Source organism: Amblyomma maculatum, chromosome 1, assembly GCF_055883805.1.
Source record: "Amblyomma maculatum isolate TAMU_Amacu chromosome 1, ASM5588380v1, whole genome shotgun sequence".
Classification (NCBI taxonomy): Eukaryota; Metazoa; Arthropoda; class Arachnida; order Ixodida; family Ixodidae; genus Amblyomma; species Amblyomma maculatum.
Window position 1 is genome coordinate 358,125,977 of NC_139344.1, and position 144,179 is coordinate 358,270,155.

Genomic DNA, 144,179 nt, shown 5'->3' on the forward strand with positions numbered 1-144,179 from the left:
CGCCTCTTTGACATTATTAATCAGTCATCACGCAACAATATATAATATTTTGAAGTAAATATAAAAGGTCGAATGACCATCCTTTGTTCGATCATAGGTGGCAAAAGGGAGGGGACGCGCGCATTTGTCGATACACCAACTGTTTGGATTTACGCAAGAATGTGGGTGGTAGATGGGGAGGCGTTCTATTTTTTTAGAAAATGTTATGTCCGTGGTTGGCTTGAAGAAACAATGCGTTTGCGAACACACAATACAAAGCTATTTATTAGAACTCGACTCGAGCGGTGCGCGCTGGCGGCCGCTCATCGGCACGGTCCGAAGTCACGGCTGGCCGGTGCAAGCAGAAGAGGGCTGGGTAAAGGAGGAATGGAATGTTGAGAGGGTCGTTGGTCCTTCGTTCCCACGCGCAGCCCTTGCGAACACAACACCGCGGCGGGAATCGCCCACTAGTTGAGCGGTTCGTTGTTCCCCCTCGCCTACGCGTCTACGTGCAAGACACAACAGACAGCATCCCCAGCTGCGCTACTGTGCGGCCTCCTCCCGAAGCGTTCATTTCAGAGCTTGTTGGAGACGCTACAAGACTTGTGACAGCTTCTGAAACCTTTCCTTAGTTTCTTCCCTCATTAATTTTCTTTTTCATTGTGCTGTGCATAATTTTCTTTTGCGCCTATACATGTCCGTGTGCTCCCGTTTGTGCTTGCTACATATCAGTGAATAGCTGAGCTGTGAAATGTCGCCGGAGTACGGATTCCTAGATCACGTGCATGACACTAGCAGACAGTTTCATATTTCAAGCAATATGTAACGAAGGAACGGCATACAATGAGTGAATTAGGTAATATATATAACGTCAGTAATGTAACGTACAAATTCGGTGAATCTCGTTTCATATTATTCGAGTGCAATGAATTCGTGAACAATGGTATTGCCATATTGTTCGTCTACATGTTATCGTCACCATGTTCGTCTACATGTTATCGGCGTTGGTTCACCTCGTCTCAGTGCACGCAAACAGTGCCATTGTTCGAATGAGCTCGTAGTACCCATATTTCCCACTTTCGGAGCACATGCAAGGTCAGTTTCATATTTCCCACTTTCGGAACATATTTAACGTCAGAGCGATAGTGAACGAACTCTGAGCACATTCAACGTCAGTTTCATATTTCCCTCTTTCGGAGCACATCCAACGTCAGTTTCATATTTCCCACTTTCAGAGCACATTCATCGTCAGTTTCATATTTCCCACTTTCGGAACATATTTAACGTCAGAGCGATCGTGAACGAACTCTGAGCACATTCAACGTCAGTTTGATATTTCCCACTTTCGGAGCACATGCAACGTCAGTTTCATATTTCCCACCTTCGGAGCACATTCATCGTCAGTTTCATTTTTCCCACTTTCGGAACATATTTAACGTCAGAGCGATAGTGAACGAACTCTGAGCACATTCAACGTCAGTTTGGAGCACATTCAACGTCAGTTTCATATTTCCCACTTTCGGAGCATATTCAACGTCAGTTTCATATTTCCCATTTTCGGAGCATATTCAACGTCAGTTTTATATTTCCCACTTTCGGAGCACATTCAACGTCAGTTTCAAATTTCCCACTTTCGGAACATATTTAACGTCAGAGCGATAGCGAACGAACTCTGAGCACATTCAACGTCAGTTTCATATTTCCCACTTTCGGAGCATATTCAACGTCAGTTTCATATTTCCCACTTTCGGATCACATTCAACGTCAGAGCGATAGTGTACGAACTCTGAGTATATTCAACGTCAGTTTGATATTTCCCACTTTCGGAGCACATCCAACGTCAGTTTCATATTTCCCACTTTCGGAGCACATTCAACGTCAGTTTCATATTTCACAATTTCGGAGCATATTCAACGTCAGTTTCATATTTCCCACTTTCGGATCACATTCAACGTCAGAGCGATAGTGTACGAACTCTGAGTATATTCAACGTCAGTTTGATATTTCCCACTTTCGGAGCACATTCAACGTCAGTTTCATATTTCCCACTTTCGGAGCATATTCAACGTCAGTTTCATATTTCCCATTTTCGGAGCATATTCAACGTCAGTTTGGTATTTCCCACTTTCGGAGCACATCCAACGTCAGTTTCATATTTCCCACATTCGGAGCACATTCAACGTCAGTTTCATATTTCCCACTTTCGGAACATATTTAACGTCAGAGCGATAGTGAACGATCTCTGAGCATATTCAACATCAGTTTCATATTTCCCACTTTCGGAGCGCATTCAACGTCAGTTTCATATTTCCCACTTTCGGAACATATTTAACGTCAGAGCGATAGTGAACGAACTCTGAGCATATTCAACGTCAGTTTCATATTTCCCACTTTCGGATCACATTCAACGTCAGAGCGATAGTGATAGTCATAGAATCATCCTGACGCCTGTGGTAGCCTGTGGTAGCATGGAAGATGGAGCGAGTGCGTTGGTCCGTCATGGCCAAATATGTGTTCGCGGGCCATGTATCTGAAGTGGCAAGCTGAGTCTGGATATCTAGTGGATATCGGGTGGGTTGCTAAAGAGTTAAAGTGCGAAAGCGTTTGACTGCGTAGATCACAGCAGATTGTGGCAAGCTCTCCAAGAGATGGGAGTTCCAATTCACCTCATCTGTCTCCTCAAGAACCTTTATGAAGGGCAAGAGGCCACAGTCAGAACTGGGCATGGTCTTACTGATTGGTTTCCGATTGAGAAAGGGGTGAGGCAAGGCTGCATACTGTCGCCCTGCCTATTTAACCTATATGCAGAGTGCATCATGAGGAAGGCCGGTCTGGACGAGTCTTCAGCTGGAGTGAAGATTGCTGGATAACGTATCAACAACCTTAGATATGCGGATGATACCACTTTAATGGCTGAAAGTGAAGTGGAACTCAAGAGACTTCTGATGCGCGTACAAGAAGAGAGTGAGAAGTTTGGGCTTAAACTGAACATTAAAAAGACGAAGATCATGGCGTCTTGCCCTATCAAGTCCTGGAGCATCAATGGACAAGAAGTGGAAGCTGTGACAGATTTTCTGTTCTTGGGCGCCAAGATTACCTCGGAAGGAGACTGCAGCCATGAAATTAGGAAGGAAAAGCTTGAGAACCAGTAAATCGTAAGAAACACAGTCTAAAGCTCGCGCGAAGTCCAGAACAACGCAGCCGATATCAAGTTGCAGACTACCGTTTATTACGAAGTCATTAGTAAATCAAAACAACTGAATTTGGCGTTTTGGAATTTTGGAACTTAGTGAATAAAAGAGATGATTCAGGCATTACGCTCAAGGACTCAAACAACCAACTAATCCCACTTGATGAGTGCGCAAATGTCCTTAACTGTGCTTTTGTTTCCGCTTTTTCCAAAAATCTGTATTCTGTAACCCCCGCTTATCCTGGTGCTGGTTTTCCACCAATGGACCCTATTGTCTTTGATATTGCTGGCGTGGAAAAATTAATTGGAAAAAAAAAATGTCTTCATCGTGTGGTGTTGACAACATCAATTCCAAGTTTCTGATCAGGACTAAAGTGTACAGCGCTATAATACTTTCTAATCTATTCCAGCAATCTCTTTAGACAGCCTGTATTCCAGAGGACTAGAAGGTTGAGAAGGTGATTCCCTTGCACAAGTCTGGGGACAAACATTCGGCACTTAATATCGACCCATTTCACTTACGAGCATCCCATGTAAAATTGTGGAGCATGTCATTTACACTCACCTTGTATCATTCCTTCCCATAGCCCCGCCGGGGTGGCGCAGCGGTTACGGCGCTCGACTACTGTTCCCAAGGACGCGGTATCGAATCCCGGCCTCGGCGGCCGCTTTTCGATGGAGGCGAAAAGCAAGGCGCCCGTGTGCTGGCGATATCAGTGCACGTTAAAGAACCCCAGGTGGTCGAAATTTCCGGAGTCCTCCACTACGGCGTCTCTCATAGCCTGAGTCGCTTTGGGACGTTAAACCCCACAAACCAAACCAAACCATTCCTTCAGTCAAATGGCTTTTTTACAGATTAGCAACATGGATTTCGAAAGTCCTTTTCATGCGAAACTCAACTATTATCCTTTACACATGATCTAAATTCCATCCTTGACAGGGGTTCTATTGTCGATTGTATATTCCTAGATTTCTCTAAAGCGTTTGATAAGGTTTCGCATCAACTGCTGTTTTTAAAATTAAGTAAACTTAACCTTGACACTAACGTTCTTGCGTGACTTCATTCTTTTCTTACTGATCGTTCACAATTTGTCACTGCTAATAACACTTGCTCCTTCTCTTCCCCAGTTCAATCGGGCGTTCCGCAAGGCTCTGTGCTGGGACCTTTGCTTTTTCTCATCTACATCAACGATTTACCTGAAACCATATGCTCATCGATTAACCTTTTTGCAGATGACTGCGTCATATACCGCGAAAGTAACAGTTATTCTGATGTAGCGCTTCTTCAGTCCGATATTAGCCGTGCTCTTGGCTGGTCCAACACGTGGAACATGCAACTAAACACTAAAAAATGCAAGTACATGCGTGTTTCTCGTCGTATTACAACACTGCCCTCATTTTATCTTAATAACATTATTCTGGAATCTGTGTCCTCTTACTTGTCGTGTACATTTCTTCTAATCTTTCTTGGAAGACGCATGTAGACCATATAACCAAAAGTGCTAATTGCATGCTGGGCTACATGCGTCGCAATTTTTATCTTTCTTCTAGTCCTGTAAAATTACTTCTTTACAAATCATTAGTTCGTACTAAACTAGAAAATGTTGCATCTATCTGGGATCCCAGTTAAGAAACACTCATCCATCAGCTTGAATCTGTTCAGAACCGGGGGGCACGTTTCATTCTTTCCAATTATTATCGTAACTCCAGCGTCACTACTATGAAAGTTAATTTATCGCTACCTATGCTATCACAACGTAGGAAAATTTACCGTCTTAGCTTGTTCCATAAAATCTATCACGACAACCCCGTTCTTAAGAATAAATTATTAACAGCACCTTGTTACCTTTCAGCTCGCATCGATCATCGTTATAAGGTTGGTATTCCTGCGTGTCAAACCAATCAATTTTACAATTCATTCATCCCCAGCACGTCGGCAAGTTGGAATCACCTCCCCCGAAATGTGGTCGAAATCTCTGATAATTCTGTGTTCATATCTGCCTTACTCAACCTATCAGTATCATAAACACATGAATTTGTTGCAATGCCATTTTTTCTTTTCTTTCAGCTATTTTGAGATCAGCTGATCTTTTTTAAAAACTTATATTCTTTGTTGCGTTATTGCTTTTTGAGCGTCATTTCGTCCTTTGCAAAAGTTGCCTTTATGCCTATATACTTGTGTGTTGTTCCTTCTCATGTGTGGGTGTGTACGCAGAACGTTTATTTGCTTATTTCTTTTATGTAACCTCTCTCTTTGTTTTTTCTCGGGAGCGTCATTTATATGTTGACATGTATTTTGTTGCTGTTTTTATGTTATACTTTTGTAATATAACCCACTCCCCTCTGTAATGCCATCGGGTCTTGAGGGTATTGAAATAAATAAATAAATAAATAAATAAATAAATAAATAAATAAATAAATAAATAAATAAATAAATAAATAAATAAATAAATAAATAAATAAATAAATAAATAAATAAATAAATAAATAAATAAATAAATAAATAAATAAATAAGTACATAAATAAATAAATAAATAAATAAATAAATAAATAAATAAATAAATAAATAAATAAATAAATAAATAAATAAATAAATAAATAAATAAATAAATAAATAAATAAATAAATAAATAACTCTTCACCGCCATACTAGCATACCCACTTCTTTCCCCAGATTCAGTTAGGTCATCTATGAAGAAGGCGAGTGAAGCAATGTAGGCTGAAACTTGAGCAAACAGGATCGTATGAATAGGAAACAAAAGAAAGGTGAGAGAGAAAGTGACGCAAAACAATATGGGGGAACAAAGTATTTCTACCTCTTTATGGGTTGCCCCGGCCTAGCTTTTCTCCTTCTGAGCCTTCATGCGCAGATGGTGGGGAGAAAAATTTGGAGGGTTTAAGCATGGCTTGAAATTAGTGATGGAGCTAAAGCTGAGTGTTGCAGCGATAGCCTGTTTACTACCCGCTTTTCTATCTGTGGTGTTTTTATAAAATGTGTTTAAATTAGCATTTTGAGAATGAAAGGAGCCCTATACTTTTCAGTGGACTCCATTGAATTATAGACACCTACACCTAACCAGGTCAAGATCTATATATTTTGTATATTGTACATTGTTTTATAGGATAGTAAAGGCGCAGTATCTTTCTTTGACGTCCTTGACACCGACGGCTCGTAAGTTTTGTTTCGGAGATAGGAAGAAGCGTGGCACTTTTGAGTGGAGGCACGGAATTGTGGACACAAAAACGTAATCACGTTTTCGTATTTTTCCTTGTATCTTGTACATTGCTTTAAAAGAAAGGAAAGGCGGCGTATATGTCTTCGACATTCAAGATTGTTCAAGGTGACATCACCCCCCCCCCCCCCCCTCCGGCCTAGGGCTGTCTCTCCCGTTTGCATTTGGTTCATAGGAAAGGAAAGACGCAAGTATCTTTCACACTTGTTCTGTAGACACCCGACCAGCGCTGTAAGACAAGGGAGGAAGGTGTGAGTGAAATGAAAAACAACGGTGCAACCACGGTGGAAACTGGTGCCACGGCGAAATCACGGCATCACGACCAATGAAGTGTTCGCTTCAAAATGGATGGCCTCTGCACATGCGTCCGGCGTGGCCGCTCAACGCGAAAGACGGTTGCGACAAGCAAGCCGCGTAAATGGTTTGTCCGGAAGCGCGAAAACTAGGAAGGGCGACGGGGAAGTAGCGCTTAAACCGTAGAACGAAGGCAAGAGGTTTTATCGCTTTGTTTATCGCTTTGCCGAGACGTGAGAAAAGCCGTCCGCTGAAACAACGCAGTTTCTTATTCGTTTTTTTCTCAGCATACCCTTCTTTTGTGGTTAAAACCTCGTCACTTAAACTCACAACAGCGAGTAAGCTTGGTCATTTACGGGTGCCTTCCTTTTTTGAAACCCCCATAAGGAAAGCTGCATTTCATATTAGCGCCAAAAGAGCTTGTTGCTTTCTGGAAAGCCTTCGAGGCGCGAAGGCTTACGGCAATTTTACCGTGCTTTACGGTGTTGCAGAAATGAGGATATAGGTTTTACGAGCCTTTTGTTAAACTTCGATGGTAGAATACATTTGCCACAAAGAACTAGCGCACAGGTGCCAATGAGCCGCTATAACTTATATAAAGAACGCACAAACCAGAAACTTCTGGCAGAGAAGCTACGCGTTGGGCGCAATTGTCTTTTTAATGCTTTGGTGTGTGTGTGCGTGTGCGTGCGTGTGTGTGTGCATGTGTGTGTGTGTGTGTGTGTGTGTGTGTGTGTGTGTGTGTGTGTGTGTGTGTGTGTGTGTGTGTGTGTGTGTGTGTGTGTGTGTGTGTGTGTGTGTGTGTGTGTGTGTGTGTGTGTGTGTGTGTGTGTGTGTGTGTGTGTGTGTGTGTGTGTGTGTGTGTGTGTGTGTGTGTGTGTGTGTGTGTGTGTGTGTGTGTGTGTGTGTGTGTGTGTGTGTGCACGCGCGCGCTCTCGCGTGAAGTATTCAGGTCTGTGGATGTGTTTGACTAGTTTATGAGATTTAACGTCTACTCAGACTAGGCTATGAGTAGTGTGCAGAATTTTTTAGGGAGAGAACCCTGGCCAAAAAAATTTCATGACATTTTTGTCGAAGTGAAAAAATTCTGCCTCATATAATAGGCATCGAGTACTACAGTACCAAAGAAAAGAGACTTTAGAATTTTATTTGCAACACAAACCTGTATAAAAACAGCTGACGCGTCTTCTTGCTTAGAAACCTTATTAGTACTCTTGTAGTATGCCGCGAGACTGCATGTCTGAAAATGTCACTAATTTTTTTAAATACACACTGTTTTAGTTTTCTTATAGGCATTTTCAAATTCTATTATATTTTGCGCTCTCTACAGTTGATCCTAAAATAAAAGCAACTCTTCCTTTCGCGTCGCGAGTGGCATGCTTTCAGCTTTTGACACTAGATGGAACCAAAATGTTTTCAGTTCCTTAGAATAAGCGGTCATAGCTCCCTTCAAAACTTTTGCCGAGGATGCATGCCTTAACAGCCTTGAACTAAAGAGGCTGCTCTACGCTGGAAGTGTCGAATTCCTCTCTGGCAAGAAAAAGTTATACTTTTTTACAGTATATGTCTTTTGTGTCTACCAACAGGCGTCATTGTGATCGCAGGCCACTGTTTCCACCATCGGGCTACATACAAACGGGTGCATGCACTGATGGAAAAGTTGTCTGCGATATTTGTCTACCTCGTTTCCACTAGAACCGATAGGAAACCGAACACTTGAGACAACAATCTCTCCCTTTCGTGCAAAAAATATTTCATGGCTTAATTCCATTCTTCTGTCCCTTTAAATGGGCTTAGGTGCATTAGTGTAACTGTGTTCCCAATGGAATATATAAAGGGATGGTAGTATGAAAGAAGGGCTGCAAAATAACAAAATCTGAACCAATCGAAGAAATTCGGGTTTTTATAAACTTGCTGATTACTGAAGTATTCATTAAGATGCGAATGCACGTGAAGTCATTTTAGCCATGGTTCTAGAATATAAATATAAAAAGGGAATAAAAGAAAGTGCCTAGGTTTCGAAAACAGTCTATTGAAAGATTGCTGTGTTAAAAGCAAGCAATCGGTATAGGGACACATTAGGAGGAATATAAACTGAACTGTTACAAAATCTATTAGGGCTAAATAACAAGTTTTCTCAAGGAGAAAAGCACAATTTCTTAATTATAACACATTAGTTTAAGATTAGTGGTGAAAAATATGTGTAGAAGAAATGCGGGACATGTTGGTAATACCTCTCGCCCAGTTTCAAAATGGGTGAACTAACATCCACGATCTGACAAAGAGTAGAAAACGTGCCTAGGAGGTATCGGTTGACAAAAATGCTTCCCATTGAAAATAATGTGGCTCTAATGCAGCAACACAATTTTGTGTTTCAAAAGCTCGCCCCGGAAACTCACCGTTTGGAGGGTGAATACGGCTGCTGTTTGTTCACTTTCAATGAACGCGTTTGGCGTTGAGAGTTTGAAAGCAATCTCGACGTAGTTGCTCGCTGTTGCTGCCGCTATAGCTTCAGCGTTCATCGTTGCAGCGACACGCTGGATATTACAAAATATTCTTGGGAAATATTTATCGCCACACCACCCCTTCACACTGCACGCGGTAATGGAAGTGAATGCCGCATGAAAAGTATACGGGGTATAGAGCGGAACTGTTTGCTGCGGTATGCCTATTCATTCAGTGTTTCCTTTCGGATCTACTTATTTCCCCTCTCCTCTGTATGCACGCTGCAGGGACAACGAATCAGTTGCGAATGTTTGTTTGTTTACTGTGCAAAAACGGCCATAACTTCAATAACAAGGGGAGGTACAATGGTAACATTTAAAGGCTTCCGCATAGCATCATAACACTGACTTTGAAACATAGATCTTATTATCTTGCGCACAACGCCGTTTTTAAGTGAGCGAGACTTCCGGTATAAATTATGTTGTTGTGTTGATTATGTGTGCCCTTAGAAAAAGCTAGAAAACATTAACAGCAAAATAACCTAGCCGTGTTTGTTTTGAATTAAATTTGATGCTGATTCCAGATAATCTTCCAGATTCATCGCAATTGTAGATCGCAATCTTTTGCACCGCAACGTATTAGTTTGCTGGAATGGCAACAACTAATTTTAAGGGCTCGAAAGAATTTGGAGAACACTTACTTATGCTTGTTAATTTCTGGTTCGCATTTCTCTTTGCGAAGTCGTTTGCGAACGTTTTTTTTTTTCGTTTTTAAAATTACACCATCGCATTTTTACTTTGCGTTCGTAGTGGGACTGTTCTAACTACGCGCACTAGGTCATGTGGTTGTGCCGCCATATTGTTGTCTATACCAATAAAAGTTTGTTCCGACAGAGATCTTTTTTGCGAACGCTTTCTCTAACACTGGGGCATTGAAAACTATTTTTAATAAACGTGTCTCGCTGCTTCAGGCGAACGTGTGCACTTGGTCTCAGGCCAGGAAGGGGACTCGTGTCTTGACCTGTCTTCTGACTGTTGGCATTGCAGCATCCTCTGAGCCTAGAGCATTGTTGTCGATTGTGAAAGTTCCCAATACTGGGATTGATGAAATTCCGCTGTCAGTCCCTAACCTTGCCACGTGGAGGCGAAGCTTGCTTCAGTGGTATGTACGAATGCCGCAATGTAGAAGCGCGGACGAATCAAATGGCCATAAACGAGCGCCCTGGGCTCCAAAGTGAGCAAAGATTTATCGCGTCTACTAAAATGTTCGATTCCAGAGCAGTTGGAGATGAGCAATGGAAAGTTAAGTACAACTAGGCTTATTGAATTAATTGGAGAAGGCTTGCTGTTACTTGCGACCGAGAGCCGTGGAGAGGTACTGCTTTTTTGGTGTACCACATGCGTCTTACCGGTTGAACTATCGAAGGCCTGTTTAGTCTTTGTGATCATATGCATATTTCTCTTTATCATGCGATCTTCTGTTCTATCGCTTTCCGGATCACTAAGCGGACTGACTTTATGTATAAATTCGTCATCACAGGAAAGCCTCACTTTCCCTCTCTTGTACAAAATTCCATGCACACCGACTGCTAAACAGGCGCGAACCGAGCGTTACAACTTGATAAATGTAGGTAGTGGAGATGTTTCGCCTGCTAAAATTGGTTCTGCGGTTCTGTGACATCATTTCGAAACATGTGGCTACGGGGTGTTTTACTTTTGCCACTCCGTTACCCACCGTTCCTGCACTGCATCCGCGATAGCGAAAGCGCTTCGGCGCATGCGCTTATCCCCATTGCCAGAGCGCACCGCGGGCGTAACTTTGGTCTCATTGTATGTCTTAACTGCTAACGTAAGAAATGAGAATCCAGGCCGTCCCACTTATAATGAACCTTACGGTCAAGCGGAATGCGCTCGTAATATCCGAATTTCGCAGTACGCAGACTTTACCCTAGCTATAGCGAAAAAGGCTGTCAGAATATGTAGCATTTATTTGTCCGAAACTAGCATTTTCTTAGTTCTTTCTTCTAAGCGGACTTATTATCTAACTCTCAAGATTGGTGGTATGCTCCTACCTGAGGCCCTTTATGCGGAGGAGTAACTAAAGGGCGAGATTAATTTTTTACGCGTTTGCGGCAATTAGTAGAGTGCTTATATTTACTTCTTTAATTGTTTACAAACTTTTCATAATCTCGCGACTAACCTCGCGCAGCGCATATCTACCCATAATTCTCAATATGACGGTCTTTGTGTTATCGGCTTCAGCACTACTCTAAATGCCTAGTTAAGTTACACCTCCTCGCCGCTAGAAGGAAGTAACGCAACGTTCGCACAGAAGAGCCGCCTAGTCCTAAAAAGCAAGTATGGAGACGTGGCGATACCTGAGAACAATCAGCTGGAGCCTGATTGAAAAATTCAATATATGGCACGCACTACCTTTTCAACACAGGCATTACGTCGCATGCGTTGATTTCTGGGTGCTGAATGTCAATGAAAAACAGGCGAGATCCAATTGGGCATAAAGTAGAAGCCGCTTGACCAGATAGACCAACTAGCTGTATCTCGTGACTCTACTTAAACTTCTCATATCCCAAGTAGCACAAAGTGGGCTATGACGTGGGGGCCCGCGTTGGGCCCATGAGGGCAGTCCATACGGGCCCCATGCGGGATTTGCAACACGTACCCAGAGGGGCCCCGCGTGGGCTGCCCAATTTCGCTGCGATCGGTCCCAGACTGTATCGGTGTGGGCAGCCCAAATAGGGCTGCCCGCATTCAGCCCAGGTAGACGAATGTGGGCAGCATACCAGAACCATTAATGGGTCCCACGTTTGTGCAGGCAGTGACATCCCATTGATCAAGGTTTTAATTTTTAAGTCGATTAATCCCTCCAATACCTGAATTGTACAGGCGCGGAATTTGCGAAAGCCAGTCCGTTTCGGGCTGACCCACGTGCTGCCCTCATGGGTTGAATCGGGCATTTTCAGGGCTGCCCAAGTTCCAATAATCAAGTGTGAAACATTAAGCACTATATTTTTTGCTTGTATGCTACACTTAGTAACATGAGAGAAATTTATTCCCAACACTACAGTAATGTGGGCTGGCCCACATCACCCCAATATGTTGGTCTGAATATTTATTTCGGTGCTGCGTGCAGAATAGTAATGCCGTAGGAAACATTTGGAGGTCGTTCAGTACATACTCGTAAAGCGGAACAGTTACTGTTGCATATTTTCTGTCGATACTGCATAATTAACGTAGATTGTAGAGTAAACATAGATCGCCTTTATCCATTGCATAGATATGCTTAGGACAGTTATGTGAAACCTCCAGAAGAGGCAATTATTGGCCGGTATAACATGAATTACATAAATAAAATGGTGCCTTAAATATAAGGTGGAGACGTTTCAGAGCGGTATGCCCGCCTACGGCCAATTTGGGGCCCACTGCGGCCTTTCATGGGCCGCCCCAATTGGACTTACCTTATTTTTACCGTATGGACTATGAATATATGTTGCATTTTCCCGCAAGTACCCCAAGAAATACCCGTGTGGGCAGCTTGGTGGTGTGCTCGCTTTTCAGCCCGGCCGCAAACTATGTGGGACCTATTTGGTTTTTGCGTGGGCAGCTATTTGCTTTAGGCCAACATTTGCATCGCATCTGCCCTAAATTACCCCGCAAGAGACCGATGCGGGCAGTAGCGGGAAGGACTACTTGCCTGCTCCGCTAACGGCCATGCGGAAATTATCTAGGTTCTTGGTGGGCAGCCCTATTTGGGGCAGTCCATGAATTTTCTGCATGAATTCCACATTTTCGTCTGACCTTCCCTCAAGTACCCCTCAAGGGTCCCAGGTAGGCGATGTGCGGGCATACCCGTATTTAGCCCCGCCACGGCCCATGCGGGACCTATTCGGCTTTTAGGTGGGCAGCCCCAATTAGATTAGCCCAGGCTTTTCCTACACAGAGCCCAAATTTTATTTGCATCGGCCCTAAAATTTCCCAAGCGGGAACCTTGAGGGCCAGATGTGGGAATATGTAATCAGTTAGCCCTTTCCGCGCCTATATGATGCCCAGATGGAAAAAGCAGAGGCAAGCCCAATTTGGGCTTACCCGCTTGATCCTTAAAGGGGACCCTCATGGGTGTTATTGTGGTTACCCAAGCCCAACTTGCCCATACGGGCCCTAGGTGGGCCACGTAATGTGTGCTACTTGGGATTGCTGTAACGTATTGAGTCCCGGCCGGGAACTATAGTTCTGTTTTCAATGCTGCTCCGGTTACGCACGTACCACACATTTCGTATACGTTGCACAGCTGGCAAGCAAGTAAACACTAGTTGCACTTGTAGTTTGCCGGTGTATGCTTCGCCAGCAGTTAACTTCAGATTCAATGCATTTTAGTATTGCATTTATTGTGGGAGAGGGGAGATATTAAAGAATTTGGAGACACCATTCAAACATGCGATCACTTACCCATCAAGTTTTGTAAACTGTTTAAATATGCACTTCATAAATATGATGTAGGCAATCATATTCAATCAATGTTTGTACTCCCACCCCTTATGTAATACGCCACATGTGGAGTCTTTAAGGTAATAAAGTGAAGTGATGAAGTGAAGGAGGAGAAGAGCACATTTTTGGAATTGGGGTGAATTATTACACCTCCTCAGTCGTTATAATCCATTTCTGAGGCCACGGTTGTTCGGATAATCTGAGACGTAGTGTCTTAGCCCAATGACCCTGCTAATAAATAACCACTATCTTATTACTAATCTCCTCAGCCTCGGGGATTCCCTTATTATGTGGAGTGTCATAACTTTAGTACATATATTGGTGGTTCTTTAATCATTCTTTGTAATAAACGAGCGTTCGTTGTAAGTGCGGCATTTATAATTCGGCTGGAGTGCGTTACAACCTTAATCTAGAATACACATGGGCGCTGACTTTATATGTAGTGGATTTGACAAGCGCCAGTTTGAAACACGAACGACCAGCATGCGATCGGCTGTCTGCAGTGCAGTGTCTCTCTATACGCCGTACTGATCACGGACGCAGGTATGTGCACGCATCGGTCATTTTGCTATAGATAATCGAGAAATAATAATAAGAAAAGCAACAATAATAATAAGAATTTACTTGCCATACTACATATGTGATAGGACGGCGTCAGGAGACAATGTGTTCTCAGTCACCTTGACAAGCTCACAGCCCTGTTTTTGGCAAGAGAAAACGACAGCGTGTCATAAAGTGAAAATATAAGCACTTAACTGGCGGGCAAGATTAAACAGAACAAAGTTTGTTTTGATCGTGTATTGATAAAGAACAAAAAAAAAAAAGGATGAAAATTGAGATTGCTGAAGAGCGTGAAAAATCAACAGAGGAAAGCAATATTCAAAATTACGCATCGTACATTAAGCTTTCATCCTGGGAAAAATGATTATATATATCAATGTCATGTAACTCGTAGGTTCTAAGAAGATATGGTAAGGTAAAAGGTAAACGCTCTTGACCGGCGTAAAAAGAAATTATATATCAGTTGCAGCCTGCCTATGGGACGGAAACATGGAGGTTAACAAAAAGGGTTCTACTGAAGTTGAGGACAACGCAGAGGGTTATGGAATGGAAAATATGAAGCGTAACTTTAGGAGGTAGGAAGCGTGCAGAGTGAGTCAGAGAAATAATTCAAGTTACTGATATTGTAGGCGAAATTAAGAAGAAAGGGGCATTTGCAGGACATGTAGTTTGAAGAGAGGATAACCGATAGTCTCTAAACGTAACTAATTGAATTCCAAGGGGAGATAAGCGTAGCAGGGGGAGGCAGAAAATTAGGTGGGGTATGAGATTGGAAAATTCGCAGCGGTCACCTGGATGCAACTAGCAAAGGACCGGGTTAATTGGAAGAAAATGGGAGAGGCATTCGCCCTGCAGTAAATATAGTCCGGCTGATGATGATGATGTTGACTCGCGTTAATACGAGGTGTAGGGAGCTGTCCAGCTTTCTGCATACCTAGTTGGTTAACATGGTAAATTGGTTTCAAGCGAAAGCCTTACTTGGCTCATGGTGAAAATCCCGCGTGCGTGTGATTTGTACACGAGATCTATACGCGAGATGAGTCCGCAAGAATCCGTGGGATTCAGCTGAAATCACTCACTTTCTTCCCCGGGAATGGAACTACTATCCCTCCGACCACCGGACTAGCGCATTAACCCCCTATCTTCCGATTAAAAACGAGGACGGTAATCCTTATGATTACGTAATGGCCTTGGGCCTGCATTGTATAAGGAGAAGTTGGTTGGCGGTGCGTCACGCAAATCTTGGCGCGCGGCCAGTAAGAGAATACTTTAAGGAAGCCATTGCGATTTATTGGGAAATTATCACTTTTATGGATCCAGCACCTGACTGCCTTCCGTACATTGAAACATTAAAAAAAATTAAAAAAATTTTAGTCGTGCTAAGTTATTGAAATACGACTCGTGGTTTTTGTGATAGAATTGTAAATTTTCAGTGCGCTAAGCCTGGCACTTGAAAAACGTAACCTGGCTCTACTTGCCCAGCATTCCTGCCGTTTCCATGGCAACCTATAGGGGCGCAACGGTGACGCTTTCACCCCGATCTACGGGATGGAGGTGGCGAAGAGCCACAACGAGCTCGCGCCATCATCGCCGAGTGAAGCTGCTCACCTCGAATCCGGCATGGAAGAAGATTCTGTTCTGGATTGTGCGGTTGGCCGCGTTCTTTCAAATAAACAGTAAAACAGGACCAGCGTCAAAGATTTTCGCGTTACCGCTCTTAAGGAGCCGTGTTTCATCAAGTTTTGCAGTTTTTCTGGAGTTTGTAGACTGTACTGATTTCGCTTTATTTTTCATTTGTATATGAATTATTCTGCCATTATGGAAATGTTGAACAGCGTGTGATCTAAAGCCTTGTTAACTAATAGCAATTATAACTAGTGTTTCTGTGTAGTTCAGAAGGTTTTGGAGGTAATAAAAACCACCAATAACGTTCCAGCAGCCTACGCCTACGAGACGAAATTTATGGCACCCAGCAAGACACCGGACACAGAAGACGTCCTGTGAAGCGCCACAAAGATGACAAATTCCAAGAATGCAGCGGCATATGCATATGCTTACAGAGTAAGAGAGAGATTGCGTCGGGGGGGGGGGGGGGGGGGGGAGTTTATTATGGCTCCTGGAACCTCCAGTCTCTTACCAGCTCCAAACCAAAAGATTGTGGGAGTAGTAATGTACTGCCACCAGCAGTGCCAAGTTGTCACCGCTGGCGTATTTGTCCCCAATGCATATATGACGGGCGAATGCATATCTGATCAGGTTAAAGCCGCTGAATAAACCCCTTTTAGATAACAAAAGAAGCATGTTATAGCGAGACTTTAGTTTTTTAAGATTAAAAACTCCAGTCCTGTGCTGGCAGGGAAAGCAACGAAATCCCAAAAACAATTGCATTACATTAATTATGCCGCAGAACATTTAGCCCAGAAATACTCGCTACTACCCAGAGAAACTATTCATGAGAGAAACCTTCTGCGTTAACTTGTGACACTGTGGAGTCTTGAGGTATAAGAGTGTTTCTGGTATCACCTTTAGTGCGCATCCTACCGTACGCTGTAAACTCTACGATCTTTAAAATTATCTTGCTATCAGCCGCAGAATAAGATGGAGTGCCAACTCCACTGCTACAACGGAAGCAGTCTTGCTCCACTGAAAACATTAGCTGTGGTTTAGCTTGTGGGTAAATCTGTCGTTACGAGAAAGCAATCTGCAGTGGCTAAATCTAGGCTCGGCTGCAAAGTAAACATGGCTTTTGCACATAGTAGTTTACTCTATGTTTTCAGCTTCATTTATGCCATTGGAGAATCACTTCACGTATGAGCACCCCTTGCCGCTTGTCGTTGCCGATTCTCATTCGGGTGTAGAATACTTCTAGTGGGAAGACTCTACGTCGAACTCCAGGGCACATCCCCGTCACAACGTTCTAACGAACCTAGCCACAAAAAAACAAAAACAGCTATGTGTGTTGAAACCAACAATACGTTATCCTAAAGCGGTGCAGCAACAGAGACAAAGATGAACAAACAAGCGCCTACAAGAGGGGCAGAAGCGCTACTACACTGCCTGTAATTACCCCAGACTTCTGTACGTTCTACTCGAGCCATCCCAGCGCATTGCGAAGCCTCTGACCTGTGCTCCTTCCCCCTAGAAGCTGCGCTATACAGGCGCAGATGTGACACAGCCAGATGTGCTCTAGCCTCAGCACGCCTTCGTGGGGCAACTTGAGACAGCACTTGTAAGGCAATACGTGCAATCCGGCAAGGGAAGCTGACGTATCTGCAGCACGTTTTGTTGAAAGTTGGCCGTTCTATTCCCACGAAGGCGTCCACGCGCGAAGCTCGGGCTCTGTAAAGCGGCGAGAAACGCATGTGAGCTACTCCGCTAACACAAACACGCGCACGCACCGGGTCTTTGTAGGATTCTGCTACAGACACGACTGAGAAGTATACGTGACGCCCAGATGCGCAATAGAGCTGCATGCGAAAAGACGCAGCGCGCGTGAAAGCCAGTAGCTTTGCCTCCTGTCTCATTCTCGCGCGTCTTTATTGTTGTTAAGGAAAAAAATGTTCCGCACTGCAGTGGTGCGTTCTTGAGTGCTTGACATTCTCCATTCCTATGATGCAGCAACGCCACAAGAACCAGGTCGCCTACTCTCTTTTTTTCTCCGCCTGTTTTGTAGAATATCCTAGCTTTTGTTGTGCAACAAGCATGGAGTTATTATGTGCCGTACTGACAATGTGCTAGCACAACCGTAGCGTTTTTTATATGCAAAGCCAGTGTTGAAACATGCTTACTTTACGCATTTTGCATAAAAGTGCACCATGCCAGAAGTTCTTCGTTCTTTTGGATGCCTTCATTACCACAAAAAGCATATATGCATGGAAGAAAGTCTCCTGCCTATGCGCTCACTACTCTGTCTTCCTTTTCTTCGCGTTATTATCAGCGTTGCCATTTGTGTTCATTTTTTCATTCTTATTCGTTTGTTCAACCAAGATCACAAGGGCTCAAGACAGATATCTATCCTCTAGTACTGTTGCTGCTATTGTACAAAAATAATTCAAGATAATACCAGCAGAAAAAGCTCACGGCACGCTAGTGCACGTACAAGTAATTCTTTCTGGCACAGATCATTCGGCCGAAAAATTCATGCATGAACATGTTCATATCTATCCGCAGCCAACAATGCACCACGACTGGTCATCAAAATGATTTAACATGCTATTTATGGCAAAAATAAACACTACCTACAAATGTTTGTTTCCGTCGGTACCTATGTGTCTCCAAAAACGTTTTAGAAGGTATAAAGGCGCGACATACTTTTGCAAAAAGAGGTTTTGCAATAAAAAAAAACGTATTCATAGTTCGTACCTTAGAAATTATTTAGAAATAATAAAAATCCATTATTTGTTATAATGGTGTAAACGCGAAGCACATTTTACTGCGTGTTTTTAACACTGATAATGCAGTTAACTGAATCCGTCCTTTTTCTTCTTGCGCTCAGTTTGAAAGCAGTAATAATGATAATTCATCTACTCTACCGATTCGTTCTGGAGTACCTCAAGGGTCAATTTTGGCCCCTGCTATTTCTAGTCTACAATAGTGTGCTTACTACTACAATTTGTTTACTTTCTGATGACTTTGTAATTTACCGTAAAGAACAATTTCGATATTCCCTCTCCAAAACAATTTAAATAACACACTTCATTTTTAATATACTTGGAAAATGGAAATAAACAATAAAAATGCAGGAACATGAAGGTTTTTTTCTTTGAATACATGCCCAACTTGGTTTCTTTACAGTCATTTTCTTTAATAGTAGCATCTTACCGGTATAAGAACTAAAATTATTCTACACCCCCTATGGGCGACCATACATAAAATATGCATCATCTATATGAAATTCTGGATACGCCGCATTGGGACATGTGTTAAAATGAGGGCACAGCCGTGCAGCATGTTTTAATGTGTCTACTGCTATCGTTCACCTAGACCACGCCATTAAAATCATCTTTAACCTTCATGCCAGTGGCTACCCGCCGAAAACACACCCTCACTTTGCTGTTTTATTTAATTTGCTACATTATTATGTATCTTACCTCCCGATAGATTCAACTACTACCTTTTATTTCATATTGCTGTTACGGTCAACAAAATTGCCCCACTGGAATACGGTGACATGTCCTTTTGCGAGAACACCGAAGTCGGGCGTGATAAATGAACAATAGAACGACGCCAGTGTCTTTATATATCATCAAGCGCTGCATTCTCGGCTACAAACGTTGTTCTAAGAAGAAAGAAAAATAGTTTTATCGTTCTTGTAACGCACTGCTGAGGATATTTATTTTCTGTCCTAGAGGCGAATATAGTACTGATTCTAACCGATTCCTGAAAGCGAGCCGTCAGCTTCTCTTTGGGTATGACCGCAAAAACCGCGCTGACTGCACACAATGCATGTTGTGTCACGACGTGCGAACGGTCGACCTCTACACAACCCCCTCTCTTGTCTCTCAATAAAGTTGTTCACTAAGGGCAGTCAAATTCCCATAACCGCCTGAAATCTCTCCCTCAATGTTTCCTTTTCCGCAGCTGTTCGAGGCACTTCATGATGTCACGCTCTCTTGAAAAGCAGTATATTCCCTCACAGGCTCTGCGTTTCTGCCAGCGTTTTAATTAAAATGTTTCTGGCTTCATAGCACCAGACTTTCTGCGAGTTGACTCGTTAAATTTCCAGCCTCTGCCATTTGTTTATACAGTGCGCAAGGTGCTTTACCCTCCTGCAGCGCGCCCTACATGGAGTCAGAAAAAGAATAAAGTTCTCCACGCGGGATAATGCATCTTCTACGCCAAGCTGATCGGCACGTTACGCAATCATACTTCAATCTTCTCCTCATTACTCATCCCTGCTTCTTCATGTTGCAATCCTAGCGTCTACTCCAAATGTCTCTCAGCGGCCTGAGTGCTATTAACAGGATTTCGATGAGCCACAAGGCCACGGCAGACCATTAATAGAGTACGTGCTGCTCTACGTCCCTTTACAGCGGTATACCGGAGCTCAAACCCCTTGCTTCGAATTGTGACAGAGCAAAGTTTCCGGTCTTCGGTACTAGAAGCACTCGTGAGGAGAAACAAGGGCAGGAAAGTCCGGCGCAGCTGGGGTCATGCATCGTCTCCAGGGAAAGGAGATCGTCCACCGTACATGGCCCTTATATGACCGCTGCTCTGTTTTTATTTTGGCGCCCGGCTTCCGAACAGGAATGGCTCAGGCAGAAAGCAAGGCGGCCTGCACACAACCCGCTGTCTCCCCGACCATTACAACGGGCACGCAAAGCCTTTCGCACTTCGCACGTGTCGTGTTGGGTCTAGGCATAGCCTTGGTTTAGAAGGCAATGACTTCGCGCTGGAATAGAGCGCTTCTAGGGCGACTGTGTTGGCGGCGGCAATCTTTTGTGTCTTCTTTTCCATCGTATTCAAGTTTCTGAATGAAAGAGCGCACCAAGCAGCTTCAGCCATCGAGCACCTAAAATATAAAAGTATGGAACATAAACCTGAACTCATGTCTCGCTCTCTATCTTTAGTGCCGAGTGCCAGCTGTTAACTTCCCTGAATGTTGTATCTTCTATTCCACCTCTGCCCACGGGCGCCATTAACTTTGGGTTGCAAATGGCCGCCTCTCTATTTTGCGCCCGGCCGTAGAAGTAACATGCTTGATTCCATGTTGCTGCGTCCATTTGGTCTCGCATTGTGGGCCAGTTTGTTCTTTGCACCCTTTTTCTATCGTCCCCCTCCAGGCATCTAGCTCTTCCGCGTTTTTCAAAAAAAGGAAGATGAACTGAAATCTGAAAGAAGCAAACGATTTACCCGACCCCATTAAACGGTGATGTTGAAGTACTTCATGCTTTCGTGCTTTTTATAGCGACAGCAAAGAAATGGGAGTGCCGTTTATTTATAGCAGGCGACCAACAGTGCCAACAAAAAGAAGATATGGGCTCTCAACATAAATACTGCTGACAGAAAAAATCGGAAAAGCTGCAAACTTTACGTCCATTGAGACGTAAAGTACGTATGTTCTGTCAATACAATCGCGCTGTTTCCAATCAAAAGGCAAGTCATGACAAAGAAATATACACCAGTTATACAACCTCCATTGTCCAAGGACAATATGCGGCAAGTAAAATTTTTAAACATTTCGAAATGCGAAGTAGCTTTTTAAAACTTTTTATTTCTGTGCAGTCGGATGGAAGACATTGGTATACATATCGAGTCTCCAACCTATGCGGCGAAATAGCACAATTGTATATTACTGAAGCCGACGAGCACAATGCCTGAAACAAAAAGAAGCGCAAAATGTCAAGAATTTAGGAAAATATATATCAAGAAAGCAAACATAAATATAGAGAAAATGAGGGGTTCGTTATTCTTTTGTCTGTTTGCTTTCTTTGAGACTAATGACCAGCTCGAGACCAGTACAGAACAGAAAACGAATTGAAGTTCATTCAGAACTGAACTCTCGCTGCGATTGCGTAGGTGGAGCTTTCTATGAAGCTCTGTTGTTTGAGACGAATATGGAGCGGGCGTGATAGGAGCAGAAGCAGAGTGGCCGAATAGCATATGCACAACATGCCCATCTTTAAGGAAAATCGAGAAGGCTGCACCCCTAGTATCCCTTATATCAGAAGTCGCTGCTTCTTTTTGCATAACGCTGAGGACGAGGGACTCTTCTTTATTATAGAGTAGTATATATGTGTCATAAGTGGGCGAGGAGTTACTGAATTTGTCTGGGCGAGAATATCTACATGCTTTGAGTTTTATTGCAGTGTGTAGGAGTTGATTACGCATCAGTGTTCCGGAGGTGTTTGGACAGCAGGACATTCCGCCGTTCTGTATCGCAGCAGTATTTAATTTCTTAAAAAGGGGCCTTAGGTGTCTGTTTTGATGACGTACCATTTATGCTCTGTACGTTGGTTTAATTAGGGTCGTTTTATCCCGTTCCTGTCATTGCGGAACCATACGAGTTGACCGATAACAAATTACGGAATGCTCTTTTGTGTGCACGTCAGCATGCTTGTTTTGTTGTCTCTGCCTTGCTTGCAGGAGAATCTAGTGATGGTCAGATGGAAGCTTTTAAGCGGACTTTGTAGTGTGCGTAATAATATGAAAAGCTTGCTTCCCATCATGCGGTGAGTCAGCTGTTGATTTTCCTTGTGTTACTAGCATGAAGTGGTTGTTTTAAAGTGCTACAAGTGGACCCTCGACTGCCTTCCTTGGTTGTCTTCGTTATTATTGACTTGACTATGTTTGCGATTCCGTGTCTGCAGAAAGGGGCGCAAAAGTTCCCGGCTGGTCTGCGTCGTTCAGTAAAGAGTTAGGGACACAAGAAATACTGTATTATGAAAGAAGGAGTGAAACAACGTCGACAAATAACAAATTTGGTCTATGAGGAGTGAATAAAAAATAATTCGAGGCAAACATCAATTGAACATAGACATAGCCATGGACGTCGATATGACGCGTGGACGTGCAAAACTGCTAGTGACATCACACTACAGGGGAAGTCGTGAAAGAGTTGGCAAAAGAAGCAAAAGCAAGGTGAATAAAGGGATGGTATTGATAAAAGGTGATTAGTTCATGAATTAATAAAATGACAGTTAAGAAAGAATTCTCGAAAAACATGTCAGAAGGGGTGCGCTTGTTGTGACTTCATGCCGACGCGGTTGCAATGGAGACTGTCACAGCTGACGTCATTAAGCATCCTAGCAACAACATGATGTCATGGGAAATACCGGCGGCGCGATGATGTCGTGGGGAGAGAGCGGTTGCGTGATGAAAACAAAATCCCAGAAATAGTTCATGAGCGTCGCTTCCGCTTCAGGCGCTTCCGACTTGTGTCAGAATGTCCCACAGCTATGAGAACGCCACACGGTTGGCGTGACGCCGTGGCACCAATTGAACACTTCAAGTTGCACGCAACAAATGCGCGCCAAGGAACGCCACGTGTTAGGAGAAAAAGTGTACCGTCCAATAGCACACTTGCAGGAGAAATTGTGGCAGATACTGTGCCTTTCCTTTCCTTTAAACCAAAGTTAACTATTTATAGCGCACCAGGGAAAAGAAATTTCCACTGTGCGGCAGGAGCCGCCGGCATGCTAGCAAAAGCTCTACAGTGGGTACGCGATACACCGTTTTGAAGCAACGCTCAGGCTTTCGAATATGTGTGGTGCAGATTTCGCAGTGCTCTTGAAAATGTTTCCGCTCATCTATTTCTAAGAGGATACTAAAGAAAGTATAGTTGATGTGTCAAGTCTCATTCACAGAATTAATGTACGAACTTGTAGCTGTCGAAAAGTGGTCCCTGCTCTGATATCACTATCGATGGAATGCCAAACATGATAAATGTTTCCTTCAGTACTTTTATTAGTGAACGAGCTGTTGTCGTCCCCTGTCAAACCCTACATACCTGGAAATAAAATTCACTATTAGCAGGTTTGTTTTTCCCAAATGGAGGAAGTCCCTGGAGCGTTGTTGATCAGTTCGAGCAGGAAAGGTTCAGTCCAGGATAGGCTGACGTAGGTTACTAATTTTATGTAACTGACCCTTGTTGCAGCTCTTGACCAATATCTCAATGTCCTTGTTTAGTGTGGGCCGTTACACACTGAGACCTGCCAAACCATCGCAGTTAACTATACCGCAGTGTGGATTGAACAGCTTACAAAAAAAAAAAAATGTCTCGCATGCTTTGATATAATCAAGCGTTGGCCGCATTACTACAAAGCTTTCCGTTGCATACATTTTAGTTCTCACATTGTGAACTGGTTTGATTTGGTTCTCTAGCTGTAAACGTTTCTGAGCCAAACTGCCATTGACGTATTTCTTTAGGTGTTGAAGCGTTAAAAAGGTCGAGGCTGTCAAGAAACAATTCTTGCTTGTGATCGTCCTTTTTAGGACGTTCAGGGAGCCCGATTCTCTGACTTGAGTAGCTACTGCCACGCTGTCATGGTTTACACATGAACAAAAAATGACCGAATTTATCGCAGTCATAGCAGTTTTGATCGTAGGCAGGGCAGGAGCGTGACTTGTGCGTCGGTCCACAATCGTATTGCTGCTTCTGCTGCGGCATTGAATCCGGGGTGCTCGAAGCAGATAGCTCTCACGAGTGCCATCGTTTATAATTATCACTTGCATTTTAGGTTAGAGCTCTTGGTGATTTGCGTCCTAAAAGCTTCTGCTGCTTTTTATGCTGTAATTGGCCTGTCGAGTATGTGGTCCACCTGAAAAAAGGCTGCTCCTTCAAGGCTGCGCCTCTCATTCCGACAAAAGTGAGGAACAAGGAAGTTAGGGGATGTGTCTTGTGTGCGCTTCTGGTGGTGCTTCGAGTGTGCTTGTCACGCCTTATCACGGCGAGCAGAATTAGTATTACGAAATATAATCCACCATAATCAATCAAGGAGCAGCAATAAAGCCCAGGAAGTCGCATGGGCTAACTATTGTGCTGAACAGATATTTGAGCGAGTTGTTACATCTTCGAAAGCTTTACCTGCACTGCAACAGTTTGTCCCCTTTAGAAGCGCTGTTAAAGGTCTCGAACTATTGTACTGTCTTTTTCGCTACTGGTACCACTCCAGCATGGCATTTTTGCTGACTGATCTCATTATGAATTCCAAGATTAAACGGTCTATAATATAATGGTGGGCTCCATACTTCTACTGTTTGTTGAACAGAGGTCGTTAAGAAAAGACAAGAGTGTTTCAGTGCTAATCTGCTAAAAGACATTCAGCCAACCAAGTCGCCCCCCAGCTCTCATGGTTGCGTCCTGGAATAGGCGGATACGGTAATCTTGGCAGCAACATTTGCAAGCTATACTCCCTTATTGTCAGTTATGCTAGTCTTTTTTAAGGCTAAAATTACCATATTCTTTGAGCCAAGCAGGTGCACGCTCGAGTCGCCTTCTTTCAGTAACATCGAAAGTGCGTCTCGCCTCGAGGAATCGTTGCCGGAATTTTGAGGTTAAAATGCATGCTTCTTGCAGAAGATGTTCTCCTTGCGCATTTACACAAAGGAAACTTCACTCCTACGGCTTTGAGAATTTTGAGAATAGGCAAGAGAAAATAATTGCGCTGGAGACAAGACATATGTTAAACAGTGCAACATGCTGCACAAGCTTTTCAAGCTGCCTCGGTCGTCAGCGCGATGTCCGTTTGTTCTCCAATTCAGCGGTGAGAGGAATAAAAACTACTCGGAACAATAAAAAGAAATAAAAATACTGATTCGACGATCAGCACCGCGAAATCGTCAGTTGGAAAAAAAACACCTGCGAAGCGAGAAAATGTTAATCTCTCTTGCCACACTTCTTGCTTTCTGGAGAAAGGGGCACACTGAAAGTAAGTGGAAGACGCTAAGACTTGCAGGGCAGAGTGAGATCGCAAGCCAGCGTGAGGCTAGAGAGAGAGAAAAAGACATAGAGAGAGAGAGAGAGAGAGAGAGAGAGAGAGAGAGAGAGAGAGAGAGAGAGAGAGAGAGAGAGAGAGAGAGAGAGAGAGAGAGAGAGAAGGAATCCGAAGACGTTTTAAAGGAAAAAGATGTCGGTTTCGGAGAGGAGCAATGTTGGGGAGTAGAACACACAGTTTAGTCAATCAATTTCGGGGACGCTGCAGTTCACCGGAACCACTCCTGCGCTGGTAAGGACAACACTTGTTGATAATAAAATTTGTCCCAACGTGTGGTACTCTGCAACTGCTCCTGTTCCTTCACCCTACTTGTCTCTCACAGGCAATACCCGGGGTCTAAGCCCTGATCGCGCTTTTCATCACTCGCGTCCTACTTTCTAAGCAGGCTCTCTTTCCCGCGGTTTGAGGCTTCTCAGTCATTTGTTATTGTTATCTTAGAGCTTTGATAATTTCAGCAATTCTGCTAAGCACTTTTGGCCGCTATAAGAAAACCGAAGCTTTGGCGCGTTCCTTATTTCTTCTTATCGTCTTTCACGATCTTTCTTATACTCTTGGCGAAGAGTGAGTTGTTCAATTTTGGGGGGTGATACCTAACGCTTGATTAAACATCCTTAGTTACGACTCTGTTATCTCTCCGAGCACTAAGTGGGACTCATTAGCAGCCTGTTAGGCCGCAGGGGATTGTTTTTATATTCTCCTTTCTCGTCCACCTCCTACTCCCTAATGATCGTTAGCAGAAATCGATTGACACTCTACGAAAAACTGTGTTTGTGCAGTTGTTGATTAAGTCAGCGTTTTTTGTGCGAAAACGGCATAATTCCGCTCTACACCCGATTCAAGTGCACTTCTAAAAATCACGAACACAGCCCTCTAAGGACTTAGACAATCTCGAGCCAGGTAAACTTTGCCTAATTCTTATTAGACCAAGTAACGACATTGTTTTTATTTGATTATTATCCAAACGCGTTCATAGTGAATACAGTTGTCAATCTTAGTGAGAGCAGAATAATAGCTTTCGAGCTTATTAGTAATATTATGTTGTTTTCTTGTTATTTTATTCCGTCAGAATACATGGTTCCAAGCATTCGTCTGCGCTACAAAAAGTTGAAGCACGAGGCCAGTATCCTAAGCGGCAGATATTTTAATCCGAAAAAGCGTGTTTCAAGAGCCATATGTTGCGTTTTCAGAAAACACTTAAAAGAAATTTTCTACAGACGCTACGTTTCTATGAAATACTGTAGGTTTACGTTAATTTATGATGCCCCCGCCACCTCCTCTTTCCCAACAACCACATATGCGAAGCTTGCATGACCGTTCGGGCTTTATTTGGCTAACGCAGGCTTATGATGTTTGTGGGCTCTGAGACGGGAAGGCAGAGCATGTGTGAAACGGTAATGATAGTGTGGTCCGGAGAGAAAAATGGCAGCAGGCAGCTGCTTGCAGTTTACTGCTGATAGAATCATGCAATTTGCAGCTCCTTAACGAGGTGTTCAAGGGCTACCTAATGGAGCATGCTTTGGTACTCTTCGTGTCAAAGTTAAGTGCCTGAAACAGCATTAATGACTGAGGCGTAACAAAAGCCAGCGTGAAATTTAAGGTGTCAGACGAGCTTCCAACAATAGTGGCAAGAACTATAAAAAGTATCTCTGTAGAGGGTATACGGTAACTGAGTTCGAAGTCGTTTGTCTGAAGTGCAAACCTGTGTTTCTTTTTTCGTCTCGTGCGGCGTGTTCTCTTAGGCATTTTAGCCAATCGCAACAATGGCAGAAGCAATATAGGACAAACTATTTGGTCGGTTGTGGTGAGCGTATAAGTGATTTACGTTTAGAAATTTTGTTAACAGATGAATAAAATCATCTTGCGGTTGAAATTAGAATATTCGAAAACAGATGCTAAAAAAATATTTGAAAGACAAAAAAGACGTTTATTTGCTTTAATATCATGGTTTCTGTTTTCTTCTTTCTAAAACAGTTTGCTTCTATATGTCTAAATTTTTCCCTCTTGGAGGTGGGTACAAGAGCGGAGATCGACTGTTCAACCTCAACCGTGCGATGGGCGAATCCTCCTACATGAATCCATACGTTCCAGATTCTCTTGGGCTATACCGTGAACTAACATGTGACGAGAAAACGGTATTTTTTCAATAAAACCCTCTGCTCTACTTAGCTGCATAAAATAACATATTTCATCGAGCAAAAGCTCGAGTTCTTGGTTAAGCTACACACGCGTGTACCAGACGCCCACACAAATCTAGTCCAATGCCACATATATGCCTGTAATGTTAGACGGATAAAGTCCGGTAATCATGCAAGTCAGCTTCCAAGTTTTACGGTGTCAATTGCGAATGCAGAGTAACTTAGTCGAAATTGGTAGCGCTCTTTTGATTTCGCAAAACTCAAAGCGCAAACTAGAAGCGATCAGGTCAATGCTGAAGCGGAGCCTGTTGGACCTGAACAGCAACCCAGGGGCCATCTGCTGGCCGACCGGATGTCGTCGTGGTCGTTTACGTGCATCCAGACAAATGAGCTCATTAGTTCTCATAGGGAGCGTCACATTTCTCGTGGCAACCTCGTTGCTACTGACGGCCGAGGAGGTGAGTGGCTTGCCGTTGCTGCAGTTTATTGCGATGCGGGGGATCTCGGCTCAGGCGGCGAGTGCTCTCTAATACTGCGCCTTGGGCTAAACAGTCACTGCCGCGCATGCTAAACGGCAGTTTGTGAATCTAAAAAGACCACCTACTGCTACCCTGCAGTTCGGAACTCTCAATGTACAGGAGCACCGGTTGGTGCTTGGGCCTGCGGTAAACCCGACCAAATATTCGCTACTTCCATGCAAGTGGCTTAGGGTCATCCGCCCCAATTAAAAAGGATTCGAATGCTTGGTTCAAACTTATTTCACGTTACTCGGCATCTGAGCCCTAGAGCAAATATTTCATAGGTACAATGTATCTGGTGGAAATGTGTAATGTGAAATGTGTTTTGAAACGAATGCTTCATTACGCCAGGTAGTTCGAGTTGTTGGATATGCACGCTTTTCGCCTTGAGAAAGATTTAGAGGTCAAACTTCTGTGGTTAACCTGGGGGTTGCTATTTCACTTTGGGGCTTAGTCACGTAGGCCACCAAGTTGCCTGTGACCACTGTAAAGGTCAAGGGGACGTGGGGAGACGCTGGGTATGCACAGACCTCACCTTGAGAGAGATTTAGTGGACAAACTTTTGTGTTAAGCCTGGTGGTCGCGATGTGACTTTGGGGCATAATCACGTAGGCCACCATGTGGCCGTGACCACTGTTCAGGTCTTGAGACCTGATGGTCGCCATATGACTTTGGTATTGGTGTCGGAAAGAAAGGTCAACGTAAAATACGCAGCATATTCGAATATGACAATCGCTTCCGCCTCCATATGTACAGAAATAAATGAATGCAATGAGGCAGGTCGAGTTTAAGAGTTATGGTAAGTAGTACTTACTTCTTAGGGATTGAAAATTCTAGGTCGCAATGTAGAACAGCCGTAACGAATTCTTCATGCTGCAGATTTTGTTTCAAAGATGAGTTTGCAAGAATTATCCTTGTCGATCTCTATTGCTGCATTCCCCTCAATGTTCCCTGCTAGCTAAAAGGCAGTCTCTGTGCGCCTTATTATTAATAATAATAATAATAATAATAATAATAATAATAATAATAATAATAATAATAATAATAATAATAATAATAATAATAATAATAATAATATTATTATTATTAGTAGTAGTAGTAGTAGTAGTAGTAGTAGTAGTTTTAGTATTAACATATAGCTATAAATATAAATAGTACATACTAAGAAAATATTCTATAAAACTGGAATTCGGCCGCGGCGGCCGCCATAGGCGCGCTGGCGTCGAGCGAGTTTGTCTTATATGATCGCGAATTTAAACCACGTGACAGCCTCGAACAATATTGCAGGTATGGGTAATGCCCAATTTTGACATGGCTAGTGTATCCAGCAGCTGACATAGCAGGACTGTCTGGTCCGAGGGTTATGCGACGCGTGACATGTTTGACCTTGCAGGGGCTGCGATCTCGGGTTGCTCACTTTATATGATAGACTGATGGGAATCGAACTTTTCAGGACCCCTGCATTCGGTCCTGAAAAATATTCACAGGCATTTTTATACGGATTGGTTAAGCGGGGCTCAGTGTCTATATCGAGTGGTCTTTCATAATATGGCAGCGCAAGATAGTGTACTAAAGTGTAATTTAAGGTGATAGAGGCAAAAAATTAAGAATGGGCGAGTGCAAAAGTGCATGCACGTGGCCGAGTAGCTTAAGGAGAGCCAAAGGCGGGAGCCGTTAATTTTTTTCATTACACCCTTAAAGGCGGTGCTCGATTTCTTGCTCCCCCTCCCCCCTTCCCCCCCCCCCCCCTACCAGCCCAAAATTCCTATGACGCCCTATGAAGCACAGCTGAAAAGCACCAATGCATATGTAAATGAGAACAGTGGGATGAAAGAGCGAATATGGCACAGCAAAAATAAAAATTATCAGCTAAAATAACTTCTGCTAAAAGGCCGAAGCAATGCGGAAGACTGTGCTTAGCATAGCGGCCGATCTGAGTAGGATGCCCTTACCCAGAGGCCCCACAATTAGGTCATTTGTGCTGAGTTCTTGCGCGACAACCTACAAAATAAAGGAAGAGTAACAAAGACAAGTGCGAATAGCGAGAGGTGAAACCGCGTTCACACCAACGCCTCGTAGGGACCTCTAATTGAGATAAATAATAAAACAAAACCTTAGAATCTGGCCCGGAAATGTCAATCTTTCTTCAGCAAAACGGGTTTAAATTTTGTAGTTAAAGTAAAAACTGACAAAGACGTTGCGTAGACAACATGCAGCTCATTTACAAGAGCAAAATCTCTATACGCACAGTCAAAAGCCAAAATAAACGTTTAAGATATTATTCTAAAGTGTTGGAGTCTTATAGTCTGTGCAGTTTATTGTAGTCTAAGGAAGCAGCAGTGCAAAGGGCCGACAGACAGTCTTATTTGAATCCGGTTTAGAAATAGGTGCAGCTCCACCAAATCTATTAGAAATCTGCCCTTATTCATGAGTGTAAACTTAAAGAAACAGTCATTTGATGCGCTGAAGATATTACTTCTACAAGGGCTCTTCAAAACTACAGACGAAAACTGAAAACCTGATTATTCCTTTAATTACAAGTTGAACGCCATTAAAAAGGGTACTAGGAAGATCTGAGGAAGCTTTCGTTTAGCCGCCATCTCCAAAACAAACAATGCGTAACCTCAATAAAATTGCTATTAATTGAACTTGCATTTTCATTCAGTGCGACAAAAAATTAGAGACACTCTCTAAATGAAATCAGTAGTTTACACTTTGTGCTTACTTTATGTTCTATTCAGTGGCTAATGCCTAGCATCAGAGACGTTTTTAAGCACGAGGTGGTAATTAATTCTAGAGCAAGTTTTTTTTGTGTGTTTAGATTGTACAAACACAGCTGGCTCAGTGAGGCGCAAAAACATTTCCACCGCTACTTCACACCCGTGACGGGTGAAAAAGTAGGTTATTGAAAAACCTCCAAGAAGTAAGCTTCAGCGGATCAGGAGTGTCGGTCTTTCTCCCTTGCTAATAGCCGTGCTCCCTAATCATGAAGATAAGGGGGTTGAAATATACGCCACGCACAGGTGTCGCTACAGATTCAAAACAAAATTCTTACTCGATCCTTCGCAATAGTAGAACTGCAAAAGCAGACGTTCGAGAAGAGCTACTCACCTCATTTCCAGAAGATTGTGGATAACAACAAGAAAAATGTCCACCGGACGACTCTTACAGAACGTCTGTGTGTGAAGGCAGGCATCGGCATAGATCAGGAACTAATTTGCATCCGTGCTACGAAGGCGTCCACACTCTTCAGTCTACGCAAACACAGCGGAAGTAAACACATACGTAAGCACTCTGCACACACCCTCCCGCACTAAGCACGCACACACACACACTCCCTGGGACATTTGAGAATAAGAGAAACATCAGCGTCTTGCTTTCAAAAGGGAGCTCAGTCACGCCGAATTCCCAAAACTGATTCCTGGCTAGGCATACAGTCAAAGCGAATGAAGAAAAAGTAAGAACGCCGGAAAAAGATAGAGGGATATGGCACAGGTTCTTTTGAAAGCGTTCCACTTGTGTCTAGTGATGTCACAATGCTGAGGCAGGTGCACTCTTCCGCGATGCCACCATCATTGCCTCCGCAAGTTGCCTCGGAAAGATGGGGTAATATGAGTAGCACGAATGAGAGCTTCACAAACAACCAGCAGACAGTCCTTACGAAACGACGAACGCTGAGACGAACGGTCTCCGAGCACCCATTCGACGTTCACTACTCGCTTTTGCGTGCGTTTGCTTTCTGACAATTGCACCAACTAGAATGTTTTTTTTTTCTTGCACACTTTTTAAATGTTGTCGAACACCATGCAGAGGAACGATGATGAAACAGCGAAGCTTGCATGATATATGAACCGTAGCACTCATCTCTGCGCACAGTAGAGCGGAGATCAAAATTCGCACACGTGCAGCGACAGAAGTTAGTGCACAGAGGAAAGTATTTTGTGAACGACCGATGGAACCAGCGTCTTTATTCCAGACTGCCGCTGGAACTCTGCGCAAGTGATGAAGAACGATGACGAATTATGACGATGATGGGTATATACAGGTGAAAAGATGAAAGTACGCGCACCAAGCTCACACAAATTTCTTCGGCAAGCAAATCAACTCTTTGGTCACTGTTTAGATGGAGGACGGTCTGCGGGCATATGGCGTCACGTGGGAAATGTCAACGACCTCTTCTGAGCGTCACCGCGGAGCGGTGACAGTATGAAAGGGGACAGCGCGGTGGTTCACTGGGATGTTTGCTGAATCCCCGTGTAAGGCCCAATGTAGCGGAAAAGAAACTTCTCGCATAATCCTTGACTGCGGACTGACGTGTAGAGAACAACGGAAGGAATTTGTCAAAATATTCGAGATGGACTGTCGCATCCTCCGAAATAAAATATATTGATATCAGATCATCTGAGCGTCGCTATGCCACATATTGCTCCTATTATTTCAGAAGCAGCATCATGTACATCTAGGAAATCAAGCTTAGCGACCAAATGTCAGTGTAACTTTTTGTTGCTAAAATATTGCAGTTTTTTAAATGCTGAAAATTTTCCTTTTTGGCGTACTGGCTTTCACGCGTGAAAGGAGTCATGGCTAGGTATCCCCTGTATGACTCAGACCACTCTGTACCTCGTGAGAAAGTGCGGACAGTTGTTTTTGGCCAATTAAATAGCGCTCCGGAAAGCCGCCTCCGAATGCCGTCGCCCTTCCTCGAAAATGGCACCTGCAAACAGCGGAAGGCAGAGCGTTCCTATACCTGTAAACGCCATTGGGCGGATGTTTTCGGAAGTAACATTAGGAAGTAAGACATTTTATATGCAACACGGTCGGCTTGAAATAAACAAACATGCTCCGCACAAACCCATATACTTCAAGGACGCACACACTCGAGCACGCGACGTATTTTTCGCTGTTTATAAGACTTTTCATGCCGCATTCTTTGTCATCGCGTTTTTCACATCAGTTTCTCAAGAACGATCATAGCTCATAGCTCGAGGTTATATGCAAACCGAGGGAGGTCAGAGGCCGAAGATACCGGGGCAGTGACTCGTACCTACGCAGACATTTTGGTGCACTACCGGGGGACCAGAAGACGGTATCCTCCGCCCCACAAGTTGTTAAACAGGGAGCAGTCAGTGTCTTGGGGGCAGCTACAAGCAAATTCTTATCCATGCCCGTCTTTATACAGCAAGATACATCCGACCGTATACAGGGACACGTGTTCCTGGTGTGGACAGAAACCGACAATTTTCATATCACATGGGCCTGCCAAATAATAGATTCAGTGCCGATAATTCACAGCGCCACGCCGGAGCAGTGGGAGGCTGCGCTGTAAGTTCGGAGTCGAAAGACCAGCTTTGGCTGATTGAACGGGCCAGCAGGGAAGCAAAGGCCGCGGGAGTCCTGGACTGAGGACCCAACCACGGGAGCTCTAGATTATTTTTCTTTTTTGCATTATATAAAGTTTTATCTCTCTCTCTTTCTCTCTCTCTCTCTATCTCTCTCAAGAACGCGTGTCAATCGCCTTCTTCGAGGCTGGCAGGCTTTCACCCTTATACCTCTTTGCTCGCTGTCTCCGAATAGCTGTAAGCTGCTCTTTTACATGGCCAAGACACGAATGCAGAAAGGGCCCTCATCTGGAACACGAAGCATGGAAAGACACGTCTGCGTATGTGTGGTATAAGAGTATTGGATGCAACGAACGATAAAAGGAAACGGCTGAAACGAAAGATGGCGGCAGTCTGAAAAAGTTGTGAACACCGGAAACTAAGACAACATATACGTAAAATGAACTCTTCGGCATACTGAGATGCTTTATGTATTGTACAAAACACCGCCGGTATTGACATACTGAAATTTATTTTCGCAATGCAGCTCGACAGGCTTCACTTCTAGCCAAAGACGGTACGGAACGTAGACAGCGCACATTGACAGAATGAGTCGTGTTTAGGTTTAGATGATTTAACTGCGATCAATTGGAGGGGGAGGGGGTACTCATGACTCCATCACATAAATAACGAGCTCCCCTTGTACAAGGTAAGAACAAAATTGTACTCCTCTTTACTGTTTACGGCAATTAGAGGAGCGTTATCTTCCTAAGAAACTCTGAACTTTTCTATAGGACCTCTCTTTCCAGCACATAAATTACAGTTGTCTGCAAGTCTTTGTAATTTTCTTTACCCAGGTTTGAGTCAGCACGACGAAAAATGTGTTCCTTTTGTCACAAAACCACATCACTTCAACTTTGAACCAACTGCTGTAAAGAAGGCTGTGGTGCTTGCAGGTTTTTGTAAAAAATGACTATAACAGATAAGATCTATATGTTCCCACATTTTTTATCTCTTTCCTTTCCTGCGCATTGTAAATAACCCGTTTTATAAAAAGCGGCGAGGGGTACTTTGAGGCAGCGTCTAACAGCAAATGGGGTCACTGAATAAATTATGCAAATATTGCGGTCATTCTTTTCCCGAGGATGGGTCAACAAGCGGTTGCTGTTTTCTTCCAGCAGGCTAATAGCCAGAAAGGACGCAATCGCCCCAAGAAGATTTAGACAGCGATAATATTTTCTGGGAACGAGCATACAAATCAGTTCCGTTAAGATGTTTCGAATACATTCATGTACATGTGGAGATATCGGCCATTAAAGATTAACGCTAGCCGTTAGTCCCTTCCCTTTGTCCAATATGAAAACTGCGTATTTTTCGAAAAGTGGAATATTTTTCTTCAGCTGCGGCAAAACGTGCACTTGAAAAAAGATGGAACATCAGGCTTCTTGTGCGCTATAGTTAAATCTAGCTGAGCAGCTAGGTGTAACTAGCTTACAAGAAGCTATTGTATTGAACTGAAACTTGTCTTGTATTGTAACTTTGATGTACTTTGGACAATGCATTGTCAAAAGTAAATCAGCGTTTCAATACAATCGTGAATAAATTCACATGCAACATATAATTAATAAAAAAGGGTTATTCTTAGGGCATACTAACAAATAGTCAGGATATTGAATGCGTTCAGTTGTGTACAAAGCAGCTTAAGCTGTGAATTTAAATTCAGTAAAAATGCAGATATCCAACACGCATAAGGAGTGATACGCTAATTTTATTTCCTCGCGTTGAAACTAGTGTGGTTTAGATCCGCACAACTTTCAGCGACAAATACTTGATTGCAGTTGATCCAAACAAGTCGTTCTACACAGCAACATTTTAAAAGGCATTTCCTTTTTATATGGAAGCGCGTCTCTTCGCGTTACCCTCTTAGACCCCGCACCGTGGCCAGAGTTCATAGCTGTAAAGCAGTGAAGCACAAGGTGATTTTCGCCAATTTTTGCCGCTGAGAACACTCCCAAAGCCGGAACATCATCATCTGGATGCTAATGATACCTTCCTACACCGCAAGGCACTATTGTCACTTTGAGACAATTAAGAGCTTCCCGGAACATCTTTAATCTTGCGTTTCACTTGTTGCTTCGCTCTTATCCTTTATTTGTGCGAGTAGAATTCTTTATTCAGAGTTTCTCCACTACCGCTTATTTTGCTGCAGATATATATATTATATACATACATAAACAACTCCGCTCTACTCTTCTCTTGCTGTATTTCTTAGTATCAAAAGTTTCTATTTCATTTTTAAATGATTGCAATATAACGTGACCGGGTCGGGCAGAGTCGGCACTTCCTTAACGCCCTTTAATTAGTCCAACGCCCAAACATTACCAAAACGATAGCGCGGAGTTGTTTATATATATATATATATATATATATATATATATATATATATATATATATATATATATATATATATATATATATATATATATATATATATATATATATCGTTTTGGTAATGTTTGGGCGTTGGACTAATTAAAGGGCGTTAAGGAAGTGCCGACTCTGCCCGACCCGGTCACGTTATATTGCAATCATTTAAAAATGAAATAGAAACTTTTGACACTAAGAAATACAGCAAGAGGAGAGTAGAGCATTTTCATAGCAGCCTAGTCTAACCTCACGGGCGGAAGCCACTCTCCGTCACACTCTTATTACTTTTCTCAAAGAGTATCTGCCATAGAAACAGGAAAAGATAGCTTGATTTTAGTACAATGGTTTTTTTTCTACCAGATTCATCTCGATTTCACCCTGAACATAAATATGAACACAAATTCTGCTCAATATTAGTCGAGCCAAAAATGCCTAAAAGCCCAACAATTATGGATGGATTGAGAACAGTGAAAATTTCTGATTTAAAAGCCATGTACAGACTTTAGATCATTTATTATTCCAGTCGGCGTGGTATAAAGAGTAATTTCACTACTAGCCCTTTATTCTGGTAGTGCATACGATATAGTGGTGCGTCGAGATGTCGTAGTTATACCTATTGCTGTATAATAGATTTCAGCTTGATCCCTATAGGAATTACGAGAACAGGTATCTATACAAGCCATTTGATTACTTCCAGTCTCGAGTCTCAAAAGCACGTAATAAAGTAGAAGAGGGCACTATCGGACCCTTTCTGGCTTGCTGATACTTGTAAAAAAAAAAAAAACTCAGTGGCTGGCTACGCGATGTACTCGTTCATTATGAGGGAATTGAACACTAATCCTATGCATTTTCAGCAATGTGAACAAAGGCCAACTGTAAACTTGCAAATACAATTCGCTTCGCCCCATGGTTCCCTCATTTCAGCAAGGCATCCTATAGGTGCGTGTTCTTGTACGCTTGCGCAGGATCGATTATATATCAATCAATCAATGAATGAATCAATCAATTAATGGTTTTGTTTTTCACAAAGCAAGATGCATGGTCTCCTAGGCTAAAAGCTTGTCAAGAAGCTGGTGCCTTCTTCTTCATCTGCCTTCTGTCCGCACTCTTCTCTCACTTGGAGGCATCCCTGAGTGCATGTCTCAACGCTTAACACTTCTCACCTCCAATGCAGACTTGCGGCTTCCCTAATGTCTGGGGGAGGTTTTCGACCTCGGCTCACTGCAGGTGCCCATTGCTTAAGGCGGCAATCAAGCAGAGGCACATGCTGCCATTCTTGCCTAATGGCACATTGACATCGCTTATAAAGTAAAAATGTCTTGTTGATGGTCTTCTCTACAAGTAGAAGCTACGCGATACTTTAATCGAGCGAGAAAAATCCTGCTTGTAAGCCCATTTTTGCAATCTGTGCAAGCAATAGTTTACGGCCACTATAGATGAGGACAGCTGAAAGGTCACGAGTAAGAAGTTATTTTGTGTGTGTGTGTGTGTGTGTGTGTGTGTGTGTGTGTGTGTGTGTGTGTGTGTGTGTGTGTGTGTGTGTGTGTGTGTGTGTGTGTGTGTGTGTGTGTGTGTGTGTGTGTGTGTGTGTGTGTGTGTGTGTGCGTGTGTGTGCGCGTGTGTGTGTGCGCGTGTGTGTGTGTGTGTGTGTGTGTGTGTGCGTGCGTGTGTGTGTGTTTCACCTAAAATACTAATACAGACGCTTGAGCATAGCAACGATCTTGTGAACGATGTTATGCCAGACTACTGATTGGCCCGCCAGATTATGTTGTCAAAGTACACGTGCCCTGAATCGGGTAATTTAAACTTTGCTTTCGCAAGGTATCACCGGCCAAACTGAACTAAATCCCGGACAACATTATTTATGTGCAGCAATGACGGGTCCTTTATAAACGTTTTTAAAAGGCAATTCGCGCATTTCAACTTGGAGCTAAAACTTGTTTCGACAAAACCGCTTCCCGGACATTTTTGTCACGTAACGATGACTTTGTTCTTATACAAGCTTTGGTAGTCTAATGCAGGCTTCAAAAAACAAAACTATTTTCAGCGACCATACATCATACGCGTATATTAGGTAATATGGTTTGAAGAAAATATTTCTAATAGCGGCATATCTTTGAGCCGATTACCAAAACGCTTGGTGACAAATATCCACGAAAGTTCTAGAAAGTAGAGGTAGAGAAGCACGAATAGATAAACTGCTATAACGACGAAGCTACAAAATAAACACTGATGGCTTCGCCGGCGTGAATTGAGTCGATTACTTTTTCCGACGAACACACTCCGGGAAGAGGCCTGCTCTCAGTAATGTCATAATGTACTCCTAACCCGAGGCGCTCTCTTTCAAGCGCACCTTGTGTAGGAATGGGTTTTATTATGGAGCGCCGGAGGCTCTAATTTAGAGCGCTCGGCCTACTATGTAGGAGGCGTGAGTCCTGCGAAAATTGAGCGAATATCGCCCGGCAAGTAAGTGATGAAACTTTCATTGCCCTCAAGTTGAAGTTAGGGTGCCGGGCACGCAGTTCTAGCAGTTCTATTGAGTGAATAGACGAGAGATTGAGAAGGCATTGGTCCCAGTGCCGCTCGCCTCTCACTGCTTCACAAAAATAAAATGGGAGCAAAAGAAAACATTTTACCATTACTGATAGAATCACCAGCAATCATTTTCATTACAACGTTATTAAAGAATATACTCCCCTCGTGATCGACTGAAACACATGCAACCGATTAGCTACTGAAAGTAAAGAAAAAATGGAAAAATAACGGAATGAAAAGAAAAATAAACAAGGTAATACAAACTCTTCAGCTACGTCAATGATCGAGTGGCTAATGAAAGACTCGGGACTCAATAGTGGAGATCGTCTGTCGTCTCCAGCTCATGCTGCCTGTGAAACAGAGAGTAAAGCTTTTATGTTTCAAATTTTTTGTTCTCCTTTCTGAAAGCCACAGCTTCAAAAAACACGTTCTCTTATAGTTCTGCAATTAAATTCTCAATGCATGCGCTACCTGACAGGGTTATTTATAAGCTCTAACAACGCAAAGGCTATAAAAGATATTTTGGAGCTGTTTATCTTGTTTAACATTCTGTTTATGAGAAACATCTGTTATTGCAGTACAACAAAGGACATCTTAGTGAAGGGCTGCAATTAGTTTCAGCCATATATTGTTACTTGAATGTAGAACATCACGCAGTACAGAGGCGTCTTGCGTTTAGCCTTCATACATATGCGGTGGCCATGCTTAGTAGTCACGAACGCTAAGCACTAATTCCCTGCCGAGGAGAAGACTGGGATAAAGTCATGTACGCATAATTTTATGTCTGTGATGAAATGATACACAAATATATGCTACCTCAGGTCTCTCCCTTTAGATAACATTTAAAATTCTATCACAAAGATTAGTTACGACTTGCCAAAAGAAGCCTAATGTAGTCCAAGCAAACACAATTTCCCTAATGTTTTGTTTCCCTAAAAGCGCTTTCCAATAATGCACCACAACCTCTGGTAACTTTTCTTCCATATGCTGACTTAGCCAACTTTATGTGATGTCTGTTCCTCAGCTACTACCTGAAATAACAGTTCAAAGAGGGGTTGTCTATGAAGGCAGTTATATACTAGATCAGGAGTAGAAAAAGGCTGCTTGCCAGGAATTACATTGTCTCTACTTTAGCCAGTGTGGTGCTTGATATATCTTTGTAACTTTATTCGCTTCGGAAGAGTACAACAGTACTGTTTTGCAACACTGGGACGGCGAGAGGTTTTTCTGTTGATGGTCGACATCGTTGGTGTGATTCCAGACCAGCAGTGACATTGAGGTCAGTCGCATTTATTCGCAATTCACATGCCAGGTTGGAGCAAAACGACCGATGCCTTTGTAAATGCTATCGAATATTATTACAAAGCGAATGTGAGCGACTGCTCCACGTATGTCTGCAAATCTCAAGGACACCAGAGCCGAGTCTTGACGACACAAAGGTGTCGAGGACATTTGCAAAAGTGCGGTCCCGCGAGGCGAGCCAAATGGGCAGCTGGGGCGGTGGGCGGAAAGGGGAGACTGGTTACTGGAAGGCTCTGTGGCATTGTGTCAGGTAATGTTGAATATTTGTGGAGATATGTACCTGCACAATTGAAGTTTGCCAGGTGTGGGAAGAAGAACCAACGGTGGCGTGACCTGGAAGAAGCAGCGAAGCAGCCGCTGCAACAGAAGCTGCTAGGCACTTTCAAGACTATATGAAAAGCACGTCGGCCAAGCTACTAAAGGGCATATTAAAGATTTCGCCCTAAAAAAGAAAACGAAGAGGCTGCTACGGGACGGTTGGGATTCCTATGTAAGCTTAAATGTCTCGAAGCAAGTAAGGGTTCAATTTAAACTACCTAAAAGACACGACACAGAGAATAAAAGAAAACAGGACGACACTGAACTAACAACGGAAGTTTTATTTTAGGTTTATGAAGTTTTAGACAACAAAGACTAGCACTGAGATGCACGCGCACAATTCCCAAACCGGTGAAAGAGTAGAAAGAATTCAAGAAGAAGGATAGATAATTGGGCAAGTTGGTATTGGCTCATATTTGAAAGGCATATCGCCCAAAGACACAAGATGAAATACAGAAGACGGACAGACGTGCGCTGACTCACACTTTGGCGCTGTACCATTCCAATAAGAAACCATTCAAAGTCTAGGTCTTACCATCGCGTTATCTAAAAGAGTGAATTCCTTACTGTGAATCTTAACCAATGGCTTATTCACACGCATGTCCTTATAACTATCTCGCGGTAAATTTGTTTTTCGCTTCCACAAACTACAGAAGCGTCACTAAAATCAAGAGTGCAAAGAGACGGGTCGCCCACCGATTTACGTTCTCGAGATGGCACGCGGACCGCCACGTTAGAGTTCGCCTTACCTCCTAGAGAGTTAGGGAGCTCCGTCAGGTGCCCATTAAGATATATGCCTATCTGTCTGTAGTAGCATCGATCACAAGACAGCGTAACGCGATAAACTACATTCTTTGTGCAAGTGGTAAGCCTTGTCTTTTGCGACACTGTTCACTGAAAGCGATTACCAGATGTGTTGTCGAGCATCCTTTTATTGCCGGAACACAAGCCTCTCTGTGTCGCGGCTTTTAGCTAATTTAAAACAACAATCGTCAACTTCGTTGAGCAAAGGAGTAAAGGACATCGTAGTAGATGGCCGTGGAATTATGGACGAATTGCGGTTTTCTATTCGCCCTGGCAACCACACTACAGGACCGGCTCGATTTTCGCCGCTGTCGAAAAGAGACCGCCCCATCCTTCGGTTCAACAATCTAGCGCACTAACCACTGAAACACAGTAGCGAGTGAACAAATATATCTGCATGCAGACATATCTTAACTAATCACTAATCATTAATCATCAATAATCATCATTAATAATCATTAATCATTAATCAGAAATTCAAAATCACTATAGCTGATGTTGTAATGCGCAGTTGATAATGTGCAGTCGAAGAGGTTTGCTTCTAATCCCTGTAGATGGGCTCTTGGAAAGGATTTTGGGATACCAAAGGTCGAGAAGCATAACGAATATATTTCTAGTCATATGCAATATTGTGAATGCAAGAGATGCCAAACGGGCCGCATTTTAGGGTTGTAAAGTGTAAATTTTTGACAGAGACTATACGTGTATGCGTACCGTGAAAACACTATCGCGATGAGTGATATCAGCTCATTAAATTCAATTTCTGCGCATCAGTGATGTTAAGCGCCAGACATTCATGTTCCCATGCGCGACCGGCTGGAAATCACTCACGCGGTCGCATTTTGTAAGAAGCCCACGAAGAAGCCCACCTATTGTCCATGGCGTCGTCACAAGCATGGTAATTATTGTATTCTGTTGTACATTATATGCCTGGACCGAATTTTTAGGCGCCTGTAGTACAGCCTAGTTGTCTTCGATATACATTAGCTGAAAAATTTCTGAATAGCATTATTCTCATTTTTCATGGTAAAGCTTTGGCAATTTTTGATGCTAAATAGAACCGCATAATACTCAAACAATTTTAATTTAATGTGAAAATATTGTATGTTTATGTCCTGTTAGCGAAATTTGTAAGAAAAATTTGTCAGCGCGAAAATGCCCTTCCATATGAATGAATGTAGGCTCGGAGAGAATGCTGGGCAATGGATGCTCACCATGTGCCTTTTGGTTGTTTTAGAGGCTCTGTTGCTTTCGAGGAACTGATCTGCATACATGTTTCCTATTACGCCCACTGCACCTTTGCAACGCTCCATTGAGGCACAAACTGGGGGACATCATGTTGTTCACGACGATACAGTTCCGCTCCTAAAACATGGATGGGGTAAGTCATCAGGATGGCCTATAACCTCCGGAAAACGCCCGTAAAGATATAAACGCAAGAAAGCATCTTCAGTCGATATTGGTGAGGACACTGTACAACGAACGTTCACAATGCGACTGTTCTTTGTTGTACAGGTTAGACATCTTCATCGCCTAGTCACGACAAATTTACTGTAGTCCTTCTACGCCTATTCATCGTTTGAGCATTACCTACAACTGTTACTGCTGCTGTAAGCTGGTACTAAGTACGGATATCGAGGCTAACTCTTGTCCCTATTCCGATGTAACTTTTCACAAAATTATGGATATGGGCGAGGGGCATTTCGTACTGACATTGCGGATATTAAGGAAAGCATAAAACGCCCAGAAGAAAGCGTGTCTACCTTTAGCAAGCATCTGAATAATCTTGAAGCGGGCATTAAGGAGATACAAAAATGTAGGAATGACAGATACGCTAAGTGCATTGACATCTAAAGCAGAATTATTTTTGGAACCAGAAAGAAAAATCTAAATTTATAAGGTACCTTGTTGGGCCAGTTGGTAAACATCCCTTGGTAATAAAAACAGCGCGAACAGCAAGACACAACACAAGATAAAAGAAAGGTACATGACAAGCACTGACACACAACTCAGCCTCATATTTTACTCCAAGGCCCAGACAAGAACAAATGTGACCAAAACGAAGCTTTCGCGTGAAACACCCCTGGGTTCATCTGTTATACAAAAAGTCACTCAAAAAGAAATCTCTTGGCTTGAAAGAGCAAGAAAAGCCTTGCTGATGCACTTAATGTCCTTTGAAATATAATATGCTTCAACCAGTTCTCTCGACAGCTTTTCTTCGTGCCGATACAAAATTCTAACCTGGTCAAATAGGGGAGTACACTTCTTCACTGTCTCACAGGAAAGGCAATGTGAGACCAGACAGGTTTTGTCCTTGCCACTTTGCAAGTTATTTCGGTGTTCTTGTAGCCTCTGTTACTACAACAGTAATCTACCGGAGCAAGAAAATAAAAATGGGTATTAGGCATACATCAAAAAGTGCGGGGGGGGGGGGGGGTAAATACAAAGAAAACGAGCACATAACATTTTCACTATGACACGACAAAGGGTACTAGCCTAAGCAAGAAAAAATGCGTTACACACAATAGAAAAACGAAGTAAAAATAAAGAAATGAAACAAATTTAAGAAAACCGAATATTTCTCGCTAGGTTGTTAGGCTGTCTATCAGTAGTGAGATAAAGTTATCATGATTTATGGTGTTTATTACAGAAAAGGGCAAGGCATTCCATTCTGCGATCGCAAAGTGTAGAAATGAAAATCCGACGGCTACGGTCCGTGCAAATGGGGTTCAATTTTTTATCCTGATCGAATCGATTAAATGTACGTGTAGCGGGCCTAATTATTTAACAGTCGGAGAAGAGTGTGGGGTTCTCGTTTAGGGTATTAAAAAAAGCACGCAAGGCACTTGGAGTTACGTTTTCTTTTATCTGAGGTATGCTTGAATAGCGTGAGTACTGTCGTGTGATGGATCGACTGACTTTGCTTAGAAGTGTCTCTATTTAGTTAATTAGGTGCAGTTGATAAGGACTCCAAATAAGTGATGCGTGTTCAAGCTTCAGTCTCACCAGTGCTGTATAAAAATTAGTCGAGTATCTGTATTGGCTTTGAATATAGACCGGAGGATTAAACACAGTTTTATTTGTGCCATTCAAATGTTGATTGAGATGATTCTTATGTATACTCCATGGCAAATCAGGGGTTAAATGCACTCATAAATATTTCAAGAATTCCGCAGACTCCATTTCAGCATTGCTAATATAATAGGTTTTGTTACAAAATCTGATTGTGGTGATTAAATGGGATTAACATAGTCTTTTTAGCGTTTATGCTAATTTGCCATCCAACGCACCACCTGTCTGCTTTAGATAAATCATCCTGCAACATAACACAGTCCGTAAGGTTGCAAATTTTACGATAAAGGATGCAATCCTCGGCAAATAAGTAGATTGATGATGTAATACTGGAAGCGATATAATTTATGTAAATTAAATATAGTGTGGGCCCAAGGACAGATCCTTGGGGAGACTAGATTTTACACACTGCGGAGGAGATTCAACATCGTTAGTAATAACCGATTGAAATTTGTTGTACAAGTACTGTTCCACCCATCTGCTAGCTTTATGTTTATGTTAACTCTGTTCATTTATGAATAATCGGGTACTAGGGCATCCGATCAAAGGTATTTGCAAATTCTTGAAGGTGGCATCAGTTTGTAGCAACTGTTTTAAATTTCGGTGAAGGTCAGTAGTCAGTTCGAACAGCTGTGTTTTACAAGAACTACCATGCTGAAATACATGCTGGTTGGGAAGAAGATTTGATGCTCGGGGATGTATTTCATTACATGAGATAATATAAGATGTCTAGCAATTTACAGACTTCTGATATCAATGATATGGGCCTATAATTGATAATACTTTCTTTATCTTCTACTTTAAACATCAGTTTAACATGGGCAAGCTTGCAATCATCAGGAAACTCAAAGGGGTGTCAAGCAGTTGTTTAAATATGAGTGCCAGAATGCGCGACGTGTAATGTTTTGTGATCTTTCTTTTGCAAAATATATACAAGGGGCTCGCGATGTACCGTTTGTAACGGCAATGCTCCAGCTTTCGCATTGCTGCATTGCAGATTCTGCAGTGTTCTGTGAAGGAGTTTCTGGCGGCAGGTGAAAAATATTTCCTTCTGACGCAGTATTGTATCAATTCCTTATAAAGTTGCGCAGGCGAAATCGAGAAGAATGCATGCAAGTCAAGGCAAACAAAAGGGATTTATAGCAATACAACGCAAAAAAGTGTCTATGCGTAATTATTCATTAATTATCACATGCCCTCATGTGCCAAGCGAATCTTTTCTTGCCTACTGAAACAACTTACACAGTCCAACAAAATGTGCAATGAACTTTTTCTTCCATTTGGAACCGTTTGTTACTAATATGTAAATATCATTTAATGAGAACACGGTTCATTTTTTTAATGAATGAAAAATAATTGTATGCTGACATCTTCATTAGATGCTAACTGAACGGGAACAATGTATCGTATGCTTATGATCCTTGGTTTTGTACTATCTTTTCTCGTATCAACAAAAATGAGTAGATTCTTAAGATCCTTCGTTTCACAGGTCTAACTCGCTGGAAACGTGTTCGAAGCATAATTTAGAAATCTCACCAGGGAAAATGTTTCATTATTTAGAGAAGTATTCCAAATCGCGAAACGTCCAGCGGAATGCCTCATTTCCGAAATGGCACGGCAAAAAAAAAAAACGGCGTAGAAAAGGAGGCACAAGTTTTCACTAACCGAGAAGCAGGCTCAAGCTTGTTATCTCACGTAACCCACCACCTAAGTGACATAAACATAGCTCTTTAAATTACTGAGGCGAAAAAAATCTGATCCCTCTCCTACGCATTTTCTCTGTTGCAGTGTGCGCTATATCTAGGCTGACTTTCTTTTTCGTCTTGTCTTCTTGCAGAGCAAGCGTAAACTCTGCTCGAAAGGGACACGCCATTTGTCCCGAACCATTACCCGCCAGAATGCTCTCTGTTCAAATCTCAATTCTACCCTCCTTCCTGCTAAGATGCATTGCGATAAGCTGAGAATACGTAGAATTCTGGCCAGAAAAAAAATAAAAACAGGTCAAGAGAGGCTATGGCCTTTACGAATCACCCACCTCAAACTTTCCCAGCAAGAGAAAAACAAATAAGCGGATAGCCGGTGTTAGCTGCGGAAATCCAATCGGAAAGTCAGAAAGCCACAATGAATCCTAGCCCGTTGTTCTAATTACGTTCATATTTATCTACAGAATGGTGTCCCCCAGCGTACCTCACAAAAAAAAAAAAAAAACAAGCCTGAGAACAAAAGAAAATGTTGCGGCTGGGACGTTAAGAGGCCCCACCATCCATGAAAGAACCCACTTGAAGGACCACTTAGTGTTATTTATGTCTGTAATCAACTGCTGTCCGGGTATGCACATAGCCTTTCATGATTCGCTGTCTATCCCATGGCGTCAATAGAGTATGGAGAGGAAGGTCATCACCGGAAAAGACAACCTGCATCAGAGGGCGATGGAAGAAATCCGCGAGCAGGATAAAATTGGGCTGGAGGAAATATCATGTACAGACGGAAGTACAGCTGGGGAAGCGAACAAAGTAGATTGCTCGCTTTTTTGTCCCCATTCGTGTTTCTTGCGCCAGCGAGCGAAACGACCACAGTGTCAGTGCGTGAAAGCCGAGAACTTCCTAACCATTATGGCCTTATTACCTCAGCTGCGGCCACTTCCACTGCAGACGCTGATGTAGTTGGGAGTGCCGCCTAGTTTCTTCCTTCTTATCCACAATGAGTCCAAAACGCAGGCAGCAGCGGTAGCGATCTCGGCTCAGCGTTTTTACATGAGACACTGTGGTGGCACCAGACGTCTGGCTTTCTAGACCTAGAAACAGCCTAAAGGGAGTGTCCGTGAGCACTAACGTTGACACTCATTCTTTTAACGCACCAGCGTCGCACTCGGACGTGCCGTTAGTAGCGTGAGACGGTGATTTGTGGAAGAAATAAAAGTATACCGCGGGATAGTTGACACGTAGCGCTAACGTAATTTAAGAAAAGCAAAGCAATTGCAACCACAGGCGGAAAAAAAGAGAGCGGCAGTGGTCGATCACTTTGCGTGCTTTTTTTTCCGCTTCCCCTTTTTCCCTCACAGTCCTCCAATCGGTCTTTGCTCCAGTGTGCCAACAAGGGAGCAGACGTCAGGCGAACTACAGAGGGTCGGCGATGAGTAACTGCTGAGACACGACGGCGACGTGTACGAGACAAAGTGCTTGCTTGCGGGCCAGATAAAGAAGCGCTACACGACGGACTCATCCATGGTGACTTTTCCTAGGGCCGCAGCCACACTAGGACACCTTGTATTTTTATTTGTTTTTTTTTTTTATTGTCAGATGGTGGTGTTCCCTCTTGGTTTATTGCTATTTGGGTCGTTTCCCCCAAATGCCCTTGCTAGGCGTCGTCAGCACTTTAGTTATCTTTGCACGTAGTCTTCTCCGGCGGTAATACGGCCTTTTTGTATGCGGCCACTACACCCGCAGCTTCTTAGAAATTACGCACAGTTTATGCCTTCTTAGCTGAGTCTGCGAGCTCCATTAGAGCCCACTAATGCGGCCAAGCGTAGGAGTGAGGCCTTGTAGCTTCCGTAGGAAACAGCAGTATTTGAACTCTCGTTATTCTCTGTATGAATTGTTGAAACTTCAGTTTGTTGCTGATAAACTTACTTCTCTATTTTTTTCATCGCTGATACCTTCCTGGTGAAAACATTCGCTACTCATTTCGGAGCAATTAATACGACATATTCGAGTGAAGAAAAATAAAATAATATCGAATTTATAACAGTCATAACTAGAAAAGATATAAAACTGCTTATTAATATAAGATGGCTTATGTATAGTACGTGATTAAAAAAATGCTTGGTCTAATCCGTGCTGCGCTTAAATTACCCGACTTAAGTGATGCGTATGCGTGCTGACTAATGTTGTGTGCATAAACAAAGGCGATCGACATCAGTACTCGTTGGAGGTTCCTCCGATGTCATAACGAACGTATGAGGTGATAACGAGTTAGATACTCAAAACAAAAACGTTCTTTCAAGTACCAGTGCCGGGATAGTTGAGTACAGAAGTTTGAGCAGCCAGTGAACACGCAGTGATTCGTCCGGAATATCGAATGTTTGTACACGATAATGGTAGTGGTGGCTAGAACGTTTCTAGCGGGTGGACACCGGTTTGGTGTTCCAGATGGAGACAAAACAGATAGGAAGACACCAAGAAAGCGGCCTACCCTTGCATGCCCACTTGCGCGCACATGTGTACACAACTATACACACGCCCTAGTTACAACTGGCGAATTTCTCTCCGCGTTAACGAGCCCCAAGTGTTTGCAATTCCTGGAACCCTCAATTACTGCATATTTTATGCGCCTTAGTCGCTCAGGGATGTTAAACCCCACGGACCAGACCATTCGGTGAGCCTCCTCATTGTCGGCGCAGTACTTCTGCTAGACTGTACCACGTCTGCGAACTTAGTCGTCGGGCGTGTTCAGTGGCGCAGTCGTAAGTGGCTGACGTAGTTTAGGAGAAAACAAGTGTGTGGGGAGCGTGGCGCTCTCTATGGCCGACATGTACAGTCGAGGGCAGATCAAAGCGATGGAGAGATGGATAACAACTTTTATTGTCCGACGGAAATGGATGGCCCCCGCTCCCCAACACCGTCACGCAGACATAGAAGGCAGGGGCAGGAGCTTCCGCGACTAAGGGTAAAAGAAGAGATTTCGTCTCTTCGCTTCCTTGGCCCACAGGCGGGCGGCTTGTTGCTGCCGAGCGGGGTCCTCGCCCCGCAGCAGGACTTCCCAGCTTCCTCTGCTATTACTATTTTCCTCAACTCCAGGGGAGTCGACGCATTCTAGTATAATGTGGTCGAGGGTACTTCCTTCCAACATGATTTACAAAGATCATTTTATGTTGCCCTGATAGGACTTGAAATGCACACACTGGGATAACCAAAACTCCCAGCTTGCGATAAGGACATATCACGCACTGTGGAGCAGCGGTGGAATTCCTTGGCGCTAGGATGCCCGCACTAGAAACTCTCCCGGACAAAATATATCTTGCCTCCCAATGTCGTTATTTAGGGTGGTAAATAAAAACTTAGTTCGAAGTAGGTAACACTTCAATTTGCGACATTTTAAGCAATACTTACGGCTACCCTATGCAAGAGAATTTTAAAAACATATCTGGGAGTCCGTAGCGTGCCTATGGACGTCCTGTAGAAATGAAGGACCATATTGTAGGCATTAAACGCATTCCTGCATTCGAACAGTCACGGGCATGTGAACGTCTGATGTGAATGTCTCATGTCTAATAAACCTTTTTCTGAACACATTTTCATAAAACCTACGTTTCTTGTAATAAGGCGTTTCTGTTTGCAACTCTGAAAATATACGTACTGAGAACTTAGGCCCAATGCACGATTATGAACTAGAAACAAACAGAGCTTCTGCCTAAGTACAGCATTCATTTTCTGGGTTTCTGGAAATAGAATTGAACGTGGGAGAGTAAGATTCGGAACTAAAGTCTAGGGTTAAAATATAAATAAGAAACGGATAAAAAGCAGTACAAGATACTTTAAACAGCACTGAACAGGAGAAAAAGCAAAACGTGAAGTAAATTAAATACAATACTTAGGCTAGAAAGTGGACAAGCATTTTTATAAGTAGCCCTGAAACACTCTTATGGTTTGGTTAATGCGAAAATGTTTTTCCAAGCTGGGCCGACTGGGACGTATTTCAGTAGATTACGACAGCGTGCAAAGAGTAAATAAGACTCGAAGCCGAAACTAAACTTAACGAATAACTGCTGGCACATCGAAACCGAATTTGACCAAACAATGCAAAATTGACCATCAGTATATTCTTTTCCTTCTCTTCTGATATGAAGATGCAGAGCAGAAATTCCCTCCGTTAAGTTTACACCAGCTCCGGGCTCCTAGTGGGACCGACGGACAGGTGTTTCCAACGTGTGGGTTCTTATTCTAATGCGTGAAAACAACCCTCATATGAAATTATCGTGGGGTCAGGTCAGTTCCCCATTCTGAATAAGCTGCTTAGCTATTATAGATGAGCATCACCGAATAACTTCATGTCGCCTGAAAAGATTACTTCATTTCGTTCGTAGCAATGCTACAAATGCAAAAAAGCAGGTGAAAGCCTATGAAGCGCCTACCGTCTTTTACAGCGCTTGCAGAAGCGATAACCACAACTTCATTTAACGAATGCATAAAAGGAGTTCCTGAAACAACGCGATATTGCGACAAATGAGAGAATACCGAGAAAAGAGTCCGTATCCTGCAGGAGGGTTTTTCCTCCTGCAGGGTACGGGCTCTTTTCTCGGTGAATTATTGGCGACGGCGGCACAAAAATCTAGGTAGCAGATAAAAAATGAAATAACATGAAATATCTCATTGCTCCCGCCATGCTTGTACTTTTATAACTCGCCTCCACTAACCTAACAAGCGGGTTTCGTTATTTTGACTAGGAGCATAGGCAGGAGGAGATTAATTTCACGCCAGAGGTTCACTAATTTCTCAGCGCTCTGCAAGTACGATATTAAGGAAAGGGCGAGTGACCGGAGAGTAAAGAGCATTATTTATGTGCGCCTTTTTATATATGTCCCTTTTTATATATAAGATATATGCCTTCTTTAACTAGAAGGCCCACATGGTTGGAAATTTTGAGTGTGAAGGATGGGAAAAAATACATTCGCCTGTAAGTGAGAGTATAAGAAGGTTGGTTGGTTGGTTGGTTCACAGGGAGGGAAAGGCGCAGTATCTGTCACACTTGCTCTGTGGACACCTGAACCGATTATAAGAAGGAAGATTGTTTTTCTTAGTATCAGATGCTTCTCAATTGCGCTCAAAATTATTCCAAAAGCTAGTTTGCTGTCTGCGTTGGTTCATTAATAAGTGTCGAGGTAGCTGAAGCGGAACATTGCTAAATGTTCCCGGTAAATTATTATACTGGCCAGGAATAGTTTTTTAATAGAAGCAGCACTTGGAGACCCCACGTGCGTTGCTGCGAAGAAAAAACATGTCTGGTTAAAAATGATCGGCATTTATTATTCTTATTGAGGCATAATGATGCAGGCTGGGGCCAGCTAAAACGTGATAAGGGCCTGGTGCCTGAAATGTGCACCTCATAACAAAGTAAGATAAACCTTGGGGTGCCTGGTAATCTGACACGGCGCCTCGGATGTTAGGAAAAGTCAAATATGAAATGATGCAATTATTTGATAAGAAAACACACAGCGGGACACTCTGACTTATAATTTAAGGTTAGGACTTGGCAAATTTAATATACTTCTTCTAAGTCTCCCTTTGCAGACATCACATAAGGACACATTGCTACATGCTTATTCATGAAGGCTTTATTTTCCGCCTGTATTACCTGACACGTACTCATTAGTGTACAGTGCCAAAGTACCTGACTATACAAATAACGATCTACATCGATGAAAAATCGACTTTGACCAAGTTTATGAACGCGCCAGGATGGTCTAGGAATAGCTTGTCAGAAACAGGATCCAGTGGTCTTGGGTTCGACTGCAATTTGTTGTGGTCTGTGTATTCGTGTAGGCAGCTCTTTAGCTAGTCGTCATTGTCCGCGAGAAAATCAAGAACAGGCTAGTTACAGGCAATATATTGAGATAGTGATTGCCTGGTATGCTGCGAGACATAATGAGACCCCATGACATGGTCTAGTTGGCAGCTCCTGAAAACAGCCATTTCATGTGTTTTCATGACATCCCATAATACGCTATTCAATCAGTGCCCGCACATGTCACCTGCCAACCACGATCTGACACTGACATGCTCACAACTAGGATGCCAACGCTAGGTTTGGCGCGCTGTGGGAGACTTAAGGCAAGAACCCATTCTGTACCGTTAGCCAAAGTACTGCTTAAGAGTAATCTCATGTATGGAACAGGACAGGATGCAGGAGAAAAGTATTGTGACTTCGAGAGAGGGCTTCTCACTTGAAATAGTGCTTGTTATTCATGTCAAGGCATAAGGAAGAGAGGTACGTGCAGATGGCATCAGAGGAAGCAGATATATTTCCCAGTAAAAAAAAAAAAAGGAAGTGGGAAAAAAAATGGCGATGCAGTAATCAAGCCTTTTCCCACAAAAATCAATGAGAAAAATGACTAAAAAATCAGCTAACAAACATGCTGGAATGCTTTTCTTTAAGAAGAAGATTCTTATTCGGACATATAAACAGTACAACAGTGAATATAAAGATGGACATCCAAAAGTACAAACGCCGCATCGGAATTTAATATCGGTAGTTTAAAGAATTCCAGTGCAAACACGAAAACATCATGCACTGTTAACGGACTCGACGCAATGACTACGGTAGCTTGAAACTTTACCTCGTTTTTAAACAACTGGAATCTACAGAGTGAAAAGCGACATCTGCCGCTGTGACGCGTGATTTCATAAACGTTCGCCCATTTTCTATTGCGCGAGAACAGAGTTCTGCTCACAGGAAGAAAATGAGATCTACGGTGTTGACGGTGTCTCGCGAACAGATTGCTAAAGCCACGCAAGCGAGGAGCACAGAATTGGTTGAGCATTCATTCAATCACAACGTTTTCTCATGCCAAATTGGCCTAAAAATGTGCCCCCGTCTACAAAACACGCAAAAGTAAACACTGGTGGGTAGTGCAAGAGATATTCACCCTTATTTCCCAAAAGCAGCCGAAGATAAAACCTGAATAAACGGGAGTCGAGGAAAGAGCACAGCCGTCGCCGATGTTTTTCGAGCCCTGCGTTCAGGTCATCCAGCTCGCGGAAAACGTAACACGTGGTAGGGAAAAGGCTGGATAATAAATCCGCCATCCAAGTGAAGAGCAGCGAAAGAGCAGCGTTAAACTGTCGACCCTAGAAGAAAGCAGCGTGCACTGAAATCTAGGGCACCTCAGGGACCATTCCGTTCGGACGGGTAGAGGGCGATTTCGTCGTGAGTTTGCTTCAACGTGAGGTGGCCCTAAATTGCGGGACCTATAGTTGCTACTGGCTTAGAGACGATACCGGTAAGCTGTCTAAGGAGACGAAATATTTATTTAGGAAACGCCTAAATATGAAAGCTTCCACTCCAACAGACCAGATAAAATTGGCAGAGATATCAAAGCTAATTAATAAGCACAAAGCGCCCGATATAGGGAAGTATAACATGGAGAAAATTGTGCATGCTGTAAAGAACGGGGGAAGCCTTAAAGCGGTGAAGAAGCAATTGGACATAGGCAAAAAAACAGATTCGTGCGCTGAGAGACAAGGCGGGCAACATCATCACGAATATGGGCAAGATAGTCAAAGTAGCCGAGAAGTTCTATACAGATCAATGCAGCACCTAAAGTATTCAGGAAATTAATGAGGTCGGCAGCAAGGAAATGCAGTTACACTTTCCACCAGTGACGAAGGACGACGTTAAGAATGCGTTAGACACATTGGAAAGTGAGAAAGTAACTAGAGAAGATAAGGTAACTGTATATTTGTTGAAGGACGGGGGGGATATCGTGCTAGGAAAACTGGCCACCCTGTATACGCAGTGTTTCGTACCATCGACGGTACCGGAATCACGGAAGAACGCAAACATTATCATAATTTATAAGATAAGGGATGCTAAAGACCTAAAACATTACAGACCAATCAGCTTACCCTCTCTTACGTATAAGGTATTTACTAACGTAATCGCTAATAGAACCAGGACCACCTTATACACCAATCAAGCTAAATATCAAGCAGGTTTTCGGAAATGGTACTCTACTATCAATCATATCTATATCATCAACCAGGTGATAGAAAAATGCTTGGAATATAACCAGCCCTTATACATCGCATTCATTGACCGCGAAAATCCATTTGACCGAGTAGAAACCTGGGCGGTCATGCAGGCCCTGTGAAATCATGGTTTAGACGAGCAGTACGTGAAAGTACTGCAAGATATATATATAGTGGCTGCATAGCAACCATGGTTTTTCATAAGGAAAGCAACAGAATGATTATAAAGAATTGTGTTAGGCAAGGAGACATGGTCTCCCAGTATTATTCACATCTTGCTTAGAGGAAGTATTCTGAGACTTAGAATGGCAGTAGTTAGGGATAAGGGTAGATGGAGACCACGTCAGTAATCTGAGATTTTCTGATGACATTGCCTTGCTAAGTAACTGAGGGGGTGAACTGCAAAAAATGATTGATGACCTAGACAGGAAAAGCAGAAAGGTAGGCTTGAAAATCAATATGCAGAAAACAAAGCTTATGTTCACAGCCAGGCGAAAAAACAGCAGTTTACGTTAGCTAGCGATGCACTGGAAGTAGTAGGCGAATATGTCTACTCATATCCGGGCCATGAGAGGGAAATAAAAAGGAGAATAAGAATGGGATGGAGCGCATTTGGCAGGCACTCGCAGCTTATGTCTAGCACTTACCAGTATCGCTCAAGAGGAAATTATACAATACTTGCATCTTACCTGTACTCACCTATGGGGCTGAAACCTGGAGGCTAGCGAAGAGAGTTCTTCGTGAGTTTAGTATAACGGAGAGGGTTATGGAACGAAAAATGGTTTTAGCCGAGAGTTTTAGCCGCTTACGCGAGCGGCCAATTTCTGCCGACTGGCGCGCCACGAAACGGCCGTTTTCTTGGGGACTGCAGGGAGGCTGCAATTTCGTGGCAGCACCGTTAGCGTAGCTGAGATCTGCTAGGATTCGGGAACTGCAACATTTTGCCCAATATTTTTCACACCTCAAGGTTGTGCAGCATAAAGCCTATTTCCGCGGTTGCGTAGTTAAAACGGACGCGTTAATTATAATAATCACTGGTATCAGTACGCCTTCATCCCTCCTGTCAGCCATAGCGAACCTCATACATTAGCCTATGTTCTGGCTGAATGGTGATACGCCAGTCGCATCAACAGACTTCCAAGGTTACTGCAGAATCTGCACTGGGGAACGGGGGAAGCTTACGCGTTACTGCTACACACGATACATAGCATGCCTCTTGCACAGCTTTTCCTTGCAAGGCCAGGGCTCGCGCCGCACAGTCTAAATTTTCTTTCGTTGGCACGAGTTGCCCTGAAGTGGTGCCGCAGTGTTTAAAATGCCCGCCTACTACGCCGGAGTACCCGGCGTTGAACCCGACCACCGTCTGCTGTGTTTCGACGGATACGAAGCGAAGAGACGCCTTTGAGCTGTGCAATGTCAGCGCATGTTAAAGATACCCAAGTGGTCGAAATTTTTCCGTACCCCTTCGCTACCGGTACTTCTTTCTCTTTCTCGCTCTTTCCACTTCCACTTTTCTCCGTCTCGTCACAGCGCGGTTCAGGTGTCCACAGAATAGCTGTGACTGATGCCGCACCTTTTCTTTCCTCTAAACCATTTATTATTGGCACGCGTCCGTAGCAAAGCTCCTTTAAGTGCGCGATTGGACGGTACATCGTCGCTGCAAGCGGAAGGAAAAACAACGCGGCCACCATCGGTGTGTTCTTTTTCCTTCCGCTTTACATTTATATATTTTTCCCATAAAATTATCACGGGAATAATTATGGTCAAGATCAACTACAAAACAATAAAAAAATATTATCCCCATACGTTTACATTTGACTGTCATCGACTGTTGTTTCCTTTAGATGTTGCTTCCTTCTTAACTCTTAATAGTGCCCACACCTATCAACTCTGCACCTTAATAAAAATACAAGCACGATCGAGCGCACATGAGCGTCGTTCTTTGCCCCCTTTTACGTCAGCCGCGATCAAACCGCGAAATGGCGCGCCACCAGTGTATCCAGTAAGGCATAAAATATTCGACATCAGGGCCCAACGACCAATCCTGAAGCTCCTTTCCCTAGACCATTAGCTCAGTGTCCTAACCTACGGGGGCGCTGATGGCTTTGGGCCGTTTACAAGGGGCACCGGGGGTTAAAATTACAACCGCTTAAAACCATTACTGACGCTTCAAAGTCATTGGAGCCACGCGGTCTTGCACCTAATAGAGAATCGTTGTGATTGCTATTGGATGCCCCATCTCAGAAAGCCTATTAGAGACAAATCGTAAGATCGCTGGAGGCTGTAATAGCTGAAAGCGAGCATTCACTGGTTGAGGAGGAATGGATCATGGACAGGAGAAGAAGAGAATAGTAAAAGAGAGAAAAGGCGGAAACGAAGGGCTTTTGGTAGACAATCACACGCTTGGCCGGACTGTCAGCCGGCCGGTCAAGGCGATTCAGGAAGACCATTCCACACGCGGCCAAAAGAACATGCGATCGTTAAGGTCTAGGACAGGGCGCAAGGAGGTTAGCGCTGGGATTCTCTGTCGCTACGCACGCTGACCGAGGCGCCACAATGTCGGCCCTGCGGGCGGTCTCCTTCCGTGTCCGTCTCTTGTTTTCTTCTTCTTTCTTAGATCCACACTTCTGTACTTTCTCGCGTGCTTTTCATGCAATGTTCTTGCTTTCAGCTTCGTGATTGATTGGAGTTTAACTGTGCCTGAGGCTGATGAGTTCTGCGTGCGGCAGTCGTCCAGTAGAGACCGTGGGTGAGAAGAAACAGTTGGCTAAAATAGGTTTGCTTTTGTCCTTTTTAACATTTCTCTTATTTTTATATCTTGGCGTGAGTTAACTATAGTTCAAGCACGGCGAGCAATGGAAAAAACATATCAACGTTTTTCGGAAGAGCACAGAGCAAAGAAGCTGGAGAGCATTTGTTTCGTATGCCTTAAGCAGTGCCGCTTCGTTCTGGGTAGACGGGAAACTCCATCAGAACAAAAGAAAATATATTGAGAAAAACGACGATAAAGTTCGAAAGATTGTTTCCGTCAGGAAAAAGCGGATGAAAAAGGCTTGTGGAGAAAAAGGAAGCCAATTAAAGGGGGGGGGGGGGGATAAGTGACCGTGCGCGTAACATGTTATCGTGAGACTGTACGAGGGCGTTGGCCAGGTTTTATGTGGCTATTGTGCGGACGACTACGGATAGAAGCGGCCGTATAGCGGCGGACGTTACGGGTAGACCCTGTGGCGGTGTCGCACATCTTAAAATGCAGCTGCGAAGGAAATATTTTTGAGATAACAAAGAAGCCACAAATACATTATAGCCACTAAATGGCGCTTTAGTTCGCTTTAATTTTCGCTATAATGCTTGAAGTCAACTACAAAAGCAATCTATATTTTACCAATATCTGCACTTTTTCAGAATCGAAACTACTAAGGAAAGTTCTACATAGGCTGTACCCAAACTTACCGCTCTTTACTTCGGGTTTCGACCAGTACATAGGAGTGTCGCGTAGGACTCCCTTAAAACCGCGACAATCCCAATTACCGGTTCTGCAGAAAATACAGAGTCGGCGTTGATGCCCGCATACCGAACGATCTTCACGTTGGCGTTTTCTGCTTCAAATCAGCCGAGAACTTCGAAGAAGTAAACCGAGAATTGAAAGAGAAAGTATTGTCTCAAGCGGAGAAGATCGAAGGGCCTTCCCTCATATTTATTTTCGACCGGGAAAGCACTCGAAAGAGCAAACAAAAATATAAAAGAAATTGTTCAAACAGTGCGCTGAACGTTTTAGTTTGGCGCCCTAAAAGAGTAATGTAATGCAAAGACCGTTCCATTTTGAGACAAACATTTGGTAGGAGGGGGACAATACGGGGCCATACGGAAGAAGTAGAAGCACTTTTGCACTTCCAACTACGGTCCATTTATTGTAGCGGGCACAATGCCAAAAGGGACGTGTGGCTATATAACAGAACGAATTGCCTCCGATATCAAGTCAACTGTATGATCCCAGGGAGCGAATGGCAAAATGCGCTCGGTTAAGCAGAGGGCGAAGAGATCTGCGAGGGGGTAATGCCGCGGCTTCTTTTTTAGCTCCGCTCTCTGCGTACATATGTCGCTTGAGTACGCGTATTTCACTCTCTCGAAAGACAGTTTAACAAAACCAGCAACTCTCTATCTGCTTTCCGTTAAGTCACTAAGCCTGAGGGAGCTTTCAGTAAATTGGAATTCGGTCTAACCTGTTGCTTCGCGCAGTTTTGCGAGCAGCGTCCGAATCGAGATTGCCGACACTCTTTTAGTGCTTGGACAATCGATACTGTTTTTGTTTTGTGCGGTTTCATGCACCCAGTTCCGGTGCTTCTGCTATTTGTGCGGCAGGGTAGAGACAGTGCCTTTTGTGCCAGAGGTGGAACTGTGGCGACAACTCCAGCCAGCGGCTGGAAGGAAAGAGAGAAGCAAACTGGAGCCCAATTTTGTCCACCGATTTGCCCCCAATCTTTCTTTTCTATCTCGCTCCCTATATTTCTTGCGCCTGTGCCGCAGTGCAAGTGGCGGGGAAGTTTTATTAATCTTGCAGCTGGTGCCTTACTTTCTTGGCATACGTTTGTTCCCGCCTGATGTACACACGAGTCAGTAAGTTTGCTCCACGATGTAAAAGGCAGACTCCGTATCATAAAGGGGCGAGGAATATAACGTGGTAGAGGATAGAGTAGTCGCGGACATCAGACGGCAACTGGGAGCTTGAGCACAGAGAGTAAGTTTGCCGCTATTTTCTCACTTCATTTCATCTGGTTTCGTTTTTTGTTTTCTTTTGCACTTTCCGTTATTGCAGCAGTGCCTTGGAGAGGTATTTGTTCCTTCTTAGAGAGGTGCTTTTGTGGCATTTAAATTTCAGATTCAGTCACAGAAATTTGGAAAACAAATCCGATGACGCCGCGCTCCGATTAAATCACTGGTAGGTTCATTTCCCGCTCGTCGCATCGTGCTCCCGACAAAGGAGTGGCCGAATGGTCTGTTAGGCTTATCCTTTGTTCATTTTAGTAGTCTTAGAGATTCACACTTAATTTTGGAAATTTCTGCTAACATATCATTGCAACGCTTGTGATGGCAGGCAAGGATAGACTTCTCCGGATGTCGTACATTTTCTCTGCATGCCCAGAGGGGTTCACGCAGCGCACTGAGAGGCTGAATGCGGTGATCGCCACAGAGCCGAAGAAACTGATGAGGACACAATTACGTGTAGTAAGGTGCACTTTGGGAGGCAATAAAACATAATTTTACCGTGACTGTAAGAGTTAGAGCTTAAATATTATATGTTAGCGTCATTAAAACATTGAGAAATACATGAACGAAAGCGGCTCTAGAATACCACTACATTGCATAGGCAGATAATTACCTCTATAATGAGAAACATAGAAGGTGAATCGCACGTATCGCAAATGTGTATGTTATATACAATTTTGTATCATGGGACACATCCTAAGTACTCGGAAGGTACAAACGCCCTGTACAATTGCAGCAACTATTGATTGATCTAAGACCAAAGCTACCACGCAACTGAGACGAGAGTGGCTAGGTACGCAGTAAAACTTGCCGCAGGGAAAATATCAATGGTGAAATGCGCAAGGAACCAGACGAAGCTAAGCGAGGCAGAAAGATCAGCAGAGCTACTCATCTAAGCGATATCAACATCTTTGAGCTGCGGTACGTTTAAGGAGGAAACTATGTGTAGGAGGGCACCACCTGGGGAAAATGAGGCGCAATAACGCCAATGTTTGCTCAGGTATTTATAGTTAAGGACTGCTAGTTTTCAATCCCGAATAAAAATGCGCCTCAATAAGGATGAAGGTATAATCTGTTGCTGAGACCAAAATAAAAAACAGGTGATATAACACAATCTCTTAGGGTCCTAGCAAAAAAAAAAAATAAACAAAAATATCCCTGCACTCACTGCTCTTATACAGTGGTCAAGGGTATGTATGATCAAATCGCTTATTCCTAAATGCGCTTTGCAATTCATGACGCGCGACTCTAAAATCCAGCGCCACGTGAGAAAGAGTACGATTTAATTGCCAAGACGTAATCGGCCGTACGAATGATGATGACTGCTTTTTTCGTGTTTCATGCGCTGTCTATTCTATTTTATGTCTAAGGTTTAACAGCACAGCCAATCTAATGGCTCCAATTCATTTCTCCCGTAATAGATTTTTTAAAATCCATGACAACTCATTGACGATGCCGGGCGGGTTTTCACAATACGAAAGAGGGAATTTTTAGCCATCAATAATATTGTTGCGAAGAAGAAGATCGGCAGTGACGCGAGAGGAGCCCTCGCGCTTGGCCAGACATTAAAATCATCGTTCATCCTGTCACCATGTTTTGCCGTCTCTTTGCTTGTCACCACGTAACAATATTACTAAATCTGTTCTTACTCTGAGAGAGAACACGTTTCTCTACAGTGAGTGCATGACATTTTTGCCTTCGGTGCCTCCGAACGTGGGCGGCAGAGAATGGCTGCAGAAAATGTTATAGGAGTCGTGCTAAACGTTTTCTCGCGTCCTTTCTTATACTGCTAAGGAGCGTGTGCTTAAAAAAGAATGAAAACACTAAACGGCAAGAGCTTAAAGCCGAAGTCCTATGGGCTTTTTGAGATTTTATATTTATGCTTAGACCATGAAAAGTTTTGCTTCCAGATAACCTCAGTATATATACTTTTTCACAGTTTCATATTTCGAAGTACAACCGAATGAGTGGTGTGTTTTCATTATATGCCGTAGCCTCTGATTTCAAAGCCGAAGAAGCACTTACAATAATATGACAGCCGTCGCAATATCCCACAGCTGTTACAGCCTTTATTCCCAGAAACAATGCGAAGGGGTAGAGTTACACCCTATCTTAATGATAGAAGATATAAAGATGCGTTTCTGAAATGCGAATTGAGACAAGAACTCGCTTAAAGTAGAGCGTTGCTCTATTTTAGCTTGGCAAAGTAACGGATTCAATTTGCTTACTGAGTTTGTGAGCCATTGTTTTATTGGCTGCATGTGAAATCAGCGCCAAATAGAATGTATTCGAATCAACCTTGTGACCCCCTGTTTTTGTCGCTGCCTTCCATTCCGTAAGTTTTAGCTTGCATATCAAAAAGAAACGTATGGCCGCCATCACCGACGGCGAAAACGCACCAGAGACGATAGCCAATTTCTGCGGCTCTCTTACTGGGCGGCGAAAGACACAAGTGATTCGTAGATGTCTTCGCTCACACTTCATCTGTCCACGGATCTCGAGTCCGCAATTATTGCCCTGCAGCCCTACCCCATCTTCCTCCAATGGATCCTTGGACACTCGGTGATTGACGATAATGAGCTGGCTAACCAGTTCGCCCGTGAAACTCGTAACCGGGCACCGTTGATAACCTGGCCCATGTCTTTGGAGGGCGGGTGGACACTGTCTCTTCACGCCACTATCAGGGAATATTACAATGCTGCTTGCTTGAACCGCAAGTTCTATCCCGACCTTCAGCCTAATCTCTCTGTACGGGAGTCTCATGTCCTTCGCAGATACAGCTTAATTACACTCACAACCCCTGCACGGCTATATTTTTATAAATTCCGCCGCGATTCTTCATGCCCAACTGCCCTTATCCTTATGCCAACATTTCCAATTGCCTATTTTTTTGTCCGGTTGCATTGCAATCGGGTTTCTCTCCCACCTCCTCGCATACTACCTGGACCTGGGTGGACTGGCTTAGTGCTGAGAGTGAGGAAGAACAGCGCCTGCTCGTCCAGCAGGCCATCGATTTATTACGCGCATAAGTGTTGCGCTTCATAATGTCTTCTACTGCTACTTCTAGGGACAAAAGGCGCTATCTTGCAATGATTTTTTCTCCGAACGCTCTTTGCCTTTGCGATGCGTTTTTCGATTAGAGGGGTGGCGGTATATTTAACGACTATTGAATTCGATCGTTGGATGGAGCTGCGCTTTGATTAGGCGCCTCGTATTTTCAACCATATGTTTATTTAGCAGTTTTCTTATTTTTGATCGGTTTGCGCAGAACTCTGCACGAATTTTGTGTTTTCTTGTCTGGACAGCGCGACATATGAGAAAACATCAGGCTGTTTTTTTTTTTCGGCCAAGCAGTTTCGCACTAGAAAAAAAAATGAGCTGTGGTTTAGCTTGTAGTTCAGCCAGGAGTTACGCCAAAGCTATCTGCATAGCTACGCTCAGCTTCGGCTTGAAATTAAAGACAGGGCTTTTGGACATAGTAGTTTACTCTATGGTTTCAGCTTTATGTCATGGGGGGCACGTTTGACCACTAAAGTGCGATGAGGCGAAAGCCTTTTTCGCGTGGTGGTCCAAAGCCCTCCACTACGGCACCTCTTTCTTTCTGTACAAAACATTTACGGAATAACTTTGATGCTTTATTTTGGGCGATATTTTCTCTATGGCGCATCAAATGGCATGTTGGGAATTTAAAGGGTTTATTTATTTATTTCTATACCCTCAAAACTAAGGTAATAAAAGCGGAGTAGAATACAAAAAGAAAATAAACAGTAAAAAGCTCCACATATACGTAGGTAATCATTGCGAGAATAAAATATTCAATAATGTAGAAAACAGAGCACAGGAAAAACGACACAGGACTGAGTACACAGTATCAACAAAATGATGAAAATACGAAGTATAATTATTACGTGCTATAGAAAAAATTATCTCCATCACAAACCTTCGAAAAACAGCGTAACAACTATCAAGGCCTTGTCCGCGGGAATATTGTTCCAGTCTCTCGATATGTGAGGAATAAAAGGATATAAAAACTTCTTGGTGAGAATAAAAGAATGGGGCTGGACTTCCGCTGAGTATCGACTCAAAAGAAATCATAAATAGGTGTAAGAATACCTCATGTCTTCAGTGATACCTAATATTAAAGTTGAATCAAATCGCATCCGCGCAAACATTTGCTACATTATGCAAGAATAGGTAATATTTAACCCGGATTATATATCGTGTTCCAAACAAAGTGTTTTATCGTTAGGTCCACAGTCCACGAGAGAGCAACCTAATAAAGAAATGACCGCCTTACGAAATAAGTGCTACTTCGAATTAGATTTTACTACGCGCTGTACCCTTTGAGTGTCGAATGATAAAAAACTTTCCCAGATGGTCAAAATACTGTTTTGCGGATTTTGAAAGTTCGATATGAGTAAAGTCAAGGAAAAGCAGAAGAATATCAGGAACCGTATTTAGGAGTCAACGTTCATCGACACTGTAAATTCGGGAACCCCAGAAAACTCAGTAATCTAGGACAGCAGGAATGCCTCGTGAGCGTCGATGATACAAAGCGAACAGCAGCCCTACTGAAGAATAAAATCGGCTTCTGTGACTCGTGCACGGGACTGGCCATGAAGATAACAATCAAGGTTTATGCCCCTCGGTTGCGATCACGCGGCGAAGCCGAAACCAGGCAAGGGCTTTGACGCAGACCGGGTGACATGCTGCAGCTAGGAATCAGTTCTGTTCAGACCTGCATGGAGGAGGAGGAGAAAATTTTATTGAGGACAAATAGGTGTGCTCTTTCTTTATGAGAGGGTGCTACTTCTCAAACCACCCCAGGGGTGTTTGGAAGCGCTCATAAAAACAGATCAATTTTAGCGCCTCCGTTTCGATCACTTGGCGAAACGGAAACCGCAAAAGGGTGGCGTTGCCAAAGAGTGGGCGACACGCCGCAACTTGTAATCAATTCTGTTTATCTACGCAGCAAGGAAGCGCAATATATTTCAAGCCCTTCTTGTAAGTCCTAGGAGGTGGCAGCCCCTCCCAGTGAATATGTATCGCCATTAGGGAGGGAAATTTCAAACGGAGAATTGAAACCGTACCGGTACGGCAAAGACCTCGCGGAACTTCTAGAAAACCATCGCTGTACATTTACAGCAAAGGCTATTTCATTTGCTGAAAAAGATTTTTGCCCTTTAAGCATGGTTTTCGCGAGCTGAATTTCGTCACAACTTCCTTCTGAAGGAGAAAGAATGCTGAGCAGCACAATATAATGACCGTTGAGCATATGTGTACAGGATGATCAACTTCTAGCTATAACACGGCCACTGCTTTCAAAGCATTATTGCGTCCGGCCCGACCATTCCATAAAGCTAGGCGGTATCACCTCCGCGTCTCACTGTGCATATATCGCTTTGATTCAATAAGCGCTTCCATCCGACGCAATGCTGCTTTGAAAGCAGTGACCGTGTTCTAGCTAGAAGTAGATCATGCTGTACATGGTTGCAGTGAATAATAAGGTGCCAACGGTACGTGCTTCGGTTTATAGAACCGTTTTCAGGTGAAAGCCTTTCTAGGCTCATGTAACGAAATCTCGTTCGCGAGAGTAGCACGAGAGATTTGTGCACGAGATCTGTCATATTTCTCGAGACCACGCGTGAAGTGTTCTTGTCTAGCGTTCATGCCGTCTTGCGTTGGTGGTGATGAAAATATTTAATGAAAATGTTTAGGAGTTTGTAATGGCGGTTGGAGTCCACAGTCCAGAACCCCAATGTCGTAGGCTGCTCTCCGCGCATTTTTGTCGAGTTCTTTTTGACTCCTTTCTCCCGAGCTAGTCAGAGCTGCCTCCCACCTCTCTTGCGTTGGCTCGTTATTAATAGTGACAACCTGATTTCGTTGGCAGACCCTCAACGTATGGTACAGGCCCGCCTTCTCCACGCAGAACTTGCATTGTGAGTCCAATGACTCTGGATCTATTGCGAGACGTCTTCGTGGGCTGTCGAAAGAGTTGGTTTGCAGCTTGCTGAGGGGAAGTCATCCCTTGGTCTAGTGTCTTAACCGGTGGAGGGTAGGCCCGGCGAGATAATCTTATGTCCTGGTGTATTCCAGTGTATGTTAGTAGGAGGTTTCACGAGTTCCGTACTGGGTGTCCGGGGGATAAGGTTGCATAGAATAAACTTTATTGCTCTACTTTACAGATATTGCAGATAACGTCTCTCCATCTTCTTTGCGCCGATGGAGTGGCTCCTTCGCCCCTATTCCAGGGCACCACTGAGTTTTGCTGCTCGCTGGGCATGGATGACCAGTCCTCTTTGGAGGATGGGGTTGCCGCTGGCGAGCCTACTCTTCCAATGTTCCACGCTCGGATTGGCTAGTTTGTGGAAAGCTTTGTTTCTATCGCATTCCCAAGTGATTTGATATAGGGTGGGTATAGCACCGCACAATGAACAAATGTCCCTGTATTGATTGGGAAACATTTTGCTTAAGATGAGAAAATTAGGGAAGGTTCCAGTTTACAGTTTCTGCCAGTAAACTGCTGAAATGCTCGGGCTAAGGCGTGTGCACTCTCGTTCTCTGGGATGCCCTGGTCACGTGGTATGTGTGGGTTAGTAGCCACGGGTGTACCTATCTTGCAGGATTTTAGCTGCTAGCGGTGCAATCCTGTCTCATATGTAATTGCGATATGCTGTTCGATCGTGAATTTGTAAGAAGGTATTTTGAGGTAGTGTGTCTTGCAGCTAAGGCAATCACCACGTCTTCTGCAGCCAATATGTCTTGGCTAGGCAATATTAGTACGTCCACTCTTTGATTTTGTTGCACTACCGCGACGGCCGTCATTTCCTTTTCGGCACCCGCAGCATCGACATAGAACACGCCCTCGCGCCCGCCGTATTTTCTTTTTTATAGATTCCGCTCGTGCGAAAATTGGGGTGCATATTCCTCGGGAAAGGGGTCTGCAGTCCCAAACCTGAATGCACGCCAAGTAACAACACGCGACAGGCGCAATGGTGTAGCGTCCAAACTGACACTTAGAGAAATCTTGTCAAATACAGCGCCTTTTATTTTAGGTAAACCAATTTTAACTATTTGTAGCACTGCAACGAATACCGATAAAAGGCAAACGATGAGAGGCAAACGATAGGAGAAGAAGGTTTAGCCATTCTCCTCTTAAGGGACATTTAAGAGATCCTCTATTTCTTCTCTGAAATCCGTTCCGTATAGACAGCGACTGATGAATGCGCTCTTGGAAGATTTCCCCCGGGCGTCCGGTATAAATCTCTTTATTGAGTAAGGAGCTCTTACCAAATACCAAAAATCTCAAGTCGTCTTACGAAAAATGATCGAGCAAGTTGCATTTGCTTTACTACTGCACTATAATTCTCTTGGAACCGGTAGTTAAGAAAACGGTTTCCTTTGGTCGCAATAAAGCAATGCACTGATCCCTCTATCGAGCGCATGCGGTCCTTTCGTCGTAACTACGCAAAAAAAAAAAAAGCAGCCCTTTTCTAATTATGTTCCTTGAAGTCAGGCCAATACGGGCTGAAGAGTGTGCGTTAATGTCCCCTCCATCTAAATAATCACGAAGTGATTTAGACATTCCACTCATCACCTACCGGTTCCCGCTAATCTGCAGCCGTTCGCGAATTAGCGAGGCGGGGAAGCGTCAGCTGTAGGTGCGATTTGGCAAAGCGGCCCCATGGACGGGGGGACTTATTATCATTCTCTTTTGCTCTTCTTATGTAAGCAGGTTGTGAGACTCCGGAAGTGCCATTTGGGTAAGACTAACGACTACCAGCCGGACGCTGCAGGTTGATTTCATGCGCTTTTGCTGGAATACTTTGAGCACTCGAGCCGCATAATGCGACGATAGTTGTCCCAGTCGGTTTGGTGCCGCCGGTTACCTCCTTTTGAAACAAACCTACATTTAACTTCGTCCAGGATCGGGCACTTTGAATTCAGCAGGCGCATGTTTTGAATACAAACTGAAGAAAAAATTCGTCCTTCGGGAAATCCTCCGGAAAAGGTAATATCACCTTTTCTGAGGTATTTGTAAGCATTTATCTCCGCGATAACAGTGACAACAGTTCCAGATATGAACAGTTGTCAAGAGTGTACTTGAAAGCAACGCCCTTATTCTAACGCTGAAGAGGGTTGGCCGTACACCCAGACGCGCTCCTCTCACAATAGTGTAAAAAACGTTAAATCAAAGGTTTTCAACATTTATTTATTTATTTGAAATGCCCTAAAGGCACAATAGGGCGTTACATAGGGGGGGGGGGGGGGGGGATGTGGAAGCAAATCAGGGTAAAAAAAAAAAACAGGATAACGGATGGTGTTATGGTGGTATGTGAGGGAAGTATATAACTAGTCATAGTAATCTTTATACAAAAATAGGAAAAAATAGTCGGGCAAGCAACATTTCAACGTAATAAGAGAACTGTGAAAAGATAAAAATGTGCAGCGATTTCAGCAAAAGGGAAAAACATGCACATCGCGCATGACAGACACTACAAATCTGACCATGAATATAGAAACTAAAACCAAAAATAAAAAGAAAATAAATGAAACTTTGAGATCTCACCGGCTCAGAAACACAGATTACATCAAAAGAATCAAGGAAAGGAAACTCTATACAGGGAACGACAAAACCGCGCAAATTGACTTCAATTCAACAATTGAGTTCAACATGCGTGTTCAATGCTTGCAATGGGAAATGGTTAAATTAAAAAAAAAAAAAAAAACTTTCTGCGCTGCATATAGAGAAAGGAGAGCGAATCCGGAAACACGCCCCGAGTTCCCGGTTTTAAGTGTCCCCAAGTATAAATCTTACGTTTATACACCAACTACGCACACATATCCATAAATTCTGATCTTAGGTAAGACATTACGAGTGGCAGCCTGTGCTGCATTCGATTGGATACCACACCTCACGAGGTACGTTTTAGTTCTTAACTTCTGATATGCTGGGCTGTTGCACGTTTGGCGACCTCACTTTCCGGGTAAGAAGATCCATTTAAAAGGTGCTGTGTTTCGTGCTTCATGACTTCATCTGCTTCGCAAATAAGCGGCGGATATCCCAGCAGTCATTGCTATGTCAAACATGTGTATTTGCCACTCTAAACTCCTGTGAATGTTTAGGAAGCACCTCAATGGGGAGTAGATATCTAATTTGGGCGTGATTAATTAATACTTCCATCAAACAAAGCCGTATAGTAACATAATTTGGTAAGCTATGCGGGTTTCTCAGGAACGTCGTATTTGGAAACATTCCTTCCTATAGTCCGCGGATAAAACTCAGAATTACATGTTCGGGCCATGTGAAGCTTGTCGCAGAGCCCACCAATGAACATCTTTTCCGCAAAGGGGGGTACTGCGCTTAAAAAACACACGTACAAATGAAGATGTGGTGGGCAGAACGTGCGCAGACTCACAACTGAATTGTAATGGCTGGAAGATGCGATATATACAATGAACGAAAAGACAGCATTGCGCCCCCGGGCCATCAAAGTGCATATTAGCGCAGCCGCCTCATGTTTGCGTCCAAAACCTTCACCTCACAATCTGCAAGTGCAACCGAAGGATCGCAGATACAACCACGTGCTCTCTTCTTGATTGTAAGATGAACGTTAAGCAAGTAGCCATGCTTGCCGCTCTACTACACCAATGAACGCTTGCGCGAACCTCACGTGCCTTCAGTGAAACGAAGGAAGTGCAAGACGTTTTCAGTGCTCGAGAAGGAGCGTGATTCAAATGTCCTTCCTAGAGATAAACGTTCCTCGATCTTTCATTCTCACGGCTTAAACCTTCAGAACACGTGTCGCAAATCACGGCAGAGTTCATTTAGCGGAATCTAGGTCTCGCCACCTTGACATTAGCTCTCGATCCTCGGAGCGCCGCCGTTCCAGTCATGGTCAAAGTGGTGGATTGAGACGTTCTTGAAATTCATCTCTGAACGTAGCGAGAGTAAACTACTAGACATTTCAGAATGTGCTTGAATTTTCTCTGCGTTGATATTTCTATGGATGCAGAAATGTTCGCAAGTATGCCCTTCCAAATCTTTCCTGGAATGTCGCCAATAACTTCCTCGAATCATCCCTCTCAACGAGTTTCTATAACCTGCCTCCTGAAGCATGCTGTCTGCATAACAGCATATGTGGAAAATTATCTCAATATATACCTAGCAAAGTATCTTACAAACGTACTTTGTAAGCACCGCTTTAATAGTCTTCCCTTCCTCTTTTCCCCCCTAAATCTCTACAGCCAAAATTCTAAGCCCCCTTAGAGATTGCACGGTAGGCGAAACGTGAACAATATATTTTGAGGCTTTTTAGAGAGCGTCTTCGCAGAAACTGAGCTTAACTTTCCTGCAATTTCTTTCTGAATTGTATTCTGTATTTTCCCCTGAATTCCTATCTCTACATCGGAGACATAAAAGGCACGCAAAACAATTTCATCACAAAATAGTTTGCAGCATGACCATCTATCGACAGTCGTGGCACACTGAAAAAAAGATATTCTTGTACAGTCGAGAAAACTGTTAATGCTTCTTCTACCAATATGAAAATGCAACGACTTAGATGAGCACACTTATTGAAGGCACCGAAGGCCACCGCATTAATCCCATTAATTAGCCACCGCATTAATTAGCCGCATTAATTAGGATTTCGATAACAATGCAAAAGTACTGGATGTCTTCTAGATTCTGTTTGTCGCAGAGTTAATTAGAAGCCTTCTCTATTGCTTCGCAGCTCATTTTATTGAGGCACATTTTATTCACTGTCCAATTGTCAAAGGCGCCTCAGCATTTCTCAATCATGCATGCAGAGACTACATTGTTTCTTGTGAATTTTTTTTTAAGAAATGATAGGGTGCCTGCTTATGCTTCAAGAGTAGGATAGGTCCCATCGAAAGAGTATAAAAAACTGGAAGGGTTCAACGTTGCTGAACTGAATATTGTGCGAAAGCATTAGCTGCGGGTGACAGCGTTCTCCTTCTTCTTCGTCCATGGACAGGGACACAGACACTACACAGAGATACGAGCGGCTAGACCTGGTGCACTATTGCTTTCGCAATAAAACAAGATACCTTAGGAGGAGTCAATTCTTTTCTTTTACACTTCAGAAGAATAAGTAACTAATGAGTGTTTAATAAAATAATGTGGCATTCAATAAGTAAGTCAAAAAGAAGGTCTGAAAGCTTTTACACACGCTGTACCAATTTATTATACAGTTCTTGTCAAGGCAGAATTATAGAAGAAAGAGGCAATAGCTATGGCGTATGTTGTTCGCTAACCATGCGAAATTCTTGTTTTTGAATCTTCTCCCCTCTAGCTTTTTTAGAGAAAGAACTAAAAGCAGATATAAACACGTTACTGTTTTGCTGGGCAATACTGATGTTTAACCTCATTAGATTGAGGATAGCATATTACAACACTGTTTGAATGGTCCGAGTCCGGGAATGTTGACAATGAAATCACGATTTCTTGATCCGGCAAGGCACGAGCAGGATCGTCTCTGCTCATAACTTCCTATCAGTATCAAAATCCCATCAACAGAGACTGTTGTCTAGATTTGAAGCGTATGTTGTCATTATAATAAGACGAAAAATGAATACAAAGTGGTATTCCTCGAAGGCCTGGAATTCTGCTCCTTGCAGAGGCTAAGTGGCAATGGACGAGGTGTCTGTATATTTTTCACTCCTAACATGTACCAGGTCATTGCCAACCTATATAATTAAAATCGCGTAGTTTCTTAGTCATAACGATATAACCAAACGCTCTTCTGATCTTAGTTATTTGAAGTAATACTATATAAGATATAAATTAGTCCCGAATTTTGTGGTGCACTGCAGTTGATGTTGTTGATTGATTTATGTCCCTTTGCACTTGTCTTGTTTCTTGAGTGTTTTTCAGCTCCAGCACCACAGCTGTTTAATGCTTTTCGATCCATTTACAAATTTTATGTTTTACTGCCCGTAAACATGATACTTGGTCAACTTTACCATGGTAGAGCAAGTTTTGGGAACACTCATTCACATCTTCCTCATTTTCAAAAACATCTAAAATTCGCATTCAGATTGGTCGCTTATTCTACTGATTGCAGCGAAATAGCAACCTAAAAACCTATGTCTCATCAGTCACGTATCTCCATACAGCAGGAAAGCGTACGTGACAGCCTACGCGGTTTTTATTTTCATGTTGGGGGGTTTACAAGACTTCAGGTTTAGAATTCAGGCTTTTGTGTAATTTCGATTCCTATGAGGTGATAGTCCATGCACTCACACTTATTCAGAAACTTCATTGAAAAATATTTATTTACATTCTCTATTTCCAGCCTTTCCCATGTGAGTTCGATATGCTAATGCAACCTTTACACGTCTTCAAAATGCACTTCTACAGTATGAACACGTCTGTGGCATTACACAGTGAATATATCAACTCGTCGCGGTCGTAGCTCCAATAAAGCCACTCTTTGACACATGTGGTTTCCAATTACGACTTAGTGGAAGCAGAAATTTTACGACACGTGGGGTTGAAGGTCTGCACCGAGAAGGATATTACTGACGGCAATAAGATAGCCGAGCTTCCTGACTTGTCCAGGCCGCAGAGCAGTTCACTGAAGTCTAGAGAAGTAGTCCTCCCTCGGTGCTTTACTCCACAAGGTGCAGACGTCCGGCGATGAGACGTTCGTGCCCTTTGAAGTGCCGGCATCTCGAAGCAGCACATTACGCAAAGCTCCAGAAATTCCACACAGCGTGGCCAAAAACTCTAAACATAAATTTACTGATTCGAGAACATTCTTAAACCCTCTCGTTCTTGTTTCTACCTTATAAAATGGTAAGCACTAAAATGAACCTACATGGCAGTCCATACTTTGGAATTAAGTTGATTCCAGCAACCACTGATAGAGTTGTAAAAATAGCAACACATAACTGCGGAAACAACTCTAACAGTGCCGCGACATGGACAAAGTGGCGTCATCTACATCCGGAGTTCACATAGTAAAAGCCGAGTGCAGAAGCCCACCTAGGCAAAGAGCACCCGGCTACATCGCATCGTCTTTATAGGAGCAAAATACCATTCTGTTAAAGGGACCATTTTATTTGCATTGGGTATGAAATCACTTATTGATAATCACTGGGAGTATTATCCTTCTCTCCTGAAAGGGCAGTGAAGTTAGAAACTAACAACAGAGAAGGTATGCTTCTGAAGGCAAGCTTTGTTAACGACAGTGTCCATTGATATCATAGCATTTGCGTTTGTGGTGTCACCTACGAAGTCACGTGTTTTTCAAGTCATACAGACAGTCTGGTTTTATTCAGTGCCCAAAATTTTGCGCATGCTCCGAGAAGAAAAGCTTAGTTGAGGAGTCATCATAAACACTTGAATAACAGCGCTGGTGTTGAGGTTGTAATACCTTGGCTCGGTTTAGGCTAAAATTTCAGTTTATTGATGTGCCGTAAGGCCAAAGCTAACCAAGTGAATCAGATAATTTTAATAAATAATAGTTTTCTGATATACCCTCCACAGTTCATACAACCCGTCAAACAGTACAGTCAAGATGAAGCTAGTGTCAGATATGTAATGCTCAGGTCTCAAATCTCTATATATTTAAGTACCAAATATAATATAGTATCAACTAAATAAGGAAGCGTATCAAAAATCCTCTGGCCGAAATAACACTGCTATTCGCAACCGGGCTGCTGTTTTGCTGCATCTCCGTGCTAACCTGGGCTCGCTGCTTGTGCATCTTGAAGCGCGAAATTTAAGTGGGCAGGTGTCGCAAGGTGTTTTCAAAACTCCATCTTGATAAGAAAGCCTGAAACCTGAGTGTAGGCACACCTACTTGTGGGAACTTTCTCTCGTTCATATTTCGGCAGAAAAAAGGAGGAAGAAGGCGCGACCGAAAACTGATAAAAAACGCTTCCCGATGTGCAGTTATCCATATTTGCGTTTATGGTGCTTTAGTGCCAGGTTATATGGCAGTAAGCTCCTATAGTATCTCACAATGCCCTTTGCTTTGACTAGCATACGATATGGGGGTAATAGGGGACGATAATAAGTTTAGCAGTTTGCTCGTACGCCCACAGGTAGGAGCCGGGGTGCTGAAGGCCCATAGCTTTCTAGAAAGCGCCAAGAAGTCAACAAAAATTGGTGAGGGTTATTTACGCATACTATGTCTGCTAACAGTATTTATTTGTCAACACCGTACTGTTTATATACACTATGGCTAACATCTAACCAGGTGTTGCTGCTCATTACACCGTCCGTTTACTTCAGGTGCATGAGCACCAACATTTGTAACAGTGGCGTAGAATTTTAGCAAACCATAAAGTTGGCCACATGAAATCAAAATTAGCCATATTGATGTGATAGCTTTTATAACAATGACCAATGAAAAACAAAAAACAGTTATTTGGTGTTATTAGCCAAACAGATCTACGACCGAGCGTTAGTTTGATTATATTCAGTCCACAAAGTTGGAATTTTCAGAGCCAGAGAGTTTGATAGCCGCCTTATTCACTGTTCCGCCGCGTCTGGAGACTAATCGAGGGGAGTCCATTTTCACAAACACGGCTGCCAACTGCTAAACGAGGTTGTTTGAACGTTACCCTGACAAAAGTAGGCGCTCTGCGCTGTCTGTCCAGTACGATAATCTTTTCCACGAAGGGGTTACTGCTCTAAAATATACACGGACAAAGGAAGATGTGGACAGGACGTGCGCAGGACGTGTCCCGGTATTTTTTAGCTTAATAACCCCTTCATGAAAAAGATTAACGTTTCAGGGTTTCAGGTTTTTTATTGTCAGAAATGTATTACACAAATTAGCGTGGTATATTTGCTACAGAAGGAGGTCCCAAAACGAAGCTGTCAGGGGGACCTCCTATAACAAAATGCTTAAAACAAATTGAGAAATATAGCAAAAATTTAACATTAAAGTGCGTTAAAATCCATGAACAACAAGAACAACGATACTTGAAAGAAGAAAAACATAACTGTGCGGTTATATATTCGTTATTAAAAATGTTTTGATGTTATTAGTGAAAAGCCCATACGACCGAACTGTTTTAACATATTAGGGTAGTGCATTTCATAGAGTTATAGCTGAAAACAAAATGATTTGTTTGCCATAAATAGTGTTAATTCTTGGAAGTAGCAAATTGTCGTTTTGGGAAACTCCATCCAGACTACTGCTTATGACGGAAGATGACGGAAGGGCAGTATAATGACAAATGACAATGTCACCATTGCGTGCGCTGTATATACGTGTGGCTGATCTTAGGTGGAGCAGACTCAGTAAAGGGAGGATATTAAGATTTGAATATATATGGGCAGCAGAGGCTGTGGACGGGGAAAAGGTAAGTATCCGAATTGCAGAGTTGTGTAAACGAGGGATATGCTTGATATATGAGTGAGATATATAGTTCCCCAGGATAATATGCAGTAGGGTAAGTGACTGGGAACAAATACGAAATAAAGCGTCCGAAGAATATAGGGCTGAAAGTAATGACGTGTCCGAAGAAGCTACCTAATTCCAAATGCAACTTTTTTGCATAATGATTCAGTGTGCATGTTAAATTTTAAATGTTCGTCTAGTAAGATGCCAAGAAATGTAGTACATTTAGAAAGCGGAATTATGTGGTTATCCAAATAAAGCGCAGCAGTATAATTCAGTGTTTTATTATGCGAATGAAAGACCATGAAATGTGTATTTTTGGGTTTAATTTCAAGCTGATTATCCTGACACCAATGAACTAGAATTGCAAGTTCGGCATTCACTGTTGTGGTCAGGTCATTTATGTTTCTGTCGCTAGTATATACTTTAATGTCATCGGCGTATAGAATGTAGTTACATTTGGTGAAATAACTAGGCAGATCGTCAATGTATACTAAGAAAAGCAGTGATCCTAAAATTGCACCCTGTGGCACACCTTGGCTAATGGATACTGGCTGATATAAAAGGTCGGCAAACTTTGCCATTTGAATTCTGTCAGTAAGATAATCGCGTATGAATGTTATTGCCGGGCCGAAGATTCCCAGAGGCTCCAGTTTAGAAAAACGTATGGAGTGGTGTTAACCAACTAGCCCAGCTTACCGCTCTACTACTGCCCAGTACGAGTTGCGCTTGCGTGCTTGGTTGCGCAATTTCGTCAACGCAGGATTTTTTTCTTTATTATCATAATTATCTGTGTGGTCTGGCATCATCCTTATCATTAGCCTGACTATACCCGCTGCAGAGCAAAGGTATTTTCCATGTTCCTCCAATTAACCCGGTCCTGTGCTAGCTGCATTCACTTGACCCCTGCGAACTTAGTAACCTCATCCACCCATCTAACTTTCTTCCTCTCCTGCTACGCTTTCCTTCCCTTGGAGTGCAGTTTGTTGCCCTAAGCGACCATCGGTTATCCTCTCTCCACACTGCATGTCCTGCCAATTGGCCATTTCGTCTCCTTGAGTTCCACTAAAAGGTTAGAACGTTAGTAGAATACACTTTGTTGAAACGGGGGAGCTGCTTCTCATCCGATCATCCATATTCCCTCTCTCTCTCCTCGAATATAATCTCTGCGATTCTGTTTTCATCCCTTCTACTACGTTTTGCGGGCTTTGTGAATGCTAAGACTTTATTTTTCTTTTGAAGCTCCCAATCCATTTAAGCACGCACGGCCCTAATAATCTCCTATTTCAACGCCCACCAAAATTCTGCTTCTCTTTCACTTTTCATGTTCGAGCAAATCGCGAGCTTATTTGGAGCTTATGCTAAGCAGAAAAGGCGAACCTTGAATAGAGGGCTTTCTGAAATCACGTGCGCGCAGGACGTGAACTGGGCTGAATGAGTGGAGATGGCCTGAGAGCAAGACAAAAATAGACCGAGTTGTCAGGCTCAGTTTGGTGGAATAGCAAAATTCCGGCAGCCAATACTTTTACTTATCAATTTTAGCTCCGGTGTCTACTGCTAACATGTAAATGACAATGAGATATTCGCGACTGCATAACATCTCCAGGTAGAAAATACCAGCCTTGGTATTTCAGCAGCTGAACAAATGAAAACATATCCATCTTAGATATTGCAAATACCCCTGGAAACAAGTGTCACACATTGAGCTGAGAAGCGTTGTGACAATCTACATGTCAATAAAACAAATATTAGAAAGGACAACGAAATTTGTACTAAATAGGAAGCTTTAAGAGGTAATAATTTAAACGAATAAGATGAAGTACAGAACCAAGTAATTTCACACCGAGACTGACAGTAACCAAATATAGTGATAAAAACGCGTATGTTAATCAGAAGAGAAGGGAGAGAAAGTGAAGTTTCTAACTTGTAATGGACATCAAGAAGAAGAAATGGGCATGGGCAGGACATGCAGTGCGAATAGAGGATAACCGACGGTCGTACAGGGTAACTAACTGGAATTCAATGGAAGGAAAGAGCAGCAGAGCACGACAGAAAATTTGGTGGGCGGAATAATTCAAGAAGTTCGCAGGGGTCAAGTGGATGCATCTAGCACAGGGCCGGGTTAATTGGAAGAATATGGGAGAGGCCTTCGCCTTGCAGTGGGTAATGACTGTCTTATTATGATGATGATGAATCAGAAGAGGCGAAAGATGCCACGTCGATTCAAAAGCGACGAGAGGTGGTGCGACCAAATTTCTTAGTTACTCATACAATTCCACGATGTGCTTCAGAAGAAGAAGGGACGTGGGCAGAAGCGTTTTGAATGCAAAAGTTTCATTTTTAGACTCCCTAAAAGGGACTGCTCCTCCTCCTCCCCTTTTGTACACTGTTCAACACTCAATCCCCTACCATCCTATGCTCGCTTCTCCCTCAATACCTATAGCTGTCAGCAACAGGCCGTCGTCTCAACCCCAGGAAACAGCCGAGATGGCTCCGAGATGGCTCTACAATTTTACTGAAATTTGTGCTCTGCTGCAAGCTGGATCCGCTTGACCCCTCGGACTTCTTATCCTCATCCACTCCTAATTTTTTGTCCCCCCTACTAGGCTTTCGTTCCTTCGAAATCTAATTAATTACTCTTATGTAAACACTCGGTTATCCTGTCTTCGCACTACATGTCCTGCTCATTCTCATTTCTTTAGGAATTTGGCTATAATGTCAGTAACTTGGGGTATATATTTACCCACTCGGTACGCCTTTATATTTTAATGCTACTCTAACCATTTCCCGTTTTATGGCCCTCTTCGTTCTCCTCAACTTAAGTAGAATCCTTTTCGTCATCATCCATGCTTCAGCCCCATAGGTGAGTACCTCTAGGATGCAACTGATAAGCTGCAATTCATAATGTGCTAGTATTTTCCAGATGCATTCCTTCCCAATGTTATTCACCTTGTTCTTTCTCTTTCGTAGGCCGGACCTAAGGTTTTCACCACTCCGAAGAAGAAATATTCGCTTACCACTACCAGCGCTGTGCTACCTATATTAAACTGCTTTTCATTTCCGACTATGTTCAGCATTACCTTAGTCTCCTCCATATTAATCTTTAGGCTTACCATTCTGCTTCTCCTATCTAGATTATTATTTATTCGTTGCAGTTGGTGCCCTGTGTTACTTAAAACGGCAAACAAAGTGCATTCCAGATTACTGAAATATTCTTCCCCGACCCTGATGCCTAACTGCTCCCATTCCATGTTTGATTACGCCCTCTAAGCTAACTGTAGATACCACCGGGGAGGTGGTGTCTCCTTACCTAACAACTTTCTTAACTGCAATTTATTACTTTCTTTGAGGAGAACTATGGTTGATGTGTAGCCACTATCGATATCTCCGTGTATTGTACTATAATATTTTCGACCCTAATAGCCGCGCGCCTTAATTACCTTGCCTCAGTCATACCAATGAAGGTGCAGTCTTCTGGCAACAAAGAGAGTATGAATGTCAAAGAAATGTACAATTCATTCATTTTCGTCTTTTTTATCCTGAATATTTTGTACGGATTTGAAAATCTGCAAGAGAAGAAAATATCGTTGCCTTCCTAAAGTGAACCTCGAAACATATACCGGAAGGTCGTTTAGCTTGTAGCATCAGCGGGATGCCTGTTTTCCGGGTGTGGCCGAAACGAAAGCGACAGCGAAAAAAAGGAAAGGTGAAATAATTTTTGTAAGGAAAGCAGACCACGTAATTGCCAGTTGATAAGAAACACCACACACGAGAGAAAATATGGATCTTTTTCCTTCGGCTCCACCTGCCATAAGGAAGGCGGCCCCTTCAATCATGAACGAAGAAAGAAATTGTGACGACGCTCTCAAGTGTAGCGGAGAGTGAGGTCTTAAGCCTTCCTGACATGAGAGAGAAAGAACCATGAAGAGAAAAAAACAAGCAGTGAGAATGAGAAAAAATTAACTGTTGCAAAAATAAAAACACTGTCGGCTTTCAAATCGACCTCTCCCTGTTCGGCTGGAAGAGCTCTTGGCGATAATGAAATTTGGAGAAGTAGCCGCTAGTGCGGAATGGCCTTTTCTTTTTTTTATTCCCGACACTCTCGTTAACAGGGCAGACCTTTGTTTATTTGAATTGCCCAGAGATCCAGGGTCAAAGCACTCATCGCACTCTTCATAGCAGACATTCCAGTTTCAAACCACATTTCCTTCCCTCCGAGTTCTACAGTTTTTATCTACAGTGTTCTCTACAGTTCTATAGTGTTCTCTTAGCACTCGGGAGATTTTTCTGGAGATGTAGTTCATATCTTGTTTACGGATGACCGGCATGCTTTTAAATTTCTTTTGTACCTTTTCTTTCATTCCCGCTTCTTCCTTCAATTCTCAGTATGACCGTAATATTATTTCGGGTCATGTGTTAAGTTGATGTGAAATCCTTTTGCCAGGAAGCTACAGACCTCACGAGCACATTTTCTGGTGTTCAACAGTCAATGATCTTTAAAAAGTGATGACATCTTTGGGTGACTATGATATAATTTATGACCAATTAGGGAAACTGTTTCACGTTGTCGTAAGTAAAAAAAAATTAAATTAAATTAAAGTTATGGTTATTAAGTAAGTAAATTAGGAGACGCCTGCTTCTGGGAAAGAGAGTCATGGCTAGCCTTGACCGCCTAGTAAAGAGCAGAGACATTAGTCTGTCAACCAAGATCCGTATAACTCGTGCTATAGTTTTTCCATTTGTGATGTATGGATGCGAGAGTTGGACTGTGAAGAAGGCTGACCGCCGAAGAATTGACGCTTTTGAATTATGGTGCTGGCGGAGACTCTTGAGAGTTCGTTGGACGGCGAGAAGATGAAATCAGTCGATATTATCGAACATAAACCCTGACTGCTAATTGGAAGGTAAAATTCTGAAGTTAAAGCTCAGCTAGATTGGTCATAAGAGGAGTCTCTGGAAAAAACGTTGATGCTGGGAAAGATTGAGGGTCGCCGGAGAAGGGGTAGGCAGCAAACGCGAAGGTTAGAAGGCACCCTTGAGGCGCTGCAGATGAAGCTAAGTGATAATTAGAAGACAGTGGGAGACCGGAAAGCTTGGCGTGGTATGGTCCATGGAGTAACGAATAGTCGTACACGACTGAACGACTGAACTGAACTGAAGTAAAGGAACCTTACCAATGTGATTCTTGTAGGCGTACAGATCAACCAGTAAGAATTAAAGGTACTACAAAATGGCTGGAGCAGAAATATCGCAAGCTTCTGACCCAAATAAACTCGGCTGAGTTACCTTCAATAAACCGAGATGGGTGTAGGCAATCTTCTGGATTCTGCTGCAAATCTTGCTCCCGATATCCTGGTTTATTGTTCTTCAAATAAGAAAATGTTTACTGCTTTTTTTTTTATTTCAATGACTCTGGAGAAGCACTGCCAGCGCCTTAATAAGAATGTGGGATGCATCTTAGTGTCCTAAAATGTTTGTAAGGCTCTTTTAAATGTACCTTAATTCCCTCATGATAGAACAAGAATGTCTTCTAAGAGCTGCATTTTGTGAAAAATAAGCCCTTTTTGGAATTGAAGAAAAGCTCAGCCACATGCAAGTATTTATATCAGTCTTATGACCAATTGCGACATACATGTCTTATTTGAAGCAGCAAGATTAATTACAAACTGCATTTTTTTCATGTGCCGCGTTTGTCCATAGAAAGCTGTACACGCAAGAAAGGAAAGTTATAAACGTGTTCCCTACAACTTCAAAAGGAGATTGCTTATCACTTGTACCCAAGCAATGTGCAGCCTATTCTCAGTTAATTAATGTTATTTATGAGAGTTTTGAATTATTTCAGAATTATTGCTACCAGGAGGCTTTTCGCTCTGGCAGCGTGATGTCCATGACCGGAGGGAAGATGTAGGTGATGCATGCCTTGCATGCTTGCATGCCTTCGCTTCCAATTTTAAAGGGCGGCTTCCAATACTTCTACGAGCTAGATAATTGGTTATATGATTGTAAAACATCCGGCACCTGATAAAACATGTAGACTAATTAAGAAATGTGTAGTTTAAATTCATCAATTGAAAAAAATGCCATTTTTAAGGTTAAGCGTAGATACAGTGTTTTTCATCGTGGCTCGCCTAACAGGCGCCTAGCCCAAAACCAACCTATGAAAAAGAGCGACACGTGGGTTCCTGCGTTCAGGGCCACCTGGATGTCGCTTTACTGAATCTAAAAAGCGACCTGACACTATTTATGTTAATGCAGAGTTTATTTGGAACTTTCACACGCAACGCTAGTAATTAGGATTAGGATTTCAACAACACATGCTTCTAAGAGAAAATGTGAAGAGTTGCTCTAAGAGGCATCTGTGGCCCTGCGGCTGCAATAAAATTGTAGTACTGGGCTCCATACTTTAAGAAACAGTTTCGGTTGGATCTCAGTTACTGCTTCAGGCAATATAAGTATAAAACCAAAGTTAGGGTAATCAGGACCAGAGCACACTAATGGCAACCCTACTGTAAAAATTGTATGAGGCAATAACCTCACATTTTCTCACACACTCTCATATACAACTCACATAAGAAATCACGTACAAGTCGCATATAATTGCATAGGACCTCATAGTTTCTTGCATATTATCATAAATTATGGGAGATATTTTATGATAATGATGTGTACCGTATGAGACTATATGCGATTTGATGAGATTGTATGAGGTTATTGCCCCGTAGAACTTTTGCTTTTTCGGTAGGGAAGTTAAACGTCGGAGGGGCAAATCCAATGGAATTGAAGCGTGACGACAAAGCAATCAACATGTTTTTGCCACCACGTGTTTAATGCTCTAAATTTAACGAATGAAGAATGTGGCGGCAAAACGACCTGCTATTGAGCGACAGCTTAAGGCAATTTTTTTCATGACGAAACGCAATCTTGGCGTCTACAAATCTGGGAAAGAATTCTACCATCCCGGCAAGTAAATGACATTGTAGCTCTTCAGCGAAATTATATTTCGAACAGTTTCTGTTAGATTTAAGGTCAACATATGCGTTCTCGTGTTGAAGTCAGTTATTTTATGGCCGAACTGGCCGCGCATCATTCTGTCTTCGTTTGCTTTCCCTGCTGTTTTCGTAGCCCACGAATTTAATTCACGTATCCTTGAAACTGGTCACTTTGAATCAATTAATTTTCTTTTTCCTCCTGTATTTGTGTTCCTCTGAAATTCTGCGGCCTACCATGGCGCCTTGTACAAACAAAATATTCTACTGATTTCAGATTCAGCACTCTGTAATATTACATATAGCAAACGACGAGTAGGTACAACCAACGCTAGCAAGTTCGGATAGGCGACCAAGAACATTGATCGGATTTCCTTGAACAAACGATATTTTAGCTGCAAGCTAATACATGCTCCGCTGTATTTTCATGAGCCAGCAAAAGCCAAATAATAAAGAAACTTTAGTCGCAAGCGGAAATCCATGTCCTTTCTCAACAGAGTTATTCGCTGTTGGTTCCATTCAGGCGTGTAATTGACTCGTACCGTTCCGTCACTCTCACTCTACCGTTTGACCAGTCACAGCCGCGGTAACAAACGCTGCACCCAGTTATTTGTCTTTGCCAAGAGAACAGGAGTCATCGGGGAAAAAGACCGACTCGTTGGCGAATCAGGACGAATGTGCTGTTTTTGCTGACGCTGGACCTCTTTCTGTGCGAGTAACTTACGAGCAGCATGCACTTTGGGGTTGTACAAATGATTCTGAAAACAATTGGGACCTCCGGCAACAACACGAAGCCCTTGCCAACCGTACAGATTGTGTAATGAGATAGGGAAAAATCAAGCTCCTCACTGAATTTCTTATCAATACTTAGTGATTCCTTTGCCTGCAAGGTGATTATTCTAACAAGCAATGCATAAATGTAAAAGAAAGAGAACTATTGTTTTGGTTTCGTCATATAGACTGCAGTGCTGAGGCAAATACAGATATTGCTTGTTTTTACTTCGTGCTGTCCTAGTTGACGCTGAATTTAGGACGTCCAATGACAGGTACCGCAGTTGTAACCATGTGCTTTCTACTTTTCTCACTAAGGATTGCCTTTTGGCATTTCTGACTACTGCAAATGTTAAGGTAATCAGCACCTACAATGATTTAACTGTGACACGTCCTGTTATCCTTAAGAGCATAACTCGCACATGGACCGAATGTTCATAAATTTCTTACCTACAAGTTCCTTATGTGAGCGAAACAAGGATTTTTTAGCACTAGTTTAACCTCAATCATACTAGCTAATTTAAAAGCAATGTCCAATTAAGTCAGAACCACACCACTACATTTAGTTCACCTGAGCACCTTTACAGCCGGAAGATTACCGTATTAAAGGCGCAGCGTGTGCTATATTCCTCGTATTTCGTCGTAAAATGCCATCTCGAAGGAGTCATAGAAGAACTCTGTCGCGTTGAAAACGATGCCCCAATATATGTTCCAGGCAACATTGATTCATTTAGTTTGGAGATAAATTCCAATAACCTTTTCTAAAATCTTAGATCCTATTTTGCTCTGTTCGCACTTATTGGAAGAACACAACTGTTCGGAAAACAACAATTTCGAAACTCTTATGGCAAAGACTGCTTTAAAAGTGTTTCCTGTACTACGTTTCGTTGGGAACAAAATAAAATACTTTTCGGATTTATAATTATTCTCTAAAGGAAACGAAAACGTATCAAATATAAGACATATAAAGACATAAAAATGAAGTGCGTTCTTAAAGTGCTTACTTGTACAACGAGCTACCTTGAAATTACCTAAGCACAAAAGGTACGTCTTCAATAATTTTAAAATGATCATTTTAGTAAGACGGGCCACCTAATTACTCATTATGACAACTACAGCCTTTTTATATTCAGGCTAAGGGGATGAACCTTGCAAATTAACAGCGCTGCGACGAAGAGCAACAACGAGAGGGAAGGACAAGAACAAGTGCTAATATCAACTGAAAGTTCATTCGAAAAACACGTGGTAAATACTCTCAGAAGACAACCGAATGTGCATGCGCTTCTAATATTTTCGTGTACCAACTAGCTCAAATTTCTGTTTTACTGCAGTGATGCACCTTAGGATACATTCTAGTATGAGGAAGATAAGTCATCCCTGAATTTTATCGAAATTGGTGCAACAGTTGAAAGGTCGATCATGAAGCCCCGCATCCCTCCTTAAGTGCTTCAATATATTTTTTGTTAACTGCTTTGCGATTTGCGCTATTTTGCAACAAAGAAGCATCAAAAAGCCCACACTCCTAAATAGATAAGCTTCACCAGCCCGTCCGAGTACTCATGCAAGAAACGCATTTGGCAGTGTCATTGTTCCTCCTTTATAGTTCACACCAGCTGGTTGCGATCGTAGGCTAACAGGAACATAATAACGATCTGTTTCTCACCAGAGGGAAGACGTTTGAGTTCGCACTCTTTAAAGGAATAGTGTATAAAATGCAACTGTTTATTTCGAGGGGCAGTGCCCAACATTCCCAATCCTGTCAACACATCCCGTGCTTCCACCAGCGGTGTCTGACGTATCTCGCCTTGGTGTTTTGCATGCGCCCAAGCATGACTGCGTCATTCTGGGCATATACTTCTTTGTGACCGCGTGGTGTCGCCAGTAGCGATGCGCATGGACGATAGGAGTGCGTTAGGGCTAGCCGAGTTGTTACACATAGCTGATTTCAATATGATCGACGCTGGGATTTAAAATAGTTATTGTCAAACCGTAGATACTGCTTCGCTTTTGAGGTACTTCCTTGCTTCCAGCATAAGTACACCTTTTATGACTCAAAAATGTTTTTGTTTCATACTGATGATATATTAAGTATCTGAAACACTTGCCAGTTAGCAGTATCTTGGGGAATAGCAGCAAGCAGTCTCAACTCACCAAAATTTAATTCCGGGATGCTCAAAGGTCTAGTGCTCATAAATAACCCTTTAAACCGCCGCCCACATTGTGACTGCAGTAACGTGCGAAATCTGTTGAAGGAAGTTTTCTCTTTCTGTCGAAAACAGCTCAGAGGAGCGCTGCGATATGGGCAGCTGATCTAGTATTTAAGGTATTCACTGCAAGTTTTCCTTGTTTTGGGAGCAGAAGTCGGTTGAACAAGTATAAATAACCCTCAGATTTAGTTTAAATTGGTTTTATTAGGTATGTTTGTGGGTAATGGGTATGCTCACTGTCCATGTTTTTTTTTTCATGGTAGGTGCCGTTAACCGCTGTTACTACGTGTGTGAATACAGTGCCCATGAAACGAGACAGACTTCAGATAAAACTTGCTCGCTACAATATGGGAAAGACAAGACAAACTACCTGAACAGGACAAGAGCGCATAAAAAGTAGTCCGCTTTATGTCACGGTGCTCGTCTATCTTGCATTTCCTATAGTGCAGCGTGCTAGTTCCATCAAATATGTACAGCCAAGTATGCTTATTGCCGCCTTGCGAGACAGAGACAAGCAAGGATGCCGTTTTCTTTTCCTGGTCAGCTACTGCGCTGCTAGTGACTGAAAACATCCATTTCGCACGTCATACGGAGTTTACACGAAAAGGAAAGGGAGCCTCACCAATGTCGTCACATTTTTTAATCTACATTTTCTTACGAATGCAGTTAAGTGAGCATGTGTGTGTTATGAAAAAATGGATACAAGACTGCACAGAGCTAGTGGAAAGGCTTGCTTGGAATACACAAAAGCTCTTCGTGTTTAAGAAAACATGCAAACTCCAGCTTTTGCGTTCTTTATTATACTATTCGCGTCTGTAGCGCTTCGCTCATCGGACGTCTCGCTCGCAACGCTGGCATCGCCGTGCATGAGCGTTTCAGTCTTGTGCGCAACCTCGCTCACGTCCGCTGTCTGTAAAAATTCCTTCGATCTACTGTCTCTACGTTGCATACTGAAAGTAATATCAGAGTCCTTCGGGAACAGGATATATTGATAGATGCCGGAGCGTGCGGGCGGCACAGCGCTCTTTGTTGCACAGCTGGAACGAATCGGAATAAGGCGGAATAAGCAGCATCTGAGTAGTGGCATCGGACATGACGTCAACGCGAGTGTATAGACTGAGTTTTTTTTTATATAGGACTCCTCTGTATGGAATATTTCACGCACTGTTTTATGACAGAATGAATCTCGCTACCTATTCTGTATTTTCCATGCGCTGGCGGCGCCCACTTTATTTTTATCGAATGATGAAGTCGAAGTGATGCTCCGTTCACTAAACCAATCAGACAAATATTTCTTTGGATGAAAAATATTGAGCCCTTTCTCAACGAAATATTAGAAATGCGGCAAAGCAAACGCCTAAACCTAAATAGCAGCTTTACAAAATATGAATAGCGTTTCGTTCGTATTCCACAGACGAGGAAATAAAACATTTCGATACAACTCTTCCCAGCTTGACTCGAATCAGCGCAAATACAAAGAGACCAGGTTGCTCTCCCCATTGCTCCCCGTACTGCCGTGATACATAAAAAGCCGACTATGTGAACCTTATTGAATAATAAACTACTGAGATGCTAAGCCTCTTATTTAGGCTTCAAAACTCGAATAACAGGGCAATATCGTCGCCTACGATGGATGTCGGACAATTACGTCTTAGGAAATAGTGAGTTCAGCTTCCTGGCATGACATTTAATTTAGGGCCAGTTCGCAATAAGGTAAGATTCTGTTATAGATAAATTGTGATCGAAATTCTGTAGCCTTCTAATAAGCTGCAAAACATTGATCTTGCTTTTTTCCGCCCGCAACCAGCAGTGCAGTTCGTAACAAATACGAGGATGCGTTTATTCATTATGCAACGAAAACTTCGCAACCTAATGACTAAGTCCTCAAAGAAGGAAATACGACTGCAATTAAATTGTTGATTTAGGCATCTGTACTATGCATTTAATGTTTCTCTAGAGATTAAACTGTGTTGAATGTTCAACGCTATGGCTTCTTTGCTGTAATGATATTCCAAATAACCCAGACAACGGCGTGGGGTTTATCATCTGATCTCCAGGGTACTGAAACTCCGGTGGGTCGGTTTAGTACAGCCAGGCAGGTTACTCAACCATCCTGAATTTTCAGGTTATGCGGTATAAAATTACATTAACTAATCCACATTGAATCACAAACTAATCCGCATTATTCAGTATCAATAAATGACCTGTACGAATTAAGGCAAATTAGGCAGGTCGAATAAGGATTAGTAGTGTAACCTAGCGTACTTTTCAAGGTATTCGGCGTTTTTTATATTCGCACCCCCAGAACCGTTCGTTTTTAGGAGAATGGCGCAGCGCCGTTTGGCGAAATGTACCTCGGCCGTAGCACCGCATCCCGTGTATTCGAAATGTAAGAACCACAACATAGGAGGTTGTGGAGGCGAACCAAGAACACACTCGTTGTCGGGTCTCCACAAACATATACGACAGGACCCGCTGGGCCAAGCGGGAACGGGATAGCGAACAGTCGGCATTCAATCCTACTGCCACGTAGAACGAACTGTACGTGCTTGGCAGGCGTGCTGAGACGTCTTCCTTTGCGGCGGGACCACGATTGCATGTCACAGGCCCCCTTCTAGCGATGAAGCCATGCGCGAAGGGGAAGGGCTAAGCGCGGACACTGTTGGTGCGAATCGTACGCGGCAGAACTGGTACGATCGAGAGGGGTTGCAGTTGCACAGTGAGCGGTGATGTCTGACTTAAAGGTGGGCAGGTTTTAGACAATCAACGGATATCGTGTCCTACCGGTCTTAGTAGAAAGTGCTCATCTTACCTGCCCCCACTGTGGCTATGTGCCTTTCCCTTCGCTTCGTGTACCTGGCGAGGATGAAGCGAAAGGGACTAGAGGAGAACCGACAAAACGCGTTGTGCAGACATCTGGCGATTTTCCACCGTTAGTATGTGCCATTCTCTTCCTGTATCGGGCGAGAAAGAAGTCAAGGGTACAAAAGTAGGAACTGTGGCAACTTGTGTGGGGGGAGGGCAACTGGCCAGTCCATACTAAGGGGCATGTGTCCTTTCTTTTGTCTACCGGCGAAGAAGTGAAACGGACAAAAGGACGAACTGAGGCAACTTGCTTAGAGGAGGCAACTGGCCAGTCATACTAAGAGCGTGTTCTTTTTTTGGTTTGCCGGACGAGGGAGCAGTGAATGGGACAAGGGAAAGAACATTCGAATCTTGCGCTTTGCAAGCAACTGGCCAGTCACCACTATTGTCTTTGTGTCATTCCCTTCATTTATCGCGCAAGAAAGAAGTGAAACGGACAAGATGATGAACGGAAGCACTTGCGCTGTGGAGGCAATCGTCTAGTCCCTACTAATGGTTATGTGCCCTTCCCTTCGTGTATCGGGAGAGGAAGATATGAAAGAGACAAGACGAGGAAGCGACGAAGCTTGCGTTGTACAGGCAACTGGTCAGTCCCTACCAATGGGTATGTGTACTTCCCTTCATCTACCGTTCATGAAAGAAGTGCAAGGATAAGTGGAGTAATCGAGGAAGCTTACGTTGTTGCGTTAACTGGCCCGTCCGCGTACTAATGGGTATATGTCCTTCCCTTAGACTACCGGGCGAAGAAGTGAAATGGGCAAGTGGAGAAACCGAGGAAACGCATGCGGTGGCAGCTTGCCAGTTCCTGCTAATGGTACGTGTTCTTGGTGCCGGGCGATGAAGAAGTGAAAGCGACAAGGGGAGCAACTGAAGAAACGCGTTATGGAAGCAGCTGGCCAGTCCCCACTAGTGGGTATGCTTCATGTGTCGAGGAGGAAGAAGCGGCCTCGCTGATCAGAGGTTCTGGTGATCATCGCAACTGCGGGAGATAGACTCTTGAATGAAAAGTTTTCTTTCAGGTAAGTTGATCCTAGTAAGCATTTCTGCGGCGATTAGAGGCACATATTTGAAGTAGTATTTATCTCCTCTACATTAACAGCGTTTCTTGACGTAGGAGCCTTATGTAAGTAAATCGAGCAGTTGTTAGGTTCTGCGACTATCTTGAAAGGAAGACGCAGTGCCGGCATCCCCGCATCAATTTATTATGCGCCCTTTCCGACTTCATGCGTCCCCGACTTCATGCGCTCAGGCATCAACAAAACTACCTCCAATTCACCAGATGAAGGCAGCTTTTTGTCAGTGTAGCCGCTTATATTAGGCACAAAATGTAGCTTGAGGCCTGAAAATCGGGTCTTTTCTCCACGGCCTCATCACGTGACCCGATACAGAAAACAAAAATAGCCGTGATTCTTTTCCAGAAAAACTAATATTTGGAAGTTGATCTCTAAAATATGGTTCGGTTATGGTCTTTGCATTCTTTGATGATTCCTTGAGGCGCTCATATTGTAAGCATCCTGTTTTAAAGAGTGCGGAGAAGAAATGTAAATTTACTCTGCCTGACTTAACTAAGATATACATTCGTAATGGATACAATAAGCACAGGCTAATGCCCATATAACAGAACTGGCGTGCGCAAAAATATAAGAACATTCGAAGGATATATTAAATAATTAGTCTGTTAAGGACAAAACCTAAATAAAAGCAATATATATTTTCTGCTTTAATCGCTTTCAGTGTGAAAACTATATTTCAGTGAACATATCCATTGTCTTTTCGGTGCACTAAGCCAACGCTTTTGTCGTTGCGCATAAGGGAATGCGATAAACAACCTACATTTAAAAGTACGAAATTGCCTTTAGTTTACGTGTATTCCTTCTCAAGTGAACGTTCAGGCAAGCAGCTCATTAAACAGCTCCTGTAGCCTATACTATGGTTTTATTGGACACAGCATAGGTTTCTAATGTTTTGTTTAATGCATTTTATGCAGCTCCTTTTTGCCATTTACCGCAAAATACAGACGTCGCCGGCGCAGTCACTGCAATTAAGTAGCGAGAATCCCTTCGATACGAGACCCCGAGATCGCATGGAAACCAGAGCACCGCCATCCGGAAGCTAATTGTCTTAGAAGCAGATTTGCAGCAATCACCAATTAAAAGCTCTGTCGGCACTTAGCGCTTTTCTTGCCATTTATTCCTCCTATTACAATTTACATCCTTTTCATCTTACCTTTTCTTTTCTTCAGAAAATGCAAATTGGATACAAGATTTTCTGCCGGTCTCACATTAACGTTCTCAGAAAAAAAAAAAGGTCCTTCATATTGACGCTTCTGTAATGTGCCGCTATTGGTCTAATGACCAGACAGTTAAAAAAGCCCTGCTCGTGGACCTATACCCGACCCAGGACACGAACAGCATTAACTGTGAAAAAAAAGGTAATGAAAATTAGAGCTTTGGCAAGACAGCGACCAGAGAAAATCTGTGATTTCCTGAAGGTTTCTTTTTGTACATCACTCGGCTTTATGCACCACAACCATACATCTTAATACCCGGCTTATACATCTGGGAAACTTCCTTTCTTAATTATATTCGATGTTGATATCGAAAAAATAAAGTTATATGCGTCTCATCATCCGTCTATTTTAGAGACACACATATTAAAGCGCCAATTATTTGCCGACAGGATTACATTTACATCTAAAAAAAAATAATTGCTTAACAGTGTGGCTTCAACCTTTCCAGAAGCTTAACGCGCTTAGCACGCACGGAACAATTTACAAAATCGTATGTCTTTCGCAATTGTATATCATATGGGACTATTCCGTTACAACCTCCAACCTTATGGCAGTTTAGTCGTATCCTAGTTTTGTATCAATTACATAATTATCGAGTGACCTGTGGCTGCCAAGACGATTCTGTGAATCTCCCCGTATATGCATATCACTGAAATTACTCAGTAGACGTTTTCTTCCGGAAGAAACACTGCATGTGGCACAAGGGGCCAGTGGCAAACATAAACATTTAATTTCACCTGTCCTCTTGTTGTGTACTTTTGGACTGTATTGAATTTCAGTAAACACAAAATTTATAAAGGGTATATTTTATGATTTCAAAATGGTAAACTTCGGGTATGAATAAGAGGAGGGTAATTACTCGCAGTTCAGTTGAGTCCTATTTACGTTGCACAAACAGGGAGCAAATTGTCATTAGTCTGTTTGATCTAAGTTTTAATCTCGAATACTATACCTATATTTTAATGTTTTCACAGATTTAGAGCTCAATGACAAGCTAGTGGTTACTGCTAATTAGCCGAGAAAAAGATGTTAAACATTTCCCGGAACGAATTAATTTTCTCGAGGAAAGGTGGTAACATCCCATTCACGGTATTTTGTTTCGCTTTTTGCGTCAATCGCTGAAACGGTTAAATCACTTAACAATCGCACGTACATCATTTAGAGAAACAAGGTGCCACACAGTGATAAATCTATAACGAGTAAACAGTGTGCTTTGAAGGAAGGGAGTCAAAAACATCTGATGTATCTCTGCATGCTCTTAAACAGATCCTGTTACATGATGAGTAAGCAGCGCTAAAGAGGAGTACAAAAAGCAAGACGCAAACAGGACAGTTTGCTTCTTGCTCTTCATCCTCGTCTTAAGCACTGCTTATTCACCATGTCAACGTGCTAACTAACCCAGACGTCTCTTCTAGATCCAGTCACAGCAATTGCCTTCTAACCAGAGTTGCATAATACATATTCTCATAGTAGGTTCACTTAATCGTTCCGCAGAGTATGTGGTGATGTCAGCGAGGTCCATCATAACCGAAGAGGATCTATTTACGACACTTTTTCAAACTAGTGTGAAACTAGCTGCACTTCCTGACACAGATGGGTTAATAATCACAGACACTAAAAAAATATTCGGCATTGAATGATTCTAAAAGAGCCCTTCAATGCCTGCGATTTAGAACAGTTTTCCTCAATTTGCAAGGCTCTATGGCCTCATGTTTACCCCATAAGGAAAGGTCACGATATCTATTTTTAAAGGCTGCCTAAACGCTAGGGTCTCAGAGAAACACACGGCACGAATTAATACTTGCCTTATATACTCATAACTACAGCGTTCATGTCTATATTATTTCTCAATATTTGGCTTTGCTGGTTTCCGCAGAAGGTTAGATTTTACGCTAACACGGGCGAGTTTTTCAAAAGTTGGCTAGGAATAGTGTACTCTGCCTAGACTGCGCTTTCGTGTTTTGGAAAAGCCCGCGACACTAGGCTACCATCTAGAGCTCGACACTTCATTTGTCTTGCACAGATGAATGAAGATTCACGATCGGACTGACCGACAGCCTTGATTGTAAAGCATGTGGCTGCTAGGTAGACAATGGCGTCTAAAGTGTATGAGTACCCTACTTTTTCTGCCGAAAGGAGTATGCTATGTTGTGTTGCAGAGTGCCTCGCTCCTCCCCTTCTATCAGGGGATAAGGTCTTCTAACTTCGATCATAGTAGTCAACACCAAAGCAGTCATGAAATTGGTACAATGTTTGCTACCTAAGAGCGAGTCAATTCCGTGAAAAATTGGCTGCTGATCGCCGTATTTCTGTCCCTTTTCCCTAATCTTTATTTTCTCCCTTCAGAAACGCAGCCAACCGTAGCACCGTCTAGTTCATCTCTCTGCCTTTCCTTGTTCTCCTTATCTTTGCTTTTGTTGCGATAGCAACATTACGCTTGTCCTGAGCTATCTCGCGGAACCTCCAATGAGCCAAGATTCGCATACGCGAGGAGCGAATGACGTCACACGGAGCCCAGCTGGGGAGCCGCGCCGGAGCCGCCGCCGACTCCCCCGCTGCGCGGGTGACTCAGAAGTGCCGCCACCGCTTCGACGGCTGCGCATGCGCCAGGAGGGAGCGACTCACACGGTACACAGCTGGTGAGCCGGCGCCACCGCTGAATCCTTCGCGGTGTCTCTTAAGAGGAAAATGGCAAAAGCCTACCCTTCCTCTCCTATCATTCGCTTCTCATCATATACCTCTTTTCAAAGTTAGTTGCAGTGCAACTAATAGAAACCACTCCCCTACCTGGGCAGGCTGTTTATACCATTATGGTGACGCTGAGGTACAGATGACCGTGGATTTCTGCTGGTTATAATATGCAACACTTTTCCTCCCCTCCTTCTTCTTATGTGTGTATGGTGGTAGCGGTAGGATGTTCGGGGTGGTGCTTTGATGTAGGGGGACGCGATCTTTGGTGTTCCTTGTGTGTACTGACAAGCCGTCCACATTAAACCCGTTCCCACCAGGCGTCTCAAATCTAACAATGGCGACAAGGATACCACGAACCTGCCGGTCCTGATTCAAGCAGCAAAATGCAGCAGCTGTCATGAACGCCATTGAACAGTCAGCGCCGTTCATCGGGTGTCTGTCAAAATTCTGCACCATGAAATGTAGCATGCCGATATACCTCGAGCGATTCTAGGCCTTCGCGAGAGTGAATAAGCTGGACGAGCAAAGCAAGGCGGCCGTGCTTATCACTATACTGGTTGACGGCGCATATACCACTTTGTTGAATTTGATTTTCGCGGACGCTCCAGAGATAAAACAGGCGCTTCTGAACTATTACACGCCGAAGCGTTCGATAGTCATCGAACGGTATAATTTCCATAAACGCACATAGGCACCCCGGGAGACAGTGGATGACTTCTTTGTAGAACTGAAGCCATTGGCGACAAACTGCTCATTTGGAACGTTTTGTGTGATGCACAAGGGACCAGCGTGTGGTGGGTGTGTGCAGCGACGCTATTCGGGGCAAGCTTCTGGCCGCTGAAGACAAGGGCTTAATTTGGGATAAAGTGTGTAAGCACCACATCTATGGAAGCCGCTGAGACTTACGACAGGGAGGTGCTGCCAGGACCCAGCGTGACACGACAACCGGAGGAGGAGGTCAGGTGGCAACGTGGCCACAGTGCATAGACTATGCAGTCGACCAGCCGCAATCGACGACGTGGAACGGCGGGCGTAAGGAAAGTGTCCGCTGACAAGGACACGATACTGTCGTGCTTTCGTTTTAGGGGTCACCACGAACAGCAGGACTGTCGGTGCATCGAGGTAAGATAATACAATTCCTCTCGGACAGGACATTTAGCTAGCATGTGTGCTACAAGGGAAAGCAATTTCACTGGGGAGGAGGTGTCTAGTTTAGAATTGTACGTGCAAAGAGAAAGAATTGATACGTGAAAAACTGACATGAACATAAACAGAAAAATCAATGCTATGAAAATAGATACAGGCTCAGCGGTATCTATTATTCCTGGAGATGAATTTGTGAAACATATTGGGCATCTGCCATATCAGTGTGTGCAATTTCGATTACTGCCCTAGTGTGCCCTAGTGTGCCATTGATGGGCTGGGTCACTATAAATGTAAGGGAGCCCAACCTCGTATTCTGTAAAGACAGGCTAGTGCTGTACGCCCTTAAAGACAAAGTTTAAAAAAGGTTGATAGAATGGGAAGCAGCAGGTGTGTTGCACCCGGTACGCGAAAGGCAATGGGCAATGCCTGTTGTAGCAGTTCTGAGGACTGGTGGAGAAGCCGTCAGGCTATGCGGCGACTACCATGTGTTCCTAAACCCCTGTGTAACCGTAGCTCATTACCGGCTACCGTTGCCGGAAGATGTGTTTGCGTCATTGGTAGGGGGGACTTGTTTCAGTCTACTGGATTTATCGTAGGCGTACTTCCAACTTGAAATGAATAGCCCTTCGCAAGATTTGCAAACGATAAACATACAATTTGGCGTTTTTTGCTTCACGCGTTTACCATTTGGTGTCGCGAGTGGTCCTACCATTTTACAGTTGGTAATGGACCGAATCTTGGTTGGTTTTGAGGGCACAGTGCTATCTCAGGGATGTTGTGATAGTAGGAAGGACTACATAAGTGCCTGAAACCTACTGAACAGGTACTACAGAGACTACGAACGCATGGCTTACGGGCCAACTCCAACAAATGTCAATTTCTTAAACACCGTGCCCACTAACTAGGTCTCAAATTGACGCAGTCGGCATTCATCCCACGAAAAATAAAGTAGAAGCCATATTGAAGGCTCCAACCCCGACTAGCGTCTACGAGCGAAAGGCTTTTTAGGACTGGTGAATTTTTACGCTAGGTTGCTCTCTCAAACAGCGACGACCTTAGAACCAGTCTACAAGCTGCTCAGAAAAGATTGTTCGTGGGAGTGGACACGAGAGTGAGAGAAGCTTTCAGAAATGCAAGTTACTTCTAAGAGAGGAGTCTGTGATAGCTTTGTACGATGAAAACAAACCGCTCCGGCTGACGTGTGACGCATCGGCCTATAAGGAACCTGCACTGCATAGGTAGCGCTGCAATTGTCCTGCAGCGTGGCTCAAAAATGCTGCTGTTAGCCGCGTGGTTCGCGATAAACGACCGAGCAGGTTCAGCAGCATTATAGATACGCATGTGACTGATAACGTCCTTGCCCAGGCGCTCTGGATGTAGCCCAGGTATCTGACACACGCCACGCAAAGCTTCAACAGAGCGTGCATTATCATTCCTGTAAGCTCATGTAGGTGGCGTGAAAACGCCCTAAAAAGCAGCCTAAGCGGCACTCGACACAGCAAACTTCTATGGTACCGGAGACGTGCTCGCACATACTGAAGGCCACAACGAGACCGACAGCTTTCGCCTCACACAGTGACCGAAAGAATCTGTGCACTAATTGAGCGCGAAGCTTTAGCCATATTCTGGCATTCGATAGTTTCACAAGTAGCTTGGTTGGCAGTTCGAAATAGTAGCGGTTCATCACCCGCTGACGAAGTTGTTTGATTCGAGGAGACACGGCAGTCAAATAGCGATTGCAAAAGTGCAGAAGTAGAAAATTTTTTTGGCTTCTTATTGGTATGTGATCAAGTACAAAAAGGATCAACAAGTAGGCCACGCAGACGGTTTATCAAGGCTTCGGTTGGAAGCAACTGCTGGCGACGAACAAGAAATAAATTTGTCTCTTCACTATTGAGGTTTCCTTCACAGCCAAGAAAGTAGCTGAGAAAACAAGCAGGGACAAGGTTTTGAGAGCAGTAGTCGACATGACGGGGCGGGATTTGCCGCAAGAAACAGAACAGCAATACCACCCTTTTTTGAATCGCCCACATGAGCTGTCTATAGAGCAGGGCTGTTTGTTGGGGAACAATCGGGTTGTTATCCCGACAGCCCTAAGGCCAAGGCTTTCATGCCTTTAATGCATGAGAGCCACATGCATGGGCCTTTAATGCATGAGAAAGAACGCCCCGCCATACAGAGCCAGTAAATTCAATACTTCTTAGTGCAAATAGGCGTGAAGTCAATTTTCACGCCCCCATGTCACCTCAATCCAACAGCGCAGTGGAAAAACTTGTGCAGACCCCAAAAAGGAGTGTCTTGAAATAGCAGCTCGAATATGAGAGAGAAAGCCGAAGGCGGTCCTTGCAGCGCCGCATTGATAATTTTCTGTTTCATACAGAAATCATACAGAAAAATATGGATTCATTAACGGATACAAAAAGCTCAACGTGGACGAAGCCCAGCGTGATATAAACAGCACAGCAGATAGCTTAAATTTACTTGCGAAAATGGGTACGAAGTAATAAAAGTTGCAAATGGAAGCTCGGCTTGTATGCTCTTTCTATATTTTTTCCCGACATCGGAAGACAGACAGTCATGGCACAAGGAACAAAGGCATGCGTGAATTGAAAATGAATGCCAGACCAGAAACGTTAATTAGCGCAACTAGTCATGGCAAAATCCAAAGGAAGGTCTTATTTTTCCCTCTTTGCTTCGGTAATCAACTGTTGTCCTAGAGTGCACATAATTACTCGGGGTGCCTTTTTCTCGCAACAAATTCAATGCGAATGGAGTGGAGGGTCATTGTAGAAGAGGTGATCCGAAAAGTGAGGGTGATTGGAGATATTTGCTGACAGAAGCGTAAACATAGGAACTGAGTAAAGAAACGAACAAAAACCTAAAATACTGTACAAAGGGGAAAGCAAGGAAATTCAACTGCTTCATTTCTTTCCTCCGTCGCATTTCGTGCACTGATGAGAGAATTGACTGCAGATACTGCCCCTGGGAAGCAACGGGCTTCCAAGTCATTAGGACCTTATTTCCCCCGCTTCTTCCGCTGGTAGCGCCCCTGCTTTTTTTGACGCTGATGTTGCTGATGTCGAATGTTCTTTATATCAGCCCTTCATTCGAAGCGAGGGGGTCCCGGGAGCGCAGTGTATTTAAAAACAAGAAATGTCTTCATGGTAGCGCATCGGCTCGGAAAATGGAGGCGGCGGTTAGGCTCCCGCGCCTTTAACAAAACTTTATTCATAATAACATCAGTGCGCGCCATTGCAGGAACATTTTTTTTTTAATATGCTCTCACCGTACACACGTGCGCAGCGTGACGCCAAGACTAATGTCAAGATTAGTCAAGAGTCTGAGGCGTGTTTTTTTGGAAAACGAAAGGCGCCACTTAGATATAGGCCTACGTAGGGGAAAACATAAATTCTGAATAGAGGTAAATGAATATATGACAGTTTACGAAATGACGTTTTTTCTTTCCTTGTGATCTCCGCAAGTTTAGCACGGCATAGTCAAAGCGGGCGGTGACAAGGGGGAAAGAGAAAAAAAAAAACTGCCTGTGATTATTACGCGCGGAGGAACAGGGACGACATTTCGACGCAAAATGGTTTATTTGCATGGGTGATGAGGAAGTGTGCCACAGAATACGACTGTGATAGTACTTTTTCATGATGTCTAAGCCACAGTGTGAGAGTTTGTGTTTTTGTCCTTAGTGAGACCTCATTTTTGGTGATATGGGTATTTTTGCTATTCATTACGTTTGCCTTTCAGTTCTTCCCGTTTTGCCGTGTTTTTTTGTACTTTTCTTCGACGCTGATATATGTCCACGCATATACGAGCTGCTCGCTTTAACTATTTCCCAGCAACAGCGCAGAGCTTGCACCATCTTAGTTTACTAACTGAGTTACTCGGCTACTTAGCAAGTAGCCTTTTGCAGCGCTACATATTAGCCTCCTATTGAAAGGATCCTATTATTACGATCAGGCATGAATACTCCAAAAGTATGAACACACCGAACTTTCCTAACTAGCTCAGACTGTAGACACAGACGATGTAACTTCAGCATGCGTTGAAGATCGCGGTCTACTGTAGCTTTCGGATCTTGGAACTCAGTTTAGTCTCCGAAGCCTTCGAAAACATTTAAGGCGCAGACCTAATAGATCCGACGTAACAAAAAGAGCGACATCGGAAGCGTGGCGCAAGAGTGTGCGATTTGTGACCAGGTTGAGGGGCTGCGGAGACGGATGCTATCGAATTACAGTGCAAAGGAATGTATTTCCGCACCACTGGTTGATGTCGCGCTCTTGGCTGCGTATTTTTGTCGGCTGGATAAAACTGGGACAGAGAGTTTCAAAATATTGCGAATAAATTTACCCTGACCGTGTGGCGCCAGATTAGTAACTGTTATGCCTGACTTCAAGCGCACATGAAGTTTGTCAGTATAGAAAGAGGGGAAATTATATGCTTAATTTTCTCGGCCTGGCGTGCGAGTGCGCGAGAGTTGTTCTGCGAAGCAAGCTTTCCTGCCTAGTGATGTACGATGAGGTGAAACAAAACCGACGTTATGAATGACGCTGATGGTTTCCCCCTCCTGCACCGAGTACGTCATTGTGACACATTTTTCCGCAAGCAAACGTTTCGCGAGTGTTAGTATCTTAGTGGCGGCTTAGAAAAACAAGCTAGCGTAGAGTGCACGGTGTGACCACTTTACAGGTTGCCAATCTGATCGAAATGAACAAGATAAAAAATTGTGGCAGTTTGAACATCGCTTGCACCTAGAGACGAAGCACATCTACCGAGTGCGAAAACATAGTGTTTGTTGAATATTTAGGGGAATTGACTAGGGTGGAATATATTTGTAATAAGGGAGAAATTACTCACGGACATCCACGGAAACGCAGCCGTACGGCTACAAACGAACGCGTGGGGGATTTACGTTAATATTCGACCAACAACTGCTCCCACTTCGAGTTATTCATCAATTTGTTCTCGCTTGGGCAACTGTTCTGCTTAGTGTGCTGATTATGTGATCTGGTAGAGCGTTTGCCTGAAAAAGGCGACCAGAAAGAACAAATGTTTTGGTAACTACGAGGCTTCTGTGCAAACCGTATAGATTTCTTATTAAGGCATACGGCTGCGTTTCGGTGGATGTTAATGAGTGATTACTTCATTATTGTAAGTCTGATTCATAGTATCCGGCCACCAGCTGGGTAGTTTGTGTTAGACTCCTAAATAGATTGATAAAATGAACTGCACTATTATAACAGGTTATAGAATGTTTATAACAAACCTGTGCATGTAGAGGCTATTGTCAGCATCAACTAAATCTGGATCCATCAAGCTGCATGAGAACAATCTCCTCTTTGGAGAGAAGTCAATTTCTGAAATACTTGTTCCAAAATAGAGGTTTCCTATGAAAAATGCGTACGGGCCAGTGTATTTCGATATATGCTGTTTTCGTTTTCGGTTCTTTAATAAAAATTGATGCGTCATCCAATTCACATAAAAATCCAAGCGGAGGTTCTGTAACTCTGGGACACATCACCCGTAAAACTATAATCTCAATAGTGTTGGGCCCCTTCTCCAAAAAATCTGGTGTCGCCTTTGCCCCCTTCTACATTGACAGCAAAAAACTGTGGGCATGCCTCTAGCTGCCAAGGGAACTGCTCACGCAGTGAATGGCGGTGGGCTGCATGACGCATGAGAAGAAGAAGAAATGGACATGGGTAGGACAAGTAGTGCGAAGAGAGGATAACCGATGGTCGCTGAGGGTAACAAACTGGATTCCAAGGGAAGGAAAGCGTAGCAGAGGGCGGCAGAAAGTTAGGTGGGCGGATGAGATTAAGAAGTTCGCAGCGGTCAAGTGGATGCAGCTAGCACAGAACCGGGTTAAGTGGAGAAATATGGGAGAGGCCTTCGCCCTGCAGTGGGTATAATCAGGCTGATGATGATGATGATGATGCATGACGCCATGGGAGAGAGAGAGAGATATATTTTAATGGCAACAGGAGATGTCTGCCTGGTGGTAAGCCTAGCATGCTACTCCTGATGAGGGTTGAGGGATGAGGGTGACAGAGTGTGGGAGGGGAAGGGGAAATAAATGAGAAGAAAAAGAGAATCGGTGTCGCACACTTTCACACGCACATAAGCACCCACAGATGAGTTTTAAAGGGTATTGATCAACCCTGTGTCCTTAAGAAAAGTTAGTAAGGCCTTGGTAGCTCGCGCAGCAGACGATCCGTCGCACCAAGGACCCAGGACATGTTTAAGGCGCAAGGTTGTTTTTTTAGGTAAGCTTAAATTATTGCGCAATGTCCTGCGATGTGCAGTAAACCGTTGACAGGAGGTTACCAAATGTTCAAAATTTTCACACACATCACATGTAGAGCACCGAGGCCTGCTCGCTATGCTCTCCCAGGTTGATCTCCCAAAGGGGTTTTATTGTTGACGCCATGGGATCACATGACATAGAGAAGGCTCTAGTTCATTCCCTTTGAGATTGGTGGCTAAGACCTCAATGCTGTCCTACAAGAACATCGCATCCGGACTCATACACGCTTTAGGCCACGGTGGAATGTTGGTACGACTTGGGTAAGGGCGGCTTAATATCGTTCCGGGCGATCTTTAATATGATGTCGCTACCTATTACACCATGACACTGGACGTGTAAGGTAGCAGAAGAAACATTAGAAAAATCGACGAGTACAAACCTGTAATAGCTACAGTGATCATTCACAGAGAGAGAAGACAAACGAGAGCCATTCAGCTCTTTGTCCATACATTTAAAGGCTTAGCGCGAATGTCCCCTAATTGTTGTTGACAAGGCCTACATCTTCGCCCAGGAGTGCACGTGGAAAAAACATATCCGATTATCGTCTGCTAACTAGAACTGGCCATATAAACAACTATTTCCGCACCTGAAGCATTGTCTTAAAAATGGTCTCCATGGTCGTTTCCCAAGCAGCCATACAGTGATGGTTTCACAACGACTTCCTGCCCTTTGAACGCGATTTTCAGACCATGTTGACCTTGTATTCGCACTAAAATGCGCCCTTTGTTAGAGAGACGGTTGCTAACGGTTCACTTATAACCAATTCTAATACAGATGTACATCACTCACTTCCGAAGCTGAAGTGTTCTTGGCCCCAAATCTCACCTCTCTGTCTGGAGCCCCTCTCTCAATAACCCCATCGTCTCTGTATTGGCATTTACACTTTGCTCTTCTCAGATGCAGCCACTGAAATCATTTGTCTCTGCAGCTAAATGAACTTCTAGTCTCTAACACTCATAAAGCTCGTACTATCCGACCTGAAACTAGAAGCCTTCAAAGGTTTAATGACAGCAGCGGATCACTCAAATGAATGAATGTTGTACTTAGGGCGGGATATTAATGCGAAAGCAGTGCTTGGCTCACGATTCGAAGGGAGAGAGAGAGAGAGCGAGAGCAAACTTTAATTGTTTAACGGAATAGCGTGGGTGGTGGAACTATTCGTGAGTTAGTAGTGTTATCGTTCTGTGGGATAAAATAGAAAGTCCATGAAAACAACCCAATATAGTCGCATTTTTTTTTCTGTTACTTTTTATTCCATTTCCTTCTTTCCACACATGATTAAAGTAACTACTCTCTTCAATAGCAAATATTTTAAAGACAACCTTCGTGTTCTTTCACTTCGCCGACTGCTGCTTTCTTTAATTTCATATAACAATCAGATCCGCTCATTCGGTCTATATTTGTTTGTTAAATATACATATAGGTATATGCGTAGTGTCTTGATGCGACGCGTTTGAAATGTCCCAGACGGAAAAATTATAACACTCTTTTATTGCGAGAATATTTACTCTTACACCGAAGAGACAGAACAAAAAAGAAAAAAAATGCAGTTCAATTGATCTATCCTTTGGTAACTCATGTACGATGATGTGCATTTAATTTATCTCTGATCACGCGCTAATCTTCTACCATGCAAGCAGCTTCAACTAGTATTGATAGATAATCTTAGACGAGGCGCTACACCAATTGGTCGCCGGATCTGGTCATCAGAGTAGCAAGACTTGCTTCAGGATTTTGATGCCCAAAGCCGGGCGCACTGCCATGTGAGAAGGAAAATTGTGACCTGTCTCCTCCCACAGTCGTTATTTCCAAAACTATCTTTCTGTGCTCGACATGAAACGTTAAGAGCGTTGTTTTTGTCACTGATTTTACCATACGGAAAGCAGGTTTCTTTGAAGTCTCTCCATCTGATTAGGACGCTAGGCTCTTGCGCAGCTGCTTCGTTCTTTTTTTTTTTTCATTTGGATAAGAAAGGCAAAGCAGATTATCGAAAATAGTCCTGAAGACCATATGATGCGGTCGTGCTGCTTAATGATAAGCTCTATCTTCCTCTTGTCTTGTTTCTATGAGCTAACTTTGCTTTCGCCACCCGCTTTGAGCTGCCTGAAACTTTGTACGGAGATGTGAGTGCGAGAGATTTTCGACGGGATATAATACGAAAGTGCACTTTTTCAGTGCTCAGGCATTGACACACACATATAAAACAAGCGATGCACAACGTTTGGCACTCCTGTAAGAGAAATAACGCAGGAAGGAACGCCGACACAAAAAGACAGGAACCGGCGCATGGCTCTCATGCTATTTTTGTGGTTCATAACAGAACGTACACGGGACATCAACAACTCAGAAGAGGCGTTTGTAAGAAAGTATCAACGAAGAAAAAAGATAATCATTTTCTTGTTATTTTGTGTCACAGCTGTCGGTGTTTTCCGCCCACCAAACTTCAGGAAGCGCGTCAGCGTGCACATGGTGCTGAGTGAGATGGACACAAGGGAATCACGAAGGACGCGTTTCTAGGAGCGATGTACAACAAATGTAGAAAACTAAGGCAAAAAGAGCGAATAGAGAAATGCAGGCGCAACAAGGTTGCCAAGCGTCACCATAGCGCTGAAGTAAAATAAAACAAAACAAATAAGTATATAAGGCAAGTGGGCATTATAATTTTTATATTTTTTTACTTTTTGTTCGCACTCATTAAGCTCTTCTGAAAGCGTGTGCAGACTTCTGGCGGATGTAGAAGCAAGCATCAGGGGACAGCTATCCCAGTTTATTACGGCAGACCATGCACGGTGCGTTTTGGCCGTGTGGAGCTGCATCTTCGCTACTCTGTTCGTGGCTGTCAGAAGGAAGACTGGGAATGTGATAATGTCTCAAAATACCAGCGAAATACCCACATGCTGTAAATGGCGTGGAAGCGTTGCAGATCGCCTTATCAGTTGTCGCTTCATTAACTGTTAGGAGCTGTCGTCCGTCAGTATGCGTCCAGGCAAGCGCTCTTACGATGTAACCAAAAGTAACATAACGACATACACAAACCTAACCTGAGGGTAAACGCGAATGAAAGGGCTTAACATGTAATGATGATAACGAGATGATTTGTGCCTGAAATGCTGCGCGTGGAATCGAAATGGTCACTGTATTGTGAATGTGTACGCTAAGCTGAGCATTTAGTTGGCTTGGTTATTTATGCAAAAATTCCGATCAGTGCCTGGCTCTACAATGTTTTTGTTATCTGTCTAATCTAGCTGCTCTCGTCAACGAATAGGTATCATATTTGTTTCTGTTCCAGAATATCTTTTTCTGGTTACGTTCTTTTTGGGAGAAGAAAGGTGTCATATCATTCTGATTTCTCAGTGCACGCCTGCACTTGTCTAATGTGCATATGTCACCGGTTCGGGTCTATATTTAAAACTAACCGTCAACTCGAATACCAGATACATGCTAAATGGGAAGCTAAATGGCGTGATGACCACGAGCGAGAAAAAGCACACGTATCACCCCTGAAAATTATTTTGTCCCCTTCATTAACCTAAACTCCACAAGCAAAGGAAAAAATCTGTTTTAATATCATTTTGATGAGAAACAGAAGCTTGCCAGATGCTTAACTTCTGCCATCTTCATATACTTTAGTTTCGATGGAACAAAAAAAAAAAAAAAAGAAACGCCAGTCATTGAGTGCTGCAATCTTGTGTTAATATACTTCAACGTTTTCGCTTTTCAGAACACATCTCTGCTGCCATACCGTTCTCTGCTAATAAAACCTTCTCTATTTGTCCTGTGTCAATAGCTTTCATTCTTCACAAATAGTAGAGGGTTATAGCTTACAAATCTCATAAAAGAAAGCTGTTCTACTTTCGAGAAAACGCTCAGCACAAATTTAAATCACTGAAACAGCACTGCTCTAACGCCCGGCTGACGTCGGAGCTCTTCGTGCTCTGATATAGGCGTGTGCTGAGTTCCTAAACTCATGCGCAGATCGCGTACAGCACGCACTGGAATCCGCTTCAGGCAAAGCATGGGTGCAGACTAAAATATGAGGTGCGTTAGGCCAATGTTCTTTCATACGCAGCCATAACTTTAAAAACAGGAGCCCGATCAAAAAGTACGCTGCGGTTCACTCAGGAGGCTCTGTTTACAGAATAAATTAAAAAAAGTAAACGCGGTATGGAGGGCGCAGCAAAGCAAAACAAAAAGTTCTAGCTGCTGGCACCTGCTTTCGCGAACACAGTTACTTAACTATACTGCCCCAATAGGTTTTTGCTGTCTCACATTAAGGGCGCTGATTCCTGATTTATCATGGCCTCTCTTGTTTTTAACGTAGATTTCTTATGTTCATGACGACAAAAACAAGGAGACAGAATGCTAGGCGAAGATACTGGAGAGTTAATAAGATTCGTGTCTGCTGTCTTCCACTATAGCGAGGTACAAATAACTGAATATTACCGATCGTATACCGCACTGAACGGACAGGAAGGCAAATGCGTTGTGATTTTTATTGCAAGGACTCAGGTCTATCCTCTTTTTTTAATGCGTCATTTTTGTCCCTGAAACTATATTCTCTTCAAAACTGTTTACAGGGTAAGAAAGGAGTATACAAGATATTTTGCGACGAACTTTAACGCAGAATACAACAAAAAGATATAAATCATGGGTCCTATACTATATATAGCATATTGGGAGCCTGCCGTGAAAAGCCGCATCTCTAGTGCATCTATCTATGAAGGTGTAAATCGCGAACAATCGGGACACGTAACAGTGCATTTTTTCATTTCTTGGTGATCTATCTCTCCCTTTAGATATTAATCGGCTTCCAAGACAAGAAGCGGTAAGAAAAGAAAATGTAAACATTCATTATTTTCCTCAGACATATTTTTTTCCTCTGGGGGGGGGGGGGGGGGGGGCTTCGCGTGTGGAAGCGATAATAATGAAATACATATGTACAATTAGACAGGGTCGTTAGGCCAAGAATGCGAGCCTTCAAATTCAATTCTATTCATTATGCAAAATGGAGCTTGCCATTGAACTGTCGATACTCGATTTCGGTTATAAGTTATTATTGGCCAATGCCTCATGACGTCCAATTTCGGAAGTCCAGAGGACGTGTTTTTGGAGACCACTCCATATTGGTAAGCCAGCGTTCTTTTGGCCATATTATAGTTAGGGTGAATGCCATGTTTGGTCAAATAATGTTTCTTGGATCCAAAGCACCAATTTTGGGGCGCGAACAGAGACCTTTGCGCAAGTTAGCACACGTTTTGAAGACGGCTCTGTGTACCATGAGAGTATTAATGCTTACGCGATTACTATTGGCGAGCGTAAATCTAAGGGCTTCTTTTTCGGTTGCAAACCAGGCACACTATGGTTCGCTCACTACTACTGTTAAGAAAACAGTCCCGACCGCTTCATACAATAGAATAAACAGCACTAATTACTACTACTTTTGTTTCCACATTACGCGTCCAATCGGGTGTCCGGTATGCCTGGTGATAAAATTGCAGCAAAATATTAGTCTAAGATCTGCCGTTGTGGTCATATGAACACCTCGCGTATAACATTGTGACGTTACCTCGTAATTGGGGCTTGCATATTGGTGTGGCATTGACGTGCATAGCAGTGTGGCTTTCGGCTGCTTCACTGCAAGTTATTGCAAGTTATCCTTGCGATTGCGAGGATTCGACTTCTATCTTCCGAATCCCAACTTCAGTGGCGCGGCTTTGCGACAGACACTGACGGCATGGAATCCTTGAATGACCGTCGTATAAAGACATGATGTATGTCCATCCTTTGCGAATTTTGTCACCTTTCACTGTTCTTGCATATGCGCGATCAATGTATCACTAAGGCTGCCAGTTTATACAGAATACTCGCTACTGATATCATGCAATAACAAGTTGTTTTTTCGGTGTAAGATGAAGGTCTAGGCAACAATACTTATTTAGTAAAGTATCAAGCATAATTTCTTCAGTGCCAAGCTTCGGTTGTAGGTAAATATAAATCATCTGCATATTGATTCTACGCGTGCCTTCCTAATTCTTTCAAGACCTAGACATTGTTTTTTGTAACTTCTATTTAACTTTCAGAAATTTTAGTCCCTTACTTCAGGCCTGTGTGTGCCTTGATGTGTGGCCATGGTGGACGCGTTGGCAAACTCAAGAAATCCGGTCAAGCTCTCTTCTATTCCTTGAAAGTTTTATACGACCTGCCAATTCTTTTTGTTGGCAATTTTTAACCAAGAAGACCTCTCCTTTCCCTAGTGCGTTGTTCCGAAAAGAAGAATAAGCAAAAAAAAAAGAGAAAATATAAGGTCGTAAAGTGACCCGCCCCAGTCAGCCGAATAGAACCATGGGAAAACTTAAGGGTGCGCGATTCCTGTGGCGAGAAGCCATAAGGAAACATTTGTTCTCGTCTCATACAAAGAGCCTCCGCTACGCGTGTTCCAAAGCACCGCGAGAATCGTAAAAAATGCTGCTTGGTTTCGGACCCAACGAGAAATCGATTTTGGCAGCTTCTTAACCTAACTTTATTTTTAAGATACCATAGCTCTGTTCATGGCGGCATTCTCGCAATATCATTTTCTTTCGTATTCACGTTTTTGAATGTAATAGAGCTTCGGTGTCGGTCGTACAGCCAGTCCCATAAAAAGCAGCTGTGTCGTTTCATGTGAGCCGCAAACGGCCATGAGGAGTGCGTGGTATCTTTCATTGCTGCCCTCATGTGCCATCAATTTCACGTTACGAATGACCTTCCTCGTCAATGCAGCCAATATTATTTTTCGATTCTCTTTCTGGCACTGCTTGCTTTTCCTATCGTGCATCCCGCGGGTTGGTTTTTTGGTCTCTTTGACTTCCTACAGACTTTGCAAATACGTCAGTTGTGTGCTAAGACCGAAAAGGAGGTCTCCTTTTTATATATGAATAAACCTGATGCATATCCTGTCTGTCAATCTTTACGGCAAGGATACATGTTGCTGATGAGCCTTGTAGCAAAACGATAAAGTGTACATTTTAGAGCACAGCTCTTTTGCACCCGTTCCTGCGTTTCGCTTCGTCGTAGCAGTCGTCGTCGGCGTGTCCCTCGTCACCAGCTCCGCTGCCGGGGCAGCACTCTATGAGCATGATGGGAATACTGTTATAAAAAAAAAATGGCTGATCAGCCTCGGTGAGGAGACGAGTGCTGCCCACCATATTTAACGCCGATCACGTTACCCTCAGAACAAATTTAGTTAACTATTTCGCTCAAAACTACCAAAAGCATGACGTCAGCACTAGAAAATACTGATAACATTTAAATTCGAAGCTTTCTGAATTCCTTACACCACATTGCGAGACTAATATGTGGCAATAATTTTCTTCTGGAAAGCTGAAGATCACTGCAACGCATGCACTAGTCGTAGAAATGTTGTGAGATATTGTTCCAAGGCACGAAAAACACTCAGACGAAGGTTGAAGAGACAACACGAACGCCGGCGTTAGTGTTGTCTCTTCTACTTTCGTTCGTGTGTTATTCGTGCGCTGAAAGAATGTCTCACAATTGTACGAGAAATCAACTAGCCCAACTTACACTTTGTCGTAGAACTTCCTTATGGGATTTGATTCCCACACACCGATTACATCTCTTGGGGGCTTCGAACAGAGATCGCCCAGGGCTCGCTCACGCTTGAAATTCAGCTTCAAACAAAAATACAAACAAACCGAAATAAAAATTTATTCCCAGGCGGTTAATATTTTACCTAGAAAATAATTCCGAATTATTTGCCGAGAAAAAGTACATAAAATTCCTAGCTATTATTTTTGGATATTTTCATTCAGGCCATTTCGCAAATAGTTGGCCTATTTCTGTTATGCGCGTAGTCCGCCGTTGTTTCTCCTGTGTAATGATCTTTTGCAATAAAAAAGCTATGCCTTCACTAAAACATTTTCAAATCATCGAAGTTATAGCAGTAGCAGTAAGTGCGTCCCATCTAAAAAAAAAGAAAAAGCTCCGTTATGGCACCGCAATAAATAACTCAGATAAAAACAGAACTAGCAGCTCTGTCATGGGTACTGCTTCCCTGTTGTGCCTTTGAATTTATAGGAATCTTTAACAATATGTGAAAGGAAACCACTGTTTCTTGTCGGGGCTACTATCACTGAAACGGAATGAACTGCTCAGTAAGGGAAGCCGACGAATGAAATGTACTGTCACGGCCGTTAAATGACGGCTCATTGCGTCCGGCCCGTCACATCGACTGTACGAGCCGTGTTCCGCCTAGTTATCATCGTCACTTTATATTCGCGACGGCTCCGTGACGATTCCGGGCGGAGAGCTGAGGGCAGCGGCCGCCGCTCTACATTTCCATCCGCGCGGCCGGCGCGTCATAATTTTAGGATTTATGAGCTGCGTTTCTCGCATTAAGGTGATTGCACGTGCAAGTTTGCTATTAAAATCGCGATAACGGCATGTCGTCACCATTGCGCTTTTTTGACTCGCACATGGACTTACGTCTACACCGAGCATTGTGGAGCAGTGCGCTTTGCCATGCGATCACCCATTACGCGATGGCAGCCGGCAAGTAACGACTTTTGCAATCCCGAATGCTAACTTTTACAGATGCCTTGCACTTGCAGTCTGCGCTTGCAGACTGGTGTTTGCAAGATGCCAACTTGCACAAGGCATGGCAAAATGCGTGTTATGTTTGTTGATTATTATTTTTCGCATACCTGCGTTATCTTCTTGTAAAACACTGCAGCCTTGCATCATCTCGGTCATTCCCGGAATTAAATTGACTTACAAGATTGCTCTGAGGGTCTGCGTTTAGCTGAAGATCAGAAGTTCGGTTAAATGCAATGCACTAGTAAGGTGCACAGAAGGCATTGTCACTCTAACTCGATGTGATCAAGGAGGTACTCAATTAGCGTCACTGTGGATCTGGTTGTCAAGATTGTTTATTCGTACGTTTCCTTGTTCAGCATTTTCCTCATTGTGTCTCCTTTTACTCGAATGTGTTCGACATAGCAAACAGGATGCAACTATAACCAAGAGAGTGGCTCCTCATCCGACAGATTGAATGGCTCCTCTTGTTGTCTCCTGGTATGCCTTGCACAATATCGCATTGATGGAGCATCAATGCGATATTGTGCAAGGCATACCATTTTTACATCATTCTCATAAAAATGATCATGGTGAAACTATCTCAATAATCACATCCTTTAAAATGGCACTGTGAGTTGTCTTGGAGGTACTGAGGATTAGCCATCCCAGGCGGGGTGAACATGTCGAACGAAATGCACACCTTCATTTTTTCGGCAGCTTCTTAAAAAGACCTCAATATCGAACGTGCTTGTAGCCTTTGCTTGAGCACGCTTTGCAGCATAGGCACTCTCTCAGAACAGGTTCACTGTACACTGTTTTTGCATGATTACAACTTGATTTTTGATGAAGAAAGCAGTTTTTGTCACCAGCCTCTGCTGTTTGTAGCAAATTCGTAACGTTCTGAACCGCCTTCTTTTCCTTCTAATCTTACAAGCGCTCTTTAACTTTGTTGTATTCGCATTGCAGTTCTTGCATCACTTTTGCTAGACGAGCAACTTTCTATTTCAGCCTGTGCTCGGTCTTCCTAGAATTGCCCGCCCCTCTCAAAGCAAACGTAATCTAACAAGCCTAACCAACCGGCAAAACAATTTTGCTAATTTTAAACACCGGCTGGCTCCCATACTCCATCAACACGGTACTTATGGCGTGGTTCAGGCGACTATGAAGAAAGTGAAGCAGACATAGCGGCTTGTCTTTCCTACAAGCCAATTTACAATTAACACTATTATGTGTGCTTCACGCGTTTCAGCTAAGGAGGAGGTTGTCCAGCCACATATGGGGCCAGTTGGAGAGCGATGGCGTCTCGTAGTTATGGACGCACAACCGTCACCTGAACTCAGCAGTCATGTGTCGCTCGCGTGCCCTCAACTTCGTCGCCACTTACGTTTCAAGTTTACAAAGAGACGGAAAGAGAGAGAGCTGCTTTGGCTGGAGATGTTCGACAGCTCCGTTTCCTCACTGCTAAGCTGCGTGACGCGCGTCGCGATATTTTGTTTCTCCAATGCAAATTCCCGCAGAGAGAGAGAGTGAGAGCGGCTTGTACAGACATTGGCGAAATCCGTTATTGTGGCCAATAGTACTATGCAACAAAATCGAGCAGATAAGATTTCTGGCAAGTATATGCGTCTTCACACGAACCGTATACAGCACTTTCGGTCTTAAAGGCTGCGCCGTCGTCGCTACCTGTAATTCATAAAAACGACGTAGAAGAAGTTTCCAAGCGATTTTCAGTCGAAATTCTCAAGCAACCGCTTTTTCTGTGGTGTTCACGGTGATTCCATGCAATATCGCTTCTCATCTACCTCCCACCTTCTTGCAAGTTGGAGGCTGTGGTTGCGATGAGACTTTGTAACGGACATGTGTACTTCTGATACGTCTAGGTGACCACTTAGAAAGAGATAGATACTGCGTTTTCGTCTACCCTAAAAATAATTTAACACAAAATATAAAACATTCGTTAAATTAAAATTGTAGAAGTTTAAGAGGGGTTAACCCTACTCAGGCGTGCGAAAGCTCGGTTAAGCACGGTTAGACATGGGCTGTGGTTGCGATGAGAATTTGTAACGGACATGTGTACTTCTGATACGTCTAGGTGACCACTTAGAAAGAGATAGATACTACGTTTTCGTCTACCCCAAAAATAATTTAACACAAAATATAAAACATTCGTTAAATTAAAATTGTAGAAGTTTAAGAGGGGTTAACCCTACTCAGGCGTGCGAAAGCTCGGTTAAGCACGGTTAGACATGGGCTGTGGTTGCGATGAGACTTTGTAACGGACATGTGTACTTCTGATACGTCTAGGTGACCACTTAGAAAGAGATAGATACTACGTTTTCGTCTACCCCAAAAATAATTTAACACAAAATATAAAACACTCGTGAAATATAAAATTGTAGAAGTTTAAGAGGGGTTAACCCTACTCAGGCGTGCGAAAGCTCGGTTAAGCACGGTTAGACATGGGCTGTTGTCCAGCCGAGCTTGTCACTCTTTGACTGTTATCGCTGCCAATTTCGCGCGCAGTTTTCACACCGCATCTTCACAGCGAGTTGTACAGTCTGTATCGTCCGACGTAGCCTAACGTCTTACGCCAGAGTGGATGGACATGGCCTGGCACGCGCCTAATTGATGGCGAGACTGGAGAAATAAGCCGGTGAAGCAGTTGATTCCTACCGACAGCTGTTCTTGGCAGCGTTTGAAAAGCTACGGAGCCGAAACGCGATATCTGTTTGTGCAGCCGAATATAGTTCCCAAGTTAATACTAGTAGCTCCCCTCTAAAACAAGCGAAAATTACAGAGCTTTTAATTCTGCCCACATTTCGAAATGTCTCAGCATTATATGTACGTAAAAGTGCGCCGACTGCAGGAAAGCTGCCGAACAATGTAATAAATGTCTCGACATGGGTACGCGTCGATAGCGCTCTATCACCATTGTGTTCATGTTTATAGGTATTTTTGTCCTTTCAAGATAAATGCACTCACTTGCTAAATTCCTGCTTTTATAGATATTCCGAACGCGTACTCCGCAGAGGATCCTAAACGCTATCAAGTTTGCGATCCGGGAGCGGAAGCGGAACTATTTAGTTCTGTACAGAGACGAAGTCGTCAAAGCGTGGCGACCACAGTTCATTTGGTCTGTTAGAGTAATTTGAAAGGAGTCCAAGTAACCACACTATTTATCCCTTCTTTCGGGAGATGTCACTGTATGTACAATATCAGAACACAACATGGAGCAGGCAAGTATTATTGTGAAACTTCAAAATATTCAGTCAAATGAAATAACGCTGTGCAGTGTCGAGAGAAGTTAGAATAAATGCGTAAATGCAAGCGCGTAATAGAAGAAATGATGCGATCATACACGTGCAGTGCATTGTGCTGCCAGCCTCGTCCTGCCATGTGATCTCGATGAAAACAGTCCAGGTGCATCATCGCACGTACGCTGCGATCACCTTCGATTTAGTGCGACGGGACTGCTTCGACATCTCATATATCTCGATACTCAGGCGCCCAGATGGACGCTGCATGCGTGGGTATACGCATTTCTTTAACCTCTCACCACTCTAAATCAAAGAGCGCGTCAGAACGTTTTTAATTACTCCGCATCAGTAATTATAGTCACAAAGCCCGCACGAGTATCAGTGAAAATAAAGTAAGTATGCTGTCGAAAACGGATTACTCTGGCTGCAAAAACAAAACCGAAACTGCTTTGAAAACTAGAGTGGAGGCTGGCCGAACAAACTACGTGGCGGAAGGAGACATTACTTTTGCTCGCGCTGCCAAGAAAAGCTGACGTATATTATAGTCGCGTGATACACAGCGATGAGGCTCAAAGCGAGAGGCGAGGTTCAGCGAGCGCCGCAGCTTCACCCATCATAATACGTCACGTTGTGCGACTTCACAGCCCGCACTTCCGCTTGAAGAAAGGTGAAGGTCAAATTGGGCCAAACAACCTTGGAATCTTCGCCTCAAACTTCAGTGCTCTTCTTCTAAAAGGCGGTGATAATGGCGCTGTCACTACTTCTCAAAAGACTAAGCTTGAGCGCCTGCTAAAATAGCGTCTCTGTTTTAAAGCAAAATATTGAAATCGACTCGAAAAAATGCGCAATGCTTTATTAAGGAGCATTAAAGAATGAACTACATAACTTATCCGGATACATTTCTTCTGCATATGCTCCATGAAACCCCTAGCTTTCCAGAGATTTTCCATTTTGCCTTTTCGGTAGCTCACTTTTCTGAAAATCGCGCTGTAACTCTAATTCTTTGTTTCGAATTTTCATTAATTTTCAATATTGAAAACTATATTTTAAGCCCAATTTTAACTCTTCAGGAAAGGCTCTTTGTGTGCTCCTGTGGAGTCAACTTACGCACACGCACACGCACACAAACACATACACACGCGCACTCACACATACACACGTAGACACAAATACACTCATACGCGCACTCACACACAAATGCACAAACGCACTCACACACTCACACGCACACACGCACACACACACACACACACACACACACACACACACACACACACACACACACACACACACACACACACACACACACACACACACACACACACACACACACACACACACACACACACACACACACACACACACACACACACACACACACACACACGCACGCACGCACGCACGCACGCACGCACGCACGCACGCACGCACGCACACACACACACACACACACACACACACACACACACACACACACACACACACACACACACACACACACACACACACACACACACACACACACACACACACACACACACACACACACACACACACACACACACACACACACACACACACACACACACACACACACACACACACACACACACACACACACACACACACACACACACACACACACACACACACACACACACACACACACACACACACACACACACACACACACACACACACACACACACACACACACACACACACACACACACACACACACACACACACACACACACACACACACACACACACACACACACACACACACACACACACACACACACACACACACACACACACACACACACACACACACACACACACACACACACACACACACACACACACACACACACACACACACACACACACACACACACACACACACACACACACACACACACACACACACACACACGCACGCACGCACGCACGCACGCACGCACGCACGCACGCACGCACGCACGCACACGCACGCACGCACACACAGGTTAAGGGGGTGACAGGATATTGGCATTTGTTCATTCTTGTTAAGTTAGATATAGAAGGAAAAACGTTTCATAGCACCATTTCCAGCCTACCCTGAAGCTGTACGGCAAGACCAAATCTGCCTTTTAGATACGGATCGTCGATTGCAGGACTTCAAACAGGTTTCCATTCTTTTTTATCAGAGGATGTTATATGAGACTCCTGTTTTAAAACATTGTTTGTTTGCATTGCAAAGTGGAGAGAGCTCGAACTGTTGGCCACAAATGCCGTTAAAACATTGCTCAAAAAGAAGCAGCATTTTGGAGGGCATTCAAAACTTGGGAATCTGCTGTACGGAACGCACAATTTTACCAACTTTTCTGAGTTTTCGGAGCGCCCACAGCGTGCGACAGCTCGGAATGTTTACTCGGAGGTGAAGATGTGCTGCAGTACATTGGGAAAAAGAAATTTCAGCTAGACGAGAAAGACTAGCACGTTCATGTCTCTCATTTATTTTTCAGCGCCTTGAATTCCTGGGATTCAGGGCGCACAAAGACGGGTCGCTAGCACTAGTATGAATGGTTTTGGATTCCTTCCCCGCAATCTCAGAACTATGTAAGCCATATTTAGAAACTTAAAGCGAAGTTATTTCACTTTTGCACTCTGACAAAAATGAAGCACAAAATGCGCTACCCTTTTCGTTCTTTACTAGGAATGTTCTTGCCTTGGCTGTGGGGCCGAAAACTACGAAAGCTATTTTTAGCAGTGACACAGAATATTAGGAAAAGGATGCAATGAAAAGATTTTTTGTAGCAGTGCACTCAACGCTTTGAATAATTGGAACAGCGAAAATTACCTTCTTTTTTTACATATCATTTTCTTTTTGACTGCGTGTTGCAGCATGTGACCTAAGACGTATATAGGTTGCCCTTAACCACCTCCTATCGTGTTTGTTCCTTACTCCTTCGTTTTTCTTACTCAGGGTAGTCATTAGAGCTTCACACTGGCATTCTACTTCTCTGTTCCTTTTAACACTACTCTGTTAAGGCCAAGTTGCGTTGAGGTGTCATTTTCTGCTGGTGGGATAAGCCCTGCAGCCATTTTCTAATAATATCTTTATTCTGGTGACACTTTTATAAAACTTAAGATCTAAATTATGATCTACAGATCTCTGACTCTCTGAGGCACAATGCATAAAATCCATCACAACCGCTATCATCTTCTCCTGTCAGAATTAAAAATTTATGTCACAGTCTCGAAGGAATTTCCGATGAAGACATGAAGCGTCTACTTAAGTGACGTTGGAACGCTGATAAGCTGTCATAAAGTGAAGCTTCCTATAGATGTACCGGTAAACATCGGTTCTGTTGGTTTCTACACTGCGATTGCACAGACAAGTCATTTAGGAGAGGATTTCCCAGACGCGATCACTTTGACACAAGGAAAGAAAAACGACAGTCCGTCTTTATATAATATGCAGAAATCTTTTGAGCTGCTTCTACTTTTTTCAGTGCATCTAATATCGGTTGCCGTATGGCCATTCATTATCTCTGACTAGTCAGGACCGATGGGGCGACTGGCGTAGACGTTTAGGAAATTCGTAGCGTTGTGTTTCAACTCAACACGCTTTAATACCAATATTTCTACCAAATCCTGTATTTGCTGACAGTTCCGTACCTACAACTCCAAAATGATTGTGTCATATGTACGTTGATATCGTCACGCTGGAGTGCCTGTTGTTAAGCCAAATGCTCTATTTCTCTAATTTCCTTCTCATCATGAAATTAATGCTTTTGATAGTCTTTCTTCCACGCTTCTTTCATTCCTTACGCAAATTATGCCTTCTTCGAGTTGAAGACCATGGCTAGACGGGGCAGTAGGTAACACTGAGTATAGCAGTTGTCATTTGCTTCCTTATTTCCTACACGCATGACCTAATAACTTAAGATGTCATTTGCCTGTGGTTGTGCCACTTATTAGCCAAGTACTTCCAAGCTGCGTGCATTACCTCAGGACCTTACACTATTACGTTCACTTCAGCTTTAGTCTCACAGTCTGACTTGTGCACGTTCACTTCCGATTCTTCCATTTGCGGAAGGAGGAATTCATTATTAGGACACCATTTAGTCCTGCGAACCTAGCTCATGTACCTGAACTATAGACAGGCAATACATTTTCTCTTATTTGCTTTTTACCTTCCTTAAATGAAAGCCTCTCTTCAGTACTGTGTAATAAATTTAGACATTTTTCATTCATGACGGTGCAATTTTCGCTACATTCCACCGTTTTCTTCCCCCTCCCCGAATGTAGACTCTTAGGAGAATATAAAATCCAGCATATACTTGTAATTCTTCCTGAATTCCTAATGCCCCCCCCCCCTCCCCCCGTTAATGCCTCAACATCTAAGTTGTGCCATTAATAGCCTTTTTCATGACGAGTAATATAACACGCTCCTGTGTATCATGGAAGTCACACAATTAAAGTAAGTGCCCGCCATTTAAGACGGCAGATATTCAAGCCGGGAGTCTTTTGAACAATAATACTAGGGTAGAATCAATTGACAAGGTCCTGGCTGGAAACGCAGCCGGTTTGAGTATCCAGTCACGGCCTGTACGGCTCAAGAACTCTAACAATCTACTTGGAATCAAACCTCTAAACAAAGCTTTGGTCGGTTGCTCGCCATCAGTTGGGAACTCAGGCTTGAGGTCCAAGGCTGCATTTAAAAGGAAGGCATTAAGCTACACCTTAGAATAGTTACTGTATTTCATTAACCCAGTGTCTTGTTTGATCCGATGGAGAACTACGGTAGCACTAAGATTCCTTCGTATTTCGCATTTCTGTGCGCTAGATGACTGACCAACCTGTACGCCTTCGCTGCACTCTTCGTTTCAGAAAAATAATAAAAAAAGGAGGGCTGTTTCTAGACATTTTATATTATTGCTGGGTGCATCCATCGGCAAAAAGTTTTCCTAAGCATAATAACATTCATGTTTCCTTAGTCTAGGCAGCTTAGTGTATTGAATGTGAGGAATGCATTCAGTTTTTTTTTAAGCTTATAGCGACATTCAGGCATGTGTATACCCCACTCGGACTTCATGTCGCTTAGTCTATCTTGCCTGATGTTGGCTGCTTTCATTTTATGCAAAAACTCGAGCACAAAAAAACAGCACACAGTAGCGCAGTCCATGTCATTGTACAAAAATAATTCTTCGAAAAAGCCACTCTTGATATATCATTTCTAGTAACTCCACCTCGCCTAAAATTTGCAATGTACGCCGGTTGCAAAACAGATCGTGCTATATAACGCTAGACTACTTTCCACCTTGTCTCAGTGCCTTCCGCAAACATCTAGACTTTCAAAATAGCAGCTTGAGGGGCTAGTTGTTGCGCCACATTTCTTGGTATTATCTACACTTTCGTCGTGCTTCTGAATGTCTACAAGAACAGTTTAAAATGGAAACAAATGTCGATAGCAAATTTGGTTGATTTAAGGATAGCATAAAAAATCTTTCTCTCTTAGATGGATTTATTGAAAGAAAAAGGCAGAGAGGTTGGCCGGAATAGTTCAAATCTGGCCTGCTACTCTGCAATCTTTCTTAATTTGGCTACAATTCAGCGCTTTGAGAAAGTGGTCTTTAATTCTGCATGTGTTATTATTTATGTTTAGTGAATTTCTCTCTGTATACTAACTAAGCTGTAAATTCCTCATTTTAAACTTCAGTTTACTGCGCCATCGATAGGGCCTGCGCTGGCCAAACAAACTTCCTAATATTAGTGACCATGCAGGCTTAGTGCATGGTGCGTAATGAGGTACAATGAATCACACGATTGCCTAGTGTTCCGTGCACTCCAAGCTCTCAGCTGCGGTCAATTGAATTTTCAAGTGTCGACAGACAGCACTACAACACCTGCACAGCACGACGAAGTATGCTGCCGTAATTCCCTTCCGGCAGTGTATGCAATAGCGAGGTTAAGAAAACGAAGCTCCTACTTATCGGACTGCCTGAATCACAAGGATTGTCAGAGTATAATGCACACAGTACGGCGTAGAGAATTCTCAATGGCGCAAAAAAACCAGCGGCTGCATTCAGTAACACACCGTTCATCTCGCTAAGACCTCCACGATGTGGTTTCCACCACCAGCTCAAAACATCATAGCCTAGCTATTCACTTCTGCTGTAGCGAAAAGACTCAGGAGGCATTTGGTTTTAATCTTGCGTACCTGTAACCTAAATCTGCTCTTCCGTTAATGCTCTGCAACCGATATTCTTTGGCGGCACTGCATAGGACTGGCCGCAGCACGGAAGCAGTTCTTACACCGTATATTGCAGTGGTTCTCAATCTGCGTTTCGCGACGTCCACTGGACTTCCCTCTGTCTTTTTTACGTGCAGAGCACGTAAAAAAGACAGAGGTGGACCAAACAAATTTCACAGCGTTACATTTCTTATCCTAGCTCCTTGCTCAGCTTGGCGCCGTCAGCATAAGCACTACCAACAATGCACTCCTTAGCATTGAATTTCTCGATACTCACATGAAATGTTCGAGCAATAATTGAACACCTGCATATCATCCTACTTGTCGTCAGACGACGGTGTCTCGTAGCATTCAGGGAACATTTTGACATTGTTATGGATTCCTTAGTTCAATATGAGTAACGTCGATGGCTAATGACGTCATACAGCTAACACTTAAGGCGTCAACAACCAATGACGTAACTTGAATCATGACTTATGACTATGACGACACGGCAGTTTTATTGCCTCATGGCATACAGGGCTCATGACGTCATGCGACTGATGACGTCATCAGATGATGACAATGCCAGATACCAACTTCCAGGGGCGTATTTTTGCGGACACTATTTTGCGAACATATAGCCAGCGGCGGCTGTGGTTCGATGGAGGCGAAACTAAAAGACGTCCGTGTGCTGTGCGATGTCAGCGCACGTTAATGATCCCGGGTGGTCGAAAGTACTCCGTAGCCCTCCACGACCGCTCCACTTTCACTCTCACCTTCCTCCCTTCTCTTACGACATGGTTCAGGTATGACAGATCCTGCGTTTTTTCCTTCCTAGGAAGCAATTATTATTATTATTATTTCATGTGACAACACACTGGTCACGTGGCATGCGGTGTATATTATGACGTAGCCGTTTGAGGATGAACGCCAGGATTTAATAGGGGTTAGTCCTGAATGACAGCGGGACAAGAACAAAGAGCTCTAAAAATGGTACGAAGCAGATCATCGGCCTCTTCCACCGAGCGCACAAGCCTTGCGAAGTAGACGCGGCATTACTCCGGTCCTAAATATAAAATAAAAAATATAACAAGACAGAGAACCAAATAAGAGAGGAAAAAGAAGGTAAACAAAATTTCACAACAAAAAAATAAATAAGCAGTATCAAAAAACATGCGGTTATGGCGCAGTGTTAGAACACAAGAGTAGCGGAGTTCTCGGGAGAAGTAAAGTTTCATTCGCACGACGTGGACCACCGCGAAGCCGACAGATGCTATTTGGTTCACCGAAATAACCGAGACATCAGAATGATAACCGATGCTGATGGTAGGGAAAGTCACCTTGGGCTGAAATTTATCGGTATGTTCTTGAATTGTATCTGAACACAGCAAAAAGATTATTTCTTAAGTCGATTTCGCCTTTTGTCTTCGCTTGCTTTGGTCCTAGCTATGTCCTCTTGTCTTATTTCCCTTGGCAAGTTGGACTATGTCAGGAGTGAATCTCCGATGTTCAAATGTGAAGAGGGGATGGGGCCAGGAATTGAGTGGAATTACTGACAAAAGTATTTATTGACAAGTTCTATTTGCTGTGCTATTATTTCTGCCCGTAAAACTACTGTATCGGAAAAATAAATGCATTTGATAGTTTTATCCACCATCAGTGATGCAAATACCTAAGACAGTCTAGAAAAGCAGAGGCGCTGAAAGAAGTGCACTGTTGAAAGAAAAAGCATCTAATGAGTCACCTGGACTCTTGGTTGCGCGCTTACGAGGAACGTGGGGACAAAAACCTCAAAAAGCAGGTAGAGGGACGAGGTCATCCGGACGAAGCAACCTGCTACTAGGCCCTAAGGAAAAATACATACAAGAGTGAATTGCTGTAATTGGTCAATCGGTGAACTGCAACTTGAGCCCCTCGACATCAGATACGTTGAACAACGAGGTAGAGTGCATAGAAACAAAGGTATTTGGTCACCATATAGAAATGGCTTCGTAGTATTCCCAGAGGAGATCAAGTACCGCTACAGGCATGAACACGATCTCCCCTTAGAGCTTACAACTTGAGGATGAGCTTGATGTGGTTCTTATGGAAAAAGGAGAAGACTGCTCGCAAGGACTCGAAGACAGCGGCAGTTCTCTCAAAATTGAAGTAGTGCCTGATGGACGCATTCGAAAAAGGTTCCCATAATAACCTGACCTAAGTGGCTTGAAATTTTTGGAGGACAGGTTGCGGCGCCTAACTCTGTTTTCAATAGCTACAGTAGAGCTTGCTGTACCATCTACCGAAGTCAGCGTCGTGTGAGCATTGTCTGGGATAATCTATATCATCTCATCAAATCCGGAAGACTTCAAAACCCTCGACAATGTCATCTTCCTATATTTCTAAGCTAGCAAATAAAAAAAGTGGGAAGACTAAGCCCATAGTAAAATATTTTCAATTAGCCCTAATGTCATGTTATACTAGTAAATTATGTGACAGAACATACCAGCCTACCCTCGAAAGTAATTCTAGAAGATACTTAGCGCACCTATACTCGCAACGATGACACGAAACAAGACGCTGGTTGAATCGTTTCGCGGCCATAGGAGCGAGACGGTTAATAAACCCGGTTCTCCGGCAAGCGCAATAATGACCCCGACTCCAATACGTGGAGGAGGGGACTTTTATCAGCGCCTTTCGGAACAAAAAAACCCTTGTACCTTTGTGTTTCACCTCCAAAGAAACGCGAAATACAAGGCGTCTGCGTGCGGTGCATTATATAGTCACACATCTAGTATATGCATTGCTGGTCTAGGATTGTGGGCTTAGTTTGACCCTAATATGATTTCAACACCCTTTAGCGGCTGCTGGACGAAACGTTTTTGTAGAGGTTTCGATTTAAACTAAAATTTATGTGCAACTTTGTGTGCCTGAAAAGCGCAGCAGGATACATTATTTCCTTTTAACTTCTTTTTGACGCGACAACTTTTGTTGGTTATGCGCCAATGAAAGTAATCATTAACCCCCATTCTGCAATAATAGTCGGTAACTAATTATAAACATTTTTCTAAGGTCTTTACTACCAAGTGGAGCCCGTCACTTCTGACGACAAAAACAATAGACCCACTACTATATGAATCTTCGGCTGTTATTATATACAGGAGCAGGAAAGAAAGATCACAATTGAAAAATTGGAGTAAGAAAATACACCCAAATTCCTTTTTTTTTTCAACCCATTTTAACCACTTTAAACCGGTTGAGGCACGGTCGCACCGGTTCAAAGGTGTTCAGAAAAAAAAAGCCTTGAGCTATTTTGATCTCTTCCGAACCGGTTCCAACCTAAAAGGAATGGGTTTTCCGAGCCAACACCGAACTCGAACCCCAAAGGTGCGATCCCGAATAGGTACGAACCCGAAAAAAGTCCTGTTTCTGTTCTTTCCGAACCGGTTAGAAAATTTTCGAACCGGTTTCAACCGGAAAGGAATGTGTTTTCGAAGCTAACACCAAACTCGAACCCCAAAGTTGTGAACCTGAAACCGTATGAATCGGAAGAAAAAACCCTGGGCAGAGGGGCCAACATTAAGTTTCATCGTTTCCACCAATCAGATGACTCGAGGTCACGTGAGGTAGCGACACTTCAATAACGACGCAAACTTGGATTACGGGCCCTGTTCCCCACTTTGATGGTTCTTATCGCAAAACAAGATTTTTGCGCACCGAGAAATAATAGGTTATGAAGTGCTGCATTTGGAAATAATGCCCAACAATAAGTGTCAAGGCACCAAATCTACTTGCAAAATCTCATTGTTATGACTCCCTTTGTAATTTCTTTTATGGCGTTTCTTGACTATAGCAGCTGCATGCGCTGAGATCGGTCCATTAAGATACGAATCAATTGAGCTAAAAAGTGCAACACATTTAGGATGGAAAACTACACCGCAAAAAAAGAATAGTACAGAAATGTACTGAAGTTAGCCTCTCCTGCGTTGTCTCTTTCCGTGTTTTTCCTTTTTCGCGCCACAGTTTCCCATCTTAAAATGATTAACCTCTTTTCGTTAGAATGGGGTTCAGGGAGAACGCTTCAGCATTGCTTTCTCCTTCCTCGAAATGCAGGGCAGTAGTCTCGTTCTGGCTCTCTAGCACTCTAGCAGATTCTAACATCTCAAAAGAGTTTGTAATAACTAAGGTAAAGCAGACAGAATGCCCAATGTTATCAGATACATACAGCGCGTTTCGTCGCGTATTTATGGCGACAGGCGGGCGCCGCGATAACAAGGGGACCTGACAGAGCAGCGAAGATGAGAAAAAGCAGTACTGAAATGAGAGTAAGAGAGGAAGAAAAAGAGAAATGGAAAGCGAGAAAAGAGAAAAAGAGACGGAACAGAGCTGCTCATCGATTCATGCACAATCTCTCGTTCCTGCGCTCCGTAATCCAAGTGCGCTTTCGCCACGTGTCCCATCGCCGTTAGAGGGTCTTAAGCAGATGGGTGCCACGTGCCGGGATAGAAGTCAGCGATCCTTGACCTCTAGTTTCTTGCTCTTTTCCAGGCATACCGCAACTCGAACTGTGCTCTTTCTCGCCAATTGCTTTCTACTATCATGATTTACGCTGTATTTTGTTTCTGATTCGATATTAGGCTACTGATAGGGGTTAAAGGAAGTCATTTTATTTAGTCTTTTCGATCTTTTCTTTGACTGCTGCCCATCTTCAGTCATGGAGTGCCTCCGTCAGTGGGGACAATGGATACTGCCTTGTTAAGCTGGAACACAGCCTGCTTTATAAAGGAGGCTATGGCTGGAGCCGCTACTGCTTAATTTGCGTCCGTATTGCAGCTGGCTGGAGCGACGGCTTGACCGCCACAGTCACACGCAGCCACACTCTTGTCTCCATCGGCGGATGGAGTCATCAACTGTGTCTTGGAAATTGCTGGAGAGTGCCGGCCCTCCTACACTACAAGCAGCAAAGCGTTAAGGGCTCACAGAGAAGCCATCTTCGGTGCTAGATAAGCGTCTAGACTCGCGTGGAAAAGGAGGCGCAGCTCGCATCGTCTGTGCTGCAACGGCAACCGCAACGTGTGAGAGACTTATTCATTATTAATTTAAACAGCGCGAACACGAAGACAAAGGACAAGATAAAAGAAAGCCACAGTACAAGCGCTTGTACTGCGGCTTTCTTTTATTTTGTCCTTTGTCTTCGTATTCGCGCTCTTCAATCTAATAATGAATAAGTACCAAGCCGCCCAACAAAGTATCTTGTGTGAGAGGCTGTCGGACTGTAAAGCAAGAAGGGATGGAAAAAAGGGGTGGAAAGAATTGCTGAGAAGCTAATACGAATTATTTACTTCATAGACGCTAACGACTGTAAGGAAACGCAGCGAGTAGTCTGGGTATGAAGTGAGCTGTTTTAATGGTCACATTCTGTAGCATGGCCGGCTCAGGTGTATGATAGCGCCACCCATGCAATCAGCTGGAATAAGATGAAAATTTCAGGAGGGCGCAAAACATTTGAGAAATGTAATTATCCTGGCAATTTTGAGGCACCACTTGAATATAAAAGTGGGCCGATGTTTAAACGAGCCTACCACTTCCTGATAAAGGCATTGCTTACGACGATGGAAAAGAACTTAAGTAATTAAATACAAGATTGCCAATCTGGCCCTGCCTGATCTGCTTACCCATTTCGGGGCTGATGTTGTTCTTATAAGAAATCTCACATCGTCTTCTATCGATCTCTACGACTAGATTTATCCTATTTATTCCGGGAGCGACTCAACAGCTGCGGACATTTTCTGTACGCAGGACCCCACTTACATACCCTGGAAACGCTTTCGCCTTAATATTTGTTGTTTACAGGAAAGGAAAAGCGCCGAATCTGTGACACTTTCTCTGTGGACATCTAAACCGCGCTTTAAGAAAAGTAAAGAACGTGGAGTTGAAAGTGCAAATAGAGAAAGGGGTACCATAGTGAAGATTTGCGGAGTAATTTCGATCACCTTGAGATATTTTCGTGCTTTGGCTTCGCACAACACACTAACGCCTCTCTGTTTCGCCTCCATTGAAACGTAGCAGCCTGCAATCGGTTCCGAGCCCGCCTAAGTAGTCGCGCATCTTAACCGCTGCGCCACCGCGGCTGGATAGTTGTGCGATGCTATTTCTGAAGGTAGTTTGGGGGATTACGCACACTTCGAATCGTATGCATTTCAATCAGCATTGGGGATATTTCATCTCGTCTGCATATTGAATTTTAGGCGTGTATTTTCATCGTTGCCTTTTATTGTCCCTGTCTCTTCATTAAACATTCAGTTGATTTCCGTCGAACTATTGGTATGCTTTCTACATCGAACATTCCCACCAAACGCACAGCCTCTATTTCCATAGGCGTTGAAACGAGGGCACACCTTGGATATTTAGAGACCTGCAACGAGCTGTGAAATCAATATAGGCCGGCGAGTATGTGGGTGACTGTCCGTGAGCCTACTAACGGGTTGCACTATGATAAGTGCTTCAGGTTGATCGAAACAAATATAGCGTTGCTAAATGCCTTAAATGTAAATAGCAATCAAATTTCACTTCGGCTACGCTGCCTCGTAGAGCGTTCGATGTAGCGCAAAACGTATCGTAACAAGGTTTGATACTTCTTAGGAAATTATTTCTCTTGTGACAAGTATTCTGAAGGACGTGTAGCCGACGAAGCGTGCACCTTTCCGCAAGTGGCAGAAAGGTGCACGCTTTAAAAACACCGGATAAAAAATTTAAAAACATCGGATATGATCTTAAGAATCAGAAACTCAAGAGCATCCTCATGCCTGGTAAACTGTGGCTGAATGGGTTACCGACGGTGAGGAGTAAAACTCGGGTGGGTAAAGGTGACTTGCTAAGCTGAGGCTTTTACAGCTGATATGGTGTTATAATTTCCACCACGATTACCTAGCCGAACTTGGTAGGCTTCTCAAAATAACAGCGTGAGGGGTGAGTTAATTGGTGCTGCATTTCATGCCCAAAAATGTGGCCAACAAACACAATCACATGAGAAGAAACGCAGCACAGGCGCACACTACCAACTGTAATATGGATCTGAACACACACTTCCTCTTCACTACTCATCCTCTTCTACACCCAAATACATCTTCTTCACACATCTATTTTTTGCTAGGGAGGAGGAGACAGAGGAGGAGATGTCTTACTGCACATGTGTGGTGCTTGTTTGCTGTGTCTATGTGATGGAAGTTGTGACTGTCCTGCTTGGAAGATGGTTGTGTTGTAGTGGGACGAATGTGGTAATAGCTGCTTTGCAAAGAAGAGGGGAGTGGAGATGAGTAGGGTGTAGAATTTGTGACTGTCATGCTTGGGCGATGTTTGAGGTCTGCGGGGAAGAAAGTGCTGCTCTCTCCTTGGTAAAGAAGAGGTCTGTGAAGATACAGTTGGTAGATCACAGTTGGTAGTGTGCGCCTTTGTTGCGTTTCTTCTCATGTGATTGTGTTTGTTGGGCCAGATTTCTGGGTATTTGGCAGATTTATTCAGAGTTGGCCTCGTTTTCACAAACTTCATTCTAGCCATTTTAGCATTGGTGGAAAAACCGGAATAACGCTTCTTAGAAATTTTCGACAGTATTGTGAAGGTGAGACAGTACCTTATATAACTTTGTTTGCCTCTTAATTTCTTGCAAAATTGTGTTTGTTTTGTGCACTCGTAAGAAGCTCTTTGGCTAGTCGAGAGTTTTTTGAGGATGAATAGGTCCTACGACAAATAACTGTATACGAAGCCAAGCTTTTAGTATTTATGGGTCAGAAAGTACTATAAACCGTTTAGGCGTCAGTCATCAAAGTTATATTCGACTAGTTGACAAAAGATATATGAAGGCAGTGCGGATGATCAAATGCGTTATTAGAGGTATCTTTTGGGGCGCGAGGACGTATTAAAGAGTGAGAACTAAAGGGTAGTGATCAGTGATATCAAACCTAAAATTAAACGTCGATGGAGGATAAAGAAGATTTGATAATGCAATGATCAATGGGAAAGCCCGACTTGACTGAAGTGCTATGAGCTGGAAGGCGGCATAATTATTCATGTCGGTACCCCTGAAAGCAGATAGCATACCTTGTCAATATGGATATTAAGGTGTAGTAACTTTATGTATATCTCACCCATAAAATCGAAACATTTATTTACGTTAGATAAGGCATTAAGTCCAATATTGAGAGCTTCATAAAAAGCCAGAATATCAGACATTTCGGATTGTATAAGAATCCAAATACATTTCTGTCACAGGAAGCGATAGGGCAATCGGTCTTAGAGCCAACTGTTTCAAGAATGGACATGCAGTCTTACCCTGAGAAAACGGTACACCCTTGATTTCATGATAGTTCTATCCTAGGCGCTGCTCTATATCTGCCGTTCTCTTTTCATGGTTGCTGTTTCCAGTTTTCAGAGCGTTGTTTTTTCCTCAGTCTATAATTAAGAGCTCAGTTTTGTTTTGCTCATCTCTTTTTCTCTATCTTCAATGTCTCTACCGCATCATTTAAAGAGGTAACGTTTGGGTTTATGTCTTCAATTCCTTTCTTTAGGTTACTTGCCACTAAAAATGGTTCTACATCAATTTTAGATACTTGTTTGCCCTTAGAGCCGATTTGCACATTTTTACCAGAGAAAGTTGTGTATATCAGATAAACAATTAGAGCGGTGCAGTGCTGCTGAACTGAATGTGGAGTGAGAGCATTCGCTGCGTTGCATCGAACACAATCAGAGTTTCGTTGAACGTATCAAAGTTCACCGGCACTCTAGGCATAATCCACTTTTATGCCCTGTGCATGCGATGCCTGCAGACGCATTCCTGCTCCTGTTGATCAGCTCTCCGCGGCGGCGCGGGGGCATGGGCAGTACGTAACCTACCCTTCTCCTCTCCACACCGGCGCATGCAACTGCTGATATGCCGCTACCGTCCTACCTCTCTCCTTTTTGTAGCTAGCAGAGCAGCGGAACACCTGTAGATCTGCGCAAATAGTTGACATAGAAATGGCGCTTGCGCGCTGCTGCAATTTTTAAGGTACAGCAAAATGCGCGAAATGAAGCGTAGTGTAGCTTTCGCTGCAAATATATTTTAGAAACTTCTTCAAATGACCTCAATACTATGTCCCTTAAACGTAAATATAATAGTATATAGCCTACAAGTTCGCGGAGATCAAGTGCATGCAGCTAACAAATGACCGGCTGAATTGAACTGGCACTTCGGAGGCCTTCGCCTTGCAGTGGGTACAGTCCGGCTGACGATGATTATGGCCCATGACAGCAGCGTAGCCCAGTGTAAAACTTCAGAGGCGCGAGTTTCATGTCACCTCTTCTCTTCTGGCGGACTCTAGATGTTTCGGCAGTTAATAGCTGATGATTAAAATGAGCATTATATGCACATCATTCTGTTATACGAGTAATCCACTCTATAAAAGAGGTTAGTAGTTAAATGTAGTACAGGGAATAGAATGCCATTTATCTCACTGAAATAATTGCCTATTATGCTATCTTCGGACAAACATATTTAGAAGCGGTGCTTTTGACGTGTGTTATAACAGGTTATGAAGCAGAAAAGGAGAATGCTGGAGGAGGTGAACTTTCGCATTCTACATTCTTTAAAATACTGAAACGAACTAGCAGAAAAAAAGAAAGCGAAGTTCAATAATTTTTAAACTGCCGCCAGCTAACTTAACGCCTTGTTATTGTATCCTAAAAACACAACCATTTCATTTAGGAAGAAAAACTACTAGCAGACACTAAAAAAGGAACGGAGAATCGCGTGCAAGTGTTTGTTCAGTTAATAATTATTGAGATTACAAATCTAAAAGCAGAAACGTGGATTGACTGGTATCGTTTTCTTAGTAAGCCCCTCTTTTCTGGACGAAAAGCCCGAGCCAAGCCTGACGGCTTGCTTGGGTTACGCAATGAAGGACGCCTTCTTGCAAAGGTTCCCTTCTAGAAAACTTCAGGATTGCACGAAAAAAACATAAGGAGCGAGAGAGGAGAATTGAATCAGGGTTCCGGGCTTCGTCCCACTCAGCGTTCATCGTTTTGAGAACGGTGTAGCAGCGCTTCAGTGAAGCGTTCAAGCGCGGCCAAAGAGATAGCTGCTGTTTTCCCTGAACTTGAAAAACAATCTCCCCTTCCCTCACCCTTTTCTATTTCCCTATCGGAGACGTGCTCCCTTCGTTCCGCCCTTCAAGTTTGAAAGCGGACAGTCTCGCTTCGTGGGGGCCGTCAGCTTTTGGCCGAGAGAGTGTTACAGAGCGCAAGTGGCGGCCAGCGATGTCAAGGGAGCTAAATGTTTGTATCCGTACACGTATTGTGTAATAAGGATGATAGATTTTCATAGAAACCATTTATAACAAAAGGCCCGCTACTTTCCTCGGAAGAATTTTGCCTGTCTTGACTGGCTTGCCGATGGAGTGAAAGCTAGCGTATGGAATAAGCGCGATGTGGGACTGCACAACTCGTCGGCTTCTCTGGCCTGGCTTCCACAATGATGGAAAAGTCTTGGCTGCTTTTTTCCTAATTCAAAGGGGAGCAGAAGGTCTATAGACGTGACCAATGAGCGAATGCTATCTAGAAAGAGTGTTACATCACACCGAAAGAGACAATTACCGCCTACGTGAGGATGTGATTTTCTTATCAGCTAGTACGATCTTGCAGTAACGATGCCACAAAGAGCAAAATTGCAGGTGCTTTTACATATGACTGCCTTTCGTCTTTCTTCTCATGTATTCTTTTTATGTTGCACTGGGCAGATACTAAATGTATGGAACGGATCAATCCAGATATAATTCTGGTGTTATAGTGGGATAGCTAAACATTTTTCATCCTCTTTATATTTAGGTTAGAGCGCTTTCTGTTCGTTTAATACTTTTCAACGCATCTATGTATAAAATTCATCTTAATCTAACTTAATCTAAGTTCAGGGCGTGAATTCTGAAGCACATAAATGAGTAAATAAGTGAAAAAAGAACAAAATATATATGTCTGCTTTTAGCGAGGTACAATTTTTCTTGTTGAAAGGTCTGTTTTTATCAACGAAACAAAAATGTTTGCTTGTTTGGTTTGTTTTGTTGGGTTTAACGTCGCAAAGAGACGCCTGAGTGGAAGGCTGCAAATTTTGACGACCTGTGGTTCATTAACGTGCATCAGCGATGCCCGTCAGCTAATGCCGTTTATAAAACGTTTGTTCAAAACCTAGCACTGCAGCAAAATAGCAATTGTGCTCAACTTACTCATGTGGTGGCTCTACGTATTCAGTCGTGTCGTCTCACATTATTTGCGACAGCAAGGGAACATGCGCTGCACAACTAATGGCGTCGTGCGGTTCAGCCCTCCATAACGTGTGAAATGAAAGTTTTCTTAGCTAGTCGGAGACCTACAAGAAATGTTGTCATGATGTTTTGATTTACATAGCCCAGATTTCTATTTCACGTCCCATTATTCTGTAATGCACTCTTGCTGTGCTACATTTAAAAAAAGCAATTGGAGATGTTCCGCTCTCTCTATAGCAAATCTCACAATATATTTTCCTAAATTTGTATTGTTTAGGCCTTCAATGCATCTGTTACTGCAAAACATACCTGGGAGCGTATTTTGTCCATCTAAGGGATGAAAAGGGTACCGTTGTTCCCCTTACGGCGGGAGGCCGGCACTTTACCAATGCGGGAAAACGTAAAAGAAGCATGCTTTTTCGTTCTAACGTTTTTCAGGCGTTAGAACGAAACCTAATAGAAACCTCTATTAATTGTATGTGCGAACAGGCAGTAGATGTGAGTGCTCTTTCCCTTTTCACAAATATTGTTTGATTATCTCCGTTACAGAACACTTGATTTTAATTTGAACGGAAAAATGTGCTCAGTTTACTGCGTCCGCTGCTGTACATCAATATCAGGTCTCTACCATCCAGATCCGGGTAACAGTTAAGCCTAGGTCATATACGGCACCTCGTTCAGTGTTGGGATTTTACTAAAGTGGGTTTGAAATTGTAGATATTCCTCAGAAGAAACCAGCATAGGTGTCAATATACAAATTGTTTTATCATCTTTAAGGATGGCTAAGTTCAGGAAGACAATATTCTGTGATTTGCAAATCATCGGCACCCTGTAATACCAAGCGTTAAGCTATTCAGACAATAAATGTTCTTGTTAGAGGGCTGATATACAGTAGGTAGGATTGGTTGATGATAGGATTTTACCAGGAAGTACTGACATATGTGGGCTGGCTCTTAACTACCTTACTCACGTGCGTTTGACTGGTGGTCCTGGAACTTGGACCAATTTTGTAATCGTTGGCAAGAGCCAGTAGAGGCTTGCTGCATAATAATCGTTTGTGGCACGTTTATGTTCACGTGAGTCGACAGTGAGCTGGTGCTCGACCCGCTGTGGTGGTGCCGTGGAGGCGCCCAACGAGTATGGCAGCGCCCAATGGTAATAACATCAGGATGCTCAAACTAGGTCCAATTATTGCAACGGCTTCTCCACTACGGTCTTTTCATTATGGTGCAGTGAGTCGTGGTGCAGAACGGCGCTTCATTCTTCGTCTTCATTTGGTGCTACGATTACGACTTGCTCTGACTTGGAATACCAAGGTCTCTCTTTTTACCAAGCACCGAAGCATTGGAAGTCTACATACGGGAAGGTTTTGGGACTGCTAAGAACAAATCAGGAAGCAGAAGAAACTTGTTAGGTGACTTTACACAAAAATAGTATTTATTCTGTCGAGAATTGATGCGGTAGATACATTTCAGTAAATCTACGCGCGTTTCAATTCACCTCCTATGGTGACATTTTTTTTTCGCTATTAAAAAACCGTAGTAGGAGAGCGTACATAATGAAACCTATATTGCAGAGGGGTCGTAAAATATCGGTGGCTTTAAACTCTAACGTACCGGAAAAAGCTCTTTACGTAGGTATATCATTATTTATTTCACTATATGCAGCATAGGTGACAGATGTAGATCAAAAGAATTTTCATATGAACATACCATTTTTCTCCTTAAGTGACAAAATATTTTAGGCTGACTAAAAATCACTTTTATTTATAAAGAGAGCAGCCTAGGCGTTTTGAGAACATTTATTGTTTGAAGTATCGCACAGTGCAGCGAGTCTACCAAACAGAAAAGTTTATAGCACTAAACATGGCAATTGCTGTAATGGACATCTGCTACCAATGTCAGCCTTAAATATTATTGCTTCTTTTTCTAGACCTCCCAGACAGAAATACGAAAGATGCGATATTGCACTAACATGCAGGTACCATATTACTCTCTAGACCTTATTAGAGAAAGCGCTGGGAGCTTTATTGTGCTCAATTATGCAGGAAGCGCTTTACGAGTCTAGACGGGGATTTATTCGGAAGCGGTCCTTCGACACAAAATTGTAAATCTAGCGTGACTGCTGAATTTCTTGTTTGCTGTACGAAACGAGGAACCTGCTGTGTTAGCGTTACGAATGAAACATTTTGTACAAATTATATTTATTGAAAAGTTCAACAGAACTCTATTCTCGTAGACAAATATGACTATTTCTATGGTTTTTGATGTAGTAATGGCTTTGACCTCAGTCTGCGTTTGATACGCTGGTGGTTAGGTTTTATTTATTTCTGGCTCAACAGAGTAGCTAAACCTGCACTTACATCGCAGAAGAGAAGGGTGTGCATGCGTTCCGATATCATTAGTAAAAAATCTGTCTTTGACTAGGCCCCATTGGGTTCAGGAAGCAGACCCAGTTTCCACTTTCTCAAAAATATCAGTTTTGTTTTATTTATGGTTAGCCAGAATAAGGTACACTGGCAATTCAACGTCTCGAAACGTCTCCGTTGCGAGCATAGCTCCCGCACGGCACAGTCACGTTTTCCGTGATACCTTTCCATGAAAATGTTAGCCCCTCTGATTCCAGAAAGGAAATAAGCTCTAGCACAAATTGCCTTCGTACTTTAAATGTAACATTGCTACATTTTGTGCAGTTCAGTTCAGTTCAGTTCAGTCGTTCAGTCGTGTTCGACTCTTCGTGACCCTATGGACCATGTCATTAATGGTACTGTGACTGGCCATAGGGTATTCTTGGCAGCAAATGCTGGAGTGGGTTACCATTACCTTCTCCAGTGAATCACATTTTGTCAGAACTCTCTGCCGTGACCTGTCTATCTTGGGCGGCCCTACACAGCAGAGCTCACGACTTCATCGAGTTTCGCAAGCCCCTCCGCTACGACAAGGCAGTGATCCATGAAGGGGACATTTTATGAAACAATACTGTAAATATACGATTCAAGTATTTCTATTATTTACAAAAAACAGCAATGTGCAAAAGAAACGGAATATAAAAAAGTACCGGTATGCCGACAGCCACATCTTTCTCACGATAGTGCCTGCCTTACAAAGGAAAGAAAGAGAGAGAACAAATAAACATTACAAGCTTGTAAGCACTAGAAAGCTTGTTGACGGAAGCAATTCGCTGGAAAGTAATAGTGAGGCTCTGAATGGAAGCTGAAGGAGAAAGCAGCCTCCCCGTTGCATAGCAAAACATCATCATGGGCTCTTTAAGAGTGGGTGTCGCTTTCAGCGCACGTTTCCTGTTAGCATCCGTCATCGCATTCATGGTGACTGAACGCTGCATGCATTTCAATATGTGCCATCCATGCAACAAGATCTAAAGCAGGGAGTGAGAGTCATACGTGTGAAACAACACTAGTGCAAAGCATCTAGTTTGCGAGGCCATATAGAAATGCGTAGTGCGCGCTTTGTAGCTCTATTTTGAGAGAGTCCTGTTTTCTTCTTTTCGCTTCTAGAGATTAGGCTGTTAATAAACATCAGGTTGGGCCTGAAAGACTAGACTGAAAATTATGGTTTTCTCAGTTCGTCTAGCTAGCTCTACATCGACCTCAGAAGTTTTGCAGGATGTTACCACAGTGACTTATTCATTTACGAATAGTTCGAAGTTGTATGAGCATAATGAGGACGTTTCTGGAGGGACAGTTTTACTGGCACTTAGTAAACTGTGAATTCAGCGCATTAAACGACTGATTAAGGCACATAACTGCATTGATATGATGTTGTGTAAAAATATCATTTTTTAAAATACTTTGGTCTTTGTAATGTAAGGCACCACTGCATTCTGATTGTTCAAGTCTGGCTATATATTCTGGTGAAGGGGAAGGAATAATCGTCCAAGAATTTGGGATAAAATTATAATAACACGCAAAAGCGGTGTTGTCCAGGTTTTGATCCTGTGTTGCCTAGTTTTGTTTCTCATTCAAGCCTCATCAGAGCAGGGTTTGATGAGACACACGTTTATCAACAGATAATTCACTCCTCTTGCGTTGTTATGCGGCTGTAGTGCAGTTGCAGCCCATAGCAAATCGCTGCTATGTAGCTGCACAGCGTGCCTATTCAGCTAATGTTGTGCAGTTGTCCTTAAAGCGATTACTTTCGAGCTAGTAAATTTTTCATTTTTTGGTATGAGTTGGAAATACAATCATTGGAAGGGGTCCTAAGCATTTGTTTTTTATATACTGTCTACTGACTTCTTTGGCAGCACATTAAAGTTTAAGCAATACCTATGACCAGGATGAGCTGTTCTTGTTTGTCTTCTCTCCTTCACTTAATGCGGCTGTAGAAGAAAGGATTCAAACACAAAAGCAAAACATGCCATCTAATTTTGTATTCGCCGTCTCGTATCAGGCTGTTCGGCTTCCTTTGATTGCGAATCCCATTGTTCGAGCACATCAAACGTCCATGAAAACCATGCGCACAGCGAAACGACACCACTTGGTAGACAACTACACCCAGCATTAAGATCTCGCCAGCTCTCTTTTTGTTAGGGAAAGAGATGTGCTTTCTCAGCATGCTCACAAATCGAAGCTCTCCGACAGCATCCATCCTTGCAGCTCATATCGTCTGTCTGAGGAAGCCATTCCACTCTTCTAGTGTCCATAATGTCCCGTGGAAAAGCCATAGACACTATCGAGGTTGCTTGAAATTCACTAGAATAAATTTATTACTACGCTCATTAGCTCCTTCTAAAGAACCATGCATTTCAGCTGCGGCGATAACAACACCATGGTGCTCGGCGGAATACGAATGGCTATTTCATTAGTTCGTGCTCAAATTAAAGTCGGCGCCGCAACATCCATATAAACCAGACAACGAACACTGGGAAAGTTCCGAATAATACGGAAATAGTTGAACATGCCTGCCAGTATTACAGAATGAACTCGGCGCATCTCGCTTTGCACAGAAAGCGATAAGTGCGCGTTTCGTGATACCGGGCATGAACAAACAAAGAGCGCCAAAACAAGAGCGCAATAAAAGTGATAAGGTCCGACAGCCAGCGGCTGTTAAAAAACTACAGACAAGAATTTTAATGTTTAGCGGGAATAACTTGTGAGTAGGCGAGCCCTCGAAACAAGCCCTCGAAACACACTCAACCACCCTTGTGCCTCATGCTACATTTTTCACGGCACAACGTTCTTAGAAGTGCTCTTTGATACCATCCGGCAGCGGCGTCAAGATGAAACCATAGATGCGTCGGTAGCATAAACAGAAAACCGCAGAGTTTTGTAAAGCAAACATTAATAAACATGACTTACAGGGGACACCGTCCAGAATTAAAACAACCAAAGAGGACAATGTTGCAACTACCGTCGCTAAGTACAGGCAAACACACACACAACACGCGGATGTCTGCTGCAGTCATTAACAACCCCGGTTTTGCGTGAAACGCGGCGGAAGCGCGTAAAACGCCTCTCATAATCACGCCGCACACATCACATTAATATGGCAGCAGCTATAGGGTCACACGGCCACTGCTCAAAGAAATGAAATAGGTGCACCTGGAACGAGAATTGCATTGACGAATGACTTAAGATGTGCCTGACTAACAAATCTGAAAGGTCCATAGGGACTAATGAACCTTATGAAACCCAATAAAACGTACTGAAACAAACCGATAATGAATATAGCACGCGCGCTACGTAGCCACAATATTGGTGAAGTTCATTTTTAGGGTAGATGCATTTAAAGCAGGAATGCAAATTTTGTACTGCCATTGTCCGTTACTTTTACATCCGCAATGGCAGATGGACATCCTGGCATGGCACGGCTACTATTAGAGGATTCTCAGAAATTCTCGTGTATTGTTAGTATAGTGATTTTTCAAAATAATTTCAGATGAAGTAGTGTAAGCTGTGGATATCAATTTTAATTTACTCCCTCCAATAATGATAATGCGAAGTTACAAGATTGTTTTTCTGCGAAAACATGCTAGTCCGGCATCAAGGATTGCTTCTGCTGCAGCAGTGGCGCCATTTGGCGCATCCACCCCGCACCACAATTTTGTGTGCACTGTTCAATGGCACGAGAGGGCATCATTTTCACCACCCCCCCCTCAAAACAAAAAGTCCTACACTTCGCTATTGAAGTTCTTGTGCTTGAACGACCTTTCTTTTTTGTCTTTCGCATATCTTACTATCAACTGCCACCTATGTTGCTAAAACGCTATGACCTATGGTTATTGTTAACAGCCCACTTCAGCCAGTACCAGAAGTTCATCTTGTTTGGTTTGGTTTGTGGGGTTTAACGTCGCAAAGCGACAGAAGTGCATCTTGTATTGATTACTTCTGTACTCACACTTCAATGTAATCAGCATGAACTATATAGTACTTCAGTTACCGCATGCCGCTACCAGCTGTTCTACGCATCAGCACTCGCGCACACGCTTTATGCAGCATTCCCCTTACTAAAAGGCTAAAAACAGCAGCTCCGCTTTATCGTAGCATAATTTAGTGTCCCTTTATGACTCTTCGTACCCGCGGCACCCACGGCACACTCTGCCCAGAAGATCAAAGCAATTCTTGAAGTAGTAGAGGAAGCAAAACGCAGAAGTGAGAGACACAAATAGCGCGGAACACAGGAAGAGGAAAGGGATATCCGTCGTGGGTTTAAGGGGCGTAACCGGACTCGACAAGACAAGACGGAGCACACTGATCGGCTTGAGAATGGCATGGCTGGATGCTTCCACTGTGACCTCTTTGATGACCGCAGGTTCTGAAGGAGCTCATCAAAAGCCCTAACGCCACAACCGCAGATTGATGGCGTAGGATAGAAACCTTTGAAGGAGCGAGCTGTCAAGGGCGCTCAAGGGAGTTGCGGCAGAATGAGGAAGAGGTGTGGGTTAGGCTGTAGGAACAATATATTGCCGCAGGAGGAAGAAAGAATGCAACAAGAAGAAGGAACAGCCAATGAGGTGTAGTGTTAGGCAACCTACATCGATGGGAAGAATTGGGAATCGCAGCCATGAAATCAGAAACAAAAGGCCAACGTAAAATAAACGCATTGTGGGAAGAATACATGCATATCTTTAGACAAAAGGCAAACAATAGCAACCCATAACAGAAACGAAATTTTTGTCAGTCTGGATAAAGTTGGCAGACACTTTGCTCCGCCAAAAATAAAAGCAACATAATTAGCCTGTACAGCCACATTTGATGATTTCCAGAGCAAAGCTTTGAGGTGGCCTACTCTGATTTCACTGGTAGGCCAAATCTTTTGGGCGCGAGTCAAATAGGTTGTGAATGTTGGTCTACAGAACTACCAAATTTGAATTTTTGAAACGCGCACACTCATATTTCGAAGTTGGCCAACTAAACTTTGGTGGCAAGACGAGCTCATCAGTTAAACTACCTCTTACGTTTAAAGCAACTGAGGAAACTTTGACCGGGCGTTTTTTGGATTCACAGCGATTAAATGTTGATGACTACTACGCATGCAACGCACAGAGCGAGAGAGTGGCAGTAGAACATGCCTTGTGATCGGGTTAAGTGATAGCTACGACTTTCTGTTCTCAATTATCCCGTTAAATACCAGGGGTAGGATCCCCTCCAGTCCAAAGGATTTTTCTTTCGTTTGATTGTTGCTAAGAATCTGCTATGCTAATCGATTGGTATGCATGTTTGCACGCTACGCAATCTTTGAAGCTTGAGGAGTAGTGATTGCGCATCAGGACTTATACGTCCATTTCAACAAGGGAGCCAACGCAAAGTTACGAGTATAGATTGAGAAAGGCTGAAGTGCAGCCTTCACGGTTCTTACACATGGTCCTGTATACACCTCACGAGAAAAAAAAAAACCTTTGCTTTCCTTCGTGTCAGTGAGTATTTGCTCTCTTTATATGTGTCTCATAATGAGCGTCTTTTTATCCCTACGTTACGCGAAGCGTTTACAGCTCGTCCAGTCTAAAAGGCAAAACTGTTGCTGTCACCATCGCCGTAAAGCAGAATTGAGAATAACGTATCTGAAAACATGCGCGCGTGGTTCTACGTAAATTTTAAAGGCAACAGTGTGCTGCAGCGTTAAGGGTGGCGTAATGCTATTTCGTGTCTATCTTCTAGTTCACATTTGAGGCTATTTTGCGATTTTAATTATAAGTGCTGATTTATGTGCCCCAAGTATATGCCGTCATTGTAAGTGTAAGTGTCCAGGTAGAAGTGAGACCAGGGCCGGCTTGCACGATAAAGTCCGAGCTAAGTCCAGACTTAAATGGTGTCTTTAGAAAGACCAAGCTTATTTAAGACGGCTCGTGTTCCGAACGTCGAACGCTTCGGGTTCATGTTCACCAGAGTGGCTTCCCAGAACGGCCTCAGCAACCGCCTGGGGCATTTTTCCTCGTAACACAATCTTAAGCCGCGAAAAGCAATGGCACGGATTTTACACAACGCAAAATTGACGGAATGTGTACATCTTACATAAGGGACAGTGCCAGCGCATCCCTGTATTTCCCTAATTTCTTTACTTAGACACCTGGCGTCCTTGTGTCTTAACCAAGACAGCACTAGAGTCGTAATCATACAAGCGACTTATTCAAGTGAGGACTGAAGCCCAGTCTTGACTCCAGTCTTAAGCGGCCATGCTAGTGGCCTATTCTTTAGACTCCAGTTAAGTCTGGACTAAGCTAAGACAGTCTTAAGATTGTTTTGTGCAAGCGGGTCCAAGTCTCTCTCACCAAGTTTCTCTGCACCCACTGTAAGACACCCAATTCTCCGCTCCATGCGGTAATCCTGTCTTGTGCCAGTTCTGACCATCCTACCTCCTCAAACTTCCTAATGTCTGCCGCGCGACTGGATTTTCACCACCTTTTGATACATTTGCCGTCTATTAGAATGTTTACTCTTATTGACCATCGATGTTCTTGCTCTGCATTTGGTGCCTTGCAAGTTCCCATTCGTTCTCCTTGATTTCTCTTAGAATAATATTTCCGGCGTTTGTTTCCGTACAAATTTCCAACACTCTTGATCACGCCTTTCCATTCAGGAATTTACAACGTCTGATCTTTCAGGTAGCAGCTTAATTTAAAACGTGCATGAGTTGCTTCAATGTAAAATCATTCTTTATGCATGATCAAAACCGTGGTTCAAGCATACGATCTCAAACGAAGCGTATTCTAGGTTGCTAGTAACAAAACTATTTACGAGTGTGCCTCGTAACAATATTTGTGTTTTGATGGAAGACGGCCAGTATCGTATAAAGCCTTTGAAGGGGGCTTGTGAACGTGGGAGAGAAAACAACTTCATCTAAGTGGCATATAAGCACGTTGTCCACTTGAAGCCACAGATAAGTGAGTCCATCATGCGCTCGAATGTCGCAGGAGCTTTACAGAGGACAAATTGCATGACCTTGAGTTTGTATTGTCCATTAAGGGTGAGAAATGTGGTTTTCTCGCAATCTCGTTCATCGACAGCTATTTGCCAGAAGCCGGAACGCATGTCGACCGAGCAAACATAGCTGGCACCTTGCAAGCAGTCAAGGGAGTCGTCAATTCTCTGAGCGGGTAAACGTCTTTTTAGTTATCTGATTAAGGTGGCGGTAGTCGACACAGAATCTCCAAGTTTGATCTTTCTTTTTGACTAAAACGACAGGGCACGCACAGGGACCTCAGGAAGGCCCAGTAATATTGTTTTTCAGCATCTTGTCGACCTCCTTCTGTATCACGTGGCGCTCAGCAAGGGAGACTCGATAAGGCCTTCGGTGAATGGGGCTGGCATCACCAGTATTGAGGTGGTGGGTAACGACGGATGTCTGACTAAAACGTCGGTCCCCAAAATCAAATATGCCGCTGTACGAAAACAAAAGGTCAGAGAGAGCACTGGCTTGCGGAGGCGCGGCTTGATATTTATGTGATCAGAGAAGAAAGGCAGGTCTAAGTGTAAAAAGACACTTGAACAATCAATCTGGGCAGAGTGGGCCGTTCAAACATTTATGCCGAAGATCAGATGGCGAGGGTAGTGGTCGAATACAGTGAATAGTGTTGCATATTATAACCAGCAAGGAACCATGGTCATCTGTACCTCAGCGTCACCGCAATGGTATAAATAGCCTGCCCAGGTAGAGGGAGGTGCTTTTTTTGTTGTTGTTCCGTGTGTGTACCGACAAGTCGTCGACAATAAACCGATCCCCGCCGCCCATCTCGACTCTAACAATATCGACAAGGATACCACAAACCGGCCGACCCTTACTCAAGCAGCAAAACGCTGCACCCGTTTTGAACGCTGCCCAAGAATAAGCACCGTTCATCGGGCATCTATAGCAATTCTGAACAACGACAGGTAGCACGCCTATCTCTCCTGAGTGATTCGAGGTTCTTTGCGAGAGGGAATAAGCTGGACGAGCAAAGCAAGACGAACGTGCTCATCGCAATACGGGATGACGGCGCATATACCACTTTGCGGAACGTGATGTTACCGGACCCTCCCGAAAGGCTTATCAAGAGATAAAACAGGCGCTTCTGAACCATACTGGGCTGAAGCGTTCGGTAGCCCCGGGAGACAGTTGATGACTTTGTCGTAGAACTGAAGCGATTGGCGACAAACTGCTCGTTTGGAACGATTTTGTCTGAGGCACTCGGGGACCAGCTGGTCGTGGGTGTGCGCAGCGAGGCTATTAGGTGCAAGCTTCTGGTTGCTGAAGACGAAAAGGGCTTAACGTAGGAAAAAGCGTGCGTTAACGCCACGTTTATGGAAACCGCCGAGAGCCAGGCGAGGGAGATGCTACAAGAACCCAGCGTTACACAAGAACCGGAGGAGGAGGTCAGGTGGCAAGGTGTCTACAGTGCAGAGTATGCAGTCGACCAGCTATAATCGGCGACGTGGGGCGGCCGGCGTAAGGAAAGTTGTCCGCTGACAAGGACAGGATACCATCGTGCTTTCGTTTCGGGAGTCACCCCCACCACCACGACTGTCGGAACATCAAGGTAAGATGATACAATTGCTCTCGGACAGGAGATTAAGCTAGCATGTGTGCTACAAGGGAAAGGAATTTCACTGGCAAATGGTGTCTAGCTTAAAATTGTACGCGCTAAGAGAAAGAATTCATCCGTGCAAAATTGACATGAACGTAAACGGGAAAACAATTGCTATGAAAATAGATACAGACTCAGCGGTATCTATTATTCCTGAAGATTAATTTGTGAAACACTTTGGACATCTGCCATGTCAGCGTATAAAATTTTGATTACGAGCATACAACTGCTCAAGTGTGTTATTGAAGGGCAGGATCACTAACTCATGAGAGCACTTCTTTTAGACTGCCGCTAGTGGTAGCTGCAAATGAACAAGGGCGCACGGTACCGGCATTGCTTGGCCGAGACTGGTTGAATCACATTCGCCTAAACTGATAGTAGGTCTTCAGAGTGAACGCAATCCCTAAACAGAAAGTGCTGCTTGACACAAACAAGGGCGTATTCACGGGCCCAATGGGAACTATAAAGAGACTCGTGGGCTCTGTTGTTTTGAAGCAGGAAGCACAGCCTGTATTCTCTAAAGTCAGGCCAGTGCCGTACACCATGAAAGACAAAGTTAAAAAAGGGTTTAATGAATTGCAAGCGGCAGGTGTGTTGTACACGTACGCGAAAGCCAATGAACAACGCCTGTTGTAGCAGTTATGAAGAGTGACGAAGAATCCGTCAGCCTACGTGGCGACTACTAAGTGTCCGTAAACCGCTGTAAAACCGTAGCTCATTACCCGCTGCCGTTGTCCGAATATGTTTTGCGTCATTGGCAGGGGGAGCTTGTTTCAGTGTGCTCGATTTATCGAAGGTATACTTGCAAATTGAAACGGAAGGCCTTTCGCAAGAGTTGCTAGCGATAAACGCACACCTCTGCTTTATTCGCTTCACGCATTTAACGTATGGTGTCGCGAGCGTCCCTGTCATTTTTTAGTCAGTAGTGGATCAGGAATTGGTTGGCTTGGCGGGCACAGTGGGGTATTTCGATGATGTTCTCATAACCTGAAATACGGAACACGAGTGCCTGAGATGTAGTGAACAGGTGCTACAGAGACTACGAATTCATGGCAGACATGCCAACGTCAATAAATGTCAACTTCTGAATCTATGCGTCCGCTACCTTGGTCACGAATTTGACGCAGTCGGCATTCATCGCACGAAAGATAAAGTAGAAGCCATATCGAAGGCTCCGACCCCCACTAGCGTCTCCGACCTAAAGGCATTCCTAGGACTGGTGAATTTTTACGATAGCTTCCTTGCTCATACAGCAACGACCTTACAACCACTCTAGAAGCTTCTCAGAAAGGGTAGTTCGTGGGAGTGGACAAAAGAGCGTGAGCGTAGCTTTCATAAATACAATTTATTTCTAAGCGAGGAGTGAGTGCTTTCTTTGTACGATATAAACAAACCACAACGCCTGACGTGTGACGCATCGGCATATGGCCTCGGAGCGGTGCACATACTGAGGGTCACCACGAGAGACCGATCGCTTTCACGTCCCGCACGCTTACAGCGACCGAATCTATGCACAAATTGAGCGCGAAGGTTTAGGCATGATCTTTGGTATCTGAAAGTTTCACAAGTAGCTCCGTAAGCAGTTCGAAATAGTGACTGTTCATCACCAGCTGACGCAGTTGTTTGATCCGAGGAGACACGGCAGTCAAATAGCATTTGCGAAAGAGCAGCGATGGAAAAACTTCTATGCCTCTTATCAGCATGTGATCAAGTACAATAAGGGTCAACAAGTAGGCCATGCAGACGGTTTTTCGGTTTTTCAAGGCTTCCGTTAGAAACAACTGTTGGCGATGAACAAGAAATAAATTTTATCTCATCACTATCGCAGGTTCCCTTCACAGCCGAGGAAGTAGCAGAAGAAACAAGCAGGAACAAGGTTTAGAGCGCAGTATTCGACATGACGTGGCGGATTTTTTTATCGTCGACATGAGCTGTCGGTAGATCAGGGTTTATTGTTGTGAAACAATCGGGTTGTTATCCCGACAGCCTTCAGGCCAAGTGTTCTTTCTTTAATACAAGAGAGCCAACTAGGAATGACAAAAATTAAAATCCTGGCCAGAACTTGGATTTGGCGGCCAAATCTTGATACAGACTTGGAGGGCATAGTACGAGCGTGTGAGGTCAGTCAGAGTGTGCGGAATTTTGCGCAAGTACTAGTACCGATTTAACATTGGCCATTAGCTGCATATCCTTTGGAAAGGGTTCATTTGGGTTCTGCGCAAGGTAAAGGGAAATCATTGTTGCCTGTATACGCCTTCTCTGAATGGCTCGAAATAAATATAATGCATGGCACATCACTCTTGGTCACAGTGGAGGCGGTAAGGAGCAGTTTTGTAGCGTATGGTCTACCCAATGTTGTGGTGACAGACAACATTCCGCAATCCAGATCCAGCGAATTTCAACACTTCTTAGAGCAAATTGGTGTAAAGTCAATTTTCACGCCACCATATCACCCTCAATCCAACGGTGCAGTAGAAAGCCTTCTGAAGACCACAAAGAGATTTATGTTGAAATTGCAGATCGAAGATGAGATAGCCGGCCGAAGGCGGTCCTTACAGCACCGTATTGATAACTTTCTGTTTTTATACAGGACAACGCCTCATTCAATCACAAAATCAGCGCCCGGCGATTATTTTCTTAGACGAAAACTTTGAACCAGACTGTTCATTCTGAAACCATGCAAAATTAGGGTGTGGAAAAACAGAAGTGAGGAAAATAAACTCAAGTCAGATGCGAGAGCTAGAAACATCCACGAGTTTACGCCAGGTGAAGAGGTTTACGTCCGCATCGTTCGCAACGAATGGGAATAGGTGAACTGGTGGCTTGGAAAAATTGGTAAAGAGGTGTAAAAAGTGACTTTCCTGGTACGGGTAGGCGGAGTTCTACGGGTTTGTCATGCAGATCACATAAGATGCAAAGTGGTATCTTCCAGAGTTCTGTGGTCCGAGATGCCACTGTCTGCAAACGCAGGTCTTCAAAGCGAGATGGTACCCGAAATTTCACCGAGTGAAGGTACATTAGACACCGGCGCGTCCTTGCAGTCATCGGTGCTATCAAGAGAGGAATCAGTAGTAGGACCAGGGCCCCTGCGGCGATCCACTAGGACCCGGCGAGTGTCTGGAAAGTATGGTTACCAATTATAGCTTGGTAGCGATCCAAAATAAGGGGAGAAAAAGTGTTGCATAATATAACCAGCAATGGGCCACGGTCATCTGCACCACAGCGCCACCACAATGGTAAATAGCCAGCCCAGGTAGGGGGACGCATTCTTTGTTGTTCTGTGTGTGTAAACGTCTACAATAAACTCGTTCCCATCGGCCGTCTTGACTCTAACAAAGAACACAGGGCTAGTGCTACCACAAATGCTCACGCGCGCAGTGCACAGTCCCACGACGTCAGCGAAGCCTCCATCAGCGACACGGACGGCTCATGAAGCGAGGGGTGTGCCCACGTTTTTGAGGCGGCGGCGAAACGAAGAGCTGAGGACAGGAATGTGGGCACCATTGTCAATGAGGGCGGTAACAGGGACACCATCTTCACAGATATCTAGAAGGTTACGGCGATGAGCGAGGGTCCGCAGAGGATTTTCGGGCCGGGTCGTCAATGCAGCTTCCGGAGGTGAAGGTGCATTAATAAGTTTTCCCGAAGAGAGCCAGAGAAGTGAGAGGACGTAGAACGGCGAGGTTTAGGCGAGCGGGGGCGGCGGGTCTGGAGAGATGAGCAGCTAGACATGCGCGGGGACGGCGAGTTAGTCACGATAGTGTGTATCACAGAGAGAGTTTGGGTGTGGTTCATAGGCGGCGCTGCGCGATCATGATAGTAGCCATGGAGGTGTTGAAATAAAGAGGAAACCTCGGAGAACTTCAGAACGGCTTTAGAAATGGCAGGTGCTTAGATGATAGCCTGTCCGTGCTTACCCAATGCATCGAAATATATAGAGTGGAAAAACGTCCTTTGAATTTTTCCTTCCTGGTCGTAAACGGGACGTACGATAACGTAAACAGGGAACTCCTGTGTAACATATTAAAAGAGGAAACGTATTGGTCATGAGACAACAAATTTTCTACAGGAAATATACCGGGATAACAAAGTAGAAATTACTTGGGAAGGAATAACATGTATGGAAGCTGTCAAGGTAAGCAATTAAGACAAGGTTGGGCTCTATCGCCACTGCTGTTCGTGCTTTATATAATAAATATGGAACGGTGGATACAAGAACGTTGCCTAGGTTTTAACCTGCGATATATAGATTAAGCAGAAGGGTGGTACAACAGCGCCTCCCCAATTTAATGTATGCAAAAAATATTGCGCTGTTAGCAGATAGCCAGGAAGACTTTAAAACTCTAGTTACGTACTGCGGAGACGAAGGGAACACTCCAGGCTTCAGTTTTAGCGCAGTTAAGCCGAGTCAGATAATTTTCAACGTCTCAACTGATCAGCGTCTTAAAATACAAGGCCATGAAATACCCATAGTGGAAGAATATAATTATCTCGGGGTATGGGTAAACTAAGTATTGGCATACATTGAAAAACATGAGCAATCACATAGGGCAAAAGGGCGAAGAAATACCGGGATAATGAAGCATGGGACATTGTGGGGATACAACAGGT